Source organism: Hyalella azteca, unplaced genomic scaffold (assembly GCF_000764305.2).
Source record: "Hyalella azteca isolate HAZT.00-mixed unplaced genomic scaffold, Hazt_2.0.2 contig14089, whole genome shotgun sequence".
Taxonomy (NCBI): domain Eukaryota; kingdom Metazoa; phylum Arthropoda; class Malacostraca; order Amphipoda; family Hyalellidae; genus Hyalella; species Hyalella azteca.
In genome coordinates this window covers 1,077,560-1,204,889 of record NW_025943988.1, presented here as the reverse complement: position 1 = coordinate 1,204,889, position 127,330 = coordinate 1,077,560, and the positions used below count along the sequence as shown (strand labels likewise).

Here is a 127,330-nt window from a genome sequence, read left to right as displayed (position 1 = left end):
TATCAGATTGTCAACATGGTTTTAGAATAGAATAGAAGTGTCGGCACTAAAGAAATAGGCCCATGGCCTGTTGACGATTTTTGAATTTTTTCGTGACTTGATTCACAAGGGATCCGGCCTTTGGAATTAGATCTTTCCATAACTGACGATTAATTGAGATAGCTGCTGGACTTATTACCTGGCCCTTAATTTGCTAGGCATTTTAAGACTGAACATATGCTCCTGCATAGCTTCGTCTAGTCTTATTGCCTGGTCCGTAATTTGCTAGGCATTTTAAGACTGAACATATGCTCCTGCATAGCTTCGTCTAGTCTGTTCTTGAAGGCGTTCATACTCGGAGCGTCAACTATGCTATATTGCCGGTAGATCCTGCACCACTAACTTATTATCTACGTTGAACGATTGGACTCGCCTGCTGGACGAAAGGGAGCCAGTGGATGCATTGTACCTCGATTTTGCCAAAGCATTTGACAGTGTTCCGCATGAGCGGCTGTTGCGTAAAGTGAAGTCTTTGGTAATTGAGGGAAACCTACTCCAATGGATCAGAGATTTTCTAGTAGGTAGACGATGTGCTTTATTTCGATGTATTGTCAGGTATGTTACCAGGGTAAAATCAAAGTACCGTTATTTTAGTTATGTCAGTATTAACGGAACCGTGTCAGACAGGGCATCTGTGCGCAGTGGCGTGCCACAAGGAAGCGTTCTTGGGCCTATCTTACAAGGCACGAAAAGGAAAAGAATCGGCGACAGGCCACATCAGGCCTACACTTCAGCGCCGAGATCACTATGTTATGTTATGTTACAAGTATGTCCAGGCCAGCTAAGCAGCAGCCACAATGACGGTGTGTGTAGTACAAGTAAGTCCGAACCAGCCAAGCAGCAGCCACAGTGATTGTAAGTGGAGTACAAGTATGTCCGGGCCAGCCAAACAGCAGCCACAGTGACACAGTGGCTGTGAGTACTCACAGTGAGTACAAGTAAGTCCAGGTCCAGGACAGCCATAGCAGCAACCACAGTGACTGTGTACTTTCTCCACATGACCGAGAGAAGTGACGGCTTACATCGAAATGGCTGTGAAGACTTTCAGTTCAGTGACGTTGCTGTCAGCTCGTTGCCCTACTCCAGCTGCTGTGCCAGATCAGACCGTACTCTCGACGTTACTTGAATGGATTTCTGGCTCTATGTAATCGCTGTACTTCTGGTTACCTCGAAATTGAGTCGCGGCCGCCGCTGTTGTTACGTTGATGTTGGCCATAAAGAATGTAGCGAAGAAGTATGTGTTACGCGACTTAACGCCATAGATTGCAGATGCTGTTACAGAATGCGTAGCCATACCGAGAAGTCCAAGTTAATGTTTGAAAACTGGCGATGAGGCCGCGGTCGTTACGATGTCCACACAGTGAAGACGGTATTCGTCTGACCATGACTACAGAAGAGCCTCTGCGAAATTCAGTTCCTTTCATACGTACCAAGCGCACAGTCTGCTTATGCACTCGAAATGACCCCAAATTCCTCAACTGAAGGAATTTTCCTCGCGATAGGCTCGCCAACCGTCATTATATAAACAAAAAGTGCTCACGGACTCGAAAAATTGCGTGTTGTAAGCTCTACATCGCTTCAACCCACAATCATAGCCTTCTCAACACCTGCCCCCTAACCTTCAGCGATATACACACTTCAGTAATTTATTAATTCGTTTTCAAACTACGGTCTATACATTGTATCTGAAATGATTCAGGTATTCACCAATAACTTTTGACTCTTAAATTGAAATTTGCACCTGCTATTAGTGATAGTAAGAAGGCTGTCAGCGTTGAATATGCAAACTTGAGCTTTGTTACCGTTTCTGTGCATCGCAAAACTTTAGAAGCTTTCTGCTTATTTGCACCTGCATCTCACTGCTCCAATTTTGCTGCTCTCAACCTTTCGTACCCGTCAGCGATTTCGATCAGCATTTCTACAGTTTTATAATTTTTTATCAATCTTGGTGCTGTTAACTTTAACCATTCAGCTGCCCCGTCATGTTCATTCATGCCTCTCACAACCGAGCGAAAATATTTTGAGAGTAGAAGTAATTGACGCGTAGTTTTTCAGGTCTTACTTGCTCAAGTGAATTGCCTTGTATATAAAAGTTACCCGGCTTTCATTCCTCGTATCAGGTGACATACTCACTCGGCCAATTACATCGAATATTTCAGTCAGTCTGCCAAATGCTGCACTAATACATAACACACGGTATCTCATCATTTCCGGCTTGTGAGGGATAATGGATTTGGGTGTGAAGGTACTCACTACTCACGTTCACAATATGGATCTTATAGACTAATTAGCGACAAACTTTTTACCATTCAGCAGTCACGAGCAGAGTGGCATAGCCGCGAGGTGTTGTCAGAGCAGCAATGAAGAACAGTGAATGTCTAGGTAGGTAGGTTCAATCTAAATTACGCGAAAACAGCGGTGCCGCAAACGAGGGAATACAGCTATTTTACATCCACATGCCTCTAACTAAAATGTTGAGTCATTTTTATAGCGAGATTTGCAACGACGACTCGGCAACTGTTCAAAAATGCCTAATAAGTCCGTAAGGCCAGCCTATCATGTAGTAATGTTACTGTTGCTGCGGGTGCAGAGACAAGGTTGCAGGTCAAATTTGAGATATCTCTAAGTGCAAGCTGGTTAGACGTTGACTGAGCTAACTCGGCATACGCAAGCTTGCCTCGAGCAGGAAAGTGCATTCGAACTTGTTCAAATAATGAAAAAATCATTATAAATCAATACTGTTAAATATTTTTGGTATGAGAGCAGGACTACATCCAAGATGAGTTTTTTCAGGCCACACAATCAAGATTGATCAACTTTATCCAAAAGCCATTTTGAACGTTTTCTTGCTCTCAGATGAACTCGTTTGATTATGGTAGCGCGAATGAAAACTTTTTACAAGGTCGTTAACGCTGCATCTTAATAAATCAACTGCGCCAGTTTCTCATCAATCTTCGCCAATTATGACATAGTGGATATTTTCCCTAAATTTTCGTGAAAATGTTTGAGTTTGTCTTCAGCGTTTGCCTTCTCTAAACTCCTGTATTTGATCGTTATTTTATTTACTTTTTTATTCGAGATATTACGCTTTGTCCCGATTAGTGAAAAACAAATGGAGATGTCCCGGAATCAGATAGTTACTTTATAGTTTACCGAATATACTTATTTCTGATATTTTCAAAATTTCAAATACTTTTCTGCGTGAAATTTTATCGCTTATGTCCATCTCTCAAATAAGAGCGCATTTGAAAAAACCAGAGAAAGCTCGTCCACTCTCTGAAGCGACCGCCTGTAATTATGGTGCGTTTGCAAGAGGCTAATAACGAGTGGCCGCCAGTAGCTGGTCTAACCAACAATTATTGTTTGATAGGCTGAGACAACTAAGATTCATACAGAGTAATGGTTCGCTCGTACCTTGTGTAAAGTTGAATGCATGACAAAATCTCATTAACCTTTTTTCTTCATTTTCTTCTTCTCATTAACCTTTATTCATAGATATCACTTTGTGCAATAACTTTCTTGATTGCACCACGGTGCACCACTTCACGACTGTAGGATACAAAGATACAGATTGATACGCCAGATTTTGAAATATTATGAAAAAAAATACAGAATGATTTTAGGTTTACAAGGTAATATTAAATTAGAAATATAAATATGGTGCTGAAAATCTTCCGGAGATGATAAAAAGTTTACGTTAAAGAACGTGCTCAAACGATTGACAATAATGTTAAAAATTGAATTAATAAAATGGGTCCTAGAGTCTTTCTGAGATTTCATCTTACGAGGCAATCAGCGCAGATATCAATGGTCTTATTATAGATCTCTTAAATGAGCACCAATTATCAATTCACACTGATTTAATCCCAAAATACATAATGAAATGAGAAATTCTGAAAAATTACCAATAAAATCTACATTAAAATAGAACTCTTTACACGTTTATGCATATACCGTCACCCACTCTAAGGACTTTCGGCAAAAACTGGAGTTGAAATTTATGGCAATGTTAATTCACGATAAACTATTAAATTGTTTTATTTATTATTCGTGTAAAACTTCTGTGCCTTTGGCTCAAACCGGAATCGCCACCGGCGATTGAAACTGTCTCGGCCAGATTTGTGCCGTTCGCTGCTGTCACCGTGTATGTGGGATATAGGTACTCACTATAACACAGCAGCGGAAACACGCTATAAAGAAAGCATCACTCTTCCACAACTTCTGGACGCAGCCATCCAAGCCTGCGTGATACGAAAGTATAGTGGCCCTTTAGTCGATGTAAAATCATTCCAGGGAAAGCGTTGAACACTAAAACGATCGACTTCTAAATCAAATTGCTTTAAAGTGCAAGAAATCGTAAAAATAGGCCCATAAACAGCAAGGTTTGAGAAATTTACGCCGACAGAAAAAATAAGCTGACCAACGTCAACCAGCGGCGGATGAATGACGTTAGTTTATCAAATTGAAATTTTTGGCGACTTCAGTCAAGCCATTGCTGGTATTTAGAAAGACTATAACAGCGCTTTAATTAATTAAATTAATTAATTAATTGCGTTTTAATTAATGTCAATGCGACATGGGTTGCCCGGCCGAAAGAGCAGCCAAGCATTCAAGTTGGACCTACATTACAGGGTGGTTATGAGATCGCAAGGTGTGCAAAACTACTGCACAGGAGTGATGAGTGGACTATAAAACATTAATAATTCACCAGTTCGTCGTTTTTGGGTGCATTTCTGGGCAAAGCTGCGTCTTTTGGATAAGATAATGGAAAAAAAGTATAATGCATACAAGTAAGTAAACATTTTATTCCAGGCCGTTGCTCGAATAGGCCATCATCACAATTTGTTGTTATTAATCATCCGGAGATTAAAACTACTAGTTATTGACAACTGAGCCTGTACTGCACACATTATCCGGACATCGCTGCAGTGCACACTTCTTCCGGCAATCACTGCAGTGCACACGCATACCATGCAATAGTTGTGCATGGCATGTCCCCAAGGAAGGAGGCACTGTTATTGAACATGAGAAATGCGCAGTCTGAGTTATCGTTGGGGTCAATCGGTCCCCAAAGTCCTGAACCAAGCAAGCCGGACATGACTTGGCCGGTGCGCCAAGTCCACACGCGGTTGTAGCGGTGAAGCCCCACGATGTACCAACCATAAGGGGTGCTCGCTGTAATGAAAGAGATGGGATTTTATAACGCTTAATTAAGAAGAGCTTCAAAATTGAAGTCAAATTCAGATGAATATTTCGATTCGAATAAGAACTATCGGCTACAGCTCCGTAACACTACTGAAATGGAGCACATAAAAAGTTGTTACAAAATTTTTGTTTCATTCAGGGTGAAGCTGCATTCATACATCTTTATTAATCATACTTTTAACATGAAAGAAAATATCATTTACCAAATCGGTGTGACTTTTGGTACACGTAGGCAGCGAGCTTGAAGAAGTTGTCGCTGTAGAGAGAGACGAGCTGTGAGCCTCCAGGACACGAGGCCTGGGCGCTGGCGTACGGCAGGCCTGTCTCAACCACAACCACGCAACCGACGTCCGCAACCCAGTCGAAGGTGGCCAGGCAGGAGGGGTCTGAGTGTAAGAATGGTTTTAGAAATCGTAATTAAAAAAGTACGGACACAAATTAACCATTAGTCCTAATTAATTAATGATCAGTTAGCGTAATTTTGCAGCACCTTATCCAACCCGCGTGAATTTACTAGTCAACCATTAGCAGTTATTAACATCATACGCACTTCAGACTACGGAATTATGTGAACTTTCACATAAATGTGATCAGTGCCTTAATATTTGCTATTCCTGTAGTCGTCGACGGTATTTGCAGTTCCTATCACTGCAGAAAATAATTTTTTAAATGTGTTCGTTGTTGAATTGAGTTTATCTGATTTTCTTCTCGAGCGCTGAACCTGGAAGACGGTTATTATCCATCGGTTACTTACAGGTCGATTCAAAATGCTCATTCTTTCCTATGCCTTTATTAATTTTAATTATTTGGAAAATAAGATAAGTCAAGATTAATGTACGCTTCGAAAATCTTGAATTATTTCAAGATTCTAGACCGATCGCTTCTCGTGCATAAATTTCTGATAGATGCCAAATGAAATTCCCACCCCTATATATCGTTAAGGTACGACAAGTGAGCGACGTAGCATTATAGACGTCAGGACGTCATCGTCATGTGTGATATGCCTCTCGCATGATGACATGACAAGTAAACGACGTAGCATCATTGACGTCTAGTGCAAAATCATTTCCGGTTCCCAGAAATAATCGCGCAAAATCGTGACGTTGAATGAATTAAAACAATCATAGATGAGTTCTAAAACAGGGGTCGACAAAGTGATCAATATCGACCACTGGCTGGTTGAGGACTGATCGCAGAGGGTCGAGAAATTTATGCGGATCAGAAAGAGGTCTCTTAGTGGAATTACAAAAATTCAAATACATATTCAGGAGAAGGACATTTGATGTTTAAAAATGGGAAATTTGGTTCAATACCATGCTACAAAATAAACATGAAAAACTTTATATAAATATTTCTCAAATCACGCTTTGCATGTTGGAAGTCGATGTATATATTATGATGCAAATATCCTAAGGATTAGTCGACTAGTAAAACTATTTAACGATCGCCTTCGTAAACGAAACAAACCCTTATGGCAAATGACGCTGAAACAACGTTGATTATGAATTGATTTCGTTTAAACAACGTTGAGTCAAAGTCATTTCAACTTTGTATGCTCGGCAAGAACTCTGTTTTTTATGTTAACACACGTTCGTCGCTCTCTATATAGCAACACGTGTACATTGTTTATTCGGTAACACGTTACATATACTGTAGCCTGTATATATTTCTTCATCCCCATGCTTCAGAGACATGGATGCTACACAACCCTCATTTTCAAGGGTTAATTGGGGTTAACCGCCAACCGGTTCGAGGCAGTGCATGCAGCAGAGTTGCAGCAGTTATCTTGACCAAATGCGTTTCATAATTGGCAGCAATTGTTTGGTGCCAATTATTTTTTTCAGATGCAGAATGAGACACGTTTCTCATTTCAATCGTGAAATTTTACTTTGAATTGTGATGTAGGTTATACGTGAAAATTATTCAGTTTTTCAAGACTGCACATTTTAATTCTGAACATTTTAGAAACGCAAATTTCTTAGCTTTACTGTTCACTTCTTAAAGTGATATTCGTTGGAAAACCGGTCAGCAGCTTGGCGGCATTCAAGAACACGCATAGGTAATATTCCAAGATTTTGGCAGCAATAGAAATTTTCAATTATATATGTTGGCATAAGCGTGTGATTTCAGCTGCTAGTATTCATATGCTCTGGGTTCTAATTTCTAATTCACCAAGATGGCTGAATCAATTTGTGCACCCGAAAGTTCATTGCCGAATTTTGAATCGGCACCGATCGGGAAGTCTTCACACGGCGGCGCAGACCGCATGCAAGTGCGATAGGTATGTTCGACAAATGATCCTATACGTAACTACGGTGATGAACTTTACGGTGAACTTTTTAACTACGGTGAACTTTATTTCGATGTATCGTCAGGTTTGTTACCAGGGTAAAATCGAAGTACCTATATTTGGGTTATTTTCGATGAACTATGTCTTATAATAAGATTTATTCTTGAAGTTGCCATCGAGCATGGCAATGTTAGACGGCCGCAATCCCCATAACAAATTCCGACGGTAACAATTTGTCTACACTCCCTTCCCGCTTCAAAGAATTTATAGACCCGTGCAGAAAAGTGTACTAGACGGAGGTACGCGACAGATGCAGCGTGAAATTTGTCATTAGCAAATTATATTTGATGTAACGCAGTGCCTGTAAGAGGAAATAGGAATGCAAGCTGGTCTTGCTTTTAAATGCAATGCCGCGACCACTTCGAAACATTGTTAGTATTCTACACCTGGAAATAAAGGAATCGGCTACAATATTTAAGCTGAAACTTTTTGAAATCGTTACTACTTTTATATCAATTCCATGCATTAAAAATTGAGCCTTGTAGATACGCTAGGCTGTTACCTGTAAACGTTATGGGAGACCATCCAGGACTGATTATTGCGAAAAGTATTAGTTACTGGTGTATATGTGGTAGAATGTTTGGTACTCTTGCAGCAAGTGGGGCGTGCGCCAATGTTTGTTATTGGTGAACGGGAAATTTTTTTCGGTATTGGTGAATTCAAGACAATGTTTGTCATAGATGAATGTCAGAGAATGCTCGGTACTGGTGAATGTGACAAAATGTTTTTGTAGTGCTGCATTTGCAGAATGTTATGTACCCGGAGTAGGGGGAGAATGTTTGGTACAGGGGTGAACGAGTAGTGTAGAATGTTTCGTACTAAATAATGTGAGATAATATATTGAGCGGTAGTGAATATGACAGAATGTTGAGTGCTGGTGAATGTTGAGTAATTTTGGATTGGACAATGTAGGAGAATGTTGAGTTCAGGTGAATAGAATGTTTGCACATTAGAGAATGTATGGGTGTGGATAAAGTGGAAAGTTGTGGTTGAAAGTTATATTAAATAATATTATGAAAGTACGAATTCGTGCTATTTCGCCATTTAATCGTTGTTTTCACATCTATATCCGTTAGATGAGATATTAGCAAAGGCAACGAATGTAATGAAATGCACCCTCCCTGCCTCTATACTTCGGGAAGGAGGGGGCAAGCGGGGTGTTTTTTTAGCGCATTTTCTCATTTATGGAAAAAAAGGCGCTATTGTGCTCGCCATGTTCGTCCGTCTGTCTGTCTGTCCGTCTGTGACTTCACGTTTTCGTCGACGAGAAAATGCGCTTTCTGTCACTAACTGCAGTGAGTACTGAGTTATATTTTTTAGTCCGTTTTCCCGGTTCGGTCGTTCCGCTTTGGAAGGCATCAGGTCGACCACTTCTGGAACGACCTCGCGACCATTAGGGAAATTAACTGATTCCAATTAGTACTTTTTTCGCTAGGCAAAATGGAACGAAGCTCTGACAAAGAGCCGCTAATTTACGTTCGAATCAATCTTGGGACGTCTCTAAATCTGAAGCTGTCAGAACCGCCAAACCTAACAGGCAGCGGCGCTGCGCTTGCTACTTTCTGTCGGAAATAATATCTTGCGACATTTTGTGCATCGAAATTTCAGCATTAGCTGGATCAGATTGTTCGAAATGTTTTTGTTTTGGTGTAGTACCACTGAGATCCTGCATTTCAGTTAGACATAGCAGAGCAATAAAGTAAACTCACCTGAAGGGCAAACAGTTAGAAAGGAAGAAATTCTCGAAAAATCCTATGTTTGCGTAACTTACTCAGACCTCCATTACTAGGAAAAGTATCCCGAACGTAGCAGTTGTAGTCAGTGGAACCCGGAAAAGTGCGGTTGAACAAGGCCGGGTACGTCGAGTTCAGCAGCAGGCACTGCCCGCTGGTGCTGTGCACGCACAGAGTTGGGTAGGGGATGCCACTCTGTTCAGCTCGGCTGGCACAGCGGATGGCACTTATGCCAGAGTAGTTCTTCGATGCCACGCCAATTGCGAGTAGTTCTTCCACCGGCACCGGGGTCGAGGAGTACTTAACCGAACTCCCCAGAGTTTCCTTCACCACGGCAAGCAAGGTGAACACTAGCAGATTAAAGGTCATAACGCTTATGATTTCCATTATCAACGAAAGCGTTCCCATGGTTGGAGTGCCTGAAAAGAGTTAAGGAGACATCGGAAGTCTTAAACTGATCATATTTAAAACGGAGGGAATTTTACAAAGAATTTTGTAAGTGTGCGATTCAATCTAATACTTTATATTCATGAACGTGCGATAGTTTAATAAATGGATAAGAAATCGTTCTCTTCTATTGGTTGGTCTTCTTCTATTGGTATTGGTCTTCTTCTATTGGTTGACGATGCTTGGATAAATGAGAGTAACAGCAAAAGTGTCAGTAGTTCATATGATATAATTTCGATATAATTTTCTCCGCAGCTTCTGACATTTGTTCGACAATGGAATGATTCACTTGCGAAAGTTATTTAGCCTCCTCTCTATTTTCTCACAAGAGCCTCCTCTCCATTTCCTCGCAACAGCCTCCTCTCCATTTCCTCACAACAGCCTCCTCTCTATTTTCTCACAACAGCCTCCTCTCCATTTCCTCACAACAGCCTCCTCTCCATTTCCTCACAACAGCCTCCTCTACATTTACTCACAGCAGCCTCTTCCCCATTTCCTCACAACAGCCTCTACCAACGACAGCCTCCTCTTATGAGATTTAATTAATTATGTTAATTAAACGTCGTAAGTAAACTCATGGAATGATCTGATGTTGGAATTGAATGAGTTAACTGATGTAAAATAGCAATATAATATAATAAATGAAATACCTGCCTAATTAAAAGACTACATTCATAAAATGTCGTCAGCCTAGCGGCAGCAATAGATACATTGAACGTCCACCGTATAGACTTTGTTTAGTAAGAAATCATATAGATTATGTCTTGTCAGCTTGCTAAACGAATTTGGTAAATTTCAGGTTAAGGAATTATTTTCTCTGTTCACTTTCATTTGAAAAAAAAATTAAAATAGACTGCTTTGAAGCTTCGTTTGTATCACAAAAATAATTTGAAACATTAGGTTTTGTAGATAAATGGCCAGTAATTAAAGCTAATAATTTTATTAAGAACAAACACGTCCTCGTCTGGAAGGGAACCCGGACACACTAACGCATGAATCCCTCTTCGTTCTGCTACAGCAATCAATGGAAACTCTCATTTAATACTACTGAGTTCCGAAGTAATTCTGGCGGATGAGAATATCTATCACGAGAGATTCATCACAGTCTGGGACGATTGAGAGATTCATCACAGTCTGGGACCATTGAGAAGCGTGAAGTCATTGACCAAGAAACAAATGGTGAGCCGATAAATATTGCACTGCTATTAAGGGACGAAAATGTGGGCATAATCAGCGTGGTGGCATCGCTGTGGCATAAAATTCATGGTAGATCGAGATTTATCACTGCTCGAGCTTCAAGAATTATTTATGAGTTCATCACTGCTCGAGATATTCCTTGCCTTGGAGCAGTGCGCCGACTGGACGTGATTGTCATAACGACGGTAGCTCTAGTTACTGGCTGTTAAGCATGAACTTGCATCGCGACGGTTAATACCAGTAAGTAAATAAAGCTAAAACAACGTTCAAATCACGTCATCCAGACGAGAAACTCAAATTTGATTCAGTGTCAGACGTTTGGTGGGATGTTTTTGGGATGTTGGCGCGCTCTATAGAATAGAATAGAAGTGTCGGCACTGAAGAAATAGGCCCATGGCCTGTTGCCGATTCTTGAACTTTTCGTGACTTGATTCACAATGGATCCGGACTTTGGAACCCGATCTTTCCATAACTGACGATTGATTGAGATAGCTGATGGACTTATTGCCTGGTCCGTAATTTGCTGGGCATTTTAAGACTGGACATATGCTCCTGCATAGCTTCGTCTAGTCTGTTTTTGAAGATGTTCATACTAGGAGCGTCAACGATGCTATCAGGGAGGCTGTTCCACATGTCGGTGACTCGATCGAAGCGAGAAGAAATGTTGTCGCATGGATATGTTCCAACGCTGTTTTTTTAGTGTATAGCCGTGGCCCCTGGTGTTGGTTCTTGTTTCAAATTCTAGTAATCCTTCCGGGACCTTGTATTAGCCATGAGTGTACTTGTATGCTTCAATGAGTTCCCCACGCAGACGTGATAACTGAGGCTTGGAAGCTTCATAATCTTTAATCTTTCCTCATAGGACTTGCCTTTCAAGCCCAAAACTACCCTTGTTGCGCGTCGTTGAACACTCTCTACTAAATTTTTGTCCTTTTCAAATTTCGGTGACCGCACGACGATTCCAAACTCTAGGTTCGGGTGCACGACAGCAACAAACAACTGCTTCATCGCTTCTGCATCTAGGAACTCGAAAGAGCGTCTGATCAGTCCAAGTCGTTTATTGGCTCGTGTTTACGAGCAGAAATTACTTGTGTTCAGTTTAAGATTATATTAATAAGCTCAGGAATTTTTGTACATTTTAAGGTATAATATATTTAAGTCTCCTATCGTTTGATCGTGTTCACAAGCAATATCGCTTGTGTTCAGTTTAAGATTATAGTAATAAGCTCAGTAACTTTTGTAAATTCTAATGTATAATTTATTTAAGTCTCCTGTCGTTTGATCTTCGCAGGTAGAAATTGCTTGTGTTCAGTTCAAGACTATAGTAATATGCCCAGTAATTATTTATTTCTTCTAGGGTATAATATATTCAAGTCTCCTATCGTCTGATCGTGTTCACAAGCAATATCGCTTGTGTTCAGTTTAAGATTATAGTAATAAGCTCAGTAACGTTTTGTAGATTATAAGGTATAATATATTTAAGTCTCCTATCGTTTGATCATGTTCACAAGCAAGATTGCTCGTGTTCAGTTCAAGACTATAGTAATATGCCCAGTATTCAATTATATCTTCTAGGCAGAGGTGGGCAGTAGCGCGCTACAAGTAGCGGCCGCTACATTTTCAGTAGCGGTAGCGGTAGCGGCGCTACATTTAAGCAATTGGAGCGGTAGCGCCCGCTACATATGTAAGTAGCGATACGAGGTTTTGCCGCTACAGCGCTACCGCTACATTTATAGATAAAGCCTTTAGATTTTACTTAATAGTATTAAATGTTATTTAAAAACCAGCATGATACATACATAATATAAATTACAGAATAAAACTGTACAAAAGATTTCGGTGTAATGTTGTCAACGTCAGCCTGTTACTAGTGTCAAAATTTTAGTTGTTACTTGTTAAGTTGTTACCAGTTACCAGTTGTTCTTGTTCCGTGCCAGCTGCCACCACATGTCCACGACCACATCACGGACATCAGCCACCTAACTTCAGTTTGCTTACAGTTATTTTTACACAGTTATTTTATGTTTCACCTTCCCTGCATGTATATCTACTTTAATCTAACAATCTCAAAAATTATCCACATATATATACAAATAAAAGACTGATTTTTTATATGTATGTGTGGATAATTTTTGAGATTGGTAGATTAAAGTAGACATCCATGTAGGGATGGTAAAACCTAAAAATAACTTTTATTCACTGTATTTAACCCGTACTATTTCGGTTAGGTTAATTGCAATAAAGTTGCATTGATTTGTTTTGAAAAATGTTTTATTATCATTAAATGTTTACGAGTAAATCCCAATGGCAGAACAATAAATATTTAGAGATTTCCTATAATTTTGGCCATTGTAGCGGCGCTATATTTTACTGTAGCGGTAGCGGTAGCGCCCGTTACAATCTAGTGGGTGTAGCGGTAGCGGTAGCGCCCGCTACATTTAGAGCATGTAGCGGTAGCGGTAGCGCCCGCTACATTTAGAGCATGTAGCGGTAGCGGTAGCGCCCGCTACATTTAGAGCATGTAGCGGTAGCGGCAGCGGCGCTACATTTCAAAATAGCGCTGCCCAGCTCTGTCAAACTGACAGGGTGATAGTTGCCCGGGCAGCTTTTGTCACCTTTTTTGAACAATGGGGTCACTTGAGCTTCTTTCCAGTCAGCCGGCAACATTCCTTCGTTCAAAGAAAGTTTTTCGAAAAAGTGACGTCAAAGGGCCGGCTGGGACAGTTGCTAACTCTTTGAGTAATCTAGAGTGGAAGCCGTTTGGTCCACATGACTTGTTTGGATTTACAGCGTTAAGGCGCTTGAGAACCTCTTCTTCTTGTATTTCAAAACTTGTTAATTTAGAGCCGACTGTGCGCTCCTCAATGGCTGGAATACTGTTCAAGTCCTCTTCAGTGAATACGCTACTGAAAAAATGATTAAGTACGTTAGCTTTGCCCTCATCAGAGGATATCTTTCGGTGATCTACTTTCAAATCAGAAATACCGTCCTTAATCTTGCACTTCGAGCTAACGTACAAAAAGAAGGCTTTCGGGTTCTTTTTTGCATTTTTAGCAATACTTTTTTCAAGGGTTTTTACTGCGGTGCGACAGCTTTCTTTAGCTTGATTTCGAGCTCTTGCGTATAGGTTATAGTCAGCATCGCTACGATTCTATAAATGACGCTGGTATGCTTCCTTTTTTGTTTTCAGCTTAGCGAAAACTGTACTGTTCATCCACCGAGTTTTTTTTGGCTCAACCAAGCTTAATTTTAGGTACACACGCATCAACTGCAGAAATAACAGTGTCTTGAGAAATGACCATGATTCAGCCACACTCATGTCCTTACTAAAGTCCGAAATATTCACTGCATTCACTGCTTCACTGAATTTATCATAGTCGCCTTTCGCAAAATTCAAACGCTCACGCTTCCGAGGCGTCTTTTCTGTACAGCACTTAAGTCTGAAAAACAATGATTGGTGATGGCTTTTGCCCAACGGAGCCTCGTGACGAAGCTCATCCAACATTGATTAATCACTGGTAAACACCAGGTCTAGAATATTGGGAGTCTGTTTACTTCTATAATGGGTTGGTTTGGTAACGTGCTGGACTAGGTGGGAGTCTCTTACTGACGCCATGAACAAGGATGCTGGGTGATTCTCTTTCCTTGGAGAGGATCCATCTATCCAGTCTAGCTCTGGATGATTAAAATTACCAACGATCAACGTGTGTGTCCTACGGAAAGTCATGCTCGGTAAAAGACTGTTTAGTACTTTATCGTTATCAGAAGAATTGTTTGGTGATCTATACACGACGCCTATGAGGAGGATATCTTTGCCTTTGAGAGAAAGTTCGCACCACACTGATTCTCTAGCACTAGCTGATTGATCTTCTGCAGATAACTTGACTTCCTGGGCCCCATAAGAGGTTCTAACCCACAAAGCTACACCTCTACTGCACTGCTCTTCATTCAAGTTATGAAAACACTCAAAACCTGGCAACTGAAATTCAACAGGTACAATTTTCCCCCCGTGATTTTTAGGGAGTGTTTCTGTAATACAAATAATTTCTATGCGCTCGTTTTCAATCACAGTTAATAATTCACTTCTTTTGTTCAAAACGGAATCCGAATTCGTGTAAAAACATTTTAAAGCTTTTTGTGCACTTTCACTTTGATGCATGCGTTTACTTCTTACATTATTTACAGGCCTGGTTCTATGGACATGACTTCTTACTTGTCTTCCAGCTCCGCTGACTGACCGTGTGCGGTCGGTGTTGTCTTGACATCGTGAAAGTGGTTGACCTGAGTGAGTCTCCATGCTTTTCCGCCTGAGTCTCTCCTGCCATTTCTTGCGAAAAATTTCTCTCTCTAAAGGGGTAGCACCCTTCTTAGCACGTATATACCAGTCTAGTATATACGACCTAGTAAAGTCTAGCATATACTAGTATATATTTACGACCTTGTATATAGGTCCTCTATATACAAGGATCTATAGGGACAGGCTGTTGGCTGTGCTCAGTTTGCACGAGATCCGCAGGTTCTCTCTTGGCCAACTAACTCGCTTTACTTGAGGGAAAACAAATTATCACGATTTATTTTGCGCATTCGGATGATGAATTAACATCGTTCGGAAAATGTACTAACAGGCATGAGACTTGCGTCAGCAATAGGACTATTTGCCCGTGTGGGTAGTCGGACAGGAATGAACATCATAAAATCTATTTTACGGACATAGAGAAAGTACAAATGTAATTGTACTTTCGAGCCGAACAATTGTACCTTGGACACCTCACTTACATTTGTACAAATGTAATTTGTACAAATTAAATTGGGTACAAATGAACTAAGTCATAAATCAAATTTATATTTTTGAACCAATTATTTCCCCAGGTTTTAGAATGCCTATTATTCTCCCACTAACAATATTTTTTTTAGTGGTGGAATAGTATGAGATTGCAAATGGAAATGGTGAATGAAATGTGAATAGAATTTGACCCAATAAAAATCAGAAAACCACAATGTGTGGCGGGAGAAGTTTTGGTAGTACATCATTCTCCCAGCATGTGTAATATATTACTGTGCATATGCTACTGACATTTAAAGTCAAAGTGCCACGCATTGCTGCCCTAGAATAATTAAGGCCGGGTTCCATGATCACAGATTTTGTTGACACTTCTTTTGCGCGCTCGTCATTTTTTGATGATGTCTGATTTTTGTGAGCAACTTGCTGTCATCAAATTTTGCTTTCTTTTGTAAAAACTAGTGAGGAAATGCTTCAGACAACCGGCAAGGATGATGCTATGGGGAGAACGCGAGTTTTTGAGTGGTTTTCCCGCTTAAAATGAGGATATGTCAATCGATGACCAACCTGCTCAGGGCATCCTTCCACTTAAGGCACAGAAGAAATGTTGACAAATTAGGGACCTAATCCCTGAAGATCGACGTATTGACCTAATTGACATGAAAGTATTGACGATTTTGCGGGATTGACCCAAGTGACTTGGAGTTCACTGCAGCAAATTCTGAAAGAAGATTTTGGATATATAAACAAATCATCATAAAATCAGTCCGTTTTTTATGGGTCCCCAGTCGTAAGCTGTCATAAATTGGGGTAATGAAGATAACACAGACTAAGTCGTGCAGCTGTTATCTAAAATGTAACTGTAAGTCCTTGGTGCAACGCAAAATACAAGATTTTCCTCTTTATAGAGGAAAATCTATATAATCTTTTTAACTGTATGCTCAGAGGTTCATACTCATCAAAGTTATATATGACATGTAATTTCTACCATATAATTTATTCAGAACTATTTTCTTGAGTATTCTGAATATTGAGTAACATTCCCATATTACAAAAGATATAACTCAGTTCTCACTGAAGTAAGTGACAGAGAGCGCATGTTCTCGTCGACGAATGCGTGAAGCGCCATGTCCGTCCGTCACGGACGGATGGACATGGCGAGCAAAATAGCGCCTTTTTTCCATAAATGAGAAAATGGGCTAAAAATGGAAGCCAAAATTGTTGTGCAGAAGAGGTATTGAACCTGTTAGATATACATATACTGGTGAGCAAATTATACAAAGGAAATTGTAGGCTCCTTCAGTTTCTATGATGAATACAGGTTTATTAAATAATTATTTTTGTATTTTTGAAAGTAAGTATATAGAAAGAACGGCAGACTTTGAATGTTAATATACTTGCCAATTTTTCTACTTGAAAGTAATAAACTTGGCGACTTTGAACTGTTTCAGAACATCAAATTCAATTAGAATCTTCTTAGATGACTAATCAGGTCCAATTTTTCTTTTGTGGTTGTAGAGTCGTGGTTGTACATGAAATAGTTGATAGTTGAAAATATATTGGATGGATCTACTGCAAACTCAATTGGATGCTAGACACTTGCAAGTAAAAATTATTTCAATATAAACCATCTAAGTTTAGTAATTTTGGTTTTGATAAGTGGAATGGTGACAAATAGGTTAATGCTCTCGTAAAACTTTTGAAAAATATTCTGAAGGCCTGGCTAAGAGAGCGGACGAGGAGCAAAGCTAACTCGGACAAGAATTGCGACACAATGTCTGTTATAATTTCACGAGTATCTCCTCATCCGTTTCTAAAATAGAATTAGTGTTGATAACTTTTTAAATTAGACTCAAAAGTTCTTCTAAACCAAAAAAAAATATTCATTTTGAAGCGCCAAAAAGTCTGTTATAATTTCAGGAGTATCAGTTCAGGCCTTTCTAAAATAGAATTATTATTCATAACTTTTTAAATTAAACTCAAATGTTCTCCCAAACCTAGAAATTTAGTCACTTTAAAGCGGCAGAAAGTCATAATTTCAAGTGTATCAGTTCACCCGTTACTAAAATAGAATTAGTATTGATCACTTTCTAAATTCAACTCCAAAGTTCTCCTAAATAAAAAAATACATACATTGAAGTTGCAAAATGTCTGTAATAATTTCATCAATATCAGTTCAGATGTTTCTAAAATAGAGTTAGTATACATAATTTTTAGCGTATTTTCTCATTAAAGAAAAAATGCACTATTGTGCTCGCCATGTCCGTCTGTCTGTCTGTCTGTCCGTCCGTCCGTGACTTCACGTTTTCGTCGACGATAAAATGCGCTCTCTGTCACTCACTGCAGTGAGTACTGAGTTATATATTTTTTAATTCCGGTCGAAAGTTCTCCCAAACCTGAAAATTTATTCAATTCAAAGCGCCAAAAAGTTTGTTATAATTTCACGAGTACCAGTTCGGCAGTCGTTTTAAAATAGAATTAGCATTCAGAACTTTTTAAATTCAACTCAAAAGTTCTCAAAAACTTAGAAATTTATTCACTTTGAAGCGGTAAAGTCTGTTATTTTTCCACGAGTATCCGTTCAGCCGCTGAATATACGTATATATATGCTGCGCTTATTTGAAGTTGAACAAACAAACGCCCAAGAAATAGCCCTTAACTAGCCGGGTAAAGGCCGGATCCCTTGTGAATCAAGTCACGAAAAGTACAAGAATCGGCATCAGGCCATGGGCCTATTTCTTCAGAGCCGACACTCCTATTTACTGTATATTATATTATATTCTACATCCAAGGCTGGCATAAGACGGAGCATTAGACCAACTTGGCTCTCATATCAGTGAAGCATTATTTTTTACCGTTATTCATTTTTACTTGTATCATTGCGCGTAAATGTTTAAATATTGAGATACAATCAAAACTTGACTGGCAATTTCTTGGCTGCTCAGAAGTGAACACTGTTGAAAATCACGGGCGCCACAACGACGGCCGATGGAAAGCATTCGCAGCGCCTTTTTAAAGTCACCCAAAAATTCTCGAGGTGCGCAGTGAGCTCAGGTATGAACCGATTTAATCTCCATAGTAAGCATTTACCTCAAATTGCTAGGTATAGTTTTGATTAATACAGTATACGGGGACGAACACGACACGCATTCATACGTACCAGTATTGTTTGCCACATAACACGTGAATATTACGCGAGCAATACTTACGTAACTCATGCCTACAGATGAATTTAAAGATGTTTACTGCTCCTGAGTTTAAATAATTTTCTCGGTTTAATTACGACATCGATAGATTTGTATGTTCGTAAATATATTTTTCGGAAGCAATTCAGTAGATTTCACTATGCTATTGTACTGAAGTTCATAAAATAACGTATTTATGAGAACGGCTGGCAAGCATGCATGAGCCAGCTCTATAGACGGTGTATCTTGTATTCGGTGCTTAAAACCTTATACTTGCAAAATTCCTGCAGTCATGCAGAAACTCGTGCAAAAAATTCACCGATGCAATTGATATCCGCGTATATAATGTTATGTTATCTAAATACAATATATACCCATCTAACCCTCATCGCTCATTTACTGACCGCCAATAGCCCATATGGTTAACCGTCAGTTGTTTGTGAAATCGAATGAAAATGTTTAGCCTTCACTAATCCATGATCTGGTTTCAACACTTAATTTTGGTGTCATCCTATCATTAAAATTTAAAAAGTGATCAAATGATCGTTATGGGCTATAATCAAGCAGTGTTTCAAAGGAGTTTGAAAGCTGCATATGTGTATCTTTATTATTACACGTTTGAGCCCATCATGTATACTAAATACCAAGAAAACTGTAAGGTATCTTTATTATTACATGGTAGAGCCCAATCATGCATCATAAATACCAAAAAATCAGTAAGGTATCTTTATTATTACATGGTAGAGCCCAATCATGCATCATAAATACCAAAAAATCAGTAATGTATCTTTATTATTACATGGTAGAGCCCAATCATGCATCACAAATACCAAAAAATCAGTAATGTATCTTCATTATTACATGGTAGAGCTCAATCATAAGCCTATCATAAATACCAAGGATGTCAATTGTTCTCGACTCTCAAATCTCTTGATTTTTGCGGCGCCATGCGTTGAATTGTTCGATATGATGCAGGCCTCTCATTCTCAGTGCATTCAATGTTATTTTATTAAAGGATGTAACAAAATATTCATTTAGTACTGATATGATTTTTGTACGTAGGCTTGGTTTTTCGCTTTGATAGTTGAAATTTCATGATATCACATTTAGACAACAATACTTTAACTTTATTTGCCTTTATTTGCATATCTTTACCGTTAGAGTGAGATTATGAAGTTGGAAAAGTTTCTCGACTCAACATGCTTTTTGAGGATCGATTGTGAACAGACAAATCAGAATAAATCAATTTAAATAACAATTGCCGCATGTCGAAGACTTTAACACATAATTTCTCTTCAATATGACGCTCAAAAATGTTCGGCGCCTTCAGTCATGGGATCGCTTAATTTAAATGTTCTGCTACTTCGTTCCGCCCCAAACTGCAATATTTCTCCAGCACCAGCGATAAAACATTAACTTTATATTTAAATATTTAAAATCCAATCGGACTTGAACTCCAATAATTGCCCAGCCAGGCCAGGGCGGCGCGTCCAATTGACGTGCTCATGACGACGGGTCAACTCCACACTCAGGTATCATGGATACGAGTGGCCTCCAGTTCGCAGGTCACATTCAGAGAAAAAAATGTGAGAGATTCGTCCAAGTAGCGATGCACTTTTTTGACTCGCAACAAAAATTATATGAAAACTGCTCTTATGGTAAAATTAATGTATACAAATTTATTGATATGATACATAATTTTACATTAGATGTACGCTAATTATTTCACAGGAAATTAAAGCTGTCTCTGGTTCAAAACCGTAGTAAATAAATAGCACGCAAAAGTCAATATTTATTTACTTTATTACCGGATATATTTTAACGATATTGAGTTAGTTGAAGATTCATTTTGCGTAATTATTCAATGTACTTAGTGCTTCCAATGAACTAAACTTGCAGCAATATCGACAGTCAATTATTTTATAAACATCATATTTTCAAGCACTTGGCAAATTTTTACATCCTTTCGACTGCCCACTGAAGTACAATAGAATAACTTGTATTAATAAAGAGAGAATAACTTGTACAACAAAGTGTAGCCTTTTGTTATATAACTAAAGACTTATACAAGAGAATAACTTGTATTCAGTTAGCTGAATACAAGTTTAGGAATAAATTTATTTATTTATTTTAGGAACATCTCACTGCAATAGGACCAACGACGCCTGATCATGTGTCGTATTGCTGGAAGAGGCCAGCACATCCCATGTACCTACACAATTCAACACTTATTCCTTTTCGAGCGTAATTATGCTACAGAGCATAGTAGCCAGTACGATTAAGTGCATAAAGCTAAGTGCCGTTTCCTTTCATGGAAGTGAATCAGTGAGCCAAATAGCATCAAGCCGCCAAAACAATAGCCGTGGTCAAACAGCCAAACTGCATCGAGCTGTTGTTGAGCACAGCCTGGCCGCTTCGCGATTTTTGAGAACGAACGCCCCACACAACAGCGCCGTTCAGTCGCCACTGCGTATTACCGCCGCACGCCACAAGCAGAAGCGCATATGGCCCAACCTATTCCGCCGCGCCCCGGCTCTCCCCCTTCCGCAGCCAGAAGGCTTTCCTCGCTGGAATACTGGTTTTAAAAACTCGAAAATTCTCATCGTCACCATTCCAATTTTAGTCAGAATGTCTTGAAGGATGGCCATATCGCGTATCTGCAGTAGGTTTTCAATGAGAATTCCAAGTTTCTTATTTATGAGGAAAATGGACCAGAGTCGAGGCACAAAGCTAATTTATTAGATCACAGACCTCCGAAGAAACCCAGGCACCTTCCTCTTTAGCGCCACTTCACATGGGCACTGGGCACACTAGACTGTTTAGAAACAACCTGAGCTGCTCTGGGTGCAATGCAACAGCTATTCGCCTCTGAAGACGTCAATCATCGCAAATTTTAGTTGCGTCGACTAGTCGACGCAACTATTCGCCTCGTGTATAAGCACCTTTAAATCGAAACAGTAAGCAAGTAGGCTTGCTTTCCCGACTACATAGTCCGTCATTTCTACGTATGGGAGAAAATCGGTCTTTATCTCGATACTGGGCAGGGTGGCCCATGCAGTGGTTAAAGTTCAGAGTGCCTGGATTGGAGCAGAGAGGTGCGGGTTCGATCCCAGCTCTGTGCGCCAGTTTCTGCTCAGAATCGGCAAAGAGGCCGGGCGGTTAAGTACAGCAGAAATGAAGCAGTGAGTTGCGCGTTCGAGACCGCAACATGCTGTGAATGTTCTGCGATGTTAAGAATCGGCGACAGGCCTACGGCCTAATAAACTCTATATTATTATATTTTTATTTATAAAATATTGTAACAACCCTATAATATAAGGAATAATTCGAGTATAATTAGGAAAAAAATAAAATTCTCAAGTGAAATGCTAAAATAATTTATTGCCGGTTTAATATCAAAATTAGTTATCTTATTTAAGTCCTAATAAAGAATCTTTTATCTAGACTATATTCTATTTTGAACTTCAGAGTATTTCTTCATTACAAGCCCCGGTTCAGAATATAAAAAAATGGCAGCATGATACACTCAAAGATTTATTCAAAAAAATTTTTTGCGTTAATTTAAATTAAGTATTTTAGGAATGAGGCGAAAAATTTAATAATTTTTATTTAATATTTATTTGACAGAACTTGAAATACGCTACCAGGGATGCATGTCAGAGGCCAACATTGCCCGGGACGCGGGACGCATGCCAGAGGCTAGCTTTGCCAAACTTAACACTTAGTTCACATTTCTTTCCGTAGATAAGAACGCAAGAGGGCAAAACAGCCTATGAAGTAAAATGCTCACAGCCATAGCACCGGATGTCCACAGCCACAAAATAAGCTTGCTAAAGGTAAGCATGGCCAATTGGCCATACTGCATCTGGCCAAACCACTTCCGGCCTAACCTCTTCAGTCCTAACCCATACAAGTTGCAACATTTCTCCACCCAAAACAAACCTAAGCAGACATAACCTAACCTCATTGGTTGCAGGAAATTAGAAAGGCGGCCCAAGTGTGCTGGTAGAGCTAGTCAATGGCTAGTCCAAATACTCTAGACCTAGTGTTTACTAGTGAAGAATCAATGGTAGAAGAGCTTCGCCACGAGGCTCCGTTGGGCAAAAGTCACCACCAGTCATTGTTTTTCAGTATTAAGTGCTATACAGAAAAGACGCCTCGGAAGCGTGAACGTTTCAACTTTGCGAAAGGCGACTATGTAAAACTTCGTGAATCAGTGAGTGCAGCGAACATTTCGGACTGTATCACGAACATGAATGTGGCGGAGTCTTGGTCATTCATCAAGAACACGGTTATGTCTGCAGTTGATGCGTGTGTACCTAAGATAAAGCTCGGTGGAGTCAGAAAAACACAGTGGATGAACAATACGGTTAAAGCAAAGAAGGAAGCCTACAAGCGTTATTTACGAACTCGTAGCGATGCTGAGTATAACCTGTATGCTAGAGCTTGAAATCAAGCTAAAAAAAGCTTGTCGCACCGCAGTCAAAAATTTTGAAAAAGACGTTGCCAAAAACTCGAAAAAGAACCCGAAAGCCTTCTTCTTGTATGCTAGTTCGAAGTGTAACTCAGCAGAGCTGGGCAGCGCTACTTTGAAATGTAGCGCCGCTACCGCTACCGCTACATGCTCTAAGTGTAGCGGGCGCTACCGCTACATCCACTAGATTGTAACGGGCGCTACCGCTACCGCTACAGTAAAATGTAGCGCGCTACATAGCCGCTACAATGGCCAAAATTATTAGAAATCTCTTAATATTTATTGATCTGTTATTGGGATTTACTCATTAACATTTAATGATAATAAAACATTTTTAAAACATATCAATGCAACTTTATTGCAATTAACCTAACCGAACTAGTATGGGTTAGATACAGTAAATAAAAGTTTTAGTTATTTTTATGTTTTACCTTCCCTACATGGATGTGAACTTTATTTTTTGTATATATATGTGGATTATTTTTGAGATTGGTAGATTAAAGTAGACATCCATGTAGGGAAGGTGAAACATAAAAATAACTGTGTAAAAATAACTGTAAGCAAACTGAAAGATGGAAACTGAAAGATGAAAAAAACCTGTAAGTGGTAACTGGTAACAACTTAACGGGTAACAACTAAAATATTGACACTAGTAACAGGGTTGACAACATTACACCGAAATCTTTCGTACAGTTTTATTCTGTAATTTATATTATGTATGTATCATGCTGGTTTTTATATAATATTTAATACCATTAAGGGTACCGGCTACCCTAAAAATCGGAAATTTTGGCTTTACCGTTTTCTTGACTCATTTTGTAGCTGCTGAAAAGGCGCGTCTAACGCAGTTTACCGCATGTCTGCGTGCTATAATTTTTGCGTAAAACAATTTAAAAAAAATATAAATGAACATTTTTTAACAATATGTACAAAGATTTATTTGAATTAAATCTGTATATATAGATCATTACTCTCGTTAATTACAAAGTGTTTGCACTCGTTTGAAAGCTACAAACGAGACGCGTTCAACAAAGCTACTACCATAGATGTACATGCAATACTTTTTTGTGTAATGCAGTCTTGAACTTTTATAAAATGATCATTTTATATCATTATTTACAAATAAATGGTATTCATATGTCATTATTTAAAATGTGAAAAAATGGGAAGAACGCGAATAAAAAAAAAACGATGAGGAAAATAAAAAAACCGGGGCTCTACAGTCGCTAGATATTGTTGTTACAAATCGAATGATATGTGTCTCGACATTGTAGCATGTGATTTGCAGAAGTTATAAACTTTTTAGAGTACCCCTTATTTGCCGTTTTCTATTAATTCCACGTTTTCTTCCATTTTTTTAAATTCACATGAACAAAAAGGTCTTAGATTTCTGATTTACATATGTGTACCAAGTTTCAAAACGATCCGTCTGTAAACAAAAAAGTTTTGTTAGAGGGTAGCCGGTCCTCTTAAGTAAAATCTAAAGGCTTTATCTATAAATGTAGCGGTAGCGCTGTAGCGGCAAAACCTCGTATCGCTACTTAAATATGTAGCGGGCGCTACCGCTACCGCTACATTGCCTTAAATGTAGAGCCGCTACCGCTACCGTAAATACTGTCGGACGCTGGCAGTATTTACTGCCCTGTGTGCAAGGGGCCTTAAGCATTGGCTGAAGACTTACGGCGCTATTATCTTTCGGCAGTGTGTCTCTAGGCTGGATAACGGAGTTATCCAGCCAAGCCGTGGCCCACGTCTGCGCTCCCCATTGCCCAATACCAGGGGTTTCATGCCAGAGGCCAACATTGCCCAATACCAGGGACAGCTTTATCTGAAATTCAATTATTGCGGTATGGAGGTAAATTAACCATGTACCGTTGTACGACGGTGTTTAATTTTGACGGACCTGTAGGCAATCAGCGTTGCCAGATGGTATATTTCTATACCAAATTTCACAAATCTGTAGTCTCGGAAGGTGTCTGGTATGAATAAATCAGATCTGGTTCTGCTATATTGGTATATTGGCAAAAATCTGGTATTTTCTGGCTTACTGCAAATTTACTGCATTAATTAAGTTATACCTCGGAAGTTTGAACTTCCTTCAGCATAGGCGTGGATTATATAGATTACCTTCAGAGCGGCGCGACTAGAGCTTTCCCGCCATTTTGGATCCGCAAGTTTACTGCTTATTGAAATAACCCCCAATCTAATTGTTAACATTTACCAACAAAGCAACAATGTTTAGTGCAATATAAGCACGAGAGTGATGATCCTTGATTGATTACTGATCAGTGATGATATGGCCTAGGACGAGACTAGACGAATGAGGTTGTCGAACCGATCTCTGCGACGCAAGCTCCACCATTTTTGTTTGGTGGTTTTGAATTCTAGTGACACTTGAATTCTGGGGTGCCATTCAATATTTCACTGATCTTGAAAATCATCATCCATTCATGGAACTGGCTGCCTACTGCAACACTTGTCTACTTTGACCTGTCACAAATGCATTAGTAGAGCCAATGTTTTCACAAGTTAGCTATGACCGGATCGACACTTCAGCGAACCCATCTACGAACTGGCCTGCGCACTCGAATGCAAAACCTAACTTCATTTTCAACTCAACCAGCCATAAATCCATCAATAATGAACGGATTTCATTCAAATTTGAAAATTAAGTAGATAATGTTGGTAATTTGTGGACAGAAATATTTCAGATTTTTACATCAATAACTTTTAATAATACGGGAAACCTAACTTCATTTTCAACTCAACCAGCCACAAATCCATCAATAATGAACAGATTTAATTCAAATTTGAAAATTAAGTAGATATTATCAATAATTTGTGGATGGATTTATTTCATATTTTTACATCAATTACTTTTTTAAATGCCACAAAATACTGAAACTTGACCTGACTAGGACCTAACCTCAAAGACGTACCTGCGAGGTGAACGTGAAGTTAGGTTTTCCGTATTAATAAAAAAATAATTGATGTAAAAATCTGAAATAAATTTGTCCACAAATAATTGATAATATCTGCTTAATTTTCAAATTTGAATGAAATCCGTTCATTATTGATGGATTTATGGCTGGTTGAGTTGAAAATGAAGTTAGGTTTTCAGTATTAATAAAAAAGTTATTGATGTAAAAATCTGAAATAATTCTGTCCACAAATTACTGATATTATCTACTTATTTTTCAAATTTGAATAAAATCCGTTCATTATTGATGGATTTATTGCTGGTTGAATTGAAGGAGAAGTTAGGTTTTTTAATCGAGTGCGCAGGCGAGTTCGCTGAAATGTCGATTCGGTCACCTATGTGAAAATCAAGCAACGAAATAAAATTTCAACTAAAGTACTGAGTCCGTTCTTCGGTCTAAAAGCTATCTTCTCGGCCACAACAAGTGATCACGCCCAAAATATTAGATAAATGCAATATGCACGCATGTACGAAAATAAGCAAAAGGAAGATGACCTGTTTCCGTGACTTGCTTATGTTGAGCGAAGGGGGAGAAGGGTAAAAATAAAAAAGGAAAACGTGACAATGTAATCAAACACAGGAAAAATAAAAGTGTCAAAATGTTCCAAACAGAGGGAAAAATGTAACGTGTTCAATTTGGCTAATTATCGTCATGCTAGCTAGATAAATGCACAGTACATAAGACAATTTTTTTTTTCGTTTTATAACCAACGTTTCTGACGAATAATTTCATTAAATTTGCAGGTAATAGTCTGTTTTTGAACAATAGAATTTCTGGTATTTTGAGCTAGGCAATCTGGTATTCTCGCCAAGAAAAAACCTGGCAACACTGTGTTGCTGTAATTACGTGTGAGTCGTGTGTATAAGGTGCCGGGTGCGTATAATCGTATGTAATTGAATTGTTGTTTCCTACTGTCTTGTTTGTCGAATAATGTAGTTTGTTATGTATGCACAAGCAGCACAACATTATTTTTGTATCTCTTATAATCTTACTTTTCACGGTTGAAGTTGAACTACGGTAGGAGCCTAGTAGGTATAGTACAGACTTCAGCCATGCTTACTTCAATCTCAAGGTGCTATCTCAGTGAGATAGAATAGAATTGTCGGCATTGAAGAAATAGGCCCATGGTCTGTTGCCGATTCTTGAATTTTTCGTGACTTGATTCACAAGGGATCCGGCCTTTGGAACCCGATCTTTCCATAACTGACGATTGATTGAGATAGCTGCTGGACTTATTGCCTGGTCCGTAATTTGCTAATCATTTTAAGACTGAACAATGAACATATGCTCCTACAGTCCTACTGAGTCCTACATAGCTTCGTCTAGTCTGTTCTTGAAGCCGTTCATACTCGGATCGTCAACGATGCTATCAGGGCCATTCAGGGGACAGTGAGGCTGTTCCACAGCCTCCCTTACTCGAAGCGAGAAGAAATGTTGTCGCATGCGGCATGGTAGTGTTACAACTTACAACGCAGTTTTTTTAGTTTATAGCCGTGGCCCCTGTTGTTGGTTCTTGTTTCAAATTCTACCTAGTAGTAATCCTTCTGTGACCTTGTATAAGCCATGAGTATACTTGAATGCTTCAATGAGTTCCCCACGCAGATGTGGGGAACTCATTGAAGTGATTAGTATCTGTCTAGGTATTAGTATGTGTAGAGTGCCTATTTACAAGTTTGGTGGTAACTTGGCTGCTAGGCAAAAGAACAATATTATGAATTATAAGTGCGTGTGGGATTGCAATGATAACGAGTTTGTTGGATGGAGGAACTGTGGCTGTGAACTGTGATTGAGAGGGATAAAGGATAGGTATAAGGATTAAATTGGAGACTGAAGAGTCATAAAGAAAGAATGAGATGAAAGAATGTCAAAAATTGAAAAATAGAATGAAAAAACTTGAATACCTAAATTTATTGTAATAGGCCTATCATGTCAGATGGTTTTGGATAAAGTTATTAAATTTAGTTTTTATTTATTTATATTTTTAAGTAACACTAATGTTATAATATATATATATAGGTATAATAATTACTTTTTAAAGACAACACTTCTTAAGAATCCAGTGTTTCTAATAATCTAATGTTACTGAAGGACAATGGATTTCTTATTTTATTTTCGAATATTAACCAAATTAATTTTTCAATTTTTTTGATATATAAAATTTTTTCAAAATTATATATTCTGTCAAATGTCAATTGATTCATGCAATGATGCAATGCCTCCAACTTCACACAAGAGCGCAAAATTTCAGATCAATTGGACAGGTAGAAGTGTGTCAAATATCAATTATAACTTTTATACCTAGCTGACAAAATTATTTTTCAGTTTTTTAATATTAAAAAAATAATTTTTAAAATCATTTATTCTGTCAATTGATTCATGCATTGTCTCCAACTTTATGCAAGTGCATGTGCCAATTTTACTGCCAAATTTCATATCAATTGGACATGTAGAAGTGGGTTAAATATTGATTATAAGATTTGAAGCAGACAGACAAACAAACTACGAGAAGTGATGTTAAAGAGAAGTGTTGTAATAATAATAGAAGATTTTTGGTCTCACAATTGATTCTTTCAAGTAATGACTGAACAAAATTCATGATTCAATTGATTTTTGTTGCATCATATTACTAGGCTATCTTCTACGTTGATGCTTAAAAAATCTGCAAAATGAGCAGATTTTAAGCAACATCTCTAATTTTAAATAATCATTGTAGCATTACTCATGAATAATTTTGCCTTCAGATTATGATGTTTAAACATTTTAAAATTGAGTTATATATAAAGTGTCACTCATTAGCCTATTCCCAGGGCCCAGGGGTAATTAGGTACCGTAAAATGGGGTAACTTAGACCGGCGGGGTAACTTAGACCACTTTTCGTTTTTTTAACAAAAACCCCCACAACTCAAAAACTATTTGACATAGAAAAATTTTGTCAATGGGCATTAAAGGCCTAATACCGAGGCTACATAACACAATAGAAAGATTTGAAAAGTTTGCATATCTAATAGGTTAAAAAATTAAAAATGACCCACAAAAAAAGCTATTATTTAAAGACTGTCAGAGTACCCTCTCCAATTTTTTTAGTTTTTGGTTAAATAACTCCAGGTTTTGATGCATTGTAGTAGAACTCTTCTAGTTACATATGCAAATGACAAATTTTAGGAAAGTGACATAGTTTGCAAATGGGGGGCGCTGCCCCCAAATGGGGTAACTTAGACCACCTAATGTCGGCCCTGACGGGGTAACATAGACCGGCTTGGAAGTTAATATAAAATTACCATATATAACATATTTTATGTTTGACAGCCTATTTAAATTAGGTAGTCACATTTCCCTCATTATGGGGCGGTGCCCCCCATTTGCAAACTATGACACTTTCCTCAAGTTTGTCATTTGCATATGTAACTAGAAGAGTTCTACTACAATGCACCAAAACCTGGAGTTATTTGGAGTCATTTTACCAAAAAATATATTTGATTTTACCACCCGGTCTAAGTTACCCCAAGAGCTGGGGTAACAAAGACCACCACTTTTTTTGAAATTACATAAAGACTATGAGTATGAGAGGCAGGAGCCAGCAATTTATGGTAAGTGAAGCTAGAGTATAGACCTGTATTTTGCATGTTTCAATTCAAGTTTAATTTAGCTAGTAAAAAAATGGCATCATTTATAAAAAAAAGTGGTCTAAGTTACCCCATTTTATGGTATGCTTTTATTTTGGGTCTTACTCTGGCACCTTACAATTTACAAATAGCATATGGAATTTTTCCAAAGCTGCTATGTGATAGCCCTTGCAAATACCTTTAAAATGAGCCCAAACTTGTTGTGAAATGTTTTATGGTATGAAGTTATTAACAAAAAAGGCTCAAAACTGTCCTTTATTTCACCATTTGACAGTACCATCAAATGGGGTAATAAGGGACGGGTTGGGTATTAAGCGACAATCCTCTGACATTTCGAAGAAATGTTGTAGCAGGTAAACTAATTAAAATATTGCAAAACAAAAAATAGTGGCTTAAAGTTCAACATTTTTCCTATCTATGTAACATAAAGTAAGTTAAGAAATCATACATTTACTATGTACCTCTAAAAAATCCTTGAAAAAAAGTGTGAAAAGTGAGATTTTGGATAAGTACCTATATACTGATATTGGTCTTCAAGTGTACAACATTGTTTTTTTCCAATATTGTAATTCAATGATGTTCTTGAGAGTGTGACTGTGGTGTGTGACAAAATTTATTAATTTTAGTTTCTTTTTTGATTACATAGATATAAATACTTTGTCTGAAGATCATGCTTAGTAGAAATTCAATCTTTGCTTCTAATTTATCGCAGACATATTTGGCAGCTTGTGGAATAAGGAGAGTTTTTGAACTTCAAGTATTAAGTAATTGCAACATGGCTGCAGTTCCTGGCTCAATGATAGTCAATCAGCCTGCACACCTTGCTGAAGGAGGTAAGGATTAGCTGTAACCTTTAGTTAGCACTTCAACTAAGGTCAACTTTCATCTAAAAGAGTTATATATAACTTGAGATTTTGTACTTTACAGCAGTAATCAAGCTGTACATTATCTATTTAACACGTTTTTCTTAGCTTAGCTTTGTGTTTGTTTTTTGTTGTTAACATTGACAATGAAAATTAGCCCACTTCTGATTGTTCTAGAGATCTGAAATTTGGCATGCAGGCTATTTTCGCCTAACAATTTCAGATACAATCATAAAAACTAGTAATTAGAGACCAAAATTAGTTTAATTGAGTAAAGTATATATATAGTATATATATATATAGTATGACGTGCGGGCGCTCACGTTATAGACAAGCAGGCGCTAACGCTGCATATCATCGATACGTACGTCAAGTCATACCTAATCAAGTCTTAATCGTTTTTCTTGTGGACTAAAAAGTAGAAAATAAAATACTTGAAAAAACTTTTAAAAAACACGTTTTTCTTGTGGACTAAAAAGTAGAAAATATATTATGGTTCGCCCCAAAAAAACAGGGGTCGGGCTGTACGTTCACCATCAAATTTCCAAAATTTAAGTGTTGTGTGCTTTTCGCTTTAATCATAAATCTGCCCGGCACACGTTTTTTTGGGGCGAACCATAATTTATTTTCTACTTTTTAGTCCACAAGAAAAACATGGTTTTTTAAAAAGTTATTTTTAAGTATTTTATTTTAGTTTACATTTATTCTAAATGGTAATCAGGAATATTTTTCATTGCCTCATTATCTTTACCTAATACCATCTTACCTTCTACTAAATAGTATCATAGATTGCACTCATTTAATCAATATTCATTAAACAATTGATAAGTCAAGAGAATGTTTATGGTTTTGTGTTCCTAGTGGTCATGATGCATCTAATTTATCAGGTACATATATAAATATATTATTATTGGTTATTTTTCCAAGAAGATTAATTTGCTTTCACAAGATTGTATTTGGTTGATAATTCTACAGCTTGTTACCTATGACTTTTCTGTATTTGCTTAATTTTATTAAATTTCCTTCTGCTGAAAGCTTTGAGTGCACTGCCGTTTGTTTAAGTTCAAGGTGGTGGCTATGACAGCCATGCTATTTTTAATTCAAAACTTTTTTGTGGACAGATGGTGACTGCCCGGCTCTGGTACCTGGCTCCCTGCGGGCTTACAATATGAAGTACTGCCCCTATGCCCAGCGTACTTTACTGGCCCTTGCTTACAAAAATGTCAAGTAAGAATGAAATTTTTTTTACCATAAAAAATTCAACAATGCACATTGTAGCCCAGATACAACATTAACTAGGTACACTCTACTTCATTCATTTGTATAAAATATAAATCAACCTATTAAATCTCTTAAAATCTACTCTGCTAATGCAAATAGTGAAGAGAAATGAACTAAGTGAGATGAAATAACTATTATACCATTACAGTTTCTTATGAAAAATTGTAACATGTGTTGAAAAAACAGAGCAGGTAATGCCAAGAGTTGATAGTTTCAAAATTTCATAATTTTTTTGCCTTTGCTTGTCTATTTTAAATACATATATAAATCATTTCATTGCATTGACTGTGTTCACCGCCATTGCAGGTTTGACATTGTCAATATAAACTTGAAGCGCAAGCCTGCCTGGTTTTTGTCTCGCACTATGCTCGAAAAGGTGCCTGTGCTGGAGCGTGCTGACGGTAGCATCATATCCGAGTCCATGGTGACCATGGACTATCTGGACGAAGTTTACCCTCAGCCACCTCTGCTGCCTCAAGACCCATGGAAGAAGGCTGAGGAGAAAGTTTGGGTTGAAATCTTTGGACTGGTGAGACAGTTGATAAAACTTGATTTCAGTGTGACCTTTTTACAAAAAAAAATCTCAAGTGGAAAACTTATATCAATAAACATGCCACTTTTAATATCACGTGGTAATAATTGTGTATTGCCAATGCAAGAATTAACCCCAATCCATTGTTGTTAACAAAAAGTAATCAATAAATTCATGTATTATATTATTTTAGTTTATTTGCCAGATGAATTGTTTGCTATAAAAAAGGGAATGAAGAGAGCCAAAAAGAGAATGTGCAGCCAGAATGTAAATGTACTAGCCTCATGAGCGGAATCAAAATTTTATTATACCAGTTTATGCCTTTATGGTTATTCTAGTTTTAGGACCTGCTTTGATTTTTGCCTCTGTCATCTAAAATATCCAAGTAGTGATACTGCATAACATATATGACAAAATTGGGTCTCATTTTAATAGAATGTAGCTTCCGATATGCAAAATTCTGAGTTGTAACTGTTGTTAGCCTTGGTGGTTCCTTCATTTATTCTGCTGTATTTTTTTCAGTCAGTCTCTAAGATCTACAAGTTGTACAACACATCCCTTGATGAAGCCACCAAAGATAAAATCTTTGAGGAAGTCACGCAAGGTCTTGATGTCTTTGACAAAGAACTTGCCAAGCGTGGGACCAAGTTTTTTGGAGGCTCTCAGCCTGGTAAGATTTTGTACTAATGCATTTGTGCTTGAGTGCTGAAGTTAGATGCATCAATTATTTTTATCATGCTGTTGATAAATTTTCTCAATATGATCAACTTTTTCCATCACAACACTTTGCACTGCTAGTTTTTATATATTTCTTAAGATGTAATTAATTCATTAACTCTCGGGATTGGTAAAATTTTGGAGCTAATTGGATAGGATATATGGAAATTTTGGTTGTTTTTCAACTCCTTTTCTTATCATTATCTTAGTTACAACTGTAATTTTCATCACAATCTTGGTGATTGAGAAGTTTTCTTGTGTTACAAGACCTGCTGCTCCGTTGCAGGTCTGTTGGACTTGGCTATCTGGCCATGGTTTGAGCGCATGCCTCTTTTGCCGCTGGTGTTTCATCGCACTGCGCTCACTGCGAAGCAGGCCAACCTGGTCTGTCAAAAAACATGAAGTCGCAATTTACGATGTTCATAGTAATTGACAGCTGAAAGATAATGACCAATTTGTGATGCCAGAAGATATTGGCTATATTGCGCGAGATAGGTAACTTAGATGATCTAGAAGAGTAGTTAGCTAGCGTTACCTGATTTCGATGAAAAGTTTTGTTTCTAATGTGTGATGCCCAGGAAATATCAGTCGCTATTACATCATGGCATACGATGCGGTGTTAATGGTGAAATCGTCATCTGAATGCTATTGCTATCCCTTGGAATTGCTATTGTCTCTTAAAATGGCAGTCTAAACGAGTATTTTCATATTCAATCAAGATTTTTAGAGCGTTCGTTCGTTAGCTATCTGTTACAGAACTAGCTATGGTTCACTGCTCGTTCAGTTCAGAGTTTATTTTGAAGCTTGTTACTGAGTAATGTATTTTTACAGATGAAGTGGGTGTCGGCCATGGAGGAGGTACCGGCAGTCAAGGCTCTCCTCATCCCTGCTGAAGAGCACGCCAAATTTATGACGTCATTTATGGCTGGCGCACCGGAGTATGACTTGGCGTTCAAGCCGAAAATGTGAAGTTGTGAACCTAACCTAACCTCGTCGGCGAGCATGGACTCTCATTCTACATTTCGCCTCTTTCTATGTTCATCATTATCTTTTGTTATGAAAATGTAAAAGACTGACATGCTCTGTCCTTGGAATCATAACTATGGTTGCTAAAAAGGTTTCTCTACATTTTCCATTTCTTCTATTTTTTAAAGGATAGTTTCTGAAAACCAACTTTTTTGTTCCGTAGGGATTGAAAACACTTCTGAAATTTTTTCAGAAACTAGTGCCTTGAATGCTGCACTCAATCTCTTCACTATTGTTGATTTCTAAAAAGTAAGGATAGAAGTTATATTGCATGGCAAAATCTAGTATTTTTAAAAATAACATCATACATATATTAGAATTTATCATTAAATGAATAAGAAATTGTTTACTATCCAAACTTCGATTGCCATCACTCTGGAAGTGTTATTTCTTACCACGATAACTTGCTTAATATCCGCTTAGCAGTGCCGATAGACTCGTGTGTAAGTCAAATCACATGGATCGCTGAGCAATCATCAGTGTTTTGGTCATAATTTTTGTGAACTTTTCTACATTCCTCATATTGCTTTTTTATGGGTGCTGATTAACCCTGATCAATTTTTTTAATGTAGTTTTGAATTATTCTGTATTTTATTGATTCTAATTTGTGTGGAGTTTTTATATATACACTAGCTTTTTGTCGTTAGTGACTTCCAGCTTCCACCGCTTGTATGGACAATGTGGACACAACATAATTGCCGGTTGAAGAGGCGACAAAGAGGGAATAATATTCGACGTTTTGTCGATTTCACTCGCCCAGGGAAGTTGGGAATGTCTGGGATCATTAAGTCGCACATTTGCTCGTGGTTACGTGATTAGTGCATTTCCCACGCAGTCTCTCACGTGGTTAGTACATTTGCTCGTGATTAATGACAGGCTATATGTTAAGAAATGTAGAATAATCACACTAGTGACTTCTGAAAGGAAGACGTAATCATCTGAAATTGTGTTGCCATTTTAGATTAAGTTTTTAACTTCTGGTTGTTCCGAGATATTTTTGATGTCATTGTTGATCGTTCTAAACTGATAGATTTTATTGTTCAAGCTTGTTGGCCAATTTCTCTATGTATGGTGCTTTATGTTAAGCAATCAAAGTACAACTTGAAACATAGAAATAATTTTTCACCCTGTCTACAAGAGACCTGACAGAGAATTTTTTTTTTTTTTGTTGTCATAACGAACTTTCAGTTGAAACGTGGAGGCTTATGTGTTGAAGCAACTAGTGAACTCTCAGAGTGCTCATAAGAAAACATTTTAACAGCTATTGCGAAATATTTCACGCAGAAGTACATACATCTTGAAGCATAGCTTCAATCAGAAGGTGCATTGCCAGTTTCAGATTCCGTGTTAATTGTTGGGAAGCGATTTACACCAAGAATACGAAGTCTTCCGATCTAATACTTTTTCTGTAAATCATTTCATGTGCGATAAATAGATTCCTACAATATCGTACCTAAAAGTGCTCCGATACGTACGGGATGAAACGTTCAATAAATACAGCAGGAATCATTCGATTCACAACTGTTGTTAAAAACAAGTGCCGAGTTTCCAGTGGTCGTCACTTGCAAAGGCAGTACTGTATATATGAAACCCCACAAATTGAAAAATCGAGGTTTTATGATTTAGTCAGTACCTTCTAGCAGACTGAACAGCTTATTCCTACAGGCCTGCAAACGGGAATATTGCTTGCAATTTACAAATTATTGAAGACATGAAAGTTATACAGCTTATTGCTGTCCTTGACTAAGGCCAGTGCACGGATAAACACCATTACCGAATAGGTTTAGAATTGGTTCTGCATAGAAATTTAATCCATTTACACTACTATGAATTGTGATTTCTTTCATATGAATGCAGCTGGTAAAATATTTGTCTGGATATATTTTAGGCATACAGTAACTTTTTTAAACATAATTCTTTGCAACAGCATGACTCGTTCATTTTTTACAATGTTTATAGAATAGTTTTTATTTCATCGTATCGTATCATCGCCCGTTTTTATTTCATCGTATCGGCAATTGAGAATAGCTTTGATGGCGAACCTCAAAAAAAAAATAATCCAGTAAATTTTTCATGCTTGACCAGGTAGGCCAGTTTTTCTCCTCAAGTCAGATAGACGCTCGTAATAACCAAGATTACTAGCTTAGTAATATACCTGATGTAGCTGATTTCTTGTACTCTGAGAAACTCGTATATGCATAAATTCGTTTAAATCACTGGTAGTTGTGGATGTCATTGCCATTCCATACCCTAGACATTGTCCGTAAAATACCAGCACTTGCATTTTAGAAAGCTATAGCTAGTGTTTGGAACCAATGTGCAGGAATTTATTCAAACGCCCTCATTTTATATTTCGTAGCTTAATTTAGTGAATCCTAGAATTAAACTACGGTTGGTAGTGAAATGCTCATCCTTTAGGCTCATTTTGAATTGAGAAAGGCAGTTTTTGATTCCTCTTTATTTGATGCTGCATTACATTTCAAATATTATGTTTAATGCAATATATAGTTAACATGCCCATTTAAATGCTTCTTAGAATAACCAAATTGATGCAATAGTTCTGATGCAATTCCGTACGTGCAGGTTTTTTTACGCTGTCGAGATATAATAAATGGTAAATTTGGATCCTCTTTTTTGCAACACTTCTCTTTAATTTCACTTCTTGTTGTTTGTTCATTTGGCTGCTACAAATCTTATAATCGATATTTAACACACTTCTACCTGTCCAACCGATCTGAAATTTTGCACATTTGCGGAAGTCGAAGACAATGCATAAATCAATTGACAGAATAAGTAATTTTGAACTTTTAATTTTTTAATAATAATAAAAATGAAAATTATTTATTTAATATATGAAAATAAAATTACATATTCATTGTACATAGGTATGTAACATCGGAGACACTGGATTCTTTGGAAGTGTTGTCTTTAAAAATAAAATTTTAAATGCATATTATTATTACTACACTTCTCTTTATAATAATAATAATAATAATAATAACGGTTTCAGCGCTTATTAGGCCGTAGGCCTGTCGCCGATTCTTAACATCGCAGAATATTCACAGCTTGTTGCAGTCTCGAACTCGAAACTCACTGATACAATTCTGCTGTGCTTAACCGCCCGGCCTTCTCACCGATTCTGACCAGAAACTTGCGCTCCGTAACACACTTCTACCTCCCAAATCGATCTGTTGAACACTTGCGTAAAGTTGGAGACAATGCATGAATCAATAAACAGAATAAATAATTTGAAAATTAAACAAATTAATATTAGGAAATTGAAAAAAATGATTTTGTCTGCTACACCGTAATCGAATCTTATAATCAACATTTAACACACTGCTACCTGTCCAATCAATCTGAAATTTTGCACACATGTGTGAAGTCGGAGAAAATGCATGAATCTATTGATAGAATGAATATTTTGAAAATTCAAATTTGTTTAATTAATAATTGAATGGTCATATATTATTTTTTTAAATATTTGAAAATAAAATTAAAAATTTATTGTATATGTGTAACATCGGAGACACTGGATCTTTTATAAGTGTTGTCTTTAAAAATTAATTTTTAAGCTCATATATTATCTTTCTTCATCACTGTCAAATCAGCGTAGGGCGGGTGGTACTGGTACCTGATCGGTGAGGGAGCGCTGCCGTAGCCCAAAAATTTGACTCTTAAATCAGCCCAAGAGCCAATGACAACCCTCTACATGCAATAGAAATAGTCAGCCTAACACATATGCAGCTGTTCTTACTTGCCTCATCTCACCACACCAGCTTGAAACAAGCAATACCTCAGCCCACAAGCTGATACTCCAAACGGATTACGCCCAATAGCTCCTACACCAAGGATTTAAGCCCATACCATCACTTCTTACGCCACAGGGTCCGCAGACCGCACCAGACTGCCGTAAATGGGAACGGCCCCGCACCTGACTGTTGCATCACCTTACCCACTTCGCAGGCGTAAGCCCAGCCCTGACGCTCACCAGCATCTCCTTCCTCCACACTTACCCCATCTCTCCACCTTTCCGCGAAAGGGTTAGGTTTGGTTAGGTTAGGTTAGAATTCTTCCGTAAGCTGGCACCGAAAGGAGGGGGAGCAGGGGGTAAGCGTGGAGGTTTAGCCTCCAGAAGAACGGACAGGCTGAAGAGGTAGCAGTGTGCTGATAGCACTGTGGCGCAGCCTCGCAGGGCGTTCTTTATCGAAAGTGGGGAAGGGGTAAGGCTGCATGGAATAGAAATATTTTGGGTTTTAGCGTGTGGGTTACGACCATTGTTTTGGCGGCTTGCAGCTCATTGGCTTGCTGATTTACATCCATGAAGGGATTTAGTCCCTGTGGCTTTCATCAAGTAATCATGTTGGCTAATTTGCTCTGCAGCATGCTTACGCACGGGGTGAAGTATGAAAATTATGCTGGTATTGGGCAATGCTGGGTTATTTCAGTCGTCCCATCGGTGAAATCTAATAATCTAAGGAACATGCCGAAACAACACTCTGGGCTATTTCCATTTCGCTTCAGAAAATAGTGGTGTAAAGCTATAAATTTTTAAAAACAAGATCATGTCATGGACGTGAGCGCAGCCGTGCACCACCAATTTTGTGCACCAATAAGCCCTGAATCGAACGCCTTGGATCTCTCCGGACCTACACCAATCAGCCGTGCACCACTCGGCTTTGTCCTCTTCCGGCCTTGACCACCATCTGCCGTGCATCACCAGGCCGCGGATCGAATATGACTTCCAGGCATCGTTAAATTACGTAATTTTACCGCAATTACCGCATCTGATGTTAGGTTTCAGATAGCATAGTTCTGTTCCAAAATTTATCGTCCTTCGACAAGTGGCCGTTCGACCAAGGGCTGGTTCGACCCACGGCCTAGATACGGACGGCATGAAGTGTTGAAGGCTACGTTCCGGAAGGCAGGAATCATGATGGTCCATTACATCCAGGGCAGAGCAGTGGTGGTCTTCCGGCAGGCGGCCGTCATGTCATGGTTATTGACGGCAGGATTATTACGCGGCTGATTGGGACTTGGGAGCCTTACTGAAATGAACTACCATTCAAGATTGTTCACAAATATATTTCCCTCGTTTCCAACTCTAATATTTAGAGAAACATGCAAACTGTAGGCATTCTATTCAGCACTGATTGGTGGTGCACGGCTGCGCTCCTAGCAGCAAGAACTGAAGAACGGGTACTGACTAAAACCCGGACCCGGACCGGTCCGCCGGACCCGGACCGAGTGACTAAAACCCGGACCAGTACCCTGAAGAACCTTATGTCAAAGATAACGATTTAGGTATTTGATCCGCGTATGCACGAAGAGAGGTCGACGAGTTCACATCTTGGACTACGGACGTGTGTATGTGATAGAGTGAGTACATTTTTGAATCGGTGAATAAATAGAAAAGAGTCTTAATTTTGAGACGGGCACCTATTTGGAGTACCTTGTTTGTACAAAAAACCAGCAGAATGCCCAATCCCAAAGCTAAACGTAAGAAAAAAGAACAAGGAGATGGAGCATCAATATCATCCGACTGCTCAGAAACCTATTCTGCTTCCGGTGTCAGCATTACTAATGACTAATCCCTCTGGAGTCTGGACTCTGGAGGCTCTGCAATACCCACCTGGTCACAAATGCCACCTCTCAGCCTTGATTTTATTTTTCTGTTATTTTTAGTTTTTTTTCTTGTTTTTTTTCTTTTTCCGTGTGTGTGTGTTCTCTCTTTGTTTCAGATTTTAACTTTCAGAGCTGTTAGAGTGTTAGGTACCAATTAAACCCAGTTTAGGCAAGGGGCTTTATGGACTAGCTTCCAGTGCTCCTATAAGAATAAATTAGAAAGAAAGAAAGAAGATAACGATTTAGAACTCACGTGTCAGACTCTAGTTAGTCTAGTAAAACCGTATTTTTTTCATAAACATGAAATAGGCATTAGCATGAGTTAAATTTCATATGAATTAGAAATAAAGTTCTAACTGCTATTTCTAAGGCAAAATTAGAGCCTGTTCAATGTTCATGAATCATCATCATCATGATACCTATGTGCGCCTGCCATCGTCGCCATGAGTTTGTGGTTCAACTTCAAGAAAGGGTTTCCATGGCTTGTGAAATACAGTAGGCTTGCAGTTCGAAAATTCTTTAATTTACGGCCCCAGAATTCCAGTTGTTGTCCAAAGAGTATTTATTTTTCACACTAGGCAACTTGGCTGCAGTTCCTGGTTCAATGATAGTCAATCAGCCTGCACACCTTGCTGAAGGAGGTAAGGAATAGCTTTAATATTTACCTATTTAGTACTTCAACAGTTCAGCTAAGGTCCTGTCATCTGAAAAAGTTATGTTTACCTTTATTTTTTTATGTTACAGTTGTCATTAAATGATTAAACTTGTCAAGCTGTTCATTATCCCTATTTTAGTAGGTATACTTAATACCGGTACATTTATCTACCTACTATAAATTTTAATTAAGAGCATTTTTCATTATGTCAATATTTTTAATTAATACCTACCATCTTATCTTTTACTAAATTTCATTGAATGCACTCAATAATTGAATTTCATTAAATAATGCAAATACGAGAATGTTCATGGGTTTTGTGTTCCTAGTGCAGTAGTGGTCATGATCTGACCGTTCTGACGCATCTAGGATTCATCTCATCAGATTCTTAGCTATAGGTATATATATTAATCATTAATGAAAGTTATTGTTCCTAGAAAATTAATTTACTTTCTTAAGATTGGATTTGGTTGATAATTCTACAGCTTGTTGCCTATGCCTTTTTATATAGGTAGTATTCTTTGCTCACTTTTATAGTTTTATTCAATTTCCTTCTGCTGAATGCTCACAGACACAGTGCAATACCATTTGTTTAAGTTCAAGATGGTTGTTATTGGCTATGATGTTCATGCTATTATTAATTCAAAACTTTTTGTGGACAGATGGTGACTGCCCAGCTCTGGTACCTGGCTCCCTGCGGGCTTACAATATGAAGTACTGCCCCTATGCCCAGCGCACTTTACTGGCCCTTGCTTACAAAAACGTCAAGTAAGAAAACTTTTTTCATCATATAAAAATTCAACGATGCACATTGTAGCACAAAAACAATACTAACTACACTCTACTCAGTCTACTGCATTCATTTGTACAAATCACGTTACTGAATCTCTTGAAATATATACTTGGCTAATGCCATTAATGCAGAGAAATGAACTTAATGGGATGAAATACCTAACTTGATACCATAAGAATTTCAAATGATAAATTATGACTTCTCTTGAAATATAAAGCAGCTAATGCCAAGAGTTGCTGGTTTAAAAATGTCATTATTTTTTTGCAATTGATTACCTATTTTAAGTATATATAGCAAATAAAAGCATTACATTGCATTAACTGTGTGCAACTTCATTTGCAGGTTTGACATTGTCAATATAAACTTGAAGCGCAAGCCTGCCTGGTTTTTGTCTCGCACTATGCTCGAAAAGGTGCCTGTGCTGGAGCAAGCTGACGGTAGCATCATATCCGAGTCCATGGTGACCATGGACTATCTTGACGAAGTTTACCCTCAGCCACCTCTGCTGCCTCAAGACCCATGGAAGAAGGCTGAGGAGAAAGTTTGGGTTGAAATCTTTGGACTGGTGAGACAGTTGATAAAACTTGATTTCAGTGTGACCTTTTTACAAAAAAAAATCTCAAGTGGAAAACTTATATCAATAAACATGCCACTTTTAATATCACGTGGTAATAATTGTGTATTGCCAATGCAAGAATTAACCCCAATCCATTGTTGTTAACAAAAAGTAATCAATAAATTCATGTATTATATTATTTTAGTTTATTTGCCAGATGAATTGTTTGCTATAAAAAAGGGAATGAAGAGAGCCAAAAAGAGAATGTGCAGCCAGAATGTAAATGTACTAGCCTCATGAGCGGAATCAAAATTTTATTATACCAGTTTATGCCTTTATGGTTATTCTAGTTTTAGGACCTGCTTTGATTTTTGCCTCTGTCATCTAAAATATCCAAGTAGTGATACTGCATAACATATATGACAAAATTGGGTCTCATTTTAATAGAATGTAGCTTCCGATATGCAAAATTCTGAGTTGTAACTGTTGTTAGCCTTGGTGGTTCCTTCATTTATTCTGCTGTATTTTTTTCAGTCAGTCTCTAAGATCTACAAGTTGTACAACACATCCCTTGATGAAGCCACCAAAGATAAAATCTTTGAAGAAATCACGCAAGGTCTGGATGTCTTTGATAAAGAATTAGCCAAGCGTGGCACCAAGTTTTTTGGAGGCTCTCAGCCTGGTGAGATTTTGTACTTTGGCATTTGTGCTTGATTGCTGACGTTAGATGCATCAATTTCTTTTATCATACTTGAAATTTTTTCAATATTATTGCTCAACTTTTCCCTTCACATCACTTTGCACTGCTAGTTTTTATATATTTCTTAAGATGTAATTAATTCATTAACTCTCGGGATTGGTAAAATTTTGGAGCTAATTGGATAGGATATATGGAAATTTTGGTTGTTTTTCAACTCCTTTTCTTATCATTATCTTAGTTACAACTGTAATTTTCATCACAATCTTGGTGATTGAGAAGTTTTCTTGTGTTACAAGACCTGCTGCTCCGTTGCAGGTCTGTTGGACTTGGCTATCTGGCCATGGTTTGAGCGCATGCCTCTTTTGCCGCTGGTGTTTCATCGCACTGCGCTCACTGCGAAGCAGGCCAACCTGGTCTGTCAAAAAACATGATGTCGTAATTTACGATGTTCATATTAATTGACGGCTGAAAGATAATGACCAATTCGTGATGCCAGAAGATATTGGCAACATTGGGCTAGATAGGTAACTTAGATGATTTAGAAGCATATGTTAGCTAGCGTTACCTGATTTGACTGGAAAGTTTGGTTTTCAATGTGTGATGCCCATGAAATATCAGTCGCTATTAAGTCATGGCATATGAAATGATGTTAATGGTAAAATCGTCATCTGAATGCTATTGCTATCTTTTGGAATTGCTATTCTAGTATTGTCTCTCGAAATGGCTGTCTAAACGAGTATTTTCGTATTCAATCAAGATTTTTAGGGCGTTCGTTATCTATCAGAGTTATTTTAAAGCTTGTTGTTACTGATTAATATTTTTACAGATGAAGTGGGTGTCGGCCATGGAAGAGGTACCGGCAGTCAAGGCTCTCATCATCCCTGCTGAAGAGCACGCAAAATTTAGGACAACATGTATGGCTGGCGAACCGGAGTATGACTTGGCGCTCAAGCCGAAAATATAAACCTAACCTATCCTCTCCGGCGAGCATGGACTCTCATTCCACATGGACTCTCTATGTAAATTATTATCTTTTGTTATGAAAATTAAAAAATAGCTTGCTCTGTCCTTATAATCACAACGATGGTTGGTAAAAAAATTCTCTACATTTTCCCATTTCTCCAATTATATAAATGATAATTTCTGGCAACCAAATCGTGTGTTCCGTAATGAATGAACACTTGCTCGCTCGGGCCTGAACATTTTTTCAGAAACTAGTGCCTTGAATGCTGCATTCAATCTCTTCTCTATTGTTAATTTCTAAAAATTATTTTGTATGACAATAACAAGGTATTTATAAAAATAACATATACTGTAGGTATTTATTTGAATTTTTTTATTAAATGAATAAGCAATTGTATTGATTAATATCCAAACTTCGGTTGCCATCGCTCTTGATGTGTTATTGCTCAGCACGATAACTTGCTTAATATCAGCTAATCAGTGCAGATAAACTCCGAGTGCAAGTCTAATCACATGGGTAGACAGTTTGTCAAGAGGTCGCTCAGCAGTCGTCAGCGTTTAGGTATTCATACCTTTCGAACTTTTTAAAACATTCGTCATATTGGTTTACCTAAGGTTTCTGATGAAACCTGATAGATTTCTTTTATGTAGATTTTAATTATTCCGTATTTTGTCGATTCTAATTTGTGTGGAGTTTCTATACACTAGCTTTAGGTCGTAAGTATACTAGCTTCCACCGTACAGCAATCCCTTGATTAGCACGGTTTTGAATACCGCGGAAAAAAAATTGCGACCTACCCTTAAACTACGCGGTGCCAGTTTTGATTAGCGCGACTTTTTTTCACAACGCATCATTTTCCTGCCTCTAGCCAGAGGTGTTATGTTCGTAACAAAAGTGTTACTTTTTGCTTATTAGATTTTATGTTGTTTCTTTTGTTACAACTTTTGGAAAAATTTGCCAAATGTTGTTACTTAATGAATTTCAGCCAATAATTCTATAAATAAGGTCTCGTTCCGTAGGCACTCGTGCTGACTACAGAGTCTGTTTAACCGCGCCTTGTCTTGTTCATAACTCGAATGGTCGAGTTCGGCAACGTTCGCCGGTAAGTGCGCCATGCCAGTGCTCTAGTTACTCGTTAGCCTTCAACTGGTCAAGATCGCTGCCATATCTACTGCTAGGGTGCTCACTTTTATCAAACTACATAATTTTCCTTGATAAATTACCGTCATAATTATGGACAAAAAGGGAACGCTTAAACGTAAAAATATCACTTTGGAGACTAAGCTTGAATGATGAATTGAACTAAGCAAAATATGATGAATTTTAGTGGAAAAAAAATTATTATGTAACTTTGCTATTTTTGAGGATTCATTATAATTATTCCCATATATTCTTAAGTTTGATTAGCGCAGTTTTGCTTAACACGGTAAAACTCGGGGATTTATTTACCGCGTGAATCAAGGGATTGCTGTACTGGTTTATAGTCGGTGGTGATCTGGTGGAAAGGCGGCTTGCATGGAAAAGGTGGACGCACAACATAACTGCCGGTTGACGCGACAAAGAGGGAATAATTCCGTGAATGCAAGAACATCCTGACAGAACTTGAAGCTGTTTGCAACTTCTGCATGTACCAAACTAATGTTTTGTCGTTTTCATTCATCCAAGGAAGTTGGGAATGTCTGGTATCGTTTACTGCATTTGCTCGCGGTTAATGAAAGATTGCGTCTTAGGAAATGTGTAATAATCGCACTAGTGACATCTCAAAAGAACAGACGTAATCATATGAAATTTTGTTACGATTTTAGATTTGTTTTCGTACTTCTAGTTGTTCCGAGAGATACTTTTAATGACCTTGTTGATCGTTGTAGACTGATAGATTTTATTGTTTAAGCTTGTTGGCTCATTTTTCTATGTACGGTGCTTTATGCTAGTCAATCAACTTGCAACTTGAAACATAGAAAATCTTTTTGCACCCTGTCTACATGAGACCTGACATAGAAATTTTTCTGTTGTCATAACGAACTTTCAGTTGAAACGTGGAAACTTGTGTGCCAAAGCTGAACTCTCAAATTGCTCATAAGAAAACATTTTACCAGCTATTGCAAAATATTTCACGCAGAAGTACATGCATCTTTAGGCATAGCTTCAATTAGAAGGTGCATTGCCAGTTTCAGATTCCGTGTTAATTTTGGGAAACGATTAACACCAAGACTTTGTAATTCTATTTTCATGGATACTTACATTAGTTATCACACACAATAAATAGTTTCATATTTTCGAATTACAAATCTGGACGAAATTATTGATCCTGACAACAGCTGGGCATCCTCAAATGGCATACTAAACTTTAATTTTTATCCTTCTAACAATTCCGCGCGTGGATCAACTTTTAATCCACTACAATTACCCTTATGCTCCCTACATTTGAGTCGCAACTCCCAGATGTGAATGAAGCTGAGAAATCTACCATTAATTCAGAATAAATCTGATCACATTAGTAAAAACAATAACTCAATTGCAACGTATGTAGTAAGCATCCGCAGAATACCTCATAAGACATTTCCGTCAGTAATTAATTCATGCTAGAATGTCATGGATATTATAAGAGTAATTAAGTTAATTGAAAATGTAGGGTGGTTACGGGTGCGAACCTGCCGTGCGACAGTCTTTTCATCAAGAGAAAAACGATTGTTCAACAGCTAACCCATGATGACGTTGAATATTATTTGTTGGGTAAGTTTTTATTGAAGATTTTTTTCATCAAATAGAAAACGAAGCTAGTTGAGAGTCCCAGAAATGGAGTGGAGCTTGCTAGTTAGAAGGCTACCCTCACTCTAAAGGCTGCCTTCTCGAAAATTCCCGCAGAAATCGTGAGTTCTGATGCCGTTAGTTTATTTTGAAATCCTCCCCTGGGCATTATTTGTTCGTACCAGAGCCTTCGCCACTCCAAAATTGGATCAATACTCCGCATTCCTACATCGTGCAAGTCCCAGCATAATCAGCCTCTGGCAATGGGCGCTTGGGCCTGCAGGGCCTGCGCTTGCAGTGCCTGAGCTTCCAAAAGCTGCTGCTGTTGCTGTGCAGCAGCGGCCGCAACTTGAGCCTGATGAGCCTTCTGTGCAAATGCTTGTAGCTCCTCAGCAGTTGGGTACTCGAGCTCTACACCCTCTTCGCACTCGAACTTGGGGCAGCAGGCAGGGAATGCCTGAGTGCGGTCACTCAAATTTACAACCTTGCACTTGGGGTTGTCCTTTGGTAAAATTCCGCAGTCGCGGACGCGTTCGATGAGATGGCGTCCGTCGGTGAGGCAAGTAGCGATGCCACAGAATGGCGACAGAGGCCATGATTCGCCGATTTTGTAGAACCTGAAGGTAGTTGAACCAAAGCAGACTCCGGGGAAGTCTGTAACGAAGTACAGAAGAGTTTACCAGCGAATACGGCTGCATTTATGTAAACGATTTCGTCCATATTACTCAATCAAGGTAGCGACCTTTCCAAAGTAATTTTTCGATGGAAGGTATGTTTAATTGAGGAACAAATATTATTAATAAACTGGTAACATTCTAATAATGATATATATATTTAGAGAGTAATGTCTTCTGTTTCGAATAATTTCTGTAAGATGAATAATCTGTCAGCATGCTGATAATGATACTGTTCAATGAAGCATAATAGCTAGGGAAATTACTAAGAAATATCTTAAGCTTTGTATTTTTGAAATTGACTGATGAGAAAGTCTGTTTGCGAAAGTTTCCGACTTATTGCGATGATGATAAGCTCGACAGTAAATCAGGCCTTCAGTTAACGGTCGTCGAATGGAATAGCTTCTTTGGCCAAAAGTTGGCAATAGTATACTGAACCTACTTCTACGTGAGTCAGGATAGCCGACTCTCTGGTTCCGAGACTATTGTTGCCTTTGTTTCTCACCGCGAAGCTGATCAGCTGGCAAATCTCTGACAGAAAAATCCCTCTCTGGCGTCTTGCCGGGCTGACCAGCGGGAGTCTTGGCTGGTCCGGACTTGGCAGCCTCCTGAGGTAGGGCCGTTACTGCCGCGGCCAACAACGCGATCGAGAGGATCAACTTCATCTTGGATCTGTAACAGGATGTTAGGTTGATCAATGATGAAATACTCTCCATATAACATGCGTTAAGTCGTGAAAATTACAACTAGTTATATTTGATACGTCTTTAACCTAACTCGGGGATGTATGAACTTTGTCTGCATTTCCGGAGACGGAGATACCGACCTCTGATCACAACCCATACGATGAATTCAACATCGACTTCTGAGCTCTTATACAACGATGGCAGAGTTATGGTTTCACCAGCTACTGCGCTGATCGCATTTGATGAAAAGATTTACTTCTGAGTTCATGTTTCTATTACTGCGAAGTTTTGATTCAAGGCCTTGACGTGGGCCACAAAATCCGAATTTAAAAAATATTTTAATATAAAAGTATCGAATTTGGCTACGAAGTTGAGCAAGAACACAGCGGCCGGCGCTTGTGTTGCAGTCACGCAGTGTACAGAACGCATTATATGCAACATCGTGTGCCTACACATGAGAAAATGATAAAAAAAAGGACGCGAGTACCACATTCATGTCGCTGGTTTCTGGAAAAATATCAAACATCCGGTGAACGGAACTAATTGGTTCTGTTAAATTTATACCTGGATTTATTCATAGAATTTTGAACATTGAAACGTTGAACGTTGAAATGAAACTTGCATAAGCCTCCGTTTGTTAAATTGTATGTTTCCTTGTCGCCGTTTGCACGTCTGTTTCGACCTGTGGCAATCATACGCCGTGTGCCAAACTTGATACGTGGCGAATACGAGCGATTGATTGCATGAGAAATTACGCAATATTTTCTGCGATAATTGAAGGAATTCGGCGTTGTGAAAACATCATACTCAGAAACTTGGATGCATGACAAATTGAATTATTTGACGTAATTTTTCTCGTTGGAGGAATTTTCTACAAATCCTCAAATAGAAAAATTTCTTCATAGCTCAAAAAATATCTTAACTAAACATTTTATTTAATGAATTTCCCAGCAGGAATTCCACTTCAACTTGCAATTTTGTGCAAAATATTTTCAATCAGCCATAATTTTTTTATACGTGCGAGTTCAAAAAAAAAAAAAAATAGAAATTAAGTATAATAGTTGACCAATGGAAACCAATCTTCTAAAGAAGAGTTAACTCAATTTCTTATCAAATTAATTGTTTTAAGTTCTCAAGTTTTTATTTCTATTAGAAACTAGAGCAAGAAGTGAACCGGCATTGCCACTTCCTACAACAAACAAGTTCTCGCAAAACTTTCTACGGCGGCCTCAATGTTCATAGCCGAGGCAGCGTGTCGCCGCGAAAATTATTTCGATTTTACAATTACGAACTTTTTTATTGTTCCTTTTTGGAATAACCTTGCAATAATTATCTCAAAATGAATTTTTTTCTTATAACGATCTAAATTTCATCATCTTATATCCGATTTTGATCAAACCGCCAGCCATCACAACCTGGTGACGTTTTCTGATGATTCAAAGTAACTGGTAAAACATTTGTATACGCCGAATTATTTCCGTTTTATTTGGCTTTTATAACTATTGGTTATTGATACTTGTTAACAATCTTAGATATGCAACATAATGAGAATAGTATACTAATTTTTCCAGTCCTCGTCCAATATCAGAAATCTATTTTGAGTTATAGTATAGTAGTATAGTATAGTATCTTCGGCATTGAAGAATAGGCCTGGATAGGCCTGTCGCCGATTCTTATTAGTTATATAAATTCTTGGTCAATTGAGGGTGAACAAAACATGAGGAAGCCTTAATCTCGAATCGTTATAAAAACTGAAGTTTCTGCTCTTCGGTCTTCTAATACTTCGTTTGACGAGGCCCGAATTTTCATTCCAGATTTCCGGCTTAAGAAAAAAGCTGTCAAGTGAGACCGAGCGCGACACAGAAAGTTGGCCCGCGAGAGGAGACCAAAACGTCGGAGCTTTAAATATCAGAGAAAGTTTATGATGCGGAAAATAAAAACGGACTTCGGCGCCGGTACACGGTGCTTGTGGAATCAGGAATTGAAATAAAAAAGAAATGAACCGCTGGCTTAGATGAAGAGGGAATCGACTGTGACCCCAGTATTGAGTTAGCAGGTCACGGTTTCAAGCACTAAGAATGTTGAAGTAAAACAATAATACATTCATATCGACGACATCTGTCGACGATATGAATGTAATGCCAAGTCATCATATCATCGATAATTATAGCTTTCGATGTATCTAAGTGTATGTAGTGTAATTTGAAGGCCTCTTGTCGAATTATAAATTAAAGGAGTTGAATATAATAGGAGCTCTCAGTTAAACTTATGTGTTATGTTAAACTTATGCACCAGCAGCAGGCGCAATAAGAACTCAACTCTCACGAATCTTATGATGCATGTATCTCTTAACATATCTGTGACTTCTACATAACTCAACAAACTACATTGCAAGATATACGGCACACTCATTATTCGAATAATGAGGTTATTTTAGCAAAATAGTATAGTAAGGCAGCTGCGTTTTAAAGCTGACAAATGTAAAGTAATCCACATTGGCAAAAATAATGAACAGCAAGATTACAGTATGAGAAGACACGGTTGCAACGACAGAGTGATGATATCGAAGTCGACAATGGTAAAAGATTTAGGAGTTAATATCGACAATGAGTTGAAATTTTCTAAGCATATTGAAGGTCAAGTTAATAAAGCCAATGAACGACTTTGACTGATCAGACGCTCTTTCGAGTTCCTAGATGCAGAAGCGATGAAGCAGTTGTTTGTTGCTGTCGTGCGCCCGAACCTAGAGTTTAGAAACGTCGTATGGTCACCGAAACTTGAACAGGCCAAAAATTAAATAGAGAGTTTTCAAAGACGTGCAACAAGGATAATTCCGGGCTTGAAAGGCAAGTTCTATGAGGAAAGATTAAAGATTATAAAGCTTCCAAGCCTCAGTTATCGACATCTGCGTGGGGAACTCATTGAAGCATACATGTATACTCATGGCTTATACAAGGTCCCAGAAGGATTACTATATAGAATTAGAATTTAAAACAAGAACCAACACCAGGGGCCACGGCTATAAAGTAAAAAACTGCGTTGTAACACATCCACGCGACAACATTTCTTCTCGCTTCGAGTCACCGACATGTGGAACAGCCTCCCTGATAGCATCGTTGAAGCTCCGAGTATGAACATCTTCAAAAACAGACTAGACGAAGCTATGCAGGAGCATATGTTCAGTCTTAAAATGCCTAGCAAATTACGGACCAGGCAATAAGTCCAGCAACTATCTCAATCAATCGTCAGTTATGGAAAGATCGGGTTCCAAAAGCCGGATCCCTTATGAATCAAGTCACGAAAAATTTAAAAATCGGCAACAGGCCATGGGCCTATTTATTTCTTCAGTGCCGACACTTCTATTCTATTCTATATGGATTGCCACCTTCTCCTTTGTCATTGACTTGTGTTACGCAAGGTTCCGTCTTGCAACCTCCATCTAATTAAGTAAAAGCTTTGAATTGACATTGGCGAGTGTTGCATGCGTGTTGTTTACATGAATGGCATTGTACACGTTTTCACGAACTATGTATGTATTGTTCATGAAATTCCGTAGCTATAAAAATGCGCAAGCATTTGTTTCATTTCAAATACTAATGTGGGACTTGTACGATTTCTTCATAAGAGCTTCTCACCATATATACGTCATGATATGAAATTCACGGCGTATTGATCAATATAATTTTTTATTGAACTAATTTTAATTTAACAGAAGTTCAGCTAGAACAAAAACAACTTTCTTGATGGAGGATGAGCCAATGTCTCTTAAAGAAATAATATGGATATATATTCAAATGCTATAGTAACCTATAACGTTATAATATTTGCGCGAATAACACAACCATCGTTTAGTATCAAGAAATTATTTAATTTTATCCTATATAATATAATGCGTAATATAATATGTCTCATTTTTAGCTCTATAAGTACAGGGCGTGTCACTCCTACAATGCCTATCACCACCGCCTTCAATAATACAATAAAATCATTAGGAACTCTCGCCGAGCAAACTGATGAAGCTAATGCCATCACGTAAAAAGTACATGCAAACTAAAATGATTGATCATATATACATTTTGAAGGGTCCGATTCACGGGTGGGATTGGCAATATCCTTCTTGCAACATCTGAAAACATTATGAAAATATATTTACAGCCTGGAACCACCGTCATGAACGTACCAGTAAGATTGCAGACCTCAGACAAGCACACACTGCCGCGTCCGTACACTGGTGGCAATTGGAATATTGCGGCAGCTGCCCCGCCTTATATAGCCGAGCTCGCGATGATCTCTACGTAATTTTCATTGACTACTTCTGTCATCTGAGCCCTAGCCCTCAAAATTATCAATTTTATTTTTTGCAAAACTTTGAATAAAAATTTAAATTTGAAATCTTTAATTAGCAGGTCATGTTAGTAAGCTGAATGGTGATGCACTTATCCGATGCTGGATCAGGTTTATCAGCGGACTTTGTCCCCCAGCTATCTAAATAAATTAATTATCACTGGCAAAGATGGCAAGCAGGTTGATTTGGATATTAAACGTTGCACGAGGAGCCGGTAATTTCCTTAGAAAACTTTCTCATTTTTTCAAAACTAGATCAGAGAAGAGGAAAATTGCGTGACATTATTTTTTTTAATAATAGGTTCTCAGATTCCTGTCAAATGTGTACTATGGAAAGGAAAATTACAGAGAAATATCAATGGAAGAATGGAGAGCTTTGACTCACATGAGTGAATATGTACTGCAACAAAACTGCTGGCGTATGCTACAGTACGCTTCTGTCTGAGCTGCGTTCTCAAAAATTTTTTTTCATATGTAAGCTCGAAAATTATATTAAGTTCATACAAATGGCTTGCAATTCGTCCGTTTTACTACGCGGATCCTAATTTAAAATCAGCAAATGGACAGATGTCGAAGTAAAAGTTGATAAAAATATCGAGTTTCAGTAGGCTCGTGGAAGCTGATCCGGTCCGGCGGATTAAATGAGAGCCCGAGGCAAGTGAGAACTGTTCTGCATCCGCACGCCGCCATTATAGGGCAGTGGGCCAGCGCTGAGTGCCAGCTAGGACCGGTGTAGCAGCGCCCCTAAATGCGGTCTCCAGCTCCGCTTCTTGCTGAGCGGGACACATGCATTGGCTCTGCTTGAGATACTCTAGATTATACTAGATACATTAGTTAAAAATAGATACCCTTAATGATACTAGATACCCTTAATGATACTAGATACCCTAAATGATACTAGATATCCTAAATGATACTAGATACCATAAATGATATTAGATACCAATAATGATGCTAGATACCCTAAATGATACTAGATACCCTAAATGATACTAGATACCATTAATGATATTAGATACCATTAATGATACTAGATACCCTAAATGATACAAGATACCCTAAATGGTAAAAGATACCCTAAATGTTAGGTTGCCACTTCGACAATGATATACTTGTATTACTCGTTCCCGCTAAGCTTTTTAGCGGTAAAGCCTGGATGATGGCGTACGTGGGAAGTTGTTGGAAATATGGCTTGATGGCATGAATTATGGCAACAATTAAAGCTGCATAAGTTATAGAATTATTGGATATAATTGTCAGATATGTATACTTTTTATTATTAACGGGTGTAAGATATACGTACTGCCGACCTAACCCGTGTTCACTAATCACCACAGTTTAAATCGACTTATGCAAATGGCTGATGAGCTTACGGCAACACACTGCAAGAGTAGCAGACGATTCAATTTCATAACAAGACTCCTAGAAATTTTAGTTGTACTCGCAATTTCTCATGCTATGTGAACTTAATTCAAATGAAAAAATTTTAGGCATAAAATGCAGTGTAATTGAATTAAAATGAGTGCTAATCTGTTAAGTTATAATTGAAGGTGATTCTTAGGGTAATTGAAACAGCTTTCGAATAATTATTCTAACCTTTAAAATAATTAGAACGACATTTAAAATGATGAAATCGAATTTCAAAATATTTATATAGTACACTACGCACACCTTTAAAGAAGTGATGTGTACGAAGTGGACGTTCACATTTCTGCTGCTGCTCTATCAACGCCGTGAGGGCCATGGTTGAATTAATATTGAATTGAATTAATATTGGTTGAATTAATACATAATTAATATTGGTATTTTTATTGGTAATTAAAATAAATAATTAATATTGGTTGAATTAATTTTGCTGGAATTAATATTAATTCAACGCCGTGATGGTCATCTCACCACGCCGCACTCCGTTCATCGCTTGCAGCGTTCCATGCGCTGCACCTGCGCCAAGGTTGTGCGCATGCGCCTTGCTTCATTGCATGCGGTTCGTGTTCATATTATCTGGCCATGAATTATGTTATGCTTTGCGATACGCATAAACACGCGGGATACGACCGCCACTTCAGCTGTCGCAGTCAGCAATGCCAGCATGAGCTGTGGTGGCAAGATCGTTTATTACACTGGGATTTATATTCAAGTTTCTTGACCCTTAATTGTGAGTTCTTTGCAGCCTCACGATGACTTTTAATAAAAATTTCACATTTCACAGGTTTTTTTGTGACTGCATTAAGTGATGACTATCAAAGCCCTACTAGATCGTTTTTAAATTTGATTTCTACGGCATATTTATATACTAAATTTTATCAGCCATCGAGTCTCAGTTCATTAACTGCTTTAAGGTCAAGCATTTTTTGACCGTCATAGGACAGCTCAAGTACATTTTTTTTACATTTTCGCCAAAAAAATAGTTCCACTCTCAACTTCCTTGCGTTTATTTTTCGCATCAACAATCCGCACAGATTCTTTGCATTAATCTTTTCCCGTGCCGGTTTCTGCATGGAATGAACCGGCGACTCGCTGCCATGGCTCGCTGCTCTCGCTCAACGATGAAAGCACCCATGCAAGGCATGTTTTTGTTCCGACTCATGTTGTTGAGTCATGACCCGCAGGCTTGTTCAGCTGCAGCTGCTGCTGGCATTCACTCAGGCTGAAACAGATTTCACCGCAATCAGTCTCGTCGCACTCACGTCAAGTTAAATAACGGCTCCGGTTTGTCCGCTCCAGAGTAATGTGGCGCACAAATCATGGCTGACGCATAATATTATATTTCAGAGTTATGTTCAGACCGCTAGCCGCCGGGTAAGCTATGATCTAATTAATTACATATTAATCAATGTTGAGGGTGTTTGAGGTCCTTAGAACCATGGGTATTTTTACGCTCAGCCCTGTGGTCGCTTGGCTGGAGCCTTATGTTATGACAAAACATGAACTCCTAAAACTCCGTAGCTGGAATGACGTTAATTACGCAAATTCAATTGAAATGTGGATTTATTAGATATGTCTTTCTAGCTGAATAACACTCAACCAAAGAACAATTACCTGCCATATTTTCCGTACTTACATTTACAAGGCTGTAACCGAACGCAATGGGATGCGTCACGTATTCTTAATACGAAAGTTAAGGGATACGATGCAGTGTGTCCTTCCAACGCAACATAGGACATGGGATGCGCAGTACGTGTGTCCTTCCAACGCAACATAGGACATGGGATACGATGCAGTGTGTCCTTCCAATGCAACATAGGACATGGGATACGAAGTCCGTGTCTCCTTCCAGTATAACATAGCACAAGGGATGCGCGGTGTTCCCTTTCAATACATCATAATTACTCCTTCATGTAACGAATTTATCCAAAAAACGATGGCAACAGATTTTCTTCATGTCATTCACTCGTAATGCTGCACCGCGATCAGCCGCGCCACATTAATTTTCGTAACTTTTGAAATTTATTGTTAAAGTTGGTGATTTGATTCTTAAAATTTTTTACTCTTGTCGGTAATTTTACGATGATCGTTGCTTTGAGAACCTTGTAGGTCAATTGGTTGAATAAATCTTACTAGTCAATGGTTTAAAATTTGACGATTCATTAATAAGCGAGTTCGGCGTACAAAGGTCTTACCTGTTTTTTCTGACTACTGCTCATATCCGGCTGTAGCTGGTACCATATTAGATCGAGCTGGTCATTCCGGTAGAGCTGGTCTCTCACTAGTTCGAAGTGATCATCCAGCTGGAGCTGGCCTCACATTAAATCGAGCTGGTCATCCAGCTGGAGCTGGCCTTACATTAGATCGAGTTGGCCATCCAGATGGAGCTGGCCTCACATAAGACCGAGCTGGTCTCTCAATAAATGAAGCCAGACGTACAATATGGAGGTGTACAATGGTATATTTATACACACATAGTTTATTCTATCGGCCTGCACTGACCCACGACTCCTTATATACCATCCTGTAATGGATGAACTCGTTCTTAGTGTGACCTAATATGAAGTCTTTGCACTTCGAGTCTTAGGAGTCATTTCGAGTCTTAGGAGTCTTAGGAGTCTTAGGAGTCATTTCGAGATATAGGATATAATTGGTCGTACCGAACCCTAAATCTTTATATGGTTTCTATATATCTTTAAACTAATCTGCTTAATCGTTTATCATGTCTTCTCAACTTTCGACCTGCACTCTGTTATTTTCGACCTGGATCTTATAATTATTGATCTTGAATCTAAAATTATTAATCGCTTTTCGGGAACTGTTGATGTGAAATTCATCATGTTTGGGGCTACTTAAATTATATTGAGTTTGAAATAACATTTATTCAACTGCTTAGTGGCATTCTGTCAACTGTAATTAAATCTAAATGTTCTGTCCATATGACGATCTGTCCATATGACGATCTGTCCACATGACGATCTGTCCATATGACGATCTGTCCATATGACGATCTGTCCATATGACGATCTGCTGTCCACATGAAGATCTGTACATATGATGATCTTTCCATATGACAATCTGTACATATGACGATCTGTCTATATGATAATCTGTACTTATGATGATCTGTCCATATGACGATCTGTCCATATGACGATCTGTCCACATGACGATCTGTCCATATGACGATCTGTCCATATGACGATCTGTCCATATGACGATCTGTCCATATACGATCTGTCCACATGATGATCTGTCCATATGACGATCTGTCCATATGACGGTCTGTCCATAAGACGATCTATCCATATGATGATCTGTCCATATGACGATCTGCTGTCCACATGAAGATCTGTACATATGATGATCTTTCCATATGACAATCTGTACATATGACGATCTGTCTATATGATAATCTGTACTTATGATGATCTGTCCATATGACGATCTGTCCATATGAAGATCTGTACAAATGATGATCTTTCCATATGACAATCTGTCCATATGACGATCTGTTCATATGACGATCTGTCCATATGACGATCTGTCCATATGACGATCTGTCCATATAACGATCTATCCATATGAGATCACCAACAACAATTATTTGATGACGTACAGCTACAATACAACAGATTTTCCATCACGTTGTGGTTGCAGAAAATAATTAAGCTCTCACCTATCCATACGATAGTATCGTCACCAATCAGACTGGAAATGCAACCTCTATAAATGATTGTGGTAGCACATACGACGCCGTTTTCACGAGGAGGAATCGAGCTCGAGCCTCTACCTTCAAAAATAATTTCAGTATCGAATAGCGGCATGCCAATTAAAAATGATTTGGTAAATTACTCTCGCGTATTACCTCGTTGAAGACGGAATAAAGATCATCTTGGTGGCCCGGTGGTTAAAGTTCAGAGTAAAGATTGGCGCAGAGAGGCGCGGGTTCGATCCCAGCTCTGTGCGCCAGTTTATGGTCAGAATCGGCGAGGAGGCCGGGCGGTTAACAGCAGAATTGGAGCAGCAAGTTGCGAGTTCGAGACTGCAAAATGCTTTGAAATTTCTGCGATGTTAAACGTACTTGCTGCCGCTGAGAAAGAATCTTATCCAGACGCCATCGTGACTGTCAGCGGAGTAATCATTAAGAATCGGCGATAGGCCTATGGCCTAATAAACGGTGAAACCGCTATTAATATTATTATCTTAAAGACTCACGAGCGCCGTTAATGTTTGTGGACCACACTGAACAGCGAAGCTTCAGATCAGGACGTAGCAGTAAAACGCGATGAAAAACACATACTTTATTATAAAACTTTGGTCATGCCATCGAAGATATCACGATTTATTAATAAATGGACATATTAGAACGATAATAAGGTAATTTTTCGTTATTTACTAGCAATGATTTTCCGATAAAGCTTTTATTTAATTTTGAGAGCATTGTTATTAATTTGAGCAGAAAAAACTTGATGAATTGTGATCGGACGCATAACATAATCGTATGCTTCTTTAATTTGCGCCGAATTTCACCCTGAATTCTCTGTCTGTGAATAATTTGTTCCGAATATATCTTGAATCACACATATTCCAAAGAAAGACTAGGCAGAAGTCTGTTTATCCTCTTAAATTAAGCAGCTTCGACTTTTTGTGGTACTTCTTTAGCAGCGGGTTTGGCAGGAGGCTTAGCCACGTCCTTACTGGCGGCGTCTTCAGTAGTTGCCACGTCAGTTTGATCCTCTTCAGTAGGTATCACGTCAGTCTTGTCAGCGGAGACTCTGGCTGACTGTTGGACCTCTTCACCCTCAACGTCCTCCTCGTATTGCGCCCTGACGGCGGCCTGGGCAGCCTCATGAGCGAGTTGCTGCAGCTCCTCCTGTGTCGGGTATTCCAACTCAACGCCTTCCTCACACTCAAACTTGGGGCAGCAGCCGGGGAAGGGATGGTCGGTTTTGAGGTTAACGTTCTTACATCTGGGGTTACGCAGGGGTTGAGGTCCACAGTCCTGGACCCTCTCCATGAGGTGGAAGCCGTCCCGACTAACGAGGCAAGTCGCGACCCCGCAAAAAGGGGTCAGGGACCACGACTGACCCACCTGGAACAAGCGCAGAGCCGTCGACCCGAAGCAGAGACCCGGGAAATCTGTCAGAGGAAAGAATTAATTTTATTAAAGAATTCATGAAAAAAATGTTTATCAATGAAAATTGTTCACAAATGAGTGTTATTCATTCAAACAATGCAGTCATTCCAGTGTAAAAATTATTATTTTTAAAATGTAGTGTTAATGTTTTCAGTGGATTGGGACGTATCAGGGAAGCAAAAAATGTAGATCTATTTTATTATCATTAATATTTTAATCCTCTATTTAACTGTTGTGATTGTATTATCTTACTCTGGATTATAGCTCGCCATATTCCTAGCTTTACCAAATGTGATTTAAAATGCCAGTTGACTGGTTTGATATTTACATTATGTTAACCTTTGTTATTATTTAGTTAACTGACCTCTGAGTACATCAGCAGGCAGATCTCTGAAGGGGTATTGCACAGGCGTGCCTTCTTCGTCTGCAGCTGCTGCATCTGTGACCTCATCAGCTGCTGCATCAGCTGCAGGCGACGAATCTTCGATGTCAGTTACTGCGCTCGCATTTTTGGCATCTGCTAACAGGATAAAAAATTAAAAATTTTGTCAGTTTGGATAAAATTGTAGAGAATCATTTCAGATGAGCTTTTGCTTGACATGCAACCTTACTATATCGGTGAAAACGAACTATTAACTGCATTACTTTCCCATATTTTTGGCCATTTTTTCCCTATATTTTTGGCCATTCAAATTGTTAATCGGGTAACATTTGACTCGCTACGAAGTAATATTTTTTCCATTGGCTTCATAATATTCATTTGAGTTGATGAAAGAATTAGGATTAATTAATTTCAGTCAATTTTCATAAATGTATGTATTATCAATTGTACATTCTGCACGGATTGCCTGTAACATATACGGATAATACAATCTATACAGTCTGTGTAAACCTATAATTTTCGAGATGTCGCTTTCTCGAGCCACCGACTCACTGAAGTGATTAAAATATCGGATGTTGATAACCTACCTCGCTCTAGAGTCTAGACCATAGGAAAACAAAGATAAAACATGCCTACAAAAATATCATTTTGCTTGTTAATTTAAACGTTATTCAAGAAACTGGAATAATTTGAACATTGATGAACTTATCGTGTCATGGGGCGTTAGTGGCCTTACAAATTGTGGCAGTCAAAATAAAAACCTACAAATAAAATTTCTAAATGATTTACTGTTCACAAGGTAATAATGTGGGTAAAAAGTATACCTGATTATTTATTGAACCCCTCATCAAGACCGTTTGTCTCTGACCGTAAATGAATTAATGACTTTTGAGCAAGCGCAACTACTGCCGCTACGCTATAACATCAGTCGCCAGATGCTGTGTCATAATCTTAATCTCGAGTCATATATCTTGGTCGAGATTCAACGCCTTCTATCGCTCACCATGTATACGTCTATCATTGGTCAAGATTTCAATGTCATTCATCGGTGAAATTATCATCGCCTTTCATCAGTTAATATTTCAACGCCGATCATCGGCCGAAATTTAAACGTCCATCATCAGTCAAGATTTTAACGTCTATTATCGGCGAGGATTTCAGCAATAAATGAAATTCATAATTAATAATTATAATTAATAATAATAATTTACTAACAACTCAGAGTTTGTGTTCACCGTAAGGACAGTTGTGCGTGTGGTTGCTGTTCGTCAGCAGCCAGTAACAGCTGTAGGGTTGACTAACCTTGTACAGCTGCAGCAGTGGCCGCAGTCTGCGCGCGTGCGGTGACCGCCGAGACAGTGAAGAGCAGCAGCAGCGCGCAGGCTGTCACAGACGACATGGCCAGCTTCACCTGCACAAACAACAGCAAGTTTAATATCTGTTTGTAATCTCTGGGTTAAATATCTCTGTAAATATGAGTAAAATTGAAACGAAGGGCTTCGTATGAAGTGATGAGTGCTTGGTGTGAAGTGATGGGTGCTTAATGTGAAGTGATGGGGGCTTCGTAAGAAGTGATGGGTGCTTGGTATTAAGTGATGGGGGCTTCGTAAGAAGTGATGGGTGCCTGGTATGAAGTGATGGGTGCTTCGTAAGAAGTGATAGGTGCATGGTATTAAGTGATGGGGGCTTGGTATTAAGTGATGGGTGCCTGGTATTAAGTGATTTGTGCTTCGTATTAAGTGATGGGTGCATGGTATGAAGTGATGGGTGCATGGTATGAAGTGATGGGTGCATGGTATGAAGTGATGGATGCTAGGAATGAAGTGATGGGTGCTTGGTATGAAGTGATGGGTGCCTGGTATGAAGTGATGGGTGCCTGGTATGAAGTGATGGGTGCCTGGTATGAAGTGATGGGTGCAGTGTATGAAGTGATGTGTACTGGTGTGAAGTGATGGGTTCACGCCCTCCATATGTCACGCTCGCACGGACTAAGATGGTTGACCTCCGTCTGCCGTTCCTTGTGACCTCCTCTTGCACCACGCGACGCCTGGTGTCGACATGTAACAACCATTTGTTCTGGCTATTTAGTGTCCACTGTTATTTTAATTATGAAACTTGCACTAAACATTTGTTCTGGATGCGTGGTTTTTATTATTCCTTTCATTATAAAACTAGCAATAAATATTTGTTCTTTCGACGAAATTGATTATCATTGAAAAAACCTAAAATGATCACGATAATTTTGTGAAAGCACGATCATTATCATATTTCATTGATTTTTTATAATATTGATCGGTTGATAAAATTTTTTGTTCGCATCCTCTTTTCACAACGACGTTTTGTTCATCTAGGACAATCTTCACGGTGTCTTCATCCATGACATCGTTTCTCAATCAATCAATCAATCATTATATGATGGCTCATTAATCATTATTTCTTAATGAGCATTAATTACTCTAAGATGGAACTCGTAAACCTGTAAACGCTATTGAGAAACATTATTTTATGTATTAATTAAAAACTCTGCATCAAACTGACGGAGGATTTCTCCATGTCTTCATTATACGTCATGCATCCCAAATGGAACGTATAAATAAAGTACGATTTCTCTCCGGTTTATCGGTTCTAGAAAGCCGTGTTTTTAGGCCAATATTGCACAGCTCACATGTACAGATCAGGAAATTTCTCCCGTATATCTGCTCCACTGAATATCAAGGTAGGCGTGAGGCTACTGGCTCGTGGTATGTGTATCGCACAGAAGGCTAAACTGAGATAGATCTATGATGCGTATCAAATTAATTTATCCATTTTAAAGAGGTATAAGGTATAATTTGAATTTATTTCATTTATATTTCAAATTAAGGTATGTCCCTATTAAATTCTTGTATCAAATTAACGTATTATTTATACAGACACGTATCATTGCCAAACAGATTACTCCAAAGAATTAATCGCCACGTCCCACTCGTATATCTGCTAGAGATTTACATGCCGGTACAGTCTGTACTCTATAGTTTCTTCACAGGCGCTCGACAGAAAGTCACGTTCTCTGTATTGTGCTCTAGATTTCGTGTGAAAAAAAGGTTTATATATAACAGAAGGCTACACTGAAGTCACGTATAACAGAGACCTACACTGAAGCTAAATAGTTCAGAAGGATACACTAAAGCTACGTATAACAGAAGGCTACATTGAAGTCCCGTATAACAGAAGGCTACATTGAAACTTCGTATGACAGAAGGCTACACTGAAGCTACGTATAACAGAAGGTTACACTGAAGCTTCGTATAACAGAAGGCTACACTGAAGCTAAATAGTTCAGAAGGATACACTGAAGCTACGTATAACAGAAGGTTACACTGAAGCTTCGTATAACAGGCTACACTGATCGTATAACAGAAGGCTACACTGAAGCTAAATAGTTCAGAAGGATACACTGAAGCTACGTATAACAGAAGGTTACACTGAAGCTTCGTATAACAGGCTACACTGAAGTCACGTATAACAGAAGGCCATACTGAAGCTACGTATAAGAGAAGGCTACACTAAGGCTACGTATAACAGAAGGCTATATTGCAACTTCGTATAAAAGAAGGCTACACTGAAGTCACGTACAACAGAAGGCTATACTGAAGTCACGTATAATGAGTTGGCTGTGGCGCGCACTACCGCCTCTGTTTAGCTCACGTGTCGCAATCTCGACGCATGGAGCGAAAATGTGACGCGTAGATCTTTATCTCCCGGCATTGAAGTCCTCGAAACACACGAGAAACTTTGATGATGAATGTTACATTTTCTTCGCCGAGCTAAAATCATGACAATCTCTTTTCCATGCGTGACTTATTTTGCAATGCTTGGTGCATTCAACTGTTCGGTTTCAACTGACAATAGCTTTATTTCGATGAAAGTTTGATTGAAAAAATTAGAAAAAATCTAAGTTTTAACCGGCGATATTCCATTCAGTGTGCTTATACAGGGTGAACCAGAATTAACTGACCCTTTCAATTTGTTAATAAATAAAAATCTAAGAACGTTATGAAGTTGAAACTAGTTTTATTTAAAAGAAGAACATTTTTATTGTAATATTGTATCCTAGTTTTTAGGATACAATAACTAACTAGGATACAATATTACATACAATATTTTAACTAATACATATTATTAATACATATGTAATAAATATTTTAACTAATACAATAATAAAATATTGTAATAGGATACAATATTTTAACTAGGATACAATATTACCATAAAAATGTTCTTCTTTTAAATAAAACAAGTTTCAACTTCATAACGTTCTTAGTTTTTTATTTATTAACAAATTAAAAGGGTCAGTTAATTCTGGTTCACCCTGTATATACCAATTGGAGACAGATGTTTCTAACATGAAGAAAATAATACGTAGTTCTTAAATATAATAAATATAATAATATTTATTGAATATTAAATAATAATAATACATTTCCATAATACATTTCCATAAAATAAGTGGGAATGTGTGACAGTTACTCGGGGGAGTATCAAGATTATCGCATAAAAACATCCATTGTCTAAAGAATGTCGGCGATAGGCAATATACGCAATTTTTTATGAATATTCTTAGTGGCAGACGAGCAAGAACCAATCAAGTCAACGAGCCCTTAAGCTCCACGTGTCATGTCTCCAGCACCTCCTGCTCGGTAAAAGTAAATTGAAAAGCGTGCAGCAGATCGTGAAAGTAAAGCCATGCAAGTAAGAACCTCGTCAGTGAAAGGTCCCATTGTATGTCGATGGTTTGGCGGCTGTCGGCACTCCAGCCTGCCTGAAAAAATGGCCTCGTCATTTTATTGTTGAAAATGAAACGCATTTCCGAGAATTTTGTACTGACGCCAGTGAGCGTTAATTAAGTGAGTATTTTGTACGTAAGTCAGTAAGCATTAAGGGAGTATTTTGTATAAGTCAGTAGGCGTTAAGGGTGGTATTTTGTTCGAAAGTCAGTAAGCGTTAAGGGAGTATTTTGTACGTAACGCAGTATGCACTTGGGAGTGTTTTGCACGTAAAACAGTATGCATTTGTGAGTAATTTATGCGTACGCCAGTAAGCGTTTAGTATGCATTAAGAAGTGAGCGTTTAGTATTATGCATCAAGGAAGTACTTCACCTCGGCAAGAACAATGAACAGCAAGCTTACAGCATGAGAAGACATGGTTGCAATGAGAGGGTTATATATGATTGAGAAGTCTTGCGTGGAAAAAGATCTTGGAGTTTGTTTCGACAAAGAGCTAAACTTTTCTAGGCATACTGAAACGCAAGTTAATAAATCCAATAAAGTGCTTTGCTGATCAGACGCTCCTACGAGTAAATAGATGTAGAAATGATGCAGCTGTTGTTCACCTCTGTCGTGCGCCCGAACCTGGTGTTTGGAAACGTTGTGTGGTCACCGAGACTTGAAAAGGACAAAAATTTAATCGAGAGTGTTCAAAGACGTGCAACAATGATAATTCCAGGCTTAAAGGGCAAGTCTCATTGTTTGTACAATGTTCCAGAAGGATTACTAGAATTTGAAACAAGAACCAACACCAGAGGCCACAGCTATAAACTAAAAAACTGCGGCGCAACTCATCCATGCGACAGCACTTCTCGCTTCGAGTCACCGACATGTGGAACAGCCTCCCCGATGACATCGCTGACGCTCCGAGTATGAACGCGTTCAAGAACAGACTAGACAAGCCATGTAGGAGCATATGTTTAGTCTTGAAATGCCTAGAACAACTGAAATGCCTAGAACAACAACTACAGAACAACTGAATTTTTAGAAACGGTTTTAAACCTACCGTCCGTTGAAAAGATTTGATCAAAAGGCCAGTCTTTTATATTTGTGAACTGGTCAAGAAAAGTACAAAAATCGACGACAGGCCTATCCAGGCCTATTCTTCAACGCCGAAGATACTATACTATACTATACGATACTATTCTAACTATAAACATTAGGGAGTAAGCGAGTGTTAATTATTTACATTAAGGAGAAAACAATAAAAAGGAATGCACAAATGATTAGATATTAACGATTCAAGATTAAGCAGCATGCATTAAGAAGTATGCATTAGGAAGTGTGCATCCACATGAGTTACTGTAGTGTTAGAATTCCGAATCCACGTGAGTATGTTGCAGTATTAGGGTTCTGAATTATATTATTATTTTAATGAACATTTCTTTCTGGAATTTTTACCTTACAGATAATCGTGTGATCGCTCACGTCCGCACCTCAGGAACCCTAGGTTAGTTGCGGTCTGTTGCGGAGTCGTGGCATGCAGAGGTACGCGTTTTGTGTTAGTGTAGGATTTTAGGTGTGACTTTCATGTGTAAATATTACTGAGAATAAACATAATGTATATATTGTTACCGATCAGGCAATTTTGTTCAGCATACTATTGAGTAGGTTTTCATCTCGAAAAAAGTTTAGAACTTGTATTTTAAACTTGGAATAGTAAATTCTGACTACAGTGGATTTTAAACTCCCCTTGGAAATAAATAAGGATGGGATTGAGGGATGACCATGAGCCGTACATGATCGCGTTGGTGCTTGAGCCCAGTTGCTTCGGGTATGAGCTCACAGCAATAGGTAGTATTTACAGCTGTACTTTTCAAGCGAGTAACGAATGAATCAATTATTTCCAATTAATTGTTATTATCTTCCAGTTTTATTCAGTCTGTGGAATGCTTTATATTCTTAGGGCATGGATGTTTTGGATTGAATTAAGACTGATTGCATATTGTATGTTCAGTGAATTTCAGCGTTTTTCTCCTTTTGCTGAGACCGCAGCAGTGCAGATTAAAGAAGAGTTTAGAAAGTCCCGCGTCCCGCGAAATGAACCGCATGGGACTGGCCTACAAGCGCCCGGCCTAAATGCAAACAGGTTCCAGCCAGTCTCATAGCCACAAACGCCATTTTTGTCCTAGAAAACCTAACGGCACTGTACAGGATTGGAAACACGACGAACGTTGCTACTAAACATCATTTGAAATGTGTTGATGCCGCTATAACATTACCTGGCTTCAGTGCATCAACATCAAGCATTTTAACTTGTGTAAATTGCGGTTCGTGAGAGCAGCTTCAAAGCTGGGCGCTTTTCCCAAAACATTCCCAGCTAATACAGTGAAACTCAGACAACACAACTAAATTATAGGAGCGCGAATTGTATGAAACTATGCAGATTATAGTAAAAATAAACGTGTACCTACTATTTTATATTGGTATTTTATAAACGTGTACCTACCAATGAACTATGTATAATGTAGCATAATTTTTTGATAAAGATTCAGCTTAAACAATCAATATCCAGCACAAAAATATTGGCACATTGCATGGGAATTAATTAGGTCTAAAAATCAGAAAAAGAATTTTTACATTTAAATTATCTGCAAAACGTGACGTCTCGATTCAAGAATATTTCTCAATATTGTTTACCATTGTAAATGAAAGAAGGTCAAACTGCGGAGCTCCTTGTACGGAGTAGCGCCTCCCAGCGTTGCACTCTCTCAAGTAACGGAGTTGAGGGTGCGCCACTTGTATTTATAGGCGCTGGCGAGAGCAGCGCTGCATTGAAGCTCTTGACCTGCTGCTTCAGGAGCTGGTTGAGAACTTGCATCCTCTAGGACGCCATTCAAGTCTGACATATGAGCTTAATAAATGAAAGAAATCAGGATTGGGATAATTTGAGACACCATGTTACTAGGAACATTTTATTTTAATATTTTACCAATAACGTAAATTAATGGTTATGCAAGATTGTAACTTGTGGTCGATAGTCTGTTTATGAGATACCACAATAAATATCGTTTCCTTTAGCGTAGACCATATTCTACTGAATAGGTTGGAGTCATATATATGGATAATATATACGTAGGTAATATAACATAATAGGGGTTTCAGCGTTCATTAGGCCGTAGGTCTGTCGACGATTCTTAACATCGCAGTACATTCACAGTTTTGCTTAACCGCCCGGCCTCCTCGCCGATTCTGACAAGAAACTGTCGCACAAAGCTGGGATCGAACCCGCACTTCACAATATAATGTGATAGTTTGAACTGTAGCTACTCGGCCACCCTGCCCAGTTAATCCTAAATAGTGCGATATTTATTGCAATTATATATTATGATCGTAAGAAATTTCCAGAATACAGCTCACCGGAATAGATTAAAATAAATGTTCACCCTGCGTAAGTGGATCACACAGATACAAGGAATGTGATATACACAAGACCTATTAAACGTGTAGCCAGTAAACTCGTATCTAAGTCATCACTGTTGATATAGTCAATGAAATTACCAGCATGTGTGCCTAATCCTGTTGTGTATGGCTCGGCTTGTCACATATCTTGAAGTCCCACTCCTCTTAGGAGTTTCCGTAAACGCCAAAGAACCAACGTGTACACTAATATTCTACTTTTTAAAAGCCGGATTTCTTGTCCGGAGACGAGGCTCACTAGCCCTGCAGGTCCATGGTATCCGTGAATTTTGTATGCAGTGCAGCCGGTGACACGCATATCAGCTTCCGCATGAAAATCCAACATATTGGGCAAGATTCTATAGGGGCAGTGATCCCAACTATACGACATTGCGACCTATTTATTTAACTGTAAATTAAGTTGTTATGCAACCAACACAAAGACAAAACATTTTAACCTGTTTACTTAACACTATATTAACTAGCAGCGCTACTAATGATACGACCTACTTATTAATGTATGAGGTCAGCTGAATGAATCATCACAAAACGACTGAACTGGAAAGCAAAAATAACAAAATGTGTTATTTTTTGCCAAAACTATAACACGATACTTTCCACTGAGATATGTTTTTTGTGATGATTAATATTTTTGCACCGTAGTAATAGCTCGTGGTGACCTCAGCTTTAATTGCTCTCCTTCATTATTAATTGATCACGGAAGCTTTTCTAGATGAAAGTACAATGTTTTGCTCAACAATTTACTGTGATAAAAAGAAGGCAATTCCTAACGCGTACAGGATATCCGAGGTGCGAGACGATGTGTAGCAGCTCCCGTAGAAAAACGATCAGTCACAAGTCATAAATAGATGACTTTTAAATATATAAACCTGAACTTCAATACGTGCACATTATTCAAAAAGTTATAATAATAAACAAGTGAGATTACGTATTAATTATGCCAGTGAAGCATTATAAAATGAAGTTTGTTTGTACATGTTCTGTGCAGCAAAGCTTACTGTATCAGCACCAGGAGGTTGTTCGGAATCAAAAATTTTTATATACGTGATCCAGACGACTGGTAATGCAGTAGTTTTAGACCTGAGATACAGTTGCTCACCGCAGCACGGTACGCAGAGAATACGTTTTTATTGACTCGCCAAAGCTCAGTTTATTTGCACACGAACGCAGCAAGATCGTCGATAGCTTCGTGTGCGTGCATTGAGCATGCCTCAACCATGGAGTGTACCTACAGACACGCGCTCCCGCAAATATACAAACAAAGTAGAGAGCAGAGCAGAAAATAAACTTTTCAGCTTCGCTGTCCCGTACCAAGCATATGTTGTGTGTTTTTTCGCATGCCCGCAAAACATTAATTTAGAAATGCATCGATGAGTATTGATGTGATTCTATAGACATGCGTACAAGATGCAGGCAAAGTAAGTTCTTAACTCAGTTTCCTCTAAGGTTCAATTCAAAGGGTAGAAATATTGCAGTTAATATTATTTGTGATAGCAAATGTTTGAAAGATCATTAACCCGCTGATTTATTTTTATTTAGAAGTCATTTAGGATTAGTATTTCAAGTACAAGTGAAATGTTAAATCTTGCACAGTCATCTCTTGCACGGAGTAGCGTCGCGCACAAGACGTCGTCTCTTAAACGCCCGTCACGTATACGCTACACGCAAGGACATGCATGCATCGCTTCGTGCTTCTTCGTGAGCGAAGCAACTCCATGGCTAACCAGTTGATATTGAATTAAAATTACATTATCCCACTTTATTTGTAAGCGAGTGGTAAACTGGTGCGGAGGATCAAGGCATATGCGCTCCAGTTTGCTTTGTTGTCTTCTAGCTGCAAAGGATGTGGACGAACTGCTCCTTGCAACACCGTGTTTAAAACATTTCGACCTTCGAGGGTTCCGTCTTGAGCAAGAGTTTGCTACACGACCGACTAAGCAGCGTGATGAGCTTAATGAGGGCTGACTTCAATTTAGGAACGTATTTGTTTTTCTATACGATTTCCAAGAACGTTGCGGAATTTTTCATGGATAGACGAAAGGTCGAAAACGATTACAGCTTTAAATAGAGTAGGTAACGTTACTCCATCTCATCAATTACACATGAGATGGCCAGCAAGTGTTGCTCCTTTCTATTCAGAAAATCAACCTCTTTCATAAATATGCAGCAACTGCGCCTCCACTTCATTAAAAAACATTGTCGTGTTCCGTGCCTCTACCAACCGGCGTTCTGGAAAGCGGGAAACCCGCGTCAGCTTGGCCTCGCACCCTGCCTTGGTATAGCGGCAGAGAAAGCCACAGCAATTATGCCAACGCCAGGAAACTGCGTGACGTAACCGCGTGATCGTCACACTTGTTCTGCAGGAGAATGTTGCTTTCCAGGGGACCTAAAGAGGTTTCAGGACGTTTATGGATAACAATGAGACACCAGGAGGGATTAATATAGAGAACGTCAATAGGAACTGAATCAATGTTCAAATCCTCACGCATGCATTGAAATTTTATTCAGCGATTAAGTGATGGATGCCATGATTGCAACAAGTCATGAAATATAATGGAAATAGGCAAAGTTAAAAACATTTATCGGTATGGGGTTCAACACAGCATCTCCGGTTTTTGTTCTGTGAAAGCCAGGTAGTGGAAGGTGGCGAGGGAAAGAAGAGAAAATGGTTAATTGAATGTACACGAGTTTGTTGAAGAAAATCTTGTTTGTCCGAAACGAAATGGACTTTATTTGTTCAAATACCACGCAACATTTTTTTGTTAGATTTCTTTAATTGGATTTTTTTCAACTTGCGTAGTTCGAACTAGCCACGAGTATGAGTAAAACAAAACAAGCACCACAAATGCGATCGTCGTACCACAAATCCACAAGCGAAGGTGCGTATATTTCACACGAACGGTGCTGCTAAGAAATCTAACAGCGAGGCCTTGATGAGAAATCCTTACGTCAGATCCAATTCATTTCTCGGGAACGATGCCACGAATGGCCTTCACCTCCCATAGGATCTCCCCTGCTTCCCGACACTTGATCGGTGGTGCAATCTAGCGACAAGTTTATTTCATGGAATAATATCTAATATAGACCAATCAAAGGTTTGTAATCAAGTTTTCAATTTTAGTATTTATTTTCAACTTTATTAAGTTATATTAAGACATGTAAGTCAAATTGATGTAAGTTTGAACGCGTGATATTTGCTCCGTATGAACGCAACCTAGCATGGGTGTTCAATTTTTAGTACTTATATCAAATCAAGACAAATAAACCAACAAGAACGTTATATTTCCTTACGATTGTCTTCGTTAAAATCACCCTCTACCCTTAATAAGTTCCTTATGCGAATTTATTTTTTCCCCTTAAAGATAATGGATTGCAAGGGCTGTCACGGCTAAATTTCTTAACCAATTGACAGATGTATCGAAAGCGCCAGAAACTATCAATATGCATTAATCCAATAAAAAATCATTTTTTTTCATTGCATAAATTATCTTTTAACATAGTGTACAAATCCTAAAATTTATTTTAAATTGTTAATAAATATTACGAAAATATTAAACATCCTACGACATCGCCATAGGATTATTCGAGAGTCAAGTTGCTTGGTGTAAAATTTGTGGGACTTTCTCTTCCGACGCCCACCGATCGTCCAGGCCGCGCGTCACTCAGGGCGCTGCTCGTGGCCGTAGAATGTGTTTAGAGGAGCTATCTTGTAGATGAAAAATATGTAAGACAATTTAAAAATATATAACTAAGATAATTGAATAAAATATACGAATAACTCTCACATATTATAAAATAATTCAACCAGCGAGTCAGATGCTCTGTTGTTTGTTTTCCACCCAATTCAGTAGATCTCACATGCTGTAAATTTTCAACAAAGATGTTAATGAACAGAAAGAAGTCCTTAGATTAAAACACTCATACGAAGCCACGATCTCTTTTTCAAATCAAACTTAAATTATTTCCAGTTCAATGATGCAGAGATCTGCGAACAATGGAATAAACATTAGAAATTATGAATGGGCATCGTAACGTACATGTATATATAGGCGTACCACAGTGACGGTAAAATCCTTCACGACGGTGAGGAATGAATTCTGCTTCAAATGTTGAATACTTATTTCCAGTGGAACTTCAGTTAATTTGTATTATTTTAACGAAACAATTATGTTCCTTCCTTGATATCCAACCTATGAACAGATTGTGATAAATTTTGGCCCACCTGTGAAAGGATTGCAATAAATGAAGGCCATGCCCATGAAGAGCATGTAATAGATGATGTCTCATCCATAAGAGTTTTTGTGATAGATTTTGAGTTCTCATTGTGATAGAAGAAATTATTGGAATGTGATACACCAAATATTTATACATCACCTAAGCAGTTTTGAAAATGGAATATTTCAATCACAGTATATCAACATTATACTGGGAATCGCTGGATCTCGTCGCTTACTTTTTTTGGAAGATCCTTCATGCAGATTAATTGCAGAAGGAAATGAATCTACTTTATATTGTCTATGTCGACCTAAGGCCGGAAGAACCTCCCCGCTGTTCTTTCCTCAGTCGCAAAATTGTTGATTTTTAAATCACTGAGAGAAACCTTGTTTTGTGGGGGCGATGCTGCGAACAATTATTATGCACGCACGAAGAGAACAGGCTAGGGGAAGAACAACTCAGGGAACAAAGGCAGCGATTAGCTTTTTCCTGCCATGACTGCTCGAGGCTCTCCATGAACAACCATCAACGCTACAGCTTCCTGCCAGAAAGCCGGGGCCATTTTTATTAAAAATTCTTAGAAACCTGAAGCAGGAAAAGTGTTTACAACTTTTTTTTTAGATTTTATTGATCGATCCATGATTAATTCCGGCACATAGAATCATAGAGAAAACGAAAAATTCTATTATTAACGCGTTTATTTAGAGGCAATTTTATAATTTAATAGTTACGCTGACATGAGCGACCCATCCAGCCTGAAGCGTGGAGGCGACGAGAGCGAAAGTATGGGAGAAAGTGTAGGAGCTTTGCTGCCTGCTGCTGCACTTCTGCTGCTGCACTACTGCTGCTGCACTGCTGCTGCTGCACTACTGCTGCTGCACTCCTGCTGCTGCACTACTGCTGCTGCACTCCTGCTGCAGCTGCTGCACTACTGCTGCTGCACTCCTGCTGCAGCTGCTGCACTCCTGCTGCTGCACTACTGCTGCTGCACTACTGCTGCTGCGCTCCTGCTGCTGCACTACTGCTGCTGCACTACTGCTGCTGCTGCACTCCTGCTGCTGCACTCCTGCTGCTGCACTTCTGCTGCTGCACTACTGCTGCTGCTGCACTCCTGCTGCTGCTCTACTGCTGCTGCACTCCTGCTGCTGCACTACTGCTGCTGCTGCACTCCTGCTGCTGCACTTCTGCTGCTGCACTACTGCTGCTGCTGCTGCACTCCTGCTGCTGCTCTACTGCTGCTGCAATACTGCTGCTGCACTACTGCTGCTGCACTCCTGCTGCTGCACTGCTGTTCTTGCGTCTTTACGTTTAGTTTTGGACGTTCGCGTCCACGGCAACGCTGTGGGTTGCCTTCGTTCGGCCGACGTATAGCACGTCGTCCGCAGCCAATTAAGGGGGAGGGAAGGGCAAGGGAACGTGGAACGTGACTAACATGTTTTTTCTTTCAGTTGAGCAAGATGCTGTTGATTACTATTTTCAAATAGTTTCATTTACAGTGACAGCCTCAGAGGCCGTCACTGTAACTGCCTAACTGAAGTGAACTACCCCCTCTCTGCTCGGCCCTACATTATAGAAGCCTAGAATCCGTCTCAGAACGGGATAACCCCGAAAAGTCTGAACAAGGACCGCATCTCTTTGATCAGTATGGGCAATACTGTACATTGTTCCACTCCGCTCACTCTGAAATATCACCATCTTGGAGGTCCCATTTTTAAAGTTAGGGGCAGGACCATTTATCATTTTCCACATGCATGTACAGAATGATTTACCTCTCATTCATTCTCACCATGAATAGAGTTCCAGGTGCAGTAGCCTCAAAAGGTTGTTCAGCTTGCAAATTCGTTGGTGCTCGCCTTGAGCGGTGCCAAAAGCTGGCAGTAGTACTTCAGAATTGTGGACAAGAAGGCTCTGAAAAGTGTAGTCGTTGAACCGAAAAGTGTAATCAACACTCCGAGATATGGCGAACGTGTGGTTTTCCCTCGATCAATTTGGCAATACGATAGCTTCAAAATTGGGGCCATTATATTACATTTTATTCAACAGAGCTTGTCTCGTCGCAGGCAAGTATGTCTGAAATTCTCATCAGCACTCTCATATCGTCCGCAAATGACGGTGTAGATACGTGATCAGATCTGAATCTATGTCAGCGATGTGTAGGAGGAAAAGGATAGGTCCACGCACGTTGCCCTGTGCTCCTCCGTTTTTTATTCTCGTCTCACTCGGTTTGGAGTCTAAAATGGCTAGTACCCTGCCAGTTGGGAAGTTATGGATCCACGTTTATAAATTTCCTCCTACTCCCAGTAGCATTAGTTTCTACAACTACACTCTTGCTACTGCACTCCTGCTGCTACAATCTCTCTCCTGACGATATACTCGAAATTAAAGTCGTGCCACTGCACTTTTGCTGTAGTGTTTCGCACTGCTGAAAAAAACCTCTGCTCCTGCACTCTTGCTGCTGCACCGATGATTGTACAATAGGACTGCTGCTTGTCACTTTCTGCTGCGCCCTTGCTACCTTGCTATGGTTTCTCTTGCTGCTCTCCAGCAGCTGAACTCTTCCTGCTGCTGCTCTCCTGCAGCTGTGCTTTACCTGCTGCTCTTATGTAGCTTCTCTGTTACTGCTGCTCTCTTACAGCTGTACTCTGCCTGCTGCTCTCCTGCAGCTTAAGTCTTCCTGCTGCTCTTCTGCAGCTGTTTTTCCTGCTGCTCTCCCTAGCTGTGCTCTTCAAATCGCTCAGTAGCTGCCGCCCCGTCCTCTCTACTGCCGCAATGTTACGAAGGTTACGATTAGACACAACTAATGCTGCTATACTGACTCACGTATTGCACTCTGAGTCAACAGCGATGTCTGACCTGATTAGTGAAACTAGCTAGACGCTATTTATTCACCACCTGCAGCCAATTTGACAAGCGCGATAAACCTCCGTAATTTGGTTCAGGACAAGGGCTTCAATCAAGAATACATAAGATTAATGATAATAAATCTGTGCATAATTCTGCACATTAACAAATAATTTGTAATACGGATCGATTCCTGCTACATTAATAACTCGCAAACGCAATTTAACAGGGAGGAAAATATGCAAGACAAAAAAAAAATCTGCCGGACATGATAGTAACGTTTTTAGAGAATTTCTATGAGCTGAGCAATGGCTGGAGGAAACTTTATCCTAAAATATCATAGTAGAGTGACGGTCAGTTGGATATGCGCAGGGGACGTGGCCGTACGGCGGCCTTTATTGCTCGGGAAATGTAGAAAATGTTTCGACTATTTCCATGAACATAGCAATAAGGAATCATAGTGGCCTGTCTCCTGGATGCTGAGGAAGGTTCCAGCGCGTCATTACAGTAGTCGGGGATGATTTAAAGCGGCCCAGAATGCCACGTGTCCGTCAGCAGGTGCGTGTTGCCCACAAGTGTTTTGTGCTTTTCGTCGTCGTGATCTTCTTGCTGTTCATCTACGGGATAGTGGCCCCAGATTCATCTCTATTTTTAAATTCAAAATATCGATTAATAATGCCCAAGCCCATAAAAAACAGGAAAATTGAGACCGCCCAATTAATTCACCATAAAAGGCTTAGTTCACACAACGCTTTCTTTTCCACGATTAATAGAACAAAGCAATCCCAGGAAGTGAATAAGTGCTCATCAATATTTTCGTTGGGAGCGACCAGACCAAATATGAGTTCGATTGTGAAGAGAGTACTCAGATATCTTAACGATGTTAAATCGATTCAGCCAAAGAAGATATTCCTTCGACCAGAGCCGTACTCAATTCTGGCGGACTTCATGCCAAAAATGTCAGGATACAACAAAACCAGTAAAAAATCTCCGTCGAATGAGGTGAGTAAAGTGCTACAAGCTTGAGTCCCCACATGTGTGTGTGGAAGCCATTATTGATTATATTTCTGTGTCAGGAAATTGAAACTTCCCGAACATTGAATTTAATACTTTCAGATCGCGCCATCATTGAATTAATTCCCATATTGGATGTAATCTTGGAATTAAAGCTCCTCAATTCCGCTTATCGAAGCCATCATTGATCATATCTCTGTTTTAAGAATAATATTGCAACTAACGCTTCATAATCACGCTTATAAAAGCCATCATTAAATCCGTTCCTATGTTAAGACTAATATAGAAATCAACGCTCCCTAATACCCCTTACCAAAGCCATTATTGAATCAATCCTCGTATTAAGAATAATGTAGAAATTAACACTTTCCTATCATGCGTATCAGAACCATCATTAAATATATCCCCATATTAAATATAATATTTGAATTACCATTAATAATTACCCCAATAATAATATTTGAATTACCACTAATAATTTCCCCAATAATAATATTTGAATTACCACTAATAATTTCCCCAATAATAATATTTGAATTACCACTAATAATTACCCCAATAATAACATTTGAATGACCACTCCCCCAGCAGGAGGGCAGGTGGCGGCTGCAAGAAGTAGACGGGCTGCTGCCACACATGGGGTGCCGCCTGCGCCAGTACTCAACCGCTGACCTCAGGCAGTGCGTCGTCAACAGGAGAGCCGGCGGCAGAACCTCTAAGCTGCTATTCATTGGAGACTCCAGAGTCCGGCAGCTCGTTGAAGTATTCCTGGACCTTTACAGGGACTTGAAGTTCCAAATCAGAACTCATGAGGTGAGTAATGAATTAGGAATTAAAATCATGCTTTGCTTATATTTCGCGACTTCTAAGATAGCATACAATTTATTTGTTATTTTGTTAGACGGCATTAATTAGTTATTATCCTCAGGAATGCCTGTTAAAAGTTTTTTAATATATTACTCGATTATGGCCGTAGTTACGTATGAATCGGTGGTCAAATTTTAGCGCCACCGAGTCGTTGTAAATGACTTTACGAAAACTGGAGGCACTTTTCTTTGACGTCTGCAAGCGTCTCAAATATTTCGTCTATTCTTATTTTTTGAAAAACGGTTACATAGTAGAATTTGTTTGCATTAAAATCTAACCTTTTTTTCTTATTGATATTTTCCGTTCCGTTTATTTTGGCCACCGAATGCTGCCTATTGCGATGCATTGTAACGCTGATAGCTCTAACGCAATAATGAATATTTTGTCAAAATAGTTCATAACTTTTGCGTCATTCACAAAACTTCTTACTAACGCATTTTTAGGGCCAGGTTGTCGACGTGGAGGAGTTTTTAGGCGAAGATGCCGAGATATTGTGGGACAAATACAAGCGCGAGTTCAACGTTACGAGTGAAGCGCTGCCAGACTTCAGCGCCGACTTCTACTGGTCATCTTTTATGGGCATTAAACCTACAGTCACCATCTCGGAGCCCATCCCTCACCCCAATAGTTCCCGTATACTCCAAGAACTCCACGAGAAAAAAATTGCCGATAAATTGCGTACGCTGAGTGAAAAAGAATTTGGGGATGCATACAATAACGAAACCAATGACGCTTTCGGTAATGTAACGACCAGACATGTGAGCGATTTGCATGCGGGTTCTCAGGCTTATTTTTCAAACGAGATACCAAATACGTCCGAAACACATACTCTACATCGAATCAACGAAATCGAAAATAAACGAAAGATGAAACCGTTCATCAGTAAACCACTGAAGAAACTCGAGAATCTGATTTCCGAAAACGGAAAACTTTCGGATATCGTTTTTTTAGGTGAGCGCATAAAATTGATGATATTTTGTCAAACAGATCCCCGGTTTTCTTTTAGCTTAAGCTCCGTTATCTCTAATCTACAATCACGATGGAGGTTAAATTTTCTCGCTATACATTGTCACAGGAACAGGGATCTGGAGCTTGTCGCACTTCAATAACTTCTTCAGGGTATACGACGAAATGACCCTGGCGCAGGTGAGGGCGCTGCGCCCCCTGCTGGCGGCCCTTGCTGAGAAGACGGACGTCGTGTGGATCATGCCGCCCCCCATCAACGACCACCTCATAACACTCCCCAGTGAGTAACACCCCGCATCAACGACCACCTCATAACACTCCCCAGTGAGTAACATACCGCATCAACGACCACCTCTTCACATTCCCCAGTGAGTAACACACCACNTGCAGGTGACTGCTTGACACCCACGGCGCTTGCAGGTGACTGCTTGACACCCACGGCGCTTGCAGGTGACTGCTTGACACCCACGGCGCTTGCAGGTGACTGCTTGACACCCACGGCGCTTGCAGGTGACTGCTTGACACCCACGGCGCTTGCAGGTGACTGCTTGACACCCACGGCGCTTGCAGGTGACTGCTTGACACCCACGGCGCTTGCAGGTGACTGCTTGACACCCACGGCGCTTGCAGGTGACTGCTTGACACCCACGGCGCTTGCAGGTGACTGCTTGACACCCACGGCGCTTGCAGGTGACTGCTTGACACCCACGGCGCTTGCAGGTGACTGCTTGACACCCACGGCGCTTGCAGGTGACTGCTTGACACCCACGGCGCTTGCAGGTGACTGCTTGACACCCACGGCGCTTGCAGGTGACTGCTTGACACCCACGGCGCTTGCAGGTGACTGCTTGACACCCACGGCGCTTGCAGGTGACTGCTTGACACCCACGGCGCTTGCAGGTGACTGCTTGACACCCACGGCGCTTGCAGGTGACTGCTTGACACCCACGGCGCTTGCAGGTGACTGCTTGACACCCACGGCGCTTGCAGGTGACTGCTTGACACCCACGGCGCTTGCAGGTGACTGCTTGACACCCACGGCGCTTGCAGGTGACTGCTTGACACCCACGGCGCTTGCAGGTGACTGCTTGACACCCACGGCGCTTGCAGGTGACTGCTTGACACCCACGGCGCTTGCAGGTGACTGCTTGACACCCACGGCGCTTGCAGGTGACTGCTTGACACCCACGGCGCCTGCAACAACTTCATGTCCCTAATAACATGCGTAACATGTCTAGGTCTTCACTTTCATGTGAAAGAGAATGAATAAGAGAATAAAAATAATTACGTTTATTGGTATACCCCATGAATCTCGCAACGATGTTATCGTGAACGATGGAGTCTTGTAAAGGGTGCCTGTAGAAGAAAATACGCAGGTTTCGACATGAAGTTATGTGTCCATTTGATTCTTTAAAAATTGTAAAAACATGTTGTGAGGAGCTCAGATGGCACCTGGAATAGCCACAATAATTATGTAAATAAAAAAGGTATTTTCTATGAGTATTCAAGGTTTTTTCAGGGACTTTAAAATGATATTCAAGAATAAAGAAATAGGGACAGAGTAGCGTTCGATATTTGTCGTGTTAGATCTTTTGCTGAAACTTCACAATAATGATATGCCATCAAAAATTTGTTTGAATTACAGTACTAAAAGAAGAATTCATACATGGTATGCGAGGAGCTGTCATGGTTGTTTCTTAAACACTGAGTGAAAGACAGCGTCCAGTTGAAAGATATCAACATTCATTACCTTCTAAATATCTACAAAAAATAAATTTTAGCCGATAACGGTTGGATGGCGCAATTAAATATAGATTTATTCTTTCATTTCTAAATGGCTTAAGGAAACCTTCGGAATAAGACAGGAATGAGAGTATTGCTATGTAGAAATTAAATATCAATGCACGCATGCATTCTTGAGTCCCAGTCCGACAATGAAGCATCAAATTACGATAATTGAATGAATTACAGTATCACGAATTTAGATGAATTTCACTAGCAAAGATCAGAAGCAGAAGCATATTATTATGGAAACATTTTGAGACGAACTCCATGATCATACCTGTAAGTTGAGTGCTACGTCTGACAACCATGCTAACGATACGAGTAAATCACTCAAGTTTGATCTTGCCAAATTTACGTAATAAAAATAATGAGGCTGGTGTCGTGAACGATGTCACTCGAATTTGATAAGTTTCATGAATTTCACTTGTTGTTAAATTTAGATAATTTCAGTTTTTTTTTTTTTTTTGCAGATGAACTGCCTGAAAATCCGCGCTTGTTCTACAAGAAGTCGTGGGCGTGCAGCGACCGCGTGCACACGAGCAACGAGGCGGCCGTCGTGGCCGTGGACATGATGGTCAACTACTTGTGTAATGGCCACATGCCGCCTGCAGACTACTGCTGCAGCCCGCCACTGCCGCACTGACCGCCTGCAGACTACTGCTGCAGCCCGCCACTGCCACACTGATAGCCACATGCCGCCTGCAGACTACTGCTGCAGCCTGCCACTGCCGCACTGACCGCCACATGCCGCCTGCAGACTACTGCTGCACAGCTCACTATACATTCTTATTAATTTATTGAGAAATAACTGACTGAGAGTTGGGAAGGAATAAATGCTACCAACTTATGCTTGTTTGATAACTCGACCTTCATGAGAAATACGTACCTAAATGAACATTCTTCTTAGAATAGAAGTTCAAATCGCACTTGCAAGTTGTTGACAGTGCAAAAATGAAAATGAACGATGTTACTTACATTCAAAGACGTCACATCAAATTGGATGAGCCCAATTTCCGGACATTCCGGTTACACTCAGCAATTCTGATCTCGCAGTATTTCCAGACATGCTTATAGCACAAACTTGCCAGACCAAGGCAACAGAAAAAGGCAGACCAAGGCGACAGTAAAAGGCAGACCAAGGCGACAGAAAAAGGTAGACCAAGGCGACAGAAAAAGGCAGACCAAGGCGACAGAAAAAGGCAGACCAAGCGGTCAACAATTTGATATCACGAATGAAAGCACAACAGTCGACAGGTTGGCGGAATTTGTGCTATTCAGTTGAATAGAATGCGTAACATAATACGTTGTAGAATGTAGAATAAGATATAAATTTACAAATAATAGATACTAAAATAATAATAGTACGCGTTCATGAAACTCTTTTTCTTTGTAGTGATGCAGCGAGATATTTTCTGAACTCGCCTACTTGTTCGACAAGTAATCTATGCCTAAAATAACCTGAAGCTTGCAAAGTAAGGGAAAAAACACAGTTCTTTACATATAAAATGTAATGAAAATATGCGAGAATTTACAAGCAAAGGTATTGATAAACAAAAAAATTAGCTATGAATTTTGCGACCTAAATTTTATTATCACTGTAATCGAACAACTTCCTGCATAGGACAAATGTGCGTTCCGAGCTCACGTAACAAATTCAGTTACATATTGTAGTTTCCAACAGGAAAGGATTTAATACCAGAATCAAAATTTTACGAATAAAAGGAATTGCTTCATCTGAATATTGGGGGAAAATCAAATCTTTTGGTTAAAAATTTTCCTCGTTACAGGCGCTAGTCAGAACATAAAAGCATGAGTTTGCAAATATAAATTTAAAGCTGGCACTGCGATATGCGAGAGTCGAGGAGCCAAGATCAAAACTCGCTGTAGGCCTTGCTTCTGGTTCCTCTTCATAACCTAGTGACGTTATTATTTTCCGTGGCTAGTAAAAAGCTTCAAACAACTTACAACAGGCAATAAAGCAGGCAATTCTGCCAAGGTACGTGATTAATAAACTAACCGAAAATAATTCGTGTCACATACACGTTAAAAAGTCTTCGTTCCGAGCAAAAAGTCCTTTTTCATAAAATATTTACATGTTAAACACTGACCATAACAGAGAATTTCTCTATTTACTGCGGTAAAATGTTTTTTTTTTATCCAGAGTATTTCAATAAAAAAAGACTCGTCAAAAGTAAAATGAATTTTTTGGTAGCCGCGCTTCCCAGCTAAAAAATAAGACAGGCCTGCCGGTGTCACATGCCAGAGACGTTTGAGAAGTAAAACAAATTCTTACGCAATTCATTTCCATGTTCATTGCAATGCTACAACTAAATTTATTTTCCATTAACACCCTTTTTCTTTACAGCAACAACGATTTATCGTAATGTTTCTACAGCAACAAAAGTGCAACACGTCAACATTTTTCTACATTTTCCTCACTACATTTGTATAGCTTTCAGATCGAGACTCGAGGTTGAAATTCTTCTTCCTTTTATCATCGCTTCATCGGAACTCCCGCGATGTTCTGTATATCAGGTGCTGGCGTCGCTGCAGTGCAGCTTCTCCGTGGCCGCGATGCATTTCCTGATCTCGAGCCCGATGGCCCTGGCCATGGGGGGCGGCACGGCGTTACCAACCTGCCGGTGCTTCTCCAGGAGGCTTCCGTAGAAGCGGTAGGCGTCAGGGAAGCCCTGTGAGCGCGCGCACTCCCGCACACTCACCACGCGGTGCTGCTCTGGGTGCAGCACGCGCCCCTGCATGAAAAAAAATATAACTCAGTACTCACGGCAGTGAGTGACAGAGAGCGTATTTTCTCGTGCATAAATCAGTTTTCATTGCGATTAGTACAGTGCATAAGAGCTAGAGATACCGTATCTTTGATACAGGCATGCCCGCTTCTTAAAATCGACGAAAACGTGAAGTCACGGACGGGCAGACGGACAGACAGACGGACATGGCCCGCACAATAGTGCATTTTTTCCATAAAGAGAAAATGCGCTAAAAATACCAGATATATTTACATCTTTACATACTATTTTTAATTCAAATAACTGTTTGCATCAATAAGTAGATACAACATATATATTTGGACATCGAATTAAAAAGATGATTTATACAAGCCTTTCTGAGACAGTAATTTGACTTACAAGACTTACGTACGGTACTGTAATTTACTGACACATTCATCAATTCCTGGAGCGTTGTTAATCATTTTTAGTTACCAATCAAGTCTCATGTTGGCCCAAAACCTCGTAATTAAAATTTTTGATGAGGAAATATTCTTAAAGCAACAAATGACTCCAGAAACACGGCGGCTCAGCTACTGAAATCCAATGTACTCATATTACCAAAAGTAACGAGCTACGAAAAATATCTTTAAATCAAATTTAAGCACATGGAACTTTTGCCTTACAAAACTCATTCTCTTGGATAACTATTCTCTTACTAACTTGCTACTACTTACAAGCGTGCCGATGTTAAGTAAGTTAAGTAACATTTATTATGCACAATATTGTTGAGAACATGCATGCAGGAACCATCATTATCAATAAAACCTACACCATCACCACAATCAGTGACAATTTAGAGCAATTTTAATTGAAGACAGCACCTGCTTGCCCATTGGCTCAGGGTTGGTGACGGTGGTGGAGAAGAAGCCGTCCCACTCCAGCCTGCCGTAGAGACCCGCCCAGTGGTTGTGTCGGTTGGCAGTGTGCGGCAGACACCAGGGGATGAGGGTGTTGTGCTGACGGTCCATGGGATCACATGGTGCACCGCTGGCACATGCACATACACCACGCAAGTGGCCTTCACTTGAGCGCCCGTTGCGCTTGTCGTCGTGGTTATACTCGCTGCAAACAACAAATGCTTGTTGACGTGCACACAAAAAGTAATTACAAATGTGGATAAAAACTAGTTAGGGTGCTATACCTATGGCGGTATACCTATATATACCTATAAACTATCAATTGATTTTCCAGCCCTTATTTTAGCTCTAAATTAAACAGTAAAAATGAAGAAAACGTTACTCACCATTGGAGTCCCATAAATATTCTAAATAATCAACTTATCCGTCACATATAAAGAGTTTACTCACAGTTTTTTGGTCCAGGAACCATCAGGCAAGCGTACAGGTTTGTTAGGCAGCATGCGCCAGTCGCTGCCGGGGGCTGTGGGGATGCGCTGCATGCGCGCGGCCACGAGGTCGGACAGAGATTTGCACTGATGGTCCAGCAGCAGCCCGTCACTAGCACGGACCTGTCATCATCAAGACGTACATTAATAATGATAAATAATAATAAAAAGCGTTTAATGTTGTTCAAACACAAATACGTTTCGTTACTGCATTATTCGAAAAACGGTAAAAAACAGTCTCACCGGCGTTGTAGTGGCCGTCTGTGACGTGAAAATAAACAGTTTATCTGTATTTTTCAGATGTTGTACGGGTTTCTAGTGTTAAATTCGAGTAAAAAAACGGTCATACGGTGTTTCTTTTCACGTGTCGGCAGGCCACAAGGACGCCGCTGAGACCGCTTAACGGTAATTTTTCTTACAGTGATGCATAGTAATCTTAACGAGAGTAATAATCGACTATGGTGTAAAGCAAAAGGCACTCTAAAATATTAGCAGTCGATGTTCGGTAATATAACTATCGGTAACTGTAACCCGTTACTCAAATAGTGTAAACGTTCAGCAGCATACAAGTTGCCAAGGCTCACCATTCGCTGGAAATGAGACTCAGGCTCGGTGGTGTAGGCGACCTGTTCTCTGCCGCCGCCGTTCTGTATGGGTTGCAGGTCGCTGAGGGCGTCACGCACTGTGATGGTGCGCAGCGGTCCACACACCGTCCACCGGCAGTTGCTCTTATACTGAACACAAGTTCTTGACATAGTAGTGCTAGTTTTATTTGTTTAATACAAAGTTTTGATCTTTACTTTATACACGTTTTTAATGCACATTTTGTGAGAACATATTTTTGATGAGGCGTTCTCTAATTTGTGGAACGCAGTATTTCAAGGAAATAAATGGCGTATAATGGATGATCATTAATTCAGAGAATACGCCAAGATCCATCAGAGTAGTGATAATATCGAGCATATTTAGGAATATGCAAACTCATATAACGGGCTAAAATGAAGTAAATCGTGTTACTTTATTATCACCGACATCAGGTAAAGTGACATTCTGACAGGCTACAGCCAAAGACTTCCAATGATTGATATTTTTCTGGTAAATGACAGGAGGCAGTTTTGTTTCTTTATGAGAATAATAAAAAAATTATAACATACTTCATTGGAACACATCAACTTAACGAATTAAAAAATCAACCGCAAGCTTGATGAAAAGGAGTTCATACCGCGATTAGGTACTTCATATGGTAATTCCATTTTTGCAAATGTCATTACTAGGTACGTGATTTGTTGCCTCAGTCATTATGAAATAATTTGCTGCCTAAGTCATTATTACATACTTAATACTTTAACTATTTCGTTAATTCTTAATTTGGTACCTAATTCTTCACGCAATGATTGTTACCAAAGTCGTTGGTCCATACGTAATTGGTTGCCTACGTCATTATTACATAATTCGTTAAATAATTTTTTAGAGACAATTCGGTACCTAATTCTCACACAATAATTATTGCCTAAGTAGTACAAGTGCATAATTGGGTGTTCACCTTAACGTCGGCGACGGCAGCAGAGACGGAGCAGGCGTGGGGGGAGAAGGAGTGCAGCGGCTCAGGGAAGTAAGGGAGCTGCTCGCCTGGAGCTGCAGCCAAGATGATGGCCCTGCAAACGTCCGTATCAAACATCGAATATATAATCGAGTAATAATAGAATGCTTTACTAGCACTTCAGCTACCAAATTCTTTCGCAATAGCAGCCTTAAATAAAAATCACTAGCAAGGCGAAAAGCATTGACATTTTTTTACATCATTCATAATCCACAAGACGCGCATGGTCGCAAGACCACTGAAACTGGCAAAAAAGAAACAGCGCTAACATTCGTAAGTTACGGGGTGACAAAAAGAGACAGAAGCGGCACTCGTCAAGATGTATCAGTTGTGACGTACAAGAAGCGACACAGCCGCCCACACGAGAGACAGAGAAGAGAAATGTAAGGAATCCTGCCTACATAACAACTTAAACCCACAACTGCCCTGCCTACACAACAACTTGATGGCTTATGTACACGGAAGGATAGCTAGATTAGAGCATCCCAAGCCAATGCTTGGGATGAACGAGCTAAGGAGCTCGTTCATGCTGATTGCATCATCAGAGCTCGGAGCTCGTTCTGATGATTGCATCATCAGAACGAGCTAAGGAGCTCACCAACAGAAGAATGCCAAGCTTCATGCTGTTCTTCAAATTTCTACGACCTAAACGTCTCACCGCATCACCGTTCCCGCGAACCAGCGCGGCGCAGCTATCATGTGCATCTGCGATTTCTTTCACAGCCCTATTTTTCTTCATACAAAGCTGATACCGGTACCACACACAGTACGATAACAAAAAGACTTTCAAATTAAATGGTAGTATTAAACTTTAAAGCAACTCTGGAACGCAGTGCTTGTAGGATGGGAATTTGGTTTATTTGGCTTATACTTGCTTTTAGACAACGGCTGTTCAATTAAGATGCATTTTAGTACATTCAGTGAAATAATCTTCAGTTGCCAGTCGAAACCTATCATTTGACAAACAGTTATCACCAAATCCATTCAAAATAAACTGTTTAGTCAAGAAGGCACGGTTGAAAATATGAGTAGGCTTGATTATGGTAATTTAATCATTAGCAGCATTATTTAGTAGCAGACACAACCGAAACGTGCCATGGTGGCCTGTCTGCAATCCTGCTCATTGATACACGAGTTGAAAGAAAGTTCTGCATCAATGTGAGATTTTACAACGAAGACATTTTTCTTATGCTTCAGATTGATCATAAGAAAACTCTTATATCATATAATAAAATAGCTTTACTTTCCACAATTATTTATACACCGTCAACACCGCTAACATCACAACACTTCGGTCGTTGGTTTTCAATAGAAACTATTTTATGTAAGCATAACCGAACCACAACTTTCTAGAGAGACAGAAACAGATTTGTACTTCATTATGTGGTAATCCAACCCTACAAATCGAAGTTCTGATAAGTATTAATATATGGTTTTTAGTGACGAACGGCGAGTTAAGTGCACAATCTTCTGCAAGGCGACTAATGTGTCATTAATCTAGATCACTAATTTGTCAGCCTGCGAATCCATCTTCACCTTCGTCTTGTTTGTGCGACGCCGTAGCTGCCAGCTTGGAGTATCCCGAAGGTGCACTGGTAGCCCATCTGTACCAGGACCCTGAGCGTGAGCTGCAGCACCATGCCGCACTTGTACGACACGAAGTTACGCACGTTCTCCAGCAGGAAGAAGCGGGGGCGGTAGAAATCACAGTACGACAAGTAGGATGCCACCAGTGAATTCTGAGCACATAACCAAACATTAAATAATTAATTAATGATTATAGGCTACAAGATCGAAATGACGAATTTTAAGGAAACTATCAAGTACAGAAAATTAAACTGATTTCATTTGATATAACTGCATACTCTAGATTAATTATTCTTATTCTTTCTTCTTAAAAGATGGAGATACCTTAATTAAACGCAACACAGAAGCTGACAGGAAATAGTTAGTTAGTTAGTTTAGTGGTCAAATGTTTACTAGCGCTTCAGCTATTAAGCTATCTCGCACCGAAAGTCAAGATGAACATCACCGTTAGTTAGTTAGTTAGTTTAGTGGTCAAATGTTTACTAGCGCTTCAGCTATTAAGCTATCTCGCACCGAAAGTCAAGATGAACATCACCATAGAGGTGGAAGGTCTCAATTATTCATCACCCACAAGGGGCGGAAGGTCTCAGATGTCCAGCCCGCTGAAGCTGGCTCGAAGGAAGCAGCGTTAGCATCTCAAAGAGACGAGGTGACAAGGAGGGACAGGTGAAAAGCAATAGAAACGAAGACACTCGAACAAGAGGTCGCTTACACGGGACGTCGGCCGCCCGCACGAGAGAGACAGAGAAGGGAAATGTAAGGAATCCTACCTACATAATAACTTAACCCCACAACTGAGACCTGCAGTCAGACACCGCGAGCTCAGCGGTGGGGCGCTCAGGAACAATCCCCCTAGGAACGCGAAATCCCATAGGACTTCTGACGGGTACAGACACCCGTCAGAAGTCCCCCCTTAGGGGTGACAGGAAATAATGAACATAATATTTTAAATAATAATCTTGATATATTATAAGTTGTATTACAATAAACATTAATAATATTAAAATTTACATTAATGAACACAAGAGTTTGAACAGGTGAAAATAATATTCGAACAGGAGACGCCATGTACGCCAGCAGACGCCTACCTTAAAGAGGGAGTATTGTCTGGAGTTGAAGCGGTTCATGCCACTGAAGCCTTGGCACGGGGGGCCGCCACACAATAACTCGACGTCCCCCTTCCGTGGCAGCGTCTGGCCTTTGCTATTGGTCGTCTTGTTCTGCACATAAACAATAGTTTAGAATCATCAAAGTACTGAGGCGGTTTCCAACTATGTCGATCGTTTAATAGCACTGACAGGAAGACAAACGATACAAAAACAGAGTTTTCCAAGGAGCAAAATAACAGCCTACTTATCACAAGACACTAAACATGAGGTCGAGTTTTGAGTAACCTGACGATATACTACAAAAGAACGATAGTTAGGGAGCGTGACAGTGATACCCGTTAAGGTTCAATTGCCACAGGCTGAGGTTACGCTTTGCAAATATCAAAGCTATTCATGCGCTAATTACTCTGAGAGCTTTTAGATTGCTGCTTGATCAAGTCATAAGACGTGCTGATTTGTGAATATTTGAGGGTTACAATAATAATTTTTCACAAGTAATGAAAACCGTCAATCAATAGAGATGTTAAAACAATCGTGCATTATCAATTGCTTGATTGAATGGTCGGGAATGACGACAGTTCTACAGCTTCAATGTTATACCAGCCGTTATAAGCATTCACTTAGAAATACGAGTTCAGCAAGTCGCTTTCATCAGGAAAGCTTTTTGCCACTTCCTGGATCGTTATATTTGTCCACATCTAAATGTTTTTTTATGTGAAGGAACACAAATGCGTTGGAGCCAAAAAAAAAAAAAAGAACCGAACGCCACCTCCATTGCCATCCTGAGGAGCAGGTTGCAGTCATCGGTGAAGACTGTGGCGTTGGGGTTGTTGAGTTTGTAGGCGTTGGCTGCAGGCTCAAACACTTCTATGGCCCAGCAACTCTCTGCCACTCCCGCCTGATGGAAGCCTTCCGACAAACCTGCAACAATATCACGAGCTGTAGTAATGCAGGATTAAGGATGCTAGTGGTGACACGGCACTAAGTTATAAAGGGAGCCAGGGCACGAAGCATCATCAAAATTACGAGCTGTTAGAATATTAGAATGTAAGACCCTGCAAACATATGCTGCCAGACAATGTATTGAAGAAAATTTATGGTCAAAATTTGTATCTTTCTTTCACTGATAACGAATGGTGAAGTCAGTAGGAGTGGAGTAAGAACTACTCAAGACACCAGAGGTGGTGCCTCAGGTTATCACAAATCGAGAGTTGACCCAAAGGAACTTCATCAAAAGCAGCCTCACTAATATTAAATAATATTCAAGAGCTTAAATAATATTCATTATATATTAATATATTAATATTCAAGAGATATCTCTCTATTTTGCGTGCACATGCCTGTCCTCATTACCATAGCGTGCCCGTATCGCTCCACATGATACTATATTCACGCACCGGCGCTGAGTATATTGTGAAGTATTACCAAATAACTCTACTTCTGCAATATTATTTACACAATTCTTCATCAGCCTACCCACGATTCATTTCAAATAGCCTTCAAAACCAAACAGCGTTTAGCCTGGAGTCGCCCGGACAGCAGCTGAGCTCGAAGTGAGGGCGCTGATGCGCAGGCACTCAAGTAACACCTGCTGAGAGACGAGACTCACCCCCACAACCTGAGAAGACGTCCAGAGTGCGAAGGCGCCTTGTGATGCTAGGGTAGTCTTCAAGTACGGCAGTTGTGTTGCTGTTACTGCTGCCTTTGCCTTTCCCTTTACCTTTGCCCTGCGCAGTTTAACAATTACAAGTTAGCTGAAAAATATGAGTGGCTTTTAATGTGAATTTTCATTGATTGAAGATACTCGGCTTACAACTGGCTCTGCAATATAGTTGTATGTTCCTGAAGCAAATAACTCCGATTTTTCCAGTATGCAAAATTAGGGAAAGTGCAAGGTTGACGGCATTTCAAAATACAACAAAGAACACCAGGCACTAATAGTGCAAAAACTGCACACAATCAACAGTAGAGTAATTAAAGATTATTAAGATAATAAGAGCAAAAAAAAAGTCTTTTATTTGTCAGCAAGATGATTATTATATAGAGTATTTTGAGGTCGTGTGTCTTACGTCACCACCCATACCTTCAGTAGCGTTAACCGAGTCACCTTCAGGAACGTCTATAAGCTCTTCAAGCATCCCATGGGGCAGTCGTAAACAGAACTCTATTTGCAGCAGTCGCAGCCAAGCCTTTATACGCATCTACTTACGTTCTGAAGGCTCCAACACTCGCTTGTCCACTTGCAATAAGGTCGATATAGCTACCTGATCCATTCCTGTAATAATACCTCACCGTGCCTATCTTAAATAATTAATGATTAGAGTTACCACTCTTTCATTCCTCCTTATATCATATGGACAATAATTCAATCCGAAACTCATTGAGACATTTTAGTTGATTAATTTTCATCGAGTGTCACTGAAAAGACCCATGGACAATATAAGTGATCTCTTTACTTAATTAATTCTCACAGAGTGTCACTGAAAAGACCCTAGAGACTCATACTACAGAGACTGAAATACTACTGATGGGTCTTAGAGACTGAAAGACCTATAGAGTGTCACTGAAAAATCTCATGTTCTTTCTAAAAAAAATGCAAAATTGTATTTTTTATGTTGGGGTTGCTACGAGAAGCTAGATAATTTCGAGAAGTTCTTGATACAGCAATTGCTAGGAGTACCTTGCCTGAAGACCCAAGGTTTATAGCAGACTTGGGAGGCTCGACAAGTTCTTTGGTTGTGGCGTCGTAGGCTTGCGAGAAGATGAACCTGTACGGCCCTTGCAGGAAGAACTCGTCGGGTGAACATGTGAGGTTCTCAGCATAGACGACCGTGCACTTGCCACACACCCAACTGAACGAAACGCTCGACTCTGCACAACACCGAATGCTACTTGGTCAAGCAGTCCAATGCATTATTTATCGCTTGACTGAGTTTAACAACAATACTGAGTTAAAAAGACTGAGTTAACTGAGTCAAGTTAATATTGTGCACATAACAAACTAACGGTACCGTCAAGACTGAGTTAACAGTCAAGTTAACAAGACTGAGTTTAATAACAAGGCCGAAACGCTCAACTCTGCACAACACAAAATGCTACTTTGTCAACGCCAGCAACTGCAATGTATTGTTCATAATCACAAGATGCAAATTCATACAATTCATCATTTAAATACGAAATTCTACGCAGCAATTGAGAAAAAGTATGATTTGACTTCAATCTTTCAATCTAAAGCTGAAATTAGGATTAATCATACATGGGTCGTAAAAATGGAAAGGCAAATAATAAAAAATCTAAATTAAAGCAAGAAGGCACTTTTTATTTTTTTCCCTAAGTAATATGAAGGTAAATAAGACCTCCGAAGTTGCTCCCCGTATATAAAATACTGATCTCGGAAAATGAGGAGAATTTGACGCAACATTACCAATAGATATTAAGGAATAACAGAATCTGGTTTATGACAACAATACCCTACATGTAAACCATTCAACAACAATGACTATCTCACAGGACTCGCGGCCTGTGTCCCGCAACACAATACGTTAGCAATGTATACACTAAGAACCTTCATCGCTCCAGTAGAGGAGGTTGAGCGGCGCCTGGTAGGCAGCAGCGGCACCGCGATGGGTGTTCTCAGGTCGGTAGAACTTGCGCACCACGGCAGTCACACTAGCCGGGGGCAACGCACTCCCGCAGAACACTTCCCCTGCACGACACGAAGCTTTTATGATTAATTCTGAATAATGCTTAATGAAAATCACCTAAGTTTGCCTTCAGCGTGAAACTGGTCTTTACTGTACTATGACTGAAATCAAATTTGTGCTTAAGAGGATAAGCATAGCACGACTCAACGCAGATAATTGATGTAAATCATTTGAAAATCAAGATATTTTATAATATTTGACACCCAATTATGCATCCGATCATTTGCTAATGGTGACAGTAGTAAATAAGATAAGATTCAACAGAGGCTTATCAGCCCATTTTGCTACCCAGTTCTCAATAGTCAAGAATTAACACAAAAGAAACAATGAGAAAGCGGGGCTGACCGGACTTGGAATGGGGGCGAATGGACAGTATCTGCGCCACTCTGAAGGGTTCGCTGGTGTCTTCATTACTTCCTTTGATCTTCTGAGTTAAACGATAATATTCAGGGAAGAGGTCTTCGTCCCAATGCTCCTGCTGGCGCTGGGCTCGTGATGCTGGGCTCGGTAGCTTCACCTGACACGATGAATCCTCAACTTACAATGCAAGATCTATATTAATGAAACTCAAACATCAGAGAATGACTAGACTAGATGACTAGATAAAGCTATGGAAAAATATATGTTAAGATTTGAAATGCCTAGCACCATGTCGAACCCGGTGGAAGTCTAGTAGCTATTTCAAACTATCGTCAGTCATGAAAAGATCCGGTCAAATGACACGATTTTAGATCTTCTGTGAACAAGGCACGAAAAGGAAAAGAATCGGCGACAGGCCACATCAGGCCTACACTTCAGCGCCGAGATCTCTATGTTATGTTATGTTATCTCAAGATGTGGAGTGTTTAAGAGCAGGCAAGCACTTCACGGTTTGGACAAGGCATCGTCCGGCTGTGATTCTCAGACGTTATTGATAACATAGCTGGGATTGACTGAATGATTGCATTTAATACACACATTCTTACCTTAAAAGCAAAAGCCGAAGGCTCCACAAGAATACAGTCACCAACGCTAAATTTCTGGTCCATGTACTGCACGGCATTGTACTCGTCAGTCTGAGGAAAAAACGTTTTTGATCAAATTTTTTTAACAAAAAAGCTGGCGCTTCCATATCATTGAAGCCTTTTTTCTATTATACAAAAATATTCAGCAAATAAATACTACCAAAATTGCCTGTACTAAAATCATGAGACTTTGGTAAACCTGGAAACGATGAATAATTAATAGGAGCTTTTTATCAGAAGCTACAGTGTTATTAAACACGCGAGTGTTACATGTATTAATTCATTTCTTGATAAAACGGTCTACTAATTCTATCGCATTTTCTTGTCCTCATTTAGATCAGTTTTATTATCTTTTATAGTAATCCAGTGAATAATGGAAAGGAATAGTTTGAACAATGTTTAAGTAGCAGTTCCAAGGTTACCTCTGTAGATTTCTCCATGAGAACACAGGAGTCCCGCAGCTCGGCGAGTCGCAGCCGCTCGCAGCATGGACAATCTCTGCTACCAGTGGCCAACTCGTTCTGATTTAAAAGCTTAATGTTAAGATTTATAAATATATATTTATATCAAAATTTATTTATATAGGTATATATTTATTTCAACCATTATAATGACATGCGTTCATGTAATGGAGTGCGTGCCAAGTAAACAAAGTAAAATTATATCCCGATAGTTTCATAAGCACTATCCCAATTGGTCGGAAACAAACTAGAAATCCAATCTGATGAGACAAAATTAAACTCTCTAGACATAGGATCCCAGAAAAACATTTCATAATTGAATTTTTTAAAAACTTATAAATTTATTTTGGTTTATATCAGTTCGATTCAAAAATAGACCACACAGTGGCTGCCCCAAAGAAATTCAAGAATCTGGACTTCGCTTTACTTCGTAGATCGTCACCTGCTCAGAGGAGAGGTGAATGAACCTGGCGTGTTGGGGGACATAGGCGAGCTGGCAGAAGAAGCTGTGGGTGTCGTCGGAGGCAAGCGGGTTCAGATCCTCAGGGTGAAGGATGCCCCCAAGCAAGCGCCAGTTTGGAGGTGGATGGTGCGGGACAACACGCACCTGAAAGCATTAATATTTGAGGACTTTTTAGTGTCTGCGATCATTCTCATAACGCAATGAATGTAACAATATTCATAACAAATCTTTGGCAGATTCTTTGTTTCATTTGAGGTACCTTTTTCATAACGGATGCGAGTGGAATATCTTCACAATCGTCAATTATGAAGAGCTCCTGAGGATCACTGGTATCACCAAGTATGGTATCCTTGCCTCTGCAGTACCAGTCTGCGTGTAGGTACTTCTCCCCCTTCATGTCCTCCCACAAGCTCACAACTCGCGCTATGTACGGCAAGTCCTTCACACCGGCGTCAGGTTCGATCTGCACGCAGTCACCTCGACACACTACGTCTTCATTGACCCGAGCACTCGAGTAATACACGCGCTTGCTGGTGCGATAAGAGGCCTCGCCAACCCAACACAGTTTATCGGTTGTCTTCTTGACACGATGGCTTCTGGTCTGCGCTGCAGCGTCACGCAAGTTGGCGAGTTTTTGTACTGCTTCTTCCTCGTTCTCGTCATCGGGCTCAGCAAGCATCATGTTGGGACACCGGCGATCTTTGCAACATTGCTTGGACCGACCACTGCCGCCGAATTTGATCATGTCCTTGCATGAAGAACACTCACCACAATCCTGCTTGAGGCATGCCTCACACACGCCGCAACGCATCCGACGCGGTCCACTTTTCTCTTTAGTATCGTTGGCAGAGTTGTCTCCTTTATGAGAATCTATTTGGTCAGCAAAGAACTGGTCGAAACAGCGACGTACTAAAGGCGTGGTGGTAGCCTTAGTCCACTTGGGCATCTTCTTGACCGTCTTGATGCGAGGCCCGCGGGTCTTGAGAGCACATCGCTTGCCGAGCGTCACGCCAGCGAGGTCAACCAACGTCCGTAGGCAAGGGTGAGTGATGAGGACATCACTGCCGTCGCCAGCCACGTCAAAATTGTGTACTTGGTCACATACAAACTGGGCGTGACGAAGCAACGAGTCTTCACTCAAAACAACGTCTGCAAATAACACATGATGAGATAATTTAGAATGTTTACTCTAATACCGCATTTGAAACGCATCTATTAAATGAACGCTGCTAAAAAATAGGAAAAAAATTATTCAGGACAAGGATTAAATTAGTTAATAAATTTTTACGGGGCATGATCGTAAATGACATTCGCTAGAAGTTATTGTTTAAATTTACGATTGCAGTATTCAACAATACCTATGTAGCAGTAACGGTATTATTAGCAAAGATTATGCAACAGTATCTACTGACCTGGAGGTGGGACGGTGGTCTGCAACAAATTCAGCAGGTCTTCATAACCGCCATCCTCATTATCATAGAGAAACTCGATCACCAGTTTGCTCAGATATATTTTCTCCATGACAGCATCGACGTATTGCTTGTACACGGGCGATGGATCCATAAGCACATACTCTGCATATCCCGTCGAGAATCCAAGTAGAGCTTTTTCCCCTGAAAAGTTAATGTAAAAATTTGGAATTGTACTCCTTTTCGTGGTGTAAATATAAAAACAAATAAACTGATTATGGAAGCCTAATGCAGGCAATATACGCAATTCAAGTAGTAGTAGTAGTAGTAGTAGGGAGAGGTTTCTAGCGCTTCAGGGTCGAGGTAACCTCCTATAAAAAATCTTGATTACATAAATTTCCGACAAACATTGTGACTTTTTGAAAAATTTCAAATGCCCAAACACGCTCGTCCCGCTTATTGGTTTTAGCATTTAAATCAGAATTAATCATATTACTATGTGTTTATAGGGTAGGTAAATATTTATTTTCTAACAAAACACTAAAAAATTCTGCCATGTAAGACAAAAAAGTTAAAATATGGAATGAAAGCAAAGTATAAACACAGCACTAATGCACTACCATATAAATTAGAGTCTAAATAATACCAATACAATTTAAATGTTCACTCCTGATATTCACTGAATAGATGATGTTAAATAATTGAGAAGGCAGCAGTCTAATTGAGGTATTTTATAGGTGTGCAGATGAAATTTAAATAACAGCCAAAAATCAGGCTAAATGAGTTTTTCCAGGATTTCAAAATGATTGCTAAAAAGCTACAAATTATCTAATAAATAAAGCAAACTCTCACATTTTAATACATTATTTTTTATGCTACAGATAGTCTTATTTGGAACCTGACTGCAGATAAAACCTCTCAAAACCAAACATTGAAATAAAAATGGTCAGGTAGCTTGAACCATCTTCCATAATAAGAATAATGGTCCAGTAGCTTGTACATTACCTATCCATCATATGAAAAAACCTTACATAGAAGCCACTCTTACCCCCATCAAAACCCGAGATCCACCACTCGTTGATGGGCCCCACATCCATGACCGGCACTCCATCGAGAGGTGTAGGGTCCTCAGCAAAGATGGGCTTGATGTAGCCTGATGTGTATAGCAGCGCATTGCGTTCTATCAACCCACCATCAAACGGACACACATGGCCTTGCTTGTCATAAACCCTGGAATATATTAGTCACATTGGCAAAGCTGATCAAGGTGCAAGGCATGTAACCAACTTAAAAATCCTTGTTTACCCAAAAAACAGTTATCCAGGAGTGAAAAACAACACAACGGATGAAAACAGAATGCTTTTAAAATTAGACAAACTCACGTGAACGAAGTGAGCTTATGTTGCGGGCGTTCTTCCAAATCATCATCCATAAATATTGCCAACTTAGGGTCAGTGAGAGCTATAAACTCCTCAGTTGCGTCCTGGGGATGTCCCTCATAGAATGAGAGTGAGTCCGAGTCCAAAATTTGGCGGCAAATGGGGCAACGCGACTTGGGAGCTGCAGGTTGTGAGGTTTTCTGGTCTTGGCTCGAGTGATAAGACCTGCAAATGTGTAAAGTCTAGAACCATAACACCCGAATACAGAGTCTTAATGACAGCACAATAGGAGTATTCAATTGATTGTAGTAAACCATAAAACAGTGGTTATCCCTTATAATAAATAAAACTTTACAATTTTAAAAATTAAACTGATAAAAAGTGAGTCCCTCACCGTTCAGGCTCAGCTAACTTCAGTCTCTTTTCAGATGGAAAACCTTCAAATTCATCACCAGGATCGTCCGAATCCCAAGACGTGGTTATATTGTCTTTTTTGACAGAAGCAGCATCCTTGGCATCACAGTCTTCCTTGTCTTCTTGGACAGAAGCAGCGTCATTGGCATCACAGTCTTCCTTGTCTTCTTGGACAGAAGCAGCGCCATTGGCATCACAGTCTTCCTTGTCTTCTTGGACAGAAGCAGCGTCCTTGGCATCACAGTCTTCCTTGTCTTCTTGGACAGAAGCAGCGTCATTGGCATCACAGTCTTCCTTGTCTTCTTGGACAGAAGCAGAGTCATTTGCATCACAGTCTTTCATATTTCCATTGGATAGAATATGATAGTTGCCAGCATCTCTAGCATGTGATGACACTATACCATCAGCGTCACACAAATCATCCTTCTTTTGTTTTATTTCAAGAGTTTTGCAGTCTCTCTCAATGTCAGCTTCAAGAACAGGTTTATTAGGTGATACCGGCGTCTTTGGACTGTCAAATTCAACTTCGTGCTGATTATTGAAAGGAGCTGAAGGAATGGCGATTTCTGAGGCGTTTTTACATCCATTCTGGAGTGTATTATGAGGTTGAGGATCTTTCTTGATGAACGAGAACATCTCAGTGATGGATTTTTGCCTGGCGGTATCCTTACGCTTCACTGAAAAACAACATAGGCATCAATAATTATGCAAAATAGGCATTAGTAATTATGCAGAATTTATTTACTAGACATGAGCTTTGAAACTACTACATTCACCAAGTATTAGACAAATGAGTTAAGTACATTCATAGTGAAATACTTAAGTTGTATTAACTTCAATCCTAATAAGTTTCATACACAAGAATTTACTACCTTTAACTTTTGCTGGGGTGGCAGTTTTCTTCACTTTACTATCACTTGAAGCAGAAGGGATAGGGAGTGGGAAGCCATCTTCACCATTAGAAAAGCCTAGACCTCCTTTGGGCAGTTCACTTTCATGTTGCTGTGACTCAATGCCATTAGTAAGGTGAGACGAGGACATTCCTTGCTTCGTCTTAATTGATTCCTTAACACAAATTTCATTTTGGGGTAATTGTGGGCCCTGCAGAAATTCTAAAGATTTTATGCTTATTTTGCCCAAAGATTCATTAGAGTCTTCCATTTCTGTTCCTGGTATTGAAGTGCTGGGTGAGACCTTCAGTGAAGAGTCCAATGATGAAGAAGCATTTGCAACATTTTGGTTATTCTCATCACAATTTCCTGGGTGTTGTATTTTTGCTGGCTCTTGATGGGAAAGTTTGTTGAAAGTTTCAAAAACTTCCAAAGCTTGTTCATAGAACTGGCGCTGCAAGATAAGAACATTTCATCAAATTTTAAAACTAAAGGTACAACTTTCTCCATAACCTTAATTACTTCAATATTGAACCATCAAACAATAACCGGAATAAGCTTATAAAAAAAGGTACAACAATTATATATACAATTATAGTAATTATGCAGCCGAGATCAATTATAAATGATCTTATATTGACACATACCTCATTGATACCACCTGCTTCTAATGTATTATCCAGGTAAGTCAAACTCATGATACAGGGAGCAGGCAAGTAAGGTTTCAAATAGGAGCGCAGCCTTTTGACCGCCCCTTTGGCAGTAATGTCCCCATCTTCATATTCCTCCCATACATTGTTTACACTGAAATAAAAATAAAAGATCAGAATTCACAACAATAAATTTTTACAACAGTTAGGAAAATATTTTAGATTCAATAATCTAATGAGTAATTAAAAATTACATATTTAATAGTAATAAATTAGAAGGCTTTCTGAATGATAAGCATTTGAATTATAAGGCGATTGATCAAGGTAAAACATTTAAGCCAAACCTAGAGCTTGTCTATACATGCAATTCAAGTTAGAGGATTGTTGGCTAGCAATACCAAGGTACGTACTTAAAATGTATATACATAGCTTCACCTCAAATAGGTAGGTATGCATTTGACCACAATTCAGTTAGGCTTTTTCAGAGCTTGTGCATGAATATTACAGTGAGCTACGAGGGAAGGGCATCTGTGCATTGAAAACAAATTTATATTCAATGGATAACAATGTGCTGGAGTTGGAGCCAACCTAATCTGGAATATTGGAAGGATTTTCTAGAAAATGTGGGTATTTTACAGGTAATTTTCAAACTGTGGTCAAACTGTACCCATTTCTCATTTTTCACAGAAATTTTTTACAAGGATCATAGGTACAGATGAAATGTACCCCATTTACAAGTGCTTTTGTATCATCCAGGGGTGGCTTCTGCCCAATTTTCCAGTTTGGAAAATTGGATCATGTTTGGAAAGTACTATATCATGGATACCGTACCAGCTTTATCATACAAAAAAAATTAGTTTAAATATCAAGTAAATGGGGAAATTAAAAATGAACTGATTCTGAGAAATCTGTGGTTTGTCACTACTATGTTGCCACTTAGCTTATGTTGCCAACCTTAAAACAAAACAATCACTGGGCAGAAGTCACTGACAATGATATGCTTAACAAGTCTGGAAAAGTCCTACTTTTTTCTGAAATATTGCGGCTCTAATATCATATAATTTCAGGAGGTATGAAATCTTGCAGCTCTAATGTTATGTATTTTTGTTCGATTGTAAAAAATACAGTTTGCACTTCGCAAACATGTCATTGCATAAAATTTTAACCTTCCACAATCCACAGTACTTCAATGCTCCCGCCAAAATATCCTGCGGAATGTAATGATAATGAGCCAACAGTCAACTCAAATGTTTCTATGAAGATTGCATAGTTGCAGTCACATCAGAGTGGTCGGTCAGACTGCATTATCACATGTTCAGTTGCCACATAAGTAAAGACAAATGTTATTGTTGCTGTTTGACTGTTTTTAGGGTAAAATTAGAGATTTGGTTTGGGATAACATGTACACAAGACTCTGTAAATAAGTTTGCAGCTTGTAATTGGCTCTACATGGCCAAGATACCGAATTCACAGCCCAAAAAAAAAATAGAATCAAGGCTGGCAAATCATTAAAACCACAGTTCAAAAATCCAGTTGTAGATCACCAAGTAGATAACTACCGTACCTATGTCTGCTGCTTGTTGCTGATTTTGTACATTCTTATGATCCTTTGGCCTTGGCCAAATACTTTATTGAATAAAAATGGAAAAAAATTAACATTTTTTGCCAGTAATTTTTAAAATCAGCTATAAAAAGATAGTTCTTACTTTTACCAATGATTTTGTTAAATTTCAGTCTGACATTCAATTTAGCCTATGCAGGCATGGAATATATCTATGTGGCAAGCTGTGACTGGAATTTTTGAGCTGTGGGTTTATAGGTTTGCCAGCCGTTAGGTATTCCATTTCTTTGAGCCATGAATTCCTCATCTTAGCCACGAAAAGCCATTCACGAGAAACAAACTTATTATTATTATTAGTCCCATGCATGTGTTACCCTACATCTCTAATTTTACCCTACAAACAGTTACTAACATTTGTCTTCAGTCTTCACTTAAGAGGCAACTAAACAATTGATAATGCAGTCTGACCGCACTGACGTGACTGCAACTAAGTGATCTTCAAGGAAATGTTTTGGGTTGACTTGTTATTCATGTTATTACATTCTGCATGTTATTTTGGCGGGAGGCAGGAGCATTGAAGTATATATACTGCAGATTTTGAAACTTGAAAATAAGGTGTGTACCATAGCAGATACCAATATCATACCATCAAACAGGGTAATAAGGGACGGGCAGGGTAAATCGGGACAGTCATCCTTCATTTTGTAGAAATTTTGTAGCAGCTAAATTAATCAAAATATTGCAGAATTAAAAATAGTGGGATAAAGTTCAACATTTTTACTTCTATGTAGCATAAAGTTAAGAAATCATACATTTACTACCTCTAGAAAATCTCTGAAAAAAGTGTGAAAAGTGAGATTTTGGAAACATATGGTACCTCTGTTAAGGTCTGTATAAAAAAATTTTACTTAGATAAAAGTTGCACACAAGTTTTGGCTTAAAAACCAGATTGATAGAATTAACATATCTCAATCCCAAAAAAATGATGGCCATTTCTGTAGGACAGGGTAATAAGGGACACCACTGTGCAGAGAGTGGATGAATATTTCAAGATCTTTTCAGTAGCAAAATTTATGCCTTCAGAAGATCTTGCCGACACATTTAGATTGAAATTCTATCATTTAATATATTTGTCAGTCTTCGGCCAACCATTTAAAAAAGTAAGGTTTCCGGCATGTTGGATTGATCAGTATGCAGCAGCAGTGAAGCTAGCTTGTCCGAAAATCAATTGCGATGAGTTCCCACCGAAAAAAGTAAACGTTAAGTTTGCGATTACGTAGTTGCGGTCACATTAGTGATTAGAGTGGCTGCGTAAATGGCTTTTCATTAAAAATTACCCGGCGACGCATCTTAAAATTACCCGGCGACGCTTAGGGCTTAAAAACCTCTGTATTGGCAACGCTGCATCCACCCTCTGCACCATGGATTGGAAGGGACACCCTTCGGGTTGGGAGGTAATAAGAAATTAAGGGACACCCCTAAAAATGCATTTGCAGTAGAACCTTGATTAGCAAAGGCTTTACTTAATAAAAAATTAATTAATGACAAAAAATGTTGATTAGGCCTACATTTACCTTGCTCAGCTACAAAATTCACTTAATAAAAAATTAATGCATCATCGGTCATCACAAAATTGTGCAGAGAATGACATAGATATAATTGTGCACTGGGCAACATAAAATGAAAAGTAATTAATCTAAAGAATGATTTATTTCTCCAAAAATATGATGATTATCACTAAAATAGTTTCTGTCTCAGGTATGTTTTTATAATCTTTTTTTTTTGTCATAGTGAATTCACTGGACCTAATTGAAATGGAGTGAAATTACAAGCCATCCTGTAACTTGTAAGCTTACAGATACAGAAGAAATGCTACCTGCTAGGCTGCTGGGCCGCTGGCTGGGTGGCTGCTAATTGCTATATCTAGGGCCTAGTACCTACTACTGCATAGTGGCAAACCAGCAATTTTCTAGAATCAGTTCATTTTTAATTTTCTCATTTAGTACTCAAGATTTTAACAGATTTCTTATGTAAGATAATTCTGGTATCCAAGATACTTAACTGGTCTACTTAGAGGACTCAAAAATGAACTTGAGGAAGAGTCTAAAAAACTCTGCTTTGCCACTATGCCTACTAGGCCTATATCGGCTATATGGCTGCTGATATGAAGCTTGCATTGCAGTGGAGTGAGTGGACACTGGACAAGGTCGTTGTAAATGCTCATTGGCTGTTCATGAAATTGACATTGGACTATGAAGTGTGTAAATATTTAAAGTGTAGACAGAATATTCTAAAAATTTGCACTGTCAAAGACATATGTTTTATTAATTTGACAGACTCACTCTCGCTGTAGTTTTGAACATCAAGAAACGAAGAAAGAACCTAAATTTCATTTTATACATACCCTTCCACAACGTCGTTTGGGATTTGACTCGCCATTTTGAAGTTAAAAATTATATTGATACCATATATTTCTATTCATTCGGTTCATAAAAAATCGGTACAGTACTAAAACCGTAAAAAGTACATCTTTTTAATTTTGGCGCGCAGCTGCCAAGGTACACAACTACTGAATATGCACACGAGAGCCGGAAAACGGTGCTGCGGAAAGTTTGAACGGAGAAATATTACAATGGTTTACACTTTACAGACTTGAACAGACCATCCCGACGCTATTGGGACCATTTCTGAGGATTTCTAAAATGTTGAGGCAAATTTAGAATTTTAAACTACTACTTTGAACAAGGTATTTTTACATGACTTCTCAGCACAACGAACTTGAAAAATATCTCACGAATATAGCACAATATATCCATTCTCGATTGAGTAGAAGTATAATATCTTGTACTGAATTTTCATGAAAAACAGCACGAATTAAAAAGTTTTTATCATAACCCTTGTCTTTAATTTGACTGTAAAAATTATATTCGACTAAATGTTTCACTTCACGTTCAACTTCAGTTGTCGACGTCTGCGTGGGGAGCTCATTGAAGTATACAAGTATACTCATGACTTATACAAGGTCCAAGAAGGATTACTAAAATTTGAAACAAGAACCAACATCAGGGGCCAAGGCCATAAACTAAAAAAACTACGTTGTAACACATCCATGTGACAACATTTCTTCTCGCTTCGAGGCACCGACATGTGGAACAGCCTCTCTGATGGCATCGTTGACGCTCCGGGTATGAACGCCTTTAAGAACAGACTAGACGAATGCGGGAGCATACGTTCAGTCTTAAAATACCTAGCACCGTACAGACCAGGCAATAAGTCTAGCAGCTTTCTCAAACAATCGTCAGTTATGGAAAGATCGGGTTCCATAGGCCGGATCCCTTGTGAATCAAGACACGAAAAATACAAGAATGGGCAACAGGTCATGGGCCTATTTCTTCAGTGCCGACACTTGTATTCTATTCTATTCTATAACAAATTTAATTGTCAAATATTCAAACGTTTCGTAGGATATCTAATTACGCGAGTGACGTTGCGCTGTATTGTTAAGCATTTCATTTTCATTTCAATGTTAATATTAAACTTCATTGTTAAAAATAAGCGGTGCCGGTGTTATTAGTTTATTAGGCATAATATGATGTTAATATAGCGATTTCAGCGTTTATTAGGCCGTAGGCCTGCCGATGATTCTTAACATCGCCGAGCATTCACAGCTTGTTGCGGTCTCGAACTCGCAACTCACTGCTTCAAATTTTCGGGTCGCCTGCCGAAGACCACCACTGCCCCGGATGTAATGGACCATCATGTTTCCTGCCTTCCGGAACGTAGCCTTCAACACTTCAAGCCGTCCGTATCTAGGCCGTGGGTCAAACCCGCCCTTGGTCGAACGGCCACTTGTCGAAGGACAATAGATTTTGGAACAGAACTATGCTATCTGAAACCTAACCTCAGATGCGGTGAAGGTACCATTACGTAATTTAACGATGCCCGGAAGTCATATTCGATCCGTGGCCTGGTGGTGCACGGCAGGTGGTGGTCAATGCCGGAAGAGGACAACGTCGAGTGGTGCACGGCTGATTGGTGTAGGTCCGGAGAGATGCAAGGCGTTCGATTCAGGGCTTATTGGTGCACAAAATTGGTGGTGCACGGCTGCGCTCCCCAAATTTTCGATGCTTAACCGCCCGGCCTCCTCGCCGATTCTGACCAGAAACTGGCGCACAGAGCTGGGATCAAACCCACACTTCTCTGCTGCACTCCTGTACGCTGAACTGTAACTACTGGGCCACCCTGCCACATGTTTTTGTTGGTTATATTCCATCATGTCGCAACAATATAGTCAGAAATTTTCCATCCGTTATAGAAATATCGCCAGCGACAATGTTCTTTGATTCATTGCTTATGAGAGTTCCAATTTAATCCTTACTGACAAAGAATTTTCTTGAACCCAGTTGTGAAATTTCGTTTTTGGGGTTACAAGATTGCTTTTGGGTAGGATATTTTAGTCTCCCAGAATTTCTTTGTTAAGCTCTAAATTTCTGTGTCCAATGCGTTTGCCTAGCTAGTATACCGCCAGTAGCTCTTCTTGCGATTCAGAATAGAATTTTATGATGGTAAAAGATGGGAAAACAATAGCAAATAACGTGAAAATTGTTCAACTTTCGGGGTTTTACAGAAGATTGAAGCGAATAAAGGAAATAATTTGTGTAAATCGGTATTGTATCCTCGACAACTGACTAGTTATTTCATCGATATTTTATGGAGTCAAATGAAACGAAAAACTTTTACCTGTACTCGATTCGAACGTAAGTCGGGTATATCCTGCATAGCAATTTAAGATTTAAACATCACTGGGATTTGTGCTTCGTTTTACGCTCACTCGCCATGATTCAAACGATGCAAAACAATAATAGGAATAAAAAGATGATTAAAAAAATTGTAATTTATATTCAACAATACTAAATTTTATTAACAAAGTTGATATTTATGCAATATTGCGTACCATGGATATGGCTGAATAAAAGGCCAACGAGCCAGCTTAGGAAGGAAGCAGTCAGACCTGCCACCGATTATGTTAAAACTGGTCGTTCTCTATTCAAGAGTACTAAATTCGATTAACAAAATTATCAATTATACGTAATTACGTGAAATGAATGTAGCTGAAGAAGCCAGCGTTGGTAGGAAGCAGTCAAACCTGCCCACGACGTTGTCTTGACGGGACGCTGATGTAAGGGCCTACCTCGGGCACTGGTCAAGGTCTTGTCGCTGACCAGTTCCTGGAATGAAACTCAGGACAGAATCTGATGAATAAATTCCAATATTTTTGATCTAGTGAGCCGATCACCGCCTACTATATCAATATTCAATACTCTAAAATTGATGAAAATTAATAATTATTGCTGGCTTGATAACTTACATGTGGGTAACGATCTCGGTTCAAATTTTCAAAAACACAACATCTTGGTTTATTATTTCATATTTATTAGTCAATTTCTCCTAAAAGTTTCATCGGCTTAACCACCAGATCACAGTACGAGCCAACTCTCAAAATGTTGAAGCCTGAAACGGCAGATCGCTCATAGAACAGACAGCATTTACGTCCAGGGCCAAATTTACGATCGTTGCTTGATTTTCGAGCATGCGGTTGCTAGCTGCGCAGCACCGTAAGTTTCGCGGGAACCTTGAGGAGAGACAAACATACTGGCCGCGCTGCTGCTCATCTTCACTAACGTGTCCTTGCAGACTTCCTTGTCAGCACGTGGGACACAACTGAAGAAAATATACCAAATGTTGACAACGATTTAACATTTCCTCGTCAAGAGGACTGTCCCCCCTTCAGCTGAAATGATATAGGAACTGAAATTACGGTATAGTTTATCAAAGTTTGTGATCAACAATCAGATTGCTCGGGTTCAGGCGAGGATTTCGTTCTAATAAGTTTTTCTTTTATATTTTAATTTTGTTGAAACACAGATGCTGCGGTTGGTAACTTTCCTTTCCTGGAAATTCACGTATTGCCAGCAGCAATCATTGTGAATTTTTATTCGATTATGGACGAAGCGTCACTTATTCGAATTTCAAATCAAAATCCAAATGACTTTGCACCTTTACTCGTTCCCATCATTTTTAACGAAGGTTTTCAGGGATAATCACTTTTCACGCAAGCAAATAGCCTCATTTCAAAACAAAATCTCACATCATGAACATCGCTGTTTGTGAGCAAAATTCCGTCAATTCTGATGTCCAAGTATGGCAGTTTGCATGAATAAATGAAAATAAGAAGTGAATTTTCTTCAGTCTCCTAGTCTTTTTCAGCACTAAGACTCTAAGACAAGCAAGCAATTAATTGAAGCCCCAATGATGTACCTTTCACCACAGGGTTTTTGACATTTTGCAACCTTCACCCGCCTCCTTTAATCTTAAAAACAAACGGCGCCAGCGCACGTAAATATTCCCGCTAAAGTCTTGTGCAAGATTCGACGAGCCAGCGGCGCTGTGAACGCAACCTTTGACTTTCAGGCTGGCAGTGCGCGGAAAAACGTTTACCGTGCGCCTTGTCCAGAAAAATAATGACCACAGAGCAAATCTTGCATCTTAATGCTGCATGAGCTTTTACCTAAGCCTTGAAAATAGAGATCTGGAATGTTCATTGTACGGGTTTCTTCAAGTATAACCAAGCTTTGACGATGCTTGGATCAGAGGCCTGGGTAGGCACATGGATAAAAGAGGGATCGATAGGATAAGACAGGATGAGATGGATAAGAGAGGGATAGATAGGATAAGATAGTATGACATGGACAAGAGAGGGATCGATAGGATAAGACAGGATGAGATGGATAAGAGAGGGATAGTAGTTACTGAACATCACAACTTATAGTTCACCGAGCTTGTATAATGTTGATATTATTGCATCATTGTGTGTATTATTGTTTACTTGCATGATGTTGATATATAGTTTGATGTTGATAATATAAAACAGATATATTTGGAATCAGGTTTCTTTAGACATATCTAAAAAATTGGTTCAGTACTCACTGCAGTGAGTGACAGAGAGCGCATTTTCTCGTCCGTCTGTGACGTGAAGTCACTGACGGAGATACGGACGGACATGACGTGCACAATAGCGCATTTTTTTCTATCAATGGGAAAATGCGCTTAAAAGGGTATAACAAAAATGTCAAGCTTGATTAACATTTATTTAGAAATCATGAATGTTCTTCTAAGCTTATTAATTTGGAAGTTTTGTATAAATGAATTGATTAACAATACAGTAATATTGCCCCCCAACTTATCTGGGTACATTGGTAAGGCAGCTCTAGAGTCCTCTGCGAGCCACAACGGAACATTGTTTGTGAATTAAAAAAGAACTAAAGTTTGACAACTTCGTCATGTGCAAAAACCGTCCGACAAAAGAAAATAAAGCTTCATTGAAACTGTATGGAGCTGTATGAAGAATTGGCTTAATGAACCTCCATAGTTCCTTTCATTTGAAGTTTGCAAGCGCGCTTCCGTGAGGCTTGATGAAAGCCAGCGCCGTGACCCCGCGTGGACAGCGGCTTGGATATTATGCAGCCCTGACTCCTGTTTATACCTGCACACAACGAGCAGCTGCTGCCGACTACTTTTTACAACACTTCTCTTTAACTTCACTTCTTGTTGTTTGTTTGTTTGTCTGCGACAAATCTTATGATCGATATTTAACACACTTCCACCTGTCCAATCGTTCTGAAATTTTGCACACTTACGTAAAGTCGCAGACAATGCATGAATTAGTTGACAGAATAAATAAAAAAAATATTTTCAATATAAAAAAAACGAAAAATTAATTTGTCTGCTACAAATCTAATAATTGATATTTAACACACTTCACCTGTCCAATCGATCTTAAATTTTGCACCTTGCGTAAAGTCGGAGACAGGGCATGAATCAATTAACAGAATAAAATATAAATAAATAAATTTTTAATATTTAAAAATATAATAAGAAATTCATTGTACATGTGTAACGTCGGAGACACAGGCCTCTTTAGAAGTGTGGCGTTAAAAAAATACTTTTTAGACGCATATTTTTCGTAAGAATAACAACTGAAATGCAGAGACGCGGTTTCGACTTCAAATTTAGAAGTATTTTTAACAGAGCTGTAATCGTTGAAGACGCTTATAGCGTGACGTGCATGGAAAGGTTATCAAATAACTAAAACTTATTACACGTAATAACAGAATAATCATTCCTAAATTTTATGTTAGTAGGCATATAACTGGCAAAATTTTTAAGGTGTAAGGCCGTGCAACTCAGAAGTTTTTCGGAACTTCCAGTATGAATTATTGGTTCTTTTGTATTGCATGTTAAATATTACTGATGAAATTGGCGCATACGGATTTACCAAAACGACTTTTGCCATTTAAATGACTAAAATTTGTCATAGTTACTGAGTCAAATTAGGTGAACTGACTTTGCAAGCGGAGAACAGTCCGTAGACTCCTCGTTCGCCAGAACACCTCTGATTGTTTACCATTGAACGTCGCAAAGTTTGTCCCGGCCTCAAAATTGCCACTCTAATCACAGTGTTTTCGACTGTGCAGTTATAATTAAAAGACACCTTTTAGGCCGTGGCTTCGTTATTTTCGAACATATATATAGCCATGTTCGTCCAGCCCTGGTGTGTGAGCTCATCGCACCTTTCTTCCCAACATCTCCTTTGGACAATGCAAATGCTGACCTTCTGCTTCAGTGACTGTACGCAACGCCAGGACCACGTGTCTAACTTTCATATCTTCTCACACCTTTCAGACTCATGCTCGGGATGACACCACAGTTCTTAGAACTGCAGGCACATAGTCTTGTATTTTCCATACTCGTTCTATGTCTTCTGACAGGGACTGTGCTACGTAGACAGACGTGAACAGTTGTTTACAAATGAAGTTCGCTGAAGAGCAGCGTGAGCGAATGTTATGCCTATTAACACAGCATCATTTGACTTTCATTTTTTATCAAGAATCTTGCAGATTTGGTGCCACTATTCAAACAATTAAAGCCCACCGTGATATGGTTTCTATAAGCAGTCATTGCTTCCATCATTGTTTAAATGCATCCGATTTCCTTGTCTCTATTCAGCGGATGTCATGACGGACGACTGGGTGAGATAGACTCCTGAGAACATTATCCGCCCAGTGTATCAATAAGGCACCCGTTGCCTAATTGTACATTACTGAGGATGACCAAGCACTTTCATGTCGATGCTGCAAGACTGCTTTAGACAAGAAGGTTTAGGTAGCCTCGTGTTAGGCACGTGACCAAATATCATTTGGAACCGCGAAGTTGAATATATATTCTAAAGTTGTCCCGTTGCTTCTGTGCATAATAAAACCTGGATCCAAAATGAGCGGCTGTATGTCTTACTCCACGCGGGCCAGCAGGTCAGCACGGCTGTTTAACGAGCAAAGAGTCGTTCTTCAAAACATGTTTTTTTGGCGAGGCAAGGATTCTGCGTGAGTCAGTGGAAAGTCAGACATGGTGAATTTCAGCATGCCAGCGTGGCACTAAAATGATCGTTGACGACAAGGGAGCCGCGAGAGGCCATTACAATATGACGGGAATTCTCCAACTCAATACGAGTTCATGTTTATACTGCTAAGCTCTATTGTGACCTCAGATTGGAAAAAGAAATTGTGACGCAAAGCATTTTATTTAAAATGGACAAACAATTAATGAATTTCATGCTTGACACTGAGTGCTCAATTTTAGTGCACCTAGACAACCAGGCTGGGAACTATAAATACGAGTATATGAAGGCAAAACTAATGCGCCTGTGAAACGATGTCGGGAAAAACCTAGTGTTATTCATGTACTAGCATCATAATTCGAAGTGTTTACAGACGCCATAAAATCTTAGTTTACGCTACTATTGTAGTCTTACACATGACACATGAAATACGATTATTTATGAAAGCTCTTACTTACTTCAACCCAGCATAAGGATAAATAAACCAACCGTCTATCAGAGCGCAGCTCCTATATCGTTGTGTCCGCGTCGGCATGCACCATATGTGATATGGTGCACTATAATTTAAATAAATCTATAATAGGTGCGAAATAATCTATTTCCCGCACAATATGCTATGGTGGCTGGCACCATTCACAATTTAAAATGAATAATAACAATAACGGCATTCAAATAAAAGCAACAGGTTAGTCAATACATTTTCATTGGTAGAAAATTTGTAGCGGCACGCCGTGACAAACTAATTTTTTCTACGATTATTAAAATGTAATTTACAAGAAATATCCGCAGGTTAATTTCATCACCCGTATGCCGATTTTTGCCGGGCTTGCTTTACATGAGCTTTTTTCAAACAACTGGTGACATTTACCAAAGACGAGTACACTCGCCATCTAAAGTCATTTTAGAAATAAATTGATAATTCTTTGTTCCGTAGGAACAATTCTTAACCTCAGCATCGTCAATTGAAAGTCAAGTAGCTATTAAATTCAAAGTCAGTTTTGAAATGATCTGGTCAGTTTATAGATCTCTTGTGAAAAAGTCGCGAATATTAGAAAAACAAAACGGCTTGGCCAATTTTTCAGCGCCCGCACTAATATGCTATAATATATTGTTCTAATTAAAGTGCAAAAAGTTCTTCAGACCTCGAGAACGAAAAGCAGATACATCTCATCCCCAGATCTCGGGGATGGAGGTGCAGAGGCGTCTCGTCCCAAGATCTCAGGGATGAGGTCCAGAGACATGTAGTCCCCAGACCTCTTGGCTGGAGGCGCAAAGGCATCTCGTCCCCAGGTCTCGGGGATGAGGCGCAGAGGCATCTCGTCCTTAGGTCTCGGGGATGAGGCACAGAGACATGTAGTCCCCAGATCTCTTGGCTGGAGCTGCAGAGGCATCTCGTCCCCAGGTCTCGGGGAAGAGGCGCAGAGGCGTCTCGTCCCCAGATCTCTTGGCTGGAGGCGCAGAGGCATCTCGTCCCCAGATTCGGGGAAGAAGCGCAGAGACATGTAGTCCCCAGATACCTTGGCTGGGGATGCAGAGGCATCTCATCCCCAGATCTCTTGGCTGGGGATGCAGAGACATGTAGTCCCCAGGTCTCGGGGACATGGCGTCTCTTCATGCGCTGCGCATGACTCGCCATTTCTTGCATGTGACGTCCTCCGCTCGATCATCTCGAGGCAAAAGTGAAAGTTTATACAGTTTTTGATGTGGTTGATAGTGTGTCATTTGTCATATTATGATGCATAATATCTAGAATTACCACTGAGAGGATTAAATTGTGTCGGAAAAAGCTGAACTTTTTGTGAAACATTTTATTTAATTCTCATTACATTTCTCGAATTTTAATCTTGTCTGCAAAAATTTCATGAAAACACGAAGGAAATAGCTATAGACGAATGGATTTAAAGTTTGAACAGAAAACCTTCGATGAACAAGCCTAGACGACGAACAGCCTCTGTTAATAAGAAGAACGCTGGTATTTCTGGTTGGTCAACGTTAAATATGCAAACGTCTACATAAATATATATGTCGAGATATAAACATCAAGATGAACAGCCTGTGTTAATCAGAAGAACGCTTGTATTTTTCCTGAGTCTACATTAATGTTGCAAACGAGTAAGTAAATTAGCAAGACTTAAGCCTCGGTATCGCTTCCTTCTCACTTTCTATCCCAGGCCATCAAAATAGTGGTCGGAATCAATCGTTTAAATATAAATATCCTTAAATGGCGGAATTCAAATACATCGTTTAAAGACGATTTTTCTACGGCCTTCTCCATGAGGGCACTGAAATTTACCATTTAGAGAATAGGTACTTATGTGCCGCCTGGTCATAGAGTTGACTAAAATTAACGGGTTATTGAGGACTTATCTTCGGTCTCCTCCCTAAGGTCACTAAAATTTACAGTTTATAGAATAATTATATGCGGTATTCTCATTAAATACTCCTGAAACAGTGGATCTTGCAAGATGAAGCCTCGGTTCAGGAGACATACAGGACAGGACCTCCTTTACTTGAAGACGATGGCGGCAGTAATCGACTTCAGACTTGCAACTCTAAAATCGACCATAAATGCTCGTTAATATCTAGGTCTGGTGATTGTGTTGGTCAAATGAGATTCTCAACGTCATTAGAATTACGTCCACTTACTGCAAGTGCAAGATACGTTAGATTGGTGCCACTTACCACAAGATACGTTAGACTGGTGCTACTTACCGCGCAATATACGTTAGTCTGGTGCTCATTACCGCAAGATACGTTAGACTGGTGCCACTTACCACAAGATAAGTTAGACTGGTGCCACTTACCGCGCAATATACGTCAGTCTGGTGCTCATTACCGCAAGATACGTTAGTCTGGTGCCACTTACCGGAAGATACGTTAGTCTGGCTATTGAGGACTTACCTCGTGCCATTTTTAGCGCATTTTCTCATTTATGGAAAAAATGCACTATTGTGCTCGCCATGTCCGTCTGTCTGTCCGTCTGTCCGTCTGTCTGTCCGTCCGTCCGTGACCTAAAGTTTTCGTCGACGAGAAAATGCGCTCTCTGTCACTCACTGCAGTGAGTACTGAGTTATATTTTTTTATCAATTCCAGCTGTATAGATTGGTGCATTATCATCTTGAAGGATGGCGTTCCCCTCCAGAAACCGTACTTGAACCATTGAATGAACTTGGTCCTATAAAAATTCTAAATAGTCTCGGCTGTTGATTTTTCCATGAAAAGAAATAGCACCCTATATCATCACAGATCCCCCGCCATGTTTCACGGTTGGGAGGAGGCGGCCGGGATTAAATGACTCTAGTGGCTGCCTCCAAACGTAGACTTGGTCAGACGTTGGCAATAAGGTAAACGATGATTCGGCAGAGAAATTTTGATTTTTGCTCGAGTGACCAACTCTGGAGGCTTTTACACCACTCTAAACGCTATGAAACATATGCATTTGAAACCAAAGGTTTTCTAATTGCAGCTCTTCCATAGAATCCAGATCTGTGCAACTCTCGGCGGACAGACGGGAAACTGGGTTCTGTAGGTGTCCATTGCATGATGTCTGCAGTAATTTTAGCAGCCGTGGTCTTTCGACAGTTTTCTTGATTACCGATAGCTTTCTTGATTACCGATAGCTTTCTTGATTACTGATAGCTTTCTTGATTACTGTTAGCTTTCATGATTACAGATAGCTTTCTTGATTACTGTTAGCTTTCTTGATTACCGATAGCTTTCTTGATTACTGTTAGCTTTCATGATTACTGATAGCTTTCTTGATTACTGTTAGCTTTCATGATTACTTAAAGTTTCCTTGATTACTGATAGTTTTCTTGATTCTTATATTCATATAGCTTTCTTGATTACTGATAACTTTCTTGATTACAGATGGCTTTTTTGTTGTTAATTGTCGCGTAATATGAACGGTAATGTTGTTCATCATCATATCAATTACTCATTGATATGATGTTTTCTCATAATCATATTAATCGTCATCATATATCAACAGTCTCTGCTATAAGAAGGGGCGAATTTAACACAGATAATAGGCCAGAATCCCACAGATTGTCCGTGGTCGAAGTAAGGGTCATTCTAAATCGCTCAGATTGCGATGACTATAATTTCTTAATAATTAAATGAGCATGGGAGACTCAAGTTGTCTGCCAAATTATAGCCAGCAACTCGATAACTTAACTAACGGAAATAATAGTTTTCATCGAAATGAAATATATAAAAAGGATATTTAGCTAATTGGAAAATCCGCCGATATGCTGTCGAATTTTTAACATGGTGCAATCAAATTGGTTAAAATAATCATCTAATATTGAAACATATTTGGTGCCCGTGACTTTAACCCTAATTATCACATAGGTGCAAGTCATGGTTGAACTATTTATACTAGTTCAACAATGGGTGCAAGTGAGGTTATACCATAGGTATTCTTTCATGTCAGCATGGACTGCAGCCAAATTGGACAAATTCTGCTTTAAAAAACCTAGCTTGATATTGAATACGTTTTTAAATGATTTTTGTGATCGTTTGCATTTTTGGCCAGAGTTTTTCACTTCACGGTTTTCACTTAGCCTGACACCAGACGTCGAAGCGCAACCAACCGCGCGAGTCACAAGATTGCAGCCAGCAGATTTCCAGCGAGCTCAGTGCCACTCAAGAGTCTGTTGTGAAAGGGTGTATGTTTCTTGCGCGCTCTTCCGTTATCAAACCGTCATTTTGCAGTTTCTACAAAATTACATAAATGGATAGTATTCCACAGTGTTTCATTGGTGACAGGACATAGCTAAGTGTGATACTTAATCATGGGTTAGAACGAATACTTCAGTGTGCATTTGGAAAGTTGCTGTAGTGAAGAAACTGAGGACACGCGTGCATTTCTGCAGCTTTCCAGGGGCTGGAAAGTGGAAACTAACGGATAGCCTCCCGGTTACTTCCAAGCTGCCTAATCGAAAATGAATAATTAATTTATTGTATTCATTTTACGAAGAAAATATTTCTCTGAAATTCTTGAATTTGCCAATGTGAATTTTTTCATAGTACATAATCTTGTAATGTGCTGATTGCTGGTAGCAATCTTACTGCTAATCTAAACGTGCAAGGTGAATGTAATTGATCATTTGTTGAGTGTAACGTAAAGAATGAGCCTCCTGCTGTTGGATTACTATTCCGCTTACGAGGAATGATGATTCCTACGTCGGAGCCTCGGACTCTACTAAATACCTTCTTCGCCGTCTCCCTAGTATGGACCTCAACAATAACAGGCGAGTGCACACTGCAGTTCCTGCAAACAACTTAATATCTGCCTTCTGCCATATTATATAGGTACTTTTTTGCCGGGTCCTTACGTCTTAATGGGTTGTATTGTTGTCAGGACAGCCTGGACAGAGGGAGGCTAAGCCCCAGAAGATGTAAACTGTAAAGTAGGTATGTGTGAACGTTTAAGTTTTAACGCGTTCCTCGCGTACCTACCTATTCGGATTGCAGAATGTTTGCAGTAAACCTTTCGTTTGAACACAAATATTCTATAAGATGAAGTTTACCAACGAAATTTCGAGTTGTGTGTGTCTTATCGAAACTGCGTAAAATATTGGGTGTGGTACAATGGTGTCAGAAACGCATCATCGGAATATTGTTTGGACACATAGGTATGGCCCAATATGCTGTAGGCTAACATGTTAAATTTCATTTCACAAACAGCTGACGACATCTTTATGGGACTGGTAGTATAATAGTTCTAATCATACTATCAAATAACTAGCACAGCAAGTACTGTAAGTCTTCAGCATTAACAACACATTATCACATATAGGCCACATTGCAAAGAATTTGTCAGTATCTTTTGTGAGGAAATTTAAATTTCTTTGAATAATTATAAAATTATTTGATGTGGCTAAAGAATATTTTCGTTGGACTGAAGTCCTCTAAATAGACTGACGCCTTCCTAAATAGACTTGGTACGAGTAATGCCACTGCTTAATGCCAGTAATGCCACTGCTTCTTTGCTACAGTCCAACAGAATGTCAAGGATTTTTTTAAAATCTACATGGGTGTCCCGCTATAAGTTCAATTTCGGACAATTGTTAAAACTTAATTTAATCTCTAATATATTATTTAACCGTTGTCCATTGCGCATGTGAGCAATGCAGAAAGTCGCTAGACACGCCAGAGGTTTGGACTAGAGAGTTGCCACTGGTCTTTGCTATTTTCAATTCTTTGTAATGTGGATGGCAATCCATTTGGAATCCACTCTTGACAATGCGAATTTTATTGTTTCTCTTGTATGTTGAGTTACTTACCTATATCTGTTATTTACGTCTTCGCATAAAATTCCTCTTTATGTTGTAAATGAATGTATAGATGCATGAATGTTTCTTTAATTCATCAGTTGGGATTGGTCCTGAAAAAGGGTACGAGTTGGGTTGCGTAACTCGAAATTTCCCGCTGTATGACAATAAGGAGGTTCACCAACATCATTTAGCGCTGAGCGGACGCGGGGTATTCGTCATGCCTCAGTGATGTGGTACCTGCTTATTTTTTTATTGAGGTGGCTAAGGGTGCAGGTATTTCAAAATAATTTCCATGCCGTAAAATATATACAAATCAATACTCATGTTTAAAGCGCGAAACATCAGTTACAGCCGAAAATGATCATTTTTTAATTAACGACCATGTCAAAACTTCGATTATAGCAGCGTGTGGCTAGCTCATTGTTTCAATCTCTTTCAGAAAATATGAAATTTGACTTGATCAACGTGCACAATCACGTAAAGAACGGTTTTGTCTGCAAGCATTCAGGACGATGGCTCTGTAATTTTTCCTTGGTTTTCGTTCCACTGCATTGGGAGATGAGGTCGAGCGACTGCGCAACGCAGGGATGCGCTCCTCTGCGCATGCGCAGCGTTGCAATTGTTTCAGCTTGTTGATGCAAGGACCTAAACAACGTGATGGATCTGCCGTCTAGTCTGTCAGCCGCTTGTGGTTACCCGAGTCTCCTATGTGATGGACCAATGAACTGAGAAGTCACATTGTTTAATCTTCTTCTCTGCCATTGTACAGTTCTTATGTTTTTTTACTTCAATCTTTTATATTACTCCCGAGAAACGTACCTCTTTGAATGAATTGAATTAATACCGGAAAAATCTATTTGACGCTCCCTCTATTGTCTTTAAAATATGCTTTGGCGTCCCGTTCGGTTGTGGATCATCCTAACGATGATCTGATGGCAGTCCAAATTTGTACTTACATCATTAGTGTTGAGTATATACACCAACGTCCCAATGATCGTTTAGAAATCGATATGTGTTTGTTCACTGATCCTCAACGAATGGCATTTGCTCGTCGCTTTTATGGGTGCCATTAAATCGCTTACGGGAATAAATTCCAGTTATTTTCAACGGAAAAAACATTTTTTAGGTACGTTCAGACACTAATAATATTCCCACCGAGGCGAGGGCTGTTGCATTCTAAGTAAAGAAAAAGCTAAGAAATTGACTAGCATAAATGATGTGGAATCTTAAATTTTGCACCGCGCTTCTACTAGACCAAGTTTTGTGACGGTGAAAGTCGAGTAATCTTCTGAAATCAAAGGTTACTACACGATTACCTCAATCCTTGTTGTATAGTTCAGTGCTTGAACCCAATAAGTGTGGTCAATAAGCTTGCCTTTAAGCCATTTTATCTATCGCATCTCTGTATTGAGGGTAGCAGAAATAAGTACAAGCAAGTGGTTCTCAAGGATACAAAGAGTAAGCGGTTCGGATGGTTGCTTCACACCGAGCATTTCTAAGCATTTCCAAATGAATACCGCGCCTGTATAGGATGCCTAATCGCTGCTCAGATCTGCGTTCTTCAGTCAATTCACTTGTTTATTAGGCTGGCATTAGAGCCGTGGTGTTCTGGGCGAAGCGTTGTTCGAAATGCTACCAGCTTTTATCTGGAGCTTGGAATGCGTTCCTTACTTCGAAACCTGTTTCGAAATCAGCTCGTTTAGTTCATTTCCCTCAAACAAGTACTAACATTTTGGCTGCTCTAAACAAAATTAACTAGAGATATCTCCAGTGTTGTTAATTCAGAAAAAACGATTGCTGGATTTAAACAAATGATTAATACCCATGACTTCATTTCTCTTTGATTTATTAAGTAGTAGTAGAACAATAACTTCGTTGTTTTGTGATACTCGTTTCTGATTCAATGTTATGTATCTTTTAGATCTCCCGTTAGCTGACATAAATTATAAATACCTATACGTTTATTTGTAATCATATATAAGCTACGAACGATAAGCAACTTCCTAATTATTGAAGTTTATTTGGCTTCAATTAATTGAACAAACGCTCATTGCATCTTTTATATCATTTATTAACCACGAAGGTTGGGCAATTTTTCCGAGAAAATGGCGCAGGTCAGTTGACCGCGATGGCAAGGGACGGAGTCTTCAGTGTTTCCTGGGTCCGCATGCCCGTAATCGGAGATAATCTTTAAGATTAATAATTCTACGATGACAGTCCTTCTCCGTCACGCCAGTTATTGAAAGAAATTGTTTGAAAAGTAACGCCAGGGACTGATGGTGCAATTGATAATAGTCATATTTTTCTAGAGCTTATAATATTGAATAGATTGTGCAATTGATAATTGTCACATTTTTCTAGAGCTTAGAAACTTGAATACTAAAGCCATGAGTCGGCGCCACCATTCATATCTTTCACGAGTTATTCATCAATTAAATTGATTCATATTCCTTAATAGAATATGTTGATGCAAATAAATGCACAAACGATTTTACATTAATTTATTTTTGTAACGTTTTGTCCAATATCAGTGGGAACCATGACGCTGCTGGAGTAGTGATCCAGTGAGGAATTAACTGATCTAGCAATTATGCATAGAAACTTAACTACCTAAACCTTCTTAAAAACGTGAACGCTTAACTGTAAATTGAATTATAGCTCTAGTCAATAAAAGTGAAGCTCTTGCTTGACTATCAAATGTTTTTTTCTGCTTGTGTGAAAATTTTAAAGAAGGTAGCGATGAAATTAAACATTTTTATTGTGATCCAAAGCACAATTTATTCAAACACTTCCATAAAATAGATACGTAAAAATTTGTAAATAAAACTTCTGATCATTATAAATTCCTTTTCAGAAGTATGACTTTTGTTGTTTTGACATTTGATTGAAGAATATGTAATTTTTAGTGTTTATGTGAGATAGTAGGAGCTGTTTATTTCACATGTTTATCCTTTCCTGGCTGACTCGTCTCACTTCCTATTATTGCAAGTCGGTCTGGAACTAATTTTTCAGAGTTATGGTGTGCTAAAGCCTTAACTACTTCACATTTGTGATTAGCTTAATATCTTGAGGGTTTTATTTGGCTGTTGATCTAGAATGCGATCTTTATGACGAATTCACTTAATGAATAACTTAGAGTTCATCCTAAATAAGCGCAAAAAATTGTAAGTTGATCTTCAATCACCGTGCAAATCAGGAACAATTGCGTACTAATTGAGGTCTGGTAACAAGATAAGAAGAGCAACGTCGAACTTACGATCAATCTGAACTTTGGCTGCAGCACCAAATTCCATAATCCTCTATATGTCCGAAATCGCCACTCACCATATAAGCCTCAACATTTAACCTGCATGTGCAAAATTTGTTCTCGTATGCCCATTACCCAAGCGTAATTATTTTTTGCAAATGCATCCACATCACTGGATTTCGTAAGACTTTTCCATGTTATTTTTTTCATGTCCTTCACATTTGGGTTAGACTTTCTGATTGTTGTTGGCAAGGCAGGTGAGGAGCAGCATGTACCGAGCTGCGGTTGAGTTCTCTGTAGAAAGTGATGTAAGTGGCATGGGTCGGTGAGGCAAAAACTGCGATCAAGACCCGCAAAAACTGGCCGCTTGTTCGTTTTCTGATGTTGGCTTTATTAGCTTAGAATTATATCGGTGCAATTGCACGGTTGTTACATTAGAAGAATAATAAGGTCAAGCAATTCACTGGATGACGTTATAACAGGTGTCTCGCCGCTTACCCAATCTCTCTCACTCAAATTCGAATGGATATTTATGTTCTGGTTAATTTTTCATTGGTTACGCGCAATGCAGTAGAGTGTCCAAGTGATTGTAATGAAAATATGACCCGTTTCCTTTACAAGCGCATTAACAAGATCATCAGCTCCTGCTAATGTCGCACTAACGCATCAATTGATTTTGTACGAGACACGAACGGCTCACGAATGCGTTGCCCTCATATTGCGAGAGGAAAAATAATAGAATTATGATGCTGTACGTGCTATGACATTCATGTGCTGCAACGAAGCCCGTCACTTACAGCTTAGACATTTTCCATTACAGGCGTTCCAAGCCAAAGCACATCCACTTACAATGCCGTATTTGATCTTACTACAGATTCTGTTGTATAATTTGTACTCGTGTAATATCTGAGTAGATGTTGACGGCCATTTTTGTCTATAGTATTAAGATGATTGTTTGGTGAGAGGCCTACAATTTTCTGAGCAAATAGTGGAAATTTTTTATATTTTTAACAAGCAAATTGTATTTGCTTAGTGATCTGCGGCATGTGGTGCTTAATTGCACCCTATGGCCTATACTGACAATTCCCGTACAGATCTTGGCTGTGCTGCGACTAAAATGCTTTCGATTTCAGCGATCATTTTGCCTGTCTCAGTAACTACAGTCTTTGAGACGTACGGTACGTCAGCATGCTGCAGATATTATTGAAGTCAATGGCTTAAATGATAATTCCTACTTGAATATTGTCCCATTTTATTCACCGTGCGTTCGTTGCACAGTGAATGAAAGCGATCTTGGCACGAGTGAGGAAAGGTTGAACAAAAAAGGTTAGTTTTAGCAGCATTCTTGGGCACGTGAAGAATAGAATTCAAAGTGTCGAATGAAAAAAAAAAACGAATGGAGTAAAGGTTTGACGAGGAAAAGCATCGAAAGTAGGGTAAAGTTTTACAATGCGTCACGATTTGAAACTTTTTACCCCAGAATTATGATGGATTGAGCGACTCGCTGTAAAGAAAGCGCTCAAAAATATAATTGGTAAAATTTTTCGAATACTGACACACCTTTAAAACGTGGCGTCGATACGCCTTTTAATCCGGGGAAATGGGTTAGGAACAAGAACCGGGCTAAAATGCATTGCTATATGGACAAAGTCATATACTCGTTTCTATGAGTGGTCGCGTTAACGCTGCTTTACTACGTCGCTAAAAACGCGAAGTCAACATGGCTGTTGCTGAGTCTGCTGCGGTCTCGCAATTAAAGGACAACGAGTCTGACAAGTCTGTTAATGTGATTTTAATGCGAGTAGTTATCCATTGTTTCTGCCCTTCCTTTCCTTAGTATCGCTATCTTGTTGCTTGATTAATATCGCAAATACTGTAAAATTGTATTGCATTGCTTTATTTATCATCCGTTAGCAACATTCTGTTTCACTTTCAAACTTTATTTTCTTGTATTGAATTAAACATTTCACTTATATCCCGGTGCGTCACTTTTCGTTAATTTATTAACTGACGCAATTTGTACCAATGCCTTCTGTATATAGAATCAGTGCGTTTGGAAATCTATATACTGGGAAATCACGCGTTATCATCTTGATTGCATTTTTTAAATGCATTGCAATAACCGATGAAGAAGCTTATTATGTAGGTACAATTTTTGATCGATGAGCCAAGTTCCTGTACCTTGTCGGTATACTGCATGCGTTCCTTGATGATCCTTCAACTCGAATTCGTGATACAATAACCAGTGGAATGGTGGAAAATTTATCCATGATACAATTTGGTGAACAGGTGGAACATTTATCCACGAGTCAATTTGGTGACCCGTGGAACATTTATCCATGATATACAATGTTGGAGAGGTGGAAAATTAATCCATGATAAAATTTGGTGAACAGGTGAAACAATTCCATGATACAATGGTGAACAGGTGGAAAATTTATCCATGATTCAGTTTGGTGAACAGGTGGAACATTTATTCATGTTCAATGGTGAACAATTGAAAGATTTACCACAATAAAGCGCGAGGTAGAGCGTGAAATTGTGTCTGTCTCGGCTGCTGGATCTTCCATACAGGAATTGTATAGATGCGCGCGTTGCCGAGACCATGTAATATTTGACAATACAATTAATACAATGAGAATTACGTAACAACAACACAACTGTTTTAATGAATTATGAAACAATTTAAAAACTAGAATGGCAAGTAACAGAATGAGCGGGGCTATTACGAACCATTTTTCGGTGTAGACAAATTTAAAGAACATTAATTGCACGGAAACACTCCAGAAAAGCAAGAAACAGAAAATGTTCTGATTTGTAAATAGACTAAAGGATGCAAATGCAATTTCAGGCCCATTTTTGGAAGTAAAATATTAACAGTCAAGTTCTATGTATGTACAGGGGTTAGAAAAATAAATAAAACACCTGAGATATCCACAAAATATATTTTAATATGGTGTAAGTCCACCTTATGCGGCAATTATAGCACCAATTCTCCGAGGTATTGATTCATACAAATTGTGAATGGTTTCTAAAGGAATTTCAACCCATTCTTCAGTTAAAATTCCCTTCCTTCAGTTAAAACTCCCTCCAGGCACCAACAATTGGGCCTATTTAAAAGTCAGAGAGGTTTGCCATTTATATATAGGTTATAGGTTGGGATATGTAGACAAAAAATTTGCTAAAAATATGTTTAAGGATAAAATATCAATTGGCAGCAACAATAAACAATAAAACATAAAAATATATTAAGTTTTCAATGTTTATAAAATGATAAAAAAATTTATTATCAAAATGTCCGGTGTTTCCCTTATTTTTTCCAACTAGGTACTGTATTTCATTTACTTTATATTGTACCTTTTTTCAATTGCGCTGACAGATTGATAAAATATTACACAATAAACTCAACGGGTCAACTTTTAATCTCATCGCATCCATTTCTTTATGAAGTGTAAGATATCAGCGTGAATTAATTTCCTTTGAGCTCTTGTACTGGTAATATCATCTTGTATGATGAATCTGCCGTCTGATATCAATGACGACAGCGCAATTCCGTGGCATTTCTCATCTCAGGCCAAATGCGCGACCTGAAGCGTTTGCGGCGCGGAGAAGCTTCACGGGTCTTTTAGAAACATTTGAGGTTTTAGCAACGGAGAGATTGTAGCAAATAATTGGCACTAAAGCAAGACCTGCGGCAACCAACCTGCCGACAATCGCGATTGCCGAGCATCCCATGCAGCAGCGTTTGGTTGGCTGCTTGAAGTACAGCTTTACGCGGAGCCTCGGCGCAATGTCAAGAGAACATCGCTGTCGTCATGTGCATTGTGACGTGGTTGATCTATAGATGCTTTTGTGTATCATTGGAGCTAATGCACTGCATCACTCTCCTCTTGTGCAAGTGTTGTGTTAAGTTTTGTTCCACCAAGAGAGCTTCAGTCTCGTCTTGGCTGTGTATAACGGGCGCTAAACTAGTCTTTTTGTCTCTTTACTTTCGCGTCTTTGTTTCGTGAAGTGGTTTGGCTAATGACAGACTTGTGATGAGCAGAGAACATTCTATGAGACGCCTGACCTTTGTCTGCTGTGGCAGTAATTCAGTGTATATTTAACGTTTACATTTCGTAAGTGGTATGATCTCGTTTATTATGTCTATATCCATCATTGTAGTTCTCCTACTGAAGTGATATGAAATGATACACATTCTCTCTCGTCTGGATGCAGGTAGAAAACTCAATTGTTTGTTTTGGATGGCATGCCTATGATGATATTCTTGCCTTCAATAGAAATGGAACGTTAATTTTTACCACAACTGGAACATAAAGTTTTGCTGAAGTTTCTTGCCGCAAATAATGAAGAAAATTGCCGCGTTGTAGATTTCTTCAATAATATGATAATTGCAAATAATATTCATTTCGTCATTTCAGCACCTTCATTAATCCGAAAAATTGAATTTGCTTGCATTTATTCATGTTTTTTTCATGGTGATAGAATGTATAGTGAAACTACAATATTAACGTTTAAAACTCGAGAACAATTTAAAATATGGTGAAGTCTTCTGCCACGTATGAATTAACATTACCTAGATTTATTTAAACAGTTTCTCATGCTACAACAGTTTTTCAGCGTTGTTTATTTAAGATAATTATTCTCAAATACTTCATGGAAGCCAACTGTCCGCAGAAGATGAATGCAATACATTAGAGTTCACCTGTGTTCGAGAATGTATCATCAGTCAGGAGATGTCATCGTCGATCTTCGTATCTCTGTTTCGCCTTCACCGAACTACGTCTTACAGGCTTCCGTTGCGCTCTCGCGACGAGATGATCTATTACCTGGTTTACATACATAAATACGAATGAACGTTTCAGCGTCTGGCTCACAGATAGAGGTAGAAAATTGTCTGTATAAATCGTGAAGGCGTTGAACAGCGAGAGAGAACTGTTTCCTAAATGGTCGTGCCATTGCAGATTTTCTCGTGGATTAATATAGGAAACGTTGGTTATTCGTAAGACCAGGGCCTAAGAAGGAGGTCCATTTCATTGGGCCTAGAAAATCTTCAGGACAGCTGCATAATTGTACGTTTGGATTATTATTAACTTCAGTTATTTGTTGGTGCAGAAGCGTATGATACACGGCTGCATTATCCATGAGACTCGACCCCAGAACAATCATTATGCAGGCTCATGCCGTATTGAGACTCAACGTGTATTGTCTCACGGCGGCATGCGTGACGCAAGCTATTGTTCCTTTCATTTTTTGTGAGGAGCCTCATGCAGGGGCCGAATAATGTGCGTGAAGTCTCCATTGCAGGTCCTCAAAGGGAGTTCAACGCTCGATGACACCGCAAACCTGTTTACCTGGCCTTCCTTGCCCGGCAGAACTGCCCGCTGCAGCTGCCTTGGTGCGAGGAGGCAGGGGAATGCAACTGCATGTAAGATGCGCCGAGAACGAGCTCGTAACCTATTGGCTCATTGGAAAACGTGGGTCGAATGTTGCTGAAATTTGGAGGTAAAATCACTTGGTGAAGAGTGCACGTCTGCTGAGATTAGGAAACGTGGCAGGTTTTGAGTAACTGCAGCTTTAGGGATAGGAGATGAATGTAACTGCAGTCAGGACGGTCGAGAGCTGACCAGGACTGCTGGACGGTCGAGAGCTGACCAGGAATGCTGGACGGTCGAGAGCTGGCCAGAACTGCTGGACGGTCGAGAGCTGGCCAGGACTGCTGGACGGCTGAGAGCTTGCCAGGACTGCTGGACGGTCGAGAGCTGGTCAGGACTGCTGGACGGCTGAGAGCTGGTCAGGACTGCTGGACGGTCGAGAGCTGGCCAGGACTGCTGGACGGTCGAGAGCTGGCCAGGACTGCTGGACGGTCGAGCGCCGAACTCCAGGACAGCTGGACGTTCGAAGATTAGGACGGGTGTACGAATGTGCGAAACGAACGCTGGGCATTCAAGCACTTGTTCTTATTTAAGATCGATATTCGTACTGGGGAATAATTTCTAGATTTCTTACCATTACATTATTGGTAAGAATTTCAAATGAACTTCGGCGCCCAGTGCCCTTGACTCTAACGCCCTTGAAAAATCTCTTTCGCCATCTCCATGGGAGTCTCTACCGCTGGTGGAGTTCATCTTTGGTTAACGGTTCATTAAGCGAATTAAAAACGTCTCTGCGTCGATGTCGCTGCATTCATCAGAGACCCCTGCTTAATTAAACGTCGTGGAGACGAACTGTAGCGTCCTGTCATCGTCTGCTCCGCGCTTCAGTGTCGTGACCGTGAATCGAACTTCTTCGTTCACGTCCAAAGTTTCTCTCCGTGAGTCCATCATCGAGAGGTCCTATCGTGTGCATTGCCAATCGCGTGCGTGGCACATCGTGAACGTTGTCATTCGAGTGCGTTGCCAATCGTGTGCGTGGCGCATCGTGAACGTTGTCATTCGTGTGCGCTGCCAATCGTGTGCGTTGCCAATCGTGTGCGTGGCACATCGTTAACGTTGTCATTCGTGTGCGTTACCAATCGTGCGCGTTGCCTATCGTGTATGCTGCTATAGTAGTGTACCACCAATCCTGTGTAATGCAAATTGCAAATCGTTTGCGATTCCAAGCATGTGATTTGTCAACTGTTAGTGCGTCACCACTCTTGTCCTTTGACAAAAGGGTTCATTACCCAGCACAAATAGTGTGCGTTGTCACTGGTTTGTGCTGCCAATGACTGGCCCATGATTTGTGTGCTGCTAGTAGTGTACAAGCAATCGTTTGTGCCGGTAACGGCTATCAGTGATAGGCGAGCTAAAGTCCCCTGGAACGCAGCTCTGGAGCGCCGTGAGAGGCCGCAAGCTGTCCGTGGTCGTCTGGCGTTTGGACGGACTGCGCATACGACCTGCGATACGAGTTGGGCATACAGCTCGGGCAAATGCGCTGCCTGCCTGATATGCGCGGCCTGCCTGACATGCGCGGCCTGCCTGATATGCGCGGCAAAGGCGGTACTCCAGCAATGCCGTATTGATTGGATGCCCTGAACTATTCCCGACTACTCGCTAATTGGATATAAAGATGCGCTCATCTGCTCGTCCTACTCTGCTGCTCATGCGCTCGCCATTCTGCTGCTCGTGCGCACCCCACTCTGCTGCTCGTGCGCTCCCACTATGTTGCTCGTGCGCTCCCACTCTGCCGCTCGTGCGCTCGCTGCTCGGTCAATAGACGAGCACAATTATTTATTCTCTTGAGCAACGCAAGCACGCGAGGTGAGCGCCGCGCATGGATGACGAGGAGGCGAACTGTACAGATACAGTTAGCTGTGCACTGTACAGTGTACAGTTAGCTGCACACTGTACACTGTACACCTCCCTGCAGCACGCTTGCTGTACTGAGGATTTAAATGTTTAATTGAGGATTTATTTATTGTCCAGTATTTATTTTGCTTGGATTGAGTGCGAAGAATTTTTTCATCGCGTTTCTTTTGTCAAGGATTAATCATTCTTCAAATCCGCGCAATTTTAATCCTTTCTTTGTTGTCGAGGATTTATTTTCAAAGAGAGATCCGTGATATGGAGGTAATTTACATTTAATTTACAAATTAAGCGTTCGATTATGGCTCAGTGCCGTCGTCTGCATCACAAACTGAATAATTCGTCTGCATAGCAGACGACCTACCAAGTGAAGTATGCGACAAATGCGCGCGCATCTGAGCACCATGCGCAGTCTTGCCATCGTTCGCATGTCTTCAAGATCTGCATGATAATTAATGCTGGGGACACTGAGACGATCATGGGTGTAGGCACGTCTCTGGAAAATAAATATTATTTAATGGCCCAGTTGGACCGGCCATTAAGTGCTTCTTGACGAGGAAACTAATAAGTTTTTGAAGTAATTTTTGATCGAGATGTCGGACCTTGAAAAAAAATTTACATTAGATTGCGATTGCTTCAGAAAAATGTTGAGTCTTTTTAATACTCTCTTAGTTTAAGATATAATAATAATTATGAATATATATTAGCTTGAGTATAAATATTGTAGGTAATATAAATGAATGTTTCGCTGTTCACTTGCCGACGCGCTCGACCAGCCGCAGCGTCGCGGCCCTGGCGACCGCTTTATGAGTTTGACCTCACGACGTGCGCTGCAGTCTGCAGGACTTAGAGCGGCAAGCAGACTCAGCTGGCAACAGGTCTGCAGTCTGCAGGACTTGGAGCTGCAAGCAGACTCAGCTGTCAGCAGGTCTGCAACTCAAGAGCTAACAGACCGCCCTATACCAGCAGGTCTGCATGTCTGCTGCCAGAAGGTCTGCAGCAGACACCTTAAGGCCCCATGCAGACTGGTCACTCGCTTCATAAGTCGTAAAAATATTATCGTCTGCAGCTTCCTATTTGTACGGGCTTAAGTTACGATACATTTCAGTGATCGGATTATAAATGAAGCAATTAACATTACATTTGTAGTCATAACATCGCTGACTGCGCAAGGTTAGGCTGATGTAAGTACAGCCTCTTGATGTTGCTAGGACGGCTTGGTGAATGTGCTGACCTGGTCATCAAACGTCCTGACCAAGTCATCAAACGTCCTGACCAGGTCATCAAACGTCCTGACCAGGTCATCAAACGTCCTGACCAAGTCATCAAAAGTCCTGATCAAGTCATCAAAAGTCCTGACCAAGTCATCAAACGTCCTGACAAGTCATTAAAAGTCCTGACTAAGTCGTAATCTTTACTGAAAGGCTAAAATTGCTAAACCGAAAGCCAAAATGTCAGCATCGAAAGCAAAGATACCGTTACCTGAAGCTATGAATCATTAGCTCGAAGGCTACAAAACCTGAAACACGTTTCTTTCCACGGCCGAGTAGCGTAATATGACCGTCGATGTATCATCATTACACTCACAACGCGAGTGTGCAGCAATGTGGCAACAACAACTCCGTAATGCAGACGAAAATTGACCTGCAAACCCGTCC

General features: G+C 39.5%; 5 protein-coding genes across 6 annotated transcripts; 3 read left to right on the top strand and 2 right to left on the bottom strand.

Annotated features, from left to right (window-relative positions):
• The first annotated feature begins 27,211 nt into the window (after positions 1-27,211).
• LOC108675228 (glutathione S-transferase omega-1) lies at positions 27,212-35,544 on the top strand. 2 transcript variants are annotated; one of them, XM_018163221.2, is made up of 7 exons: positions 27,212-27,264; positions 30,727-30,847; positions 31,999-32,104; positions 32,465-32,687; positions 33,213-33,360; positions 33,694-33,791; positions 34,239-35,544. In XM_018163221.2, the coding sequence occupies exons 2-7, from the start codon at positions 30,790-30,792 to the stop codon at positions 34,374-34,376; spliced, it is 771 nt and encodes a 256-aa protein (XP_018018710.1). In that variant the 5' UTR covers positions 27,212-27,264; positions 30,727-30,789; the 3' UTR covers positions 34,377-35,544. The 2 variants fall into 2 exon arrangements, with proteins under 2 accessions (XP_018018710.1, XP_018018709.1); XM_018163220.2 differs by lacking the exon at positions 27,212-27,264 and having other exon boundaries at positions 30,661-30,847.
• Positions 35,545-40,326: 4,782 nt separating this feature from the next.
• On the top strand, positions 40,327-44,064 carry LOC108675229 (pyrimidodiazepine synthase). The gene is made up of 6 exons (XM_018163223.2): positions 40,327-40,699; positions 41,376-41,481; positions 41,849-42,071; positions 42,597-42,744; positions 43,078-43,175; positions 43,589-44,064. The coding sequence occupies exons 1-6, from the start codon at positions 40,663-40,665 to the stop codon at positions 43,724-43,726; spliced, it is 750 nt and encodes a 249-aa protein (XP_018018712.1). The 5' UTR covers positions 40,327-40,662; the 3' UTR covers positions 43,727-44,064.
• A 1,869-nt stretch (positions 44,065-45,933) lies between these two features.
• LOC108675238 lies at positions 45,934-66,659 on the bottom strand. Its single transcript, XM_047883942.1, has 7 exons — positions 66,572-66,659; positions 60,428-60,536; positions 59,108-59,263; positions 58,243-58,745; positions 56,743-56,987; positions 47,654-47,820; positions 45,934-47,128 (listed from the first exon to the last, which is right to left on the bottom strand). The coding sequence occupies exons 1-7, from the start codon at positions 66,572-66,574 to the stop codon at positions 46,725-46,727; spliced, it is 1,587 nt and encodes a 528-aa protein (XP_047739898.1). The 5' UTR covers positions 66,575-66,659; the 3' UTR covers positions 45,934-46,724.
• An 8,705-nt stretch (positions 66,660-75,364) lies between these two features.
• On the top strand, positions 75,365-79,814 carry LOC125178968. The gene is made up of 6 exons (XM_047883941.1): positions 75,365-75,409; positions 76,010-76,234; positions 76,732-77,239; positions 77,364-77,534; positions 77,624-77,674; positions 79,510-79,814. Exons 1-6 carry the CDS (start codon positions 75,365-75,367, stop codon positions 79,680-79,682), a joined length of 1,173 nt encoding a protein of 390 aa, XP_047739897.1. The 3' UTR covers positions 79,683-79,814.
• Positions 79,815-81,540: 1,726 nt separating this feature from the next.
• Positions 81,541-101,987, bottom strand: LOC108675233 (DNA (cytosine-5)-methyltransferase 1). Its single transcript, XM_018163229.2, has 23 exons — positions 101,809-101,987; positions 97,841-97,997; positions 97,176-97,647; positions 96,284-96,980; positions 95,893-96,114; positions 95,559-95,740; positions 94,514-94,714; positions 93,361-94,250; positions 93,081-93,245; positions 92,600-92,698; positions 92,139-92,228; positions 91,519-91,690; positions 91,035-91,175; positions 90,150-90,340; positions 89,079-89,196; positions 88,239-88,390; positions 87,449-87,580; positions 86,310-86,512; positions 84,717-84,828; positions 83,758-83,907; positions 83,136-83,296; positions 82,650-82,890; positions 81,541-81,792 (listed from the first exon to the last, which is right to left on the bottom strand). Exons 1-23 carry the CDS (start codon positions 101,841-101,843, stop codon positions 81,571-81,573), a joined length of 5,205 nt encoding a protein of 1,734 aa, XP_018018718.1. The 5' UTR covers positions 101,844-101,987; the 3' UTR covers positions 81,541-81,570.
• Positions 101,988-127,330: the final 25,343 nt, after the last annotated feature.

What these genes read in the sequence shown, in the direction of transcription:
- LOC108675238 (XM_047883942.1), bottom strand. An exon ending in GCCTGCTGATGTACTCAGAG is followed by an intron (nt 58,746 to 59,107) that starts GTCAGTTAACTA and finishes TTCCTCTGACAG; the next exon opens with ATTTCCCGGGTCTCTGCTTC. An exon ending in GATCGTCATATGGACAGATC is followed by an intron (nt 47,821 to 56,742) that starts GTCATATGGACA and finishes ATCCTGTTACAG; the next exon opens with ATCCAAGATGAAGTTGATCC.
- LOC108675228 (XM_018163220.2), top strand. Translation starts at nt 30,685, where the DNA reads ATGCTTAGTAGAAATTCAATCTTTGCTTCTAATTTATCGCAGACATAT. An exon ending in TGCACACCTTGCTGAAGGAG is followed by an intron (nt 30,848 to 31,998) that starts GTAAGGATTAGC and finishes TTTTGTGGACAG; the next exon opens with ATGGTGACTGCCCGGCTCTG. An exon ending in CTGCGAAGCAGGCCAACCTG is followed by an intron (nt 33,792 to 34,238) that starts GTCTGTCAAAAA and finishes GTATTTTTACAG; the next exon opens with ATGAAGTGGGTGTCGGCCAT.
- LOC108675233 (XM_018163229.2), bottom strand. Translation starts at nt 101,843, where the DNA reads ATGGCGAGTCAAATCCCAAACGACGTTGTGGAAGG. An exon ending in ACCTTGGGTCTTCAGGCAAG is followed by an intron (nt 89,197 to 90,149) that starts GTACTCCTAGCA and finishes TAAACTGCGCAG; the next exon opens with GGCAAAGGTAAAGGGAAAGG. An exon ending in CGTCTTCTCAGGTTGTGGGG is followed by an intron (nt 88,391 to 89,078) that starts GTGAGTCTCGTC and finishes ATATTGTTGCAG; the next exon opens with GTTTGTCGGAAGGCTTCCAT.
- LOC108675229 (XM_018163223.2), top strand. Translation starts at nt 40,663, where the DNA reads ATGATAGTCAATCAGCCTGCACACCTTGCTGAAGGAG. An exon ending in TGCACACCTTGCTGAAGGAG is followed by an intron (nt 40,700 to 41,375) that starts GTAAGGAATAGC and finishes TTTTGTGGACAG; the next exon opens with ATGGTGACTGCCCAGCTCTG. An exon ending in CTGCGAAGCAGGCCAACCTG is followed by an intron (nt 43,176 to 43,588) that starts GTCTGTCAAAAA and finishes ATATTTTTACAG; the next exon opens with ATGAAGTGGGTGTCGGCCAT.